At 39.7% G+C, this 112,921-nt stretch overlaps 3 protein-coding genes across 3 annotated transcripts; 2 read left to right on the top strand and 1 right to left on the bottom strand.

The window, feature by feature from the left end:
* Window positions 1–38,828: 38,828 nt before the first annotated feature.
* Pmch (pro-melanin concentrating hormone) lies at window positions 38,829–39,979 on the top strand. The gene is made up of 3 exons (XM_051206277.1): window positions 38,829–39,081; window positions 39,408–39,606; window positions 39,865–39,979. Exons 1-3 carry the CDS (start codon window positions 38,833–38,835, stop codon window positions 39,912–39,914), a joined length of 498 nt encoding a protein of 165 aa, XP_051062234.1. The 5' UTR covers window positions 38,829–38,832; the 3' UTR covers window positions 39,915–39,979.
* Window positions 39,980–40,270: 291 nt separating this feature from the next.
* On the bottom strand, window positions 40,271–80,853 carry Parpbp (PARP1 binding protein). Its single transcript, XM_051206332.1, has 10 exons — window positions 80,701–80,853; window positions 70,154–70,384; window positions 65,749–65,853; window positions 63,171–63,341; window positions 61,642–61,796; window positions 52,305–52,485; window positions 49,077–49,255; window positions 47,555–47,636; window positions 40,996–41,110; window positions 40,271–40,602 (listed from the first exon to the last, which is right to left on the bottom strand). Exons 1-10 carry the CDS (start codon window positions 80,851–80,853, stop codon window positions 40,271–40,273), a joined length of 1,704 nt encoding a protein of 567 aa, XP_051062289.1.
* Window positions 80,854–83,706: 2,853 nt separating this feature from the next.
* On the top strand, window positions 83,707–107,552 carry Nup37 (nucleoporin 37). The gene is made up of 9 exons (XM_051206305.1): window positions 83,707–83,920; window positions 88,641–88,765; window positions 91,670–91,742; window positions 93,327–93,421; window positions 100,923–101,013; window positions 104,791–104,972; window positions 105,324–105,374; window positions 106,459–106,552; window positions 107,308–107,552. The coding sequence occupies exons 1-9, from the start codon at window positions 83,765–83,767 to the stop codon at window positions 107,419–107,421; spliced, it is 981 nt and encodes a 326-aa protein (XP_051062262.1). The 5' UTR covers window positions 83,707–83,764; the 3' UTR covers window positions 107,422–107,552.
* Window positions 107,553–112,921: the final 5,369 nt, after the last annotated feature.

Below are 112,921 nucleotides of genomic sequence, written 5' to 3' on the forward strand. Positions count from 1 at the left end.
TGTAGCTATTGTAATCTTACTATTTTCAGCACGTCTTGTTTCAGATTTTGATGCTATATTGCATGAACAGTTTCTCAAGGCGATCCTCAATTGGCTGCTAAATTGCTCTTCCAGTGGCTTCAAATACCACAAAATTGCCAGTGGCTCATAGTCATTTTTCATAACAGTGATATAACATCTGACATAAACACCCCAACTAGTTGTTGCAGCGTATGGTGTCAGAGGTCTCCGCCCTTTGTGACAAGTACCTTACATTATAGCATCCAGGAAGCAGAGAAAGAGTGTCTGCTCGTGGGCTTTCTTCCATCCCCTCTGGTGTTACACCTAGGTCTTAAGCCTCTGGATTGGTGTCACCCACAATTAGGGCTAGTGTCCCCATGTTTCTTAATACTATCTGTAAAGGCCTCTAGAGCATACGCAGAAGCAGGCTTTACTTATCTCATTGTGGCTTCTCCATCCTACCAGGTAGACAAGATGGACCACACTGTTCATGTATAGCTGAAGTCAATGAGAAAACAAGATTCAGTTCAGCTCTTATGATGGTAAAAGCACTCCTGGGGCAATGCAGCCACCACAGTGCTGGGCTTCGTCCTTTCTAAGAAAAACATGTACCTGGCCTTAGATCTCAGACCCAAAGATTCCATCAGTGGTGAGGATGCAACTTCACCTTCGCAAGTGTAAGCAAAGTATAGTGCTTCTAGGTGCTTATCGAACATTTTCAAAGTTCATTTAAGATTAAGATCTCACTTTTTTTCAGTTTGTAATAGTTTCATCTACATGTTGTTATTTTCACAGAATTGCTAAAATGTTGTATTATAGAGCTAGAACAACCTATGTCAAGGTCATTGTGGCCCCAATGCTTGGTATATATCATGGTTGGTCACATTCCTTAACTAATTATTGGTATTTGACACAGGTAACCATTGCTTCATCTATCAAATGCATTTTTCACTTGATTTCTAAGTCATCACACTCTCTAGACCCAGTAAAACCATTTTTAATAAGCCCACCTGTGTGTGGCCTATATAAACAATAACAATAAAATACAAGGATCATTCCTGCTGTGACAGACTTTGATGATCCCTCATGGGAGGCCTCACCCTCCCTGAGGAGCAGATGGCAGGTAGAATGGGAGGTTGAGAGGGAGAGGGAACTGGGATTGGTTTGTAAAATAAGATTGCTTTTAATGTAAATAAAAATTAATTTTAAAACATACCTGCTCTATTCATTGAGGATGTTAGCCAATGAAAATCAATTGAGAAAGAAAATTATGAAATATAAATATTGGAAGAGGAAAACAGACATATGGAGATAGTGGTGTATAAAACTTAAAAGTAACCATCTGAAAACAACTGGGAACTATGGGAAATGTAACAAAGTAGCACTAGTTACTTTTCCCACACCTGTGATCAGGTTTCTAGCAAGGAATAACTTAAGGAATGAAGAATTAATTTTAGATCTCAGTACAAGGGGATACAGCCCATCTCAGCGGGCAAAGCATGGTAGAAACGTGAGGCAGCTGGTTGCATTACACCCAGTCAGGAAACAGAGCAGACGGGAAGTGGTGCTGGGCTACGAAATCTCAGATCTGTCTCCAGGGGCCAGTTTCTCCACGTAGGCCTCACCTCAAGGCCCACCTTCACATGAGCCTATAAGGGACATTATACCTTTCAATCAAAGCTAGTTGTTATAAAACAAAACTCAGTATTTTACTGCATTTCAGTGATAATGAATTAGAAAGCAAATCACATTACTAACAGCATGACAATAATTACCTAAGAGTTAAAGTCACTAGGGTTGTGCAGAACTTTGACGAAAACCACAATATGGTTATTAAAGGGCATAAAAGAAAAAATGTCTTTAAATAGGGAACGATATCATGTTAGCAACAAAGAATACTTAATATTGTCAAGATGTCAGTTCTCCCCAAATAAATAAATAAACTCACTGCAATCCCAGTGGGCTTGCGGGTTTATTTCTGGAAACTCAATACACGATTCTGAAGTTAATCTGGAAGAATAATATTTTATTTTCATTAATAAATGGGTTGAGAAGATAATGGGGGTCAACAGAAATGGAAAGTGGATAAGAGTGAATAAGGGGTAAATAGAATCATAGTTACATACAATAGAATCATTATCTACATCTATGTATATCATTATATCAAATTAATTATAAAAGGCCAAAAAGTTAAACAAAGCTTCCAAAAGGCCGAGAAAGATACGTGTCCTAACCTTGAAGACAAAGTTCATATCATCCACACAAAGTGTAAAAGCCATCAAAAGAAATAGAAGCCACTAATAGACAACAATGGAAAACTCTCAAGAGAAGATACAATTGTCACCCAATAATTAAAATTGTAACTTAAGAAGCAAATCATGTTAGAATGGCAAATGGGCAAAGCTCTTTGAATATAATAATAAGAGTACGTAAAAGATAGAAGTAACAAGTTTTAGGGGGATAGAATAAATTTATAAACTTTATAAACCATTTCTGAAAATTTCAGAATTTTTAAAATATATAAATACACCACTTAGATCAATTAATCTTAATAAGATAACAATAGGTCTCTCAAAACAGGTATTGTTGATGCTTGATTAAAATTGTCTCCCAGTGGTTTTCACTAAGAAAATACAACCTTAAAAACAGTTTCAATGGAATTACCCTGCATGGGTGGAAAATACTACTTTCTGAAGATACGAGATATTAAATAAAAATCACAATACAAGGCACAGGATACTTCCCTACGGTTATTGGTCAAAAAGTTTCCAGAGGTCTCCAAAACAATGTAGGCTGTTGCCATTGCCCTTGGTTACATATCATAGCTACATGATAAAAACCCTTTTGTTGAAGACATCACATACTTTGGCTGAAGAATATAGAGGAATCAGTCTCAGCCACCCAGAAAACCTCCTCTCCACTGGCTAGCATTCGTAATGCCAGAAGGTATGCTAGGGGGAAAAAAGATATCATAATCTTACCAAGTGCTGGGCCCTAATGCTACACTATTGACCTGACAACCAAAGTTCTCTTGGTAAATAGAGGCATGACTGTTATGAGGGCAATTATCTGCTTTCTGAAAGAGAGACCTGCTCCATGGGGGGGGGGGTCATCAGCCCTAGCATAGAACCTGCTATTATTTTACTAAATGACCATGTTGTTTAATTGCCTTTTAAATATTTATGGTTATTTCCACAGACATAGGCTGCTCTCAGTTTGGGTCAGAGATGGCCTCTTTCTGAAGTGAACATCAGTCAATGGAGAAATGTGTAACTGGGCAAAGCACTGAGAATAAGAAATTGAGTGTTCAGCCATAAATGGCTCATCTATACTAACTTCACCAAAACGAAGGCTCAGTTAACTAACATCATGGACAAGGAGCCAAAGGAATGGGGAGAAACGTGGTGAAGTGCTATCTTCTGTATTTGACATCCCAAACTTCCAACATACTGGTATCCTCAAAGGTAACAGGATTTCACTAACAGTAGAAAGTAGAAGGAACCTTTATTTCAGATGTTTCTATAAGCCTGTGTCAGGCCCCTTTTGGCAGTCCCGCCATTAAATTCCTGCCCCTGAAGCTTCTTTCTCCTCGACTAGTCAAAGCTAACCTTGAAGCCCACAAAGTTCTGTCCTCCTGCCCGTACTCTGCAGAAGATGGCACTAGGTGTTTGTTACATGAACTTTCTGGCCCAGCAGATCCCACTGCCCTTCTCAGCCCCAAAGAAACACATGGACACTATATTAGTGATAAAGCTGTTGGCCACTGGCTAAGATTTCTCTTTGGCTAGCTCTGCCTTAATTATTAACCCATTTCTATTAATCCATATATTTCCACTTGGTCGTATCCTACCAGGGGATGCCAGACCTACAACGCCTTCGCCTGCTATATCATGACTGTGCCTTGATTCTGGCTCCTTTACCCTGCTCTTCTCCTCTCTCTGACCAAGAACTGAAGACAGAAAGGAAGGGAGGAAAGGAGGGAAGAACGGAGGGAGGGAGGGAGGGAGGGAGGGACGGAGGGAGGGAGGGAGGGAGGGAGGGACGGAGGGAGGGAGGGAGGGAGGAGGAAGAAAACCCCTCAATTTCCTGGCTTTGGCCTCAGAGTAAAAACATCAGCAGTTCATGTGAACTACCATTATATGTTGCATAGGAAAAAGGATAAAGTTTGAAGAGCTAAGATTAAAAAAAAAAAAAAATCTATACAAACCAGGTCAAAGCTGTAAGTACAGCTCAAAGTTCTTAACTGTCATCAACGCTGCAAACAAACTTGTCCACGTTTGCTTTTTTGATAATAAGATATGCCAGTGTATCGTAGTTCTCCCACAGCCACGTGGATATTTAAAATATGTTTCTGTATTTCTGTGTCCGCTGCCCCATATTTACACAGGTGCCACTTACTACAGTTACCTGGATACATACGTGGATAGAAGACTTCACTTAGCCACAATTCTCCCAGGACTTCTACAAGTTCGCAAAACGAGTCCTTGTGTTAACCTCTACTCGATATACATATCAATCCTGCATAAAGCCCAGACTCCTTAACTCCTTAACAGTACATCACCAAGTACATGTTTTGCTGGATACATGAGGGTCATAGAGAAAGCTTCTTAAAATGCTATATCTGGGGCCTACAGAGCTGGGTCATTGGTTAACAGCACTTGCTACTCTTCTGGAGGATTTCAACTCATTTCCTAGCATCATGTTGGGCAACTCAAGACCACCTGTAACTTCAGATCCAGGGGACTTGATGTGCTCTTCTGTCCTCTACAGGCACATGCACACACATGGCATGCATTCATGCAAACACACACACACACACACACACACACACACACACACGGAAAAAGAAAAAAACAAAACTTTAACCTCTGTATTTACCTTACTTTATTCAGAGTCTTTTCTGGCCACCTGCCATTTAGGAGGCTTCTATTGGCTCTTAATCTACACAACCCAACTTCCCATCTTTCTGTAACTCCCACTATTGTTACTTCTGCCCTCATTAGGAAACTCAGACCCCTTAGGTTCCACTTTCTACCTGCAAGGTATTTTTCCAGAAAAATATAATTTCTTCTATAACAAGAACTTGGATCCATATTAATATCTGGAGATTAGTTAGGAAATGACAGACTTCATTCTCTAGCCCAGGCTGGTCTTGAACCAGGTTGCTCTCAAACTTACAATATGCTTGCCTCAGCTTTCCTAGTTCTAGGATCACAACTGGTCCTTCATTTGTTTGTTTGGTTGGTTGGTTGACTGGTTGGTTGGTTGGTTGGTTGGTTGGTTGTTTTTGAGACAAGATCTCAATTTGTAGTCTTGCTTGTCCTGGAACTAGATATATAGACCAGGCTGGCCTCGAACTCATAGAGTTCTGCCTGTCTCTGAGAGCAGGGATTTAAGGTGTTGCCTTCATGAATGGAAGGCCGAAGATGAGACTTGGGCTCTTAGAATGATGCATGTTTTGAAATTGCATGGTTTTTTTCCCTTTTCTTTTTTAATGCTGAACTTGGGGCTACATCTTTCTTTTCTGAACAGCATCTACTAAACAAGCTACCCCAAATAATTTTAGGTCCATTGATCCACTGCCTTAGACACTTACCTTGAGACTTAGGAGAAAAACACAAAACACTAAATGATGTTACAAATGTAATTTAAATCTAAGTTCCATAAAATAACAGGCAGCCTGAATTAATCCAGGTTTTGAAAACAGCTTGGACGACTGGTGTGTCATTTTAGTAGAAAGAACACTGGATCCAAGCTAATTGTGTGACCTTGAGCAAGTTACTTAACATCAGGATCTCAGGTTCCTAGGGGAAAATTCTACTTTCCCTTATTAACTCCAAGGACTACTTGAAGGATAAAATGAGATCATGTACGAGTAAACACTTCTGGGAGGAGGGGAAGATAAATAGCTCTCTGCAAGGGATAGGTATGATTTCAAAGTCCTGCTTGGGTCTGGGAAATATCAATCTTCTGCATGTTACCAGCATGCTAGTGAGGCAGCCTGTGGAGTTTTTCAAGAAGCCTGTAAGATCCAAGTTAGGCAACTCATTGCTCAGACTGAATAGCCAGAGAGGGTAATTCTTGATTCAGAACAGCATCTGCTTGTGATTAAGGCTGAAGCATGAGCCTGAACTTCATGAAGGCCATGCTGTAGAGTTCTTCATAGCAACAGTCCCAGTTCTAAGACAGATCCCGTCCTTCTAAAGTGGATATGAAAGATAAACATGAAAGTATTGTTCTGTAGTTTCAAGAAACAAAATAATGCTGTTTAACATAAAATAAAAATAACAATAAATCAGACAAAATTAAAAAAAAAAAACTTTACCCAAAATTAACTATTAGTTTGATCTGTGTCAAAAATTTGATCATAGGCAAAGCAAATGTGTTTATTATAACTCTGAGGACATGTTAGACCTCAAACAAAGATCTGTGCCAGGTGGGAAAACGGTGACCTTAAGATGTCCAAGTGGGTCAGATGAGCGAGAAGTTCTGAGCAAGACTCGGAAGAGGAGTGGGGATGAGAGTGGGAAGTTCTCCACAGGGCTATTTCATGAGAATGTGCAATGTCCATCGTACTGGGGGAGATCAACTTGTGCTTAGAGGAAAAGCCTTAGGGAGTATCCATTTAAAAAATATAACAGAGAGCCAGGCTAGACATCTAAGGTAGGTCAGACTTTACTAAGAAAGCTATAAATTTCATCCGAAGGTACATGAGTGAAAAGACACGATGTTCTGCACCAGGAGACAATCCTGGGTTTTATGGGGAACAGTCAGAGGCTGTCCAAAGGAACAGCTATGTGAACAGGCTGGCTGGGTTAAGTTCCATCCTTCTAGAAGCCCTTGAAGCAAATCAGGGAGACCTGTGACTGTGACCAAAGCAATAGAGTAGACAGCAATAATAGAGGCAAGACTTTCTGTAAGATGGAGGGACTTCAGGACAATCTGGTACAAGAGTGCTTCTCCAAGGGGCAGAACACCAAGCTTTAGGAAGTAGCCTCCGGCCAAAGGAAAAGCTGCAGGCATTTCTATTTGGTTAGGTGAGCTATGGATTTCCAACCGAAAAATGATGATAACATTGTAAAATAAATCACCACAAGCCATTCTATCTAGCTTACAGAAACTACTTCTTTGGGGCATCCAATAGACTACGAATATATAAAGCTGTGATAACTTAGAAAAGACCTACGTTCTAGACCCAAGTTTGCCAGTTCCATGCTATGGTGGGATTTTAGATGGGACATGTATCTTATTGAAGCCTGCAAGATATAAATGGGGAAAAGGAAAGATGATATCTAGGGTCTCTTCCAGTTATTACAGTCTATTATTCCAGTAAGCAGAGAAAATAATTGAAAAAGTTTGGAAGGCTATACATCAAAACATTACCAGAGGGTACCTCTAGGGAGTAGGATTTGGGCTGGGGCAAGCATAATTGGAAAGAAAATAATCAGAGAACATTTTCAGTAAGGAAAAATACAGAAGGAATAGGGATTTTTTTAAATGAACCATTAAACCAGGAAAAGTTCCAGTAAGATATAAAATACTAAAGTATAGAAGTTTAGATATCACAAGACGGTTTGTTTGTAGCTGGAGTCTAAGCATGTACAAAAGGAATGAAGGGTTTTGGAAGAGCCAGCAACAAAATGATTTCACTTCCTTGCTTTTGTTCTTGCCCTGTTGGAAAGCCCAGGGCAGAGTCATGAGAGCACATTCAAGTCCATCTAAGTCCTTACCCTTGAGGGACCAACCCCTCTGGCCCACTGACAAAGAAGTGTGGCCGCCCAAGGACCCATCCTTTAGCCCCCTGTGTGATCCATAACCTGGTTTTCTAGGCCTACGTGGAGGGAGGCAGAATTCATCCTACCCTGCACTGGACTGTGCTGTTTCCCTGGAGATTCCGGCATCATCAGCGGTGCCTAGTGTTTCATCTTAGCTCTCCTCTGTTGTCACCAGCTTCGGGACTGCAGATTTGTTGTAAAAACCAAAGTGGGGAGACTGCTCAGTTGGTCAAGTGCTTACTCTGCACTTGAATCAGGACTCAGTCCCCAGAACCCATGATTAAAATAGATCAGAGCATGTTCGTCCACACCCCCAGCACTAGAGACATATATGGATCCCTTGGTCTTGCTGACCAGCCAGTAAATCATGATCAATGAGTTCCGGGACAATGAAGGACCCTATTTCCCAAAACAGGGTGGATGACTCCTGTTTCCACTAGTTTTCCATAATTACCAGTGATACCAAACTCATCACTCCTTTCTGATGAAGACCTGGCTGAAGCTGCATGGGTAATGGCCTTTGTGGTTGCTTTCAGTGAGGTTGCCCTTCAAATCTTTGACGCAAATTTTCAGTGTCCCAATGAAAAGTGCAAAACCCAGACTGATCATTGATCACTGATTCATTATTGGAGGGCCCAAGGAAAATTCTGGCATTTTTAAGAAAAAGCAAAATAAACACTGGAAATCAAACATCTCAGAGCCCCGTTGAAGCTCCAACTTTGAATCTGCAACATGAAGTAGCATGTCCAGTGTCTATTCCCTGACTTAAAATGTGATTCTTACCTTCCGTCTCCAAACTCTTACTTCTGCTTTCTAAGACACATAGACTGGAAAGAAATTAAAGTCTCAGGAGCCACAAGATTAGAAAGCCCAAGCGCAGTCAGGCACACCTGTAATTCCAGCATTCAGAATGGGGAGGTAGGAAAGTGTGGATTTTGAGACCAGCCTGGATTACAAAGCAAGACTTTGGATTAAAAACTAAATGAATAAGTACAGCACAAATAGATAAACTAAACAAACAAGGAAATATTCAAATCAGCGAGTTCAGGCAGCACCTGGAGGAGCAGAAGTGTTTTTGCTAAATTGGAAGAGCAAAGGATGAGGGTAAGCACTGAAATATCCTCTCACTTCCCAGGTACATGAGGGTTGGTCTTAAACCAATTTCCTGTCATAGTTTAGACCTTATTTTTTGGTTAAGAAATTATGATTACCCCACAAAAATTATTTGGGAGAATGAGTAGGGTAATGGCAACCTAGTAAACTTTTATGGCATCTTTCATATGGATATTTTCATTCTGTCCATCCAACGTGTAAGCTGTTTCTTCTCCTCTATCTCCACCTGACTGGTCAAGATACCTTTCTAATGTGTTCACTTCTAAGTAGCACTGATGAGCACTAAAAAGTCATATGGTATATAAGATTGGAGAGAGGAAATGGGATGGTTGAAAGAGCCATCACTCACGTCCCTGATACTCTAGGAAGGAAGAGGTCCACCCGTGAGTTCCCTCTAGACACAGTTCTAGGCCACAGCATCAGAAAGGTGTTCATACCGTACTCTCTTCCCTACTCACTTCACTGGAAGCTTAATAGGCATGGCTGTGTGTATGAATTAGATGTGCATAACTTCTAGAACAATAGTACCGTTGGTGGTAGAGCATTTGCCTAGCATGCATGCGGCCCTTGGCTTCACTGCAAAAAACAATAATAGTAGTAGTTGCCTGTGGAAACTGAGGCAAACAGAAGCAGAACACAGGAAGTTATTTGAATGAATATATCACAATAAATAACCCTAGAAGACAATTCATTACTTAGAAAAAGGCCAAATGGGAGAGGATGTCAGAGCTAGAGACAAGATTCAAGGGTTTGCTGCCCTTGCAGAGGATGTTGCCAAACCCATGTCAGACTGCTCATAACTGCATATAAATCCAAATAACAGCGAATTTGGTACCCTCTTCTGGCATCTGCCAACACACACACACACACACACACAACACAAAAAGAAATCTTAAAAACAAAATAAAAGGCTTAGATAGAGAAGACTTTCTGGATGTTTTGTTCTTGATAAAGGGGAAACAAAATAACATAAAAGTGAGATTTCTGCTTGGGTATATTTTTCCCCCTGGTTTTTCAAGACAGAGTTTCTCTGTGTAGCCCTGGCTGTCCTGGAACTTGCTCTATAGACCAGGCTGGCCTCGAACTCAGAGATCCTCCTGCCTCTGCCTCCTGAGTGCTGGGATTAAAGGTGTGTGCCATTGCCACCGGCTTGTGTATACTTTTAAACCAATTGAAAATTGACTTAGTTTGGACACGTAACTTGGTGCTAGAAGACTTGTCTTCCATGCAGAAAGTCCTGTGAGGAGATAAAAAGTATAAGGGAGAGATTTATATAGCTCTATACATATATGTATCTGGTGCAAATACTGTCTGCAGACACTGGAAACCAATTCATCGGCTCTGGCACATCTCTACTGTGAGTCCGGTGGCACCAACAACTGCTTTCCAAGGTCTTACTGTTTGGAAAGAACCCAAGAATCATGGGAAAGGATGCTAGAATAAATGGGACAAAATGTCCACAAGGGTTCCATGTCCACACCCTATTTCAGCTGATTATTCATTCCCCTTTTGTAACATAGTCGAGGTCAGCTTTCCACTCCACACCAGTATCAACTGCTTCCAGATACATGCTGGACAAAGGGCAATGTGATTTAGAGGAGTTAACTCCAAAGTTTAGCACGCTCGGGATCCATGAATTAAATTAGCATTCTGATGATACTAAAGGGGAAATGCCATGAGGCACACGTGACTGAACACTGTCCTTCTCTGACTTGCTGTTCCTTTTTACAGAGACACCAAACCCACAGAAGCAGAAATGAACGGGTTTTGTATAACCTCGGGCTTTTCCTAGAGCTGAATTATTTGTTCTCAGAAATTTAAACCACTTCACTCTACCCAAGCAGGGCCAAAAAGTTCACAGGTAGAGTGAGCCAGAGTCTGGTTTAGTTCTTGGAGCCAAAATGAGTCTACCATTTGAGCTGACTAGACCAAAAGACAAAAGAAATAGTGTGTATGTGCGTGTGTGTGTGCACGTGCGTGCGTGCGTGCGTGCGTGGATGTGTGCGTGCATGCGTGTGTGTGTGTGTGTGTGTGTGTGTGTGTGTGTGTGTGTGTCCATGAGAGTATTTTCACTGGCTTCTCTTTCGCTTGGCTCTTCTTTACTGATGGAAACTGCAGCGGTACTAGACCCTAACGGTCTGTGTCTACCTAGTTTCATGACAAGCAGGAATGGAAATGATAAGCTGCTTTTCTATTTCCACCACCTTCCAGAGGCTCTCTGCCCCTCCTCTCAAAGCATACCTTTTCGAGACGCAAATATGGTCCAAGATTTTGTGTGGTATAGAACGTAAAGGGAGAAAGTTGTTATTCATTTATTCAACGAGTCACCAACCTTCCAAATATTTACACTGTACTTCTCTAGGCCATGTAGCATACAGGGAGCAAATAAACAAAATGTAATGTGTAAATGTTTAAGTTCTAAAGCTAGAATAAAACAGCTCGTTAGTAGGCGAACATCCTTTAAAAAAAAAATACAAGTGTATGTATAGGAGTGTAGGTACATTAGATACATAAACACAGATCTAAAAACCTTACACATAGGTTTCTGCATACTACACAAAAGGATTTTGCACATGAGTTTGTATTTGGACAGAATAGTGAAGTGGGTGGCCTCTCCCTTCGAGCTTCTCTGCATTCTTGCAGCTTTCCTTTGCTTGAGGTTCATTTTGTTTCCGACCACTGTGGCTTCGTGTCCCTACATCCACATATCCATGGTGGGCTTTGCAAACTGCACTCTCCTAAATACACAGCTGTACGACATGACCACTCAAACACTGGCTTTTGCTAAAGCCACGAGCACCGGTGAATTACCAGCAGGCAGCGTGGTGCGCTGGCTCCGTGGACTCCTCAACTGAGTTTGACAGTTGTGTGGAACCCTGGTTCTATCAGCTTGGTCTTATGCAGCTTAACTTAACTTCTAAACACCTCAGTTTCTTTTATGTCAGACTAGATAGAAAGTGTATTGGCTCAAGCCCTTCATCTAACCCTCAATGCCTTGATAGTCTCAGCCTCAACATGACTTTACAAGGCACAAAAAACTGACAAACTGGGGCTAAGTATGTCCAGTGCATGTGTGAGGGCCCGAGTGAGGGGTTCGAGGTAATGGAGGCACACCTGATGGTGGCCTGGGCTTCTTGTCACAGTCAAGTTGCACATTTTGAAAGTTGCTAAGATAGCACAGTCACGAGGGACTGTGAGATGGCTTAGTGCAGCAGTTCTCAACCTTCCTAATGCTGCAACCCTTTAATACGGTTCGCTGTGTGGAGGTGACCTGTTGTGGAGTCACATTTGTTTATGCTGCAGAATGTTACTTTAACTATGTAAAAGTGTGTTATGTTTGATCGTGCTGCATTTGTTTAACGATGTTAAGGATGTGTTTTGAATTACATAAGGATGTGCTGCATCCATTTCATCTTGCCTGCCTAAGGTGCCTGAATGGTCTAATAAAAAGCTGAGTGGCCAGTAGGCAGGCAGACAGAGATAGGTGGGGCTAGCAGGCAGAGAATAAATAGGAGGAGGAAATTTAGGCTCCAAGAGACAAAAGGGAGGACAAAAATGGGAAAGAACGAGGCTGAGCCAAGAAGTCAGGCAGACGCCAGCCAGCCTGACAGAGCAGTCAGAGTAAGATGCACAGAAGAACGGTAATAAGCCCCAAGGCAAAGGGTAGATAAAGAGAAGCAGATTCATTTACTTTACAAGAGCTATCCAGAAACGAGCCTAAGCTGGACCGGGCATCCAAAACTGATAAGTCTCCATGTCATGATTTGGGAGCTGGTTGGTGACCGAAAAGAAAAACCCAGGTACAGGTCCCCAACATGAGAGTATTTTCACTGCCCCCCATAACTATAGTTTTGCCACGGGTAGGAACCATAATGCAAGTGTCTGTTCTGCAGGGTGTCTGATGTGTGAAGCCTGACCCACAGGTGGAGAACTGCTGGCTTAGTGGGTTAAAGTGCTTGGAGGGAGGCCTGGCTGGGCCCTGCCTAAAGCTGGAATGAGGAAAGCTGCTGCCGATGACACAAAGCTATCCCTGACCTCCCCACTCCCAGATGCTATGGTACACCATTGCTCTGCCCCTCCCCCTCTACCTCTCTCTCATGCACAGAGTAATAGTAATAAAATTCAAACTTTCAGCTCCTTTTGTCACAGTTTTCACAGCTTCCCTTTGCACGCTTATATTTGATTAAGATACAAAATATATTACCAAATTTATACAAATATACGCACAATTTACTTTCCTACGTACTTAAAAACTGAAAAGTGATTTTTTTTTTGTTTGTTTGTTTATGAGTGTTCCTGCTTTGTTTCACCTATGATCTTCAAAGCGCGAAGACAACCCAATAAAGATTATTAGTTCACCACCAGAAAACAGTTATCATCCAGAACGGGTATTGTAAAGAATATTTTAGCAAGATTTTGAATGTCATAAATACCCTGTCTTTAGAAGCCCAATTCTGTTACCGTCACATTAAATTCGACCCAGAAAATGTAAAGACACTCGTGCAAGAGCTGGACCTGATGTACGTCACAAACGTAACTCACATAAACATGCTGTGGAGTGCCACTCCTCAGTTTAGTCTGCAGCCTCGGGTGTTGTTTATGCCGGCATGCCTGTCTGCCTGCTAAGTAGTATACTAACTTTACTGAGGACTTGGCAACCAGCACCGCAGCTGAAACTCTGCTGCCACAGCTGTATAACTCCATCAAAGTTTTTGGCTCTGTCTTGCCAAAAATGTAGACTTTATCTAGTTACAAACAAACGAACCATTTTCAGGCGGCCCACGTTTTGTACTTCTTATATGAGCAATAAGTTGTGATCTTAGTTGGTTAATGTTCTTAACTAGACCTTTATATGCATTTGTCAAAGACAAGCTGACTGATTACGTGAGACCCATGGCCTGGATTCCACCCCCAACCATCCACCTGCCTAGTGACAACGTAGGAATGGTATTTACCAGGAACCAGAGGCTCCATTTGTAAGCCTGAGACTCGAATAACCAAACTGACCATGGCCATGTCACTCACTCCCACTCACCTGAAGTATTTGCTAGCATTAAGTTTACCCATCAAATAATCTGTTTTATTCAAGTTGGAACATTCTTTCACCTACTGTTCTCTTTCTCTACTAACAAATACCTGAGTTTAATTTGTAAAGAGAAAAGGCTTATTTGAGTACTGAGTTTTGTTGGTTTGCTGACCTTGTCCTTTGGTACTTGTGGTAGGACACCGTCGTGGTAGAAAAATGTACCATAGCAAAATCTCACTGTCCTATGGCCAGGATACAACAAAGCAGAAGAAAGGATCAGGTTTCAACGCCCTCTTAGAAAGCACAATCCCAGTAACCTAAAAGCCTCCGACACGGTTTTATCACTAGAGGATCCTATAGTGACATGGAATGGTCGCCAAGCCTTTAAATTCAGGTGATACTCATCCATACTGTAGAATCTGTCTGTGGCTCCCAAGGGTTTAGGTTCACCTTACAATGCAAAAATGTAATCACTGTATGGCCCAAAGCCCTAAACTTTAACTGTTTCAGTGCTGCTCAAATATCTAAGTCCAAAGTTCTCTGAAATATAAGGCAAATATATGAGTTCTTGCTGAAATCAAAATAGAAAGCTACATACTTCCAAGACGCAATGATGGGATAGGTACAGACTGAAAAGTAAATCCCATTCTAAAGAAGAGGACCCTAAAACAACAAGAATAAAACCAAAGCGAGCCTGAAATACAGAAAAGCAAACTAATCTCTACAGGTGCGGGTCTTTATCTAGGACACAATGTGGTAGCACCTGGACTCTGAGGGTTTGGACAGCTCCTCCCCTCTGACTATTGATAACAGCCCACTTGGCTATTCTAGCTAGCTAGCTTTGCACACCATGGTAGGCATTCTATGTCTCTGGCAGCTGTATCTCCCTAAGTTCTCCACTGGAGTGCCAGTTGCATGTGTAAACCACTATACAGCAGAGTCCTATCAGGGGCCACCTTCAGGACACTGATCACACAATACTGCCTGCCCCCCCCAGGCAAGTGTGAGCCATACCAGGGCCCACCTGAATCATGGCTGCAGCGTCTTTGGAGTAAACTTTGCTGGGTAAAAACTGAAATCAATCACAGGGTACTTCTGGATATGCCTGAGGAAGTAGCTTGCCTTAAACCAGTCTTTGAAAAATACTGAGTATTTACATGTTTGACTCTGTGATGGGTAGCAGCAGACTGCTTAGCTGCCCTCAAGACATGTTATCTATTCCAGCATTGCAAACAGTGGTGTGTGTGTATGTGTGTGTTGCTTTTCTTGCCAACTTCCAAATTTTTCAAAACTTTCTGTCTGTCCCTCTTTGCTCCTGATTCCCACAATAAATTAAGCTAAACGCCGTTTTTGTAACCATGTCGCTGAGTACTCGGCTGCCTTGACCTCTCCTTTGCCACATAAACTACTCCATGTTTTTGAGCTTAACCTCCCACAAGGACTCAGAAAACGGGGAAATGCAACTGCATTCTTTGCCACAGTGCAACATGAACAACTGGATCCAGTTTCCAACAGAAAAGTCATAAGGGCAGTCCATATGTCAGCTTCTAACTGAATCCTCCCCTAATTCCCCCATATGGAGTTAGTTGTCACAGCCTATCAATGTGTGTCCATGATATGAGTTTAGTTCCAGAGATGGATGTAACATTCCAGCAGTAATTAATGCATAGGCAACATGGGATCTTTGAATAAGGTTGAAGTCAGAGGTATAACTTTGGAGATCACTGGCGTAGTTGTGGAAATTATACAGAGGACACGGAAGCATGTGTGTGTGTGTGGAATTAGAGAGGGACACCAGAGAGCATCCTGCTACTGTCCTGTCCTGTCCTCTCCATCCGAAGGGCACATTAACTTCTGCTTCTACCCTCTTACTACCCTTGCTTCCTTTTCCCATGCAGCTGGGTTTCCTTTATGAAAACTACCCTGAATTGGGTCCCCAAACTCTCTCTTTTACAGTAAATGGCCCCTCCCATGCCCCATTCTGCATAGCCCCTGTAGAGCACAAGAACTGCCTATAACTCTGACTATCAAGACCTACTCGACTCCTTAGCTGGAATGTTCTCTCACATTCTGATTCTCTCCCCGCTGTCTTCCTTCTTTCCTGTACTCGCTGTCTATCATGCTCAGCTCATATCTCAGACTTCTGCACTTCTACTATTAACACTTCTAAGACCTTTCTTTGTTGATCTAAACCTCAACTATTACTTACAAACAAAGCAGACCAATTTTTTTAATATAAATTAATGTAGTAAAAATAAATAGAGCTGGTCTTTGTATCCACATACCTTGGCTCGGGCTTCCAAAATCTGGTTTCATACCACAATTCAAACCATGAATCTTATTATTAGAAGCCTGTGGTTCTCTCAATACCCTCAGTACACAGAAAGCATTTTCCAGCCACTGATAACACCAATGCCTCCAATTATTTGAAATATCCTCTTTACCTTTGTCAAAATTCATACACTTGTTAATACCAACATCACATCTTCCATGAACACCTGGCCCATTTCTGTCTAGAAATAATAATTTCTATGGTTGGAACTAATGGCCTTTACCACTTAACTGACCTTTAATATTTTTTATTTCTTTAACCATTGGCTCATTCCTAACTATACTACTCTACATAACACTTATTGATCGGCTAAAAAAGGACTCAGGTAAATATCCAAAATCAAGATGTATAATTAGACTCCTATAATTCCACTGTCAACCAAAATCTATTGCGGTAAATAAGGGTCAGGATAAACAAATAGGCCGAATAGATGTTTATTCAGGGAGAAATAACTTACAACCTAGACAGATGAACACCAGGAAATTCAACCCAATCCTCTCCTGTCCGAGTCACGCCAGAAAGAGAGCGCCTTCCTGGCCCCCTCTGACCTCCTTCCTCAGGTCACCTCCGCCCATCGCTCCACCCCCCAATGGGCGTGGTCAGTGCTACAGAAGGACTACCTCACTACAAAAATCATTATTGAATCATTTTATAGTCAGAAAATAATTCTAAGAAATACCCAAATGTTGAAAAGTTAGCTAGATGCATTTATATTCTAAGAAGCAGACATTCTTCCTGTAGTCCTGAAAGACAAATAGAAGGAAATGAATTACATATTGATGTCATCAGAGTGTAATATTTCAAACAATATTTTATTTTAAAATAAATGCAGAAAGGAAAACTTTCAAGGTACACCAAATATCATTAACCACATTTCCTTGGCTTGTGACTCACAAATTTCATGTGAATTAGTTCAAATTTCATGGTAACATGATTCCATGTAATAGCAGAAATAATCACGTAAAAGAACAGTTAATGTTTGATGTAACTCAACTAAATCACTAACTAAATATACTCACAACTTAAAAATTTATTCTAATAATGTAGATATCGTGAATAAATAGTCTAATCCTAAATGGAGCATTGTCAATTTAGTTACTTAATTATAAGGCAAATTCTACACTCTTGCAACTGCATGCTTCACTATTCAGCAGGACTAATTCTTTGTCTTCAGGCTGTCAGCCTTTCCCATCTGTAGAGGCTAAGTTTGACTTCATGCCACTCTGTAGTATTTGATGGATGATCAACTCTAAAGAGATTAAGATTAATAATGTTCTCTGTTGTGTATGCTTAGCTTTTCTAATCAACCAAAGCCTTCTGGTTGTTTTTCAGAATGAACTTCTCCCTGTATTTGTTTTCATTGTTGAGGAATGTTTATATATAAAATCTTTGATGGTGTTTTTCCTATGTTACATATCTATGCTTGAAATAATTCTGCCATGCTAAATATAACGAAGCCACTTGATAGTCATTAAACTGATTTTTTATTCCTGGAACAAATAAATTGTAGACAAGGTAGATAGGGTCCAAATTATTGGGCTGTCTGAAGCAGAAAATTTGTTGCAGGAGTTAACTAGGTAGAAAGCTACAGTTGTTCTCCTGGGATGACTTTTGAAATGAAATCTGACCACAAGGGAAATCACTGTGACAGGCCTTAGTTCTGTTGGATTTAACCACCTATGAAAGATCTTCCCCTGTTGTGCACATCAGGAGGCATATAAATTGGATGCAGACTACTCCATCACTTTCAAATTCAGCCTTCTCTGGGGGGGGGGGTTTGCAAAGAATGGTTTTATAATTCCTATAGTGAGAGGAGCTACCACAGTAAAATAGCAGCAATTGGGGTTAGGCAGGCCCCCTTCCCCGAGCAGATTCCCCAGTCAGTGTTTGTGTTTCTTGGTTTTGTTAAAATGAGATCCAAGTTATGGTTTCATAATTTCCCCATGCCTGGCCCTGAAATGAAGTTACTGTAGCCCTTACACTGGATTGACTCTGCTTGTTGCATAGCAAACTTTTGTCCAAGATTCAAACCAAACTGAATGCTTGAGGGTTTGGGTTGTTTTGAGTTTTCTAAACTTCGAGCTTAAATTTTCATGAACCTTATTGCACTTCCTGATCTTTTCTGGGAGGAAGAGTGGAAAAATTGACCACTTTGGTGCCAGTGTTAGAAGCATTTCCATTAAGAGTATAGAAAAAGGACAGGACTAGATAGGCGTGAAGTGGATTGTCTACTCTGGAACTCTGTATTTATTTGAAATGCTGACATTTTCTCTTGTAAGAGTGCTTCCCATTTAAATTATACAATAGCAAAACCAGAATGCTGCACTCATAACACCAGAATCATATTTAAAAATCAGTAATTTTTGTTCAGAACAGAACAGCTATTAGCTATCATTAAAATGACAGTTAGGTATTAAGTAAATGTAGACACATACTAAATACTGTTTGGTAAAAATTGAGTGGAAGATAAATGGATGCCCAGCTTTAAGCCTTTTTACTTGAGATTGGTTGGATTCTACAGGCACTCCAACAGAGTGTGGACTTCCATAAGGAAAAGAGGTCATGCTAGAAACACCAGGGCTAAGAGAAATGAAGACTTCACAGAAAAGCCACATGGAATGTTGAAGATAGTTAGGGACTGTGCTAGCCTCAAAAAATTCACTACAGTCCATTCCTGGCTTGGGTGAAGAACAACTTCAGAGTTCCATACCGATGGTCCTTGTTAAAGAGCTTCCATGACAATGGAACCACCACAAATAGTGATGAAAGGGGCAGAGATAACCACTGCATCCCAAGCATAACTACATTCTTTACCATCCTTGTGGAAAAGTCCTTCATACAGAAGTCTACACGGAGGCTAGTTCCGGACTGTCCTTACACCTTGAAAATGCTGGAGCAGAGGCTGGGAGATGTCTTAGCTGTTAAGAGCATACACTGCTCTTACAGGGGCCTGTATTTGATTCCCAGAACCCATGTCAGATGGCTCATAAACAACTGTACCTCCCACTTCGGGGAGATCTCCTGGATTCTGTAGGTAATTATGCTCCCACACAGAGATATGCCTATACATATTAAAAATGAATCTTAAAAAATATTAGAATATAGATCTCTCCATTTCCCTCAAGTAGAAACATAATTAAATATAATCTGGTATTCTTCCAAAGGGCATACCAAGACAAAACTGGAGCATCCTATTCAGATTCTTAATCACTACTTCCAACAATATTTGGAGATAAATTACACTGGCTTTAATCTTTGTGAATATTATCTTGAGTAGCTCTAAATATCTGTACATGGCAGCATGTTGCAATGAAACTGGTCACAGGTCAATCCCGGGTGTGGGGAGGAGTCCTAACATCATGACATAAGGGAAACTGTTAGTCACAGACAAAACAGGAAGACTGAAAATCAAGGAAACAGCTCAAATTATACCTTGGTACAAGAGGAAGTCTCAATCATTAGTAATCAGTACAGGTAGTGTACTGATTAGTGATTAGAATAAATTTTGTGAGCTGTAAATCAACTTAAAACAGCTATTTCTACAACAAAACATATTTCTCATATGATGGTAATAAAATTAAAATAGTAAAGGTAAGTAATTTTTAGTTCACATTATTCCACAATGGAACTTAATTTAGAAAATTCAGAATACAGACAATCACAAAGAAAATACATGTACTCCAAATCCTATTTTGAGAAATGGCACTGCCAAGTGTACAAGTTTAGAGAAACACATATATACAAATTAAATATGTGTTTACTTTGATATATTCAATGACTTTTACTGCTTCATATATATAACATATATAATTATTGCTATTTTTGTTTTGTTTCTCTGAGACATGATCTATACAGCCCTGTCTGTTCTGGCCTTAAACTCAAATATATCCTCCTGCTCTAACTCCTGAGTGATAGAATTAAAGGCGTGTGACACCAGGACTAGATATATCACTCTCAATGACCACACACATATATGCACACATATATGTGCACTAACTTGTAAGCATACACACATGAATGCATACCACACAACAACAACAAAAACAAGTAAGTTTTGTTAAGTATTAATAATACCCCCCTCTGGATTCTTTTCTCCAAGATAAATACAGGCATACAGAGTTCTAGCAATAATTTCAATAAATAAAGGCAACTTTGTCTGCTCCTTTCTAAAAGTTTCATATTTTTCCTGTCATTTTTTTTACTATCTTATACAAGTATAAATATATTTTGATCAATTTCACCCAGGTCACCTTTCTCTTCCCTCCCCCATTCCTGATGGCTCCAATCTTCCCTACAACAAGGGGAATGTTCACATCGTGTGTGTGTGCGCACGTGTGTGTGTGTGTGTGTGTGTGTGTGTGTGTGTGGTATGACTTACAGAGTTGAACGTTGAACTAGGGTGGCTTACATGAACATGAGTAGTGGATTATTGGAGCATGGGTAACTTACCAGTGGTTACACCAAGAGACATGATCCCCCATCAGCAACCGCTAACTGCAAGTCCTCCTCGGGGAGAAGTATAGCTTCATCATCCCCTCCTCTCATCCATGGTGGAATGTAGATGGGTCCAGCCTTATACCACCCCTTGCAGGTAGTCAAACAGCTCATGAGCACCATGGTCAAGTCATATTCAGAAGACAGCATCTTACAGCTCTGGTCCCCTCCTCCAGGTCTTACATTCTTCCCATCCTCTCTTCTGCTGTATCCCTGGGCCATGAAAGGGTAATGCAATGTCCTGTTGAGGGCCAAGCACTTATCCTCTACTAGTTGCTTTAAACAGTTGTGAGTCTCTACATTACTGGCTGTTCCTTTTTGTTTTAGACTTTTGAGACACTGTCTCATGTAGCTGGCCCTGGGTCTGAACCTTGGCTTGATCTGGCCAAAGTGGGATACTTTGAGCTGTAGGTTGAATAATAATACCAGCATAGTGAAATGATAATTATATTTAAGTATGTGAGTTTGTGTTGACATCTAGAGACTAACTGGCCACCTTTGAGAGAGGCATCTCCCTCCCATTATTTATGAGCATTTATTCCTCCTTTTTTGCATAAATCATAGAACTGAGTAACAAAAAAGCTGATAAAGGCATGTGTTTCCTGAAAAATATTCTAAATAATAATGAAAAAGAAAATATGCAGCTGGAGATGGATCAGGGCTTAAGAGCACTGAATGCTCTTTCAGAGGACCCTGGTTCAATCCCCAGCACCCTTATGGTATCTCACAAATATCTGTAACTCTAGTTCTGGGGAATCCGGGACCTTCTTCCGGCCTCCATTGGTACTAGATATATATGTGATACACATATATGCAGGCAAATAACCATGCTCATAAAGTCTTTAATTGAAAAAAATTACAAAGAATAGCCTTACTTTAAACCACCAGTTAATTAACCATCAATAGCTAATAATTATATCACTTCTGATTTTGAAATAAAAAGCCTCACTCAGACGCCTGTCAAAGGGCCCAAACCTGAGTCTCACTATTTCTCTAGATACTATTACTAATTTGTATGAAAAGGAAATAAATAAGCTGAACTTCACTGTGAGTTCACTATTAGCAAAATACTGACTGGGAAATTCTATAGATCAAGTATTTTGGGTTCTTTCATCAGAAAATAATGGAGGAGCGATCTACATATGAAAAGGGACACCACCTTTTTAAGATTAAGTTCTAAATTATGGCATGCGCATTTGAACAATGAAAAGCACAGAAATGCAAGGAATGAGTTATTATGACAACAGCAACAGTAGTTCTTTTGAGGGCGAAAGTGGGGACTGGCAAATAAGTGAGCCCAAAGGGGCTCGGGTGATGCATGGAAATGCTCTGTTTCTTGACGTGGGTAGTGGTTACTGTATTTAATGATTCATTGAACATTACATGTCTCGTTTTCTGTCTTTGTGTGCATCTTGGGAGGGGAAGTATAGCTGCTAGCCACACTGTGTGCAGTCAGGAAGCAGAGAGGTGAATAACAATGTCCAGCTTGCCCTCTCCTGTTTGCTCAGTCTAGAAACCCAGTCCATGAAATGGTGCCTCACGTATTTAGGGTAGGTTTTCCTGCTCGTTTAACCCAAATCTAAAGATTTTCTCACAGACTCACCCAGAGGTTTATCTCCAAGTTGAATCCAGAAACTGTCAAGCTGGTGATGAACATAACGAATTTATTATTTTTATATTTCTATTAGTTAAGTAGAAACTGGACAGTTATGACAGGAACTTAGTATGTGCTCTGTCGTGATTTAAAGGGAAGAAACTGAGCTATTAAGAAATGTGGCAAGTTCAGTGGGGGCACACCTGTAATCCCAGCACTTGGGAGGTGATGTCAAGAGGATTAGTCACTGGCAGCTACACAGGGAGTTTGAGGCAAGCCTGAGCTGTACAATGAGAGCCTGACACAACAAAGCTGGAAGAGACGTCTTAGCAGTTAAGAGCACTGGATGCTATTGCAGAAGACCTGGGTATGGTTTACAACACCCGCATGGCCACTCACGGAGACAGGGGTTCTGACCCCCTTTTTCTAGCTTCCCAGGGAAATGCACACACACAGGACACATACATATATGCAGAGGAAACAGTACATAAGCTAAAACTAAAACAGTGAAAAGCAAAACACTTTTCCTCCCCTCAAAAAGTAAGGAATTGATTTTAGTTTATGATGACATCCTTTACCAAGTACCATTAATAATCCACAGTTGGTGTGATGATATTTAAATTAACAAGGAAGGGTGGCTAAAGACAGGTCGATACAATTCATTTCAATAACATTACTTTGATGCTTAGTTTTCTCCCCTGACAGATTACTACTGAAGGCCATGGGACTGACTGGAGTAGCAATGATTTCACTAAGCTTCCTGGAAGCACTTTGGTAACATAACGTGGACATTTCTGTAGAGCTGCATTTACTCGCATAACCAGGAGAACAGACACTTCTGTTCAGTAACATAACCAGGAGTATGGACATTTCTCTAGTTTCTATGGAGCTACATTTAACTCACATTCCGTTATCTCAGAACAGAACGCCTCTTCTCAACTGGGATTTTTAGTACTTTCAGTAATTAAAACTTTATTATAAATAAATTGCAAGTAAAAACATTAAGGAGTGAGATTAAAACTGCCTTCTCCTCTTGCCCACTGTTCACTGACAACATAGCTACCCAGTAGTAAGTGTGTAAGTTACCAGTGCCATTTCTTTACTTTACAATATAGCTACCCAGTAGTAAGTGTGTAAGTTACCAGTGCCATTTCTTTACTTTACAATATAGCTACCCAGTAGTAAGTGTGTAAGTTGCCAGTGCCATTTCTTTACTTTGCTGTTGAAATTTGGGGCCGGGTCTTGAGATAGAGTGATACCAATTTTCTTAGAAACTGCCATTCTGATTTCCAAACTGGCTATGCACGCTTACACTCCCATCAGCAGTGGAGGAGTGTCCCCCTTACTCCATCTTCAGTATTTTTGATCTTAGCCACTCTGACAGGTGTTAGATTGTATCTCAGAGTTACTTTGATTTGCATTTCCCTCATGGTTAAGGATGTTAAATGCCTTTTGGCTATTTGAGATTCTTCTGGTGAGAATTCTCTGTTTAGCTCTGTACCCCATTTTTCTATTGGGTCATTTTGTATTTTGATGTCTAGTTTCTTCAGTTCTTTATAAATTTTGGAGATCGGCCCTCTGTCAGATGTGGGGTTGGTGAAGATCTTTGCCCATTCTGTAGGCTGTCATTTTGACAGTATTCTTTGCCTTACAGAAGCTTCTCTGTTTCAGGAAGTCCCGTTTATTTATTGTTGTTTACAGTGTCTGGTATAGGAGCTAGCTTGTTGGAGCCCACTCCCCATGGTGGGATGCCATGCCCAGTCTTAATGTTTCTCGGCAGTTACTGATACCATAATCAGAGACTGATTTTTATATCAACAGTGTCGGAATCCACTGAGATACACACATTACCCGCTACAGCTAAGGTCTGTGATACTGTCCATGACCACAGGGGTCATAGGAACAATGCCTGTGGAAATCCCAGGGCCTTGCTGAGCCACTCTGCCCCTCACTGGCCCTAGGATAGCTGGCCCTACCCTTAGCTGGAGACTACAGGAGAGCTGACTCCACCCCCACGGAAGAACAGCCCCACCCCTACCCCCATGCTCACACCCCACCCTCACCCCAGCAGTCAGGACAGATGGCCCCACCCCTCACCATGGTTGCTGACAATGCCCCTCTCTTGAGGCAAGCAGTCTCAGTGGCCCAGAACTACAGCTCAGCTACCACCCAGACTCCTATCCTGAGCCTTGGGTTGGCCCACCTTAATATCCCCCCATCTATGACCTGCTGGAGTGTGTGAGGGACTGGCCCTGCCAAATGATAACGATAACCTCAGGATCCCTATGACTCACGGCAACAGCAGGGTATCCTAGATGAGTTTCAGCGGGGTCCAGTGACGATGGTGTGCCAGAGGCCTTGACCCAGACCAGTGACTCATTGCAATGAACGCTTTGTGGGTGGGAACTGATTGGACTGAAGCTCCCCATGCCACTGGATGAAGAAGAGGTGTTGGAAAGACAGAGGAGCAAGATGCTTGTTTGTTTGTTTGTTTGTTTGTTTGTTTAGTTTTTAATTGATTTGGGGGGAGGTGTTCCTTTGGGGGAGAGGCTGCAGGAGTGAGTAGAGGATATGGAGGGACTGGGAGGTAAGTGGGTTTGGGATGTTTGTGAAATTACCAACAAATCAATAAAGAGTTCCATTCTAAAAAAATGATAAACACGCCAACCAAAAACAATTATTTGAAAAAGGAATTACATTTCTTAGCCAATTTCATATTAAAGGAGGCTGCAAGGACTTACAGAATAACAAGCATTGAGGATGTAAAGAGAGAATGAAAACTACCACTATGAACAACAATCAAGTCCCAGGGTTCCTGGTTTATCTCCTATGACCTTCTACGGAATGTCATTTACCGTATCAGCAGCAGCAGCAAAAACACTCATTAGGTTTCCAGATAGCATCAAATTATACACAGGTGACAGCTGCTTTAATGAATTAGCATGACCTCTGCCTCTCAGCAATCACTTGTGTGCATAAGTCACAACATACGAAGAGTTTTGAGGCAGAAAGATTGTCATCAACCAGAAAAACGCAGCTGCTAGAATGTATCGCTTCTTCCCATCACCGGCAAGACCTTGGCCAGAATTCTTCTGGATCAGTTACAGCTCACTGAGAGCAACTGTGCCCTCCCAGGGTCACCGTGACTTTAAACCACAGGCAACTGACATAACCCTGCTTAATGCCAGAAACAAAAAAAACACAGAAAACAGCCTGAACACTACTTAATGTATCAACTGCACCAAAATGCTGATGGTGTCTGTGGGTCTCAGCCAAGAATCACTCTCTAGCTTTTGTGCCTATAACTTGTCAGGGACTAAGAAGTTGAAACAGTGTGCGTAAATCAATTCCTCAAGAGTCACATATGCAGCCACCACACATCTCACAGAATGATTCTGGTTATTTGACGACTTAATGACTGCCTTCCCTGACAGAATACATATTCCATACAAAAAGGCTTGAAACTAACTTATTCACGACTGAATTCCCACTGCCTTACATATTTATACATATGTAGAGCCTTACATATTCTGTAAGATCAAAAACATTTGTTGTGTGAATACAGGTGTAAGAGGATTATAAAAAACCAATTTCATTTCTCACTAGGGTGAGAAAACATACAACATGGCTGGGCATAGGTCTCTATGGGGAAAGTGACAGAGGACTTGATTTCGGATCCCCCAGAATCCCAGTAAAATCCAGACACAGCAGCATGTGCTTGTAGCAGGCAAAGCCCACATCCCAGTCAAATATTCTAGACAAATTCAAAAACGTCTGGTTCACAGAGAACCTGTCTGAAAGAGTAAGGTAAAGGGGGAGAACAACTGACATCAAAATTTGGTATACCCGGGCCTCTGCACTTACACGCACAAGTGTGTATATACACACTTACACACACAGGGGTGGAGGGAGCAAGACATTCATCCCATGCCTGCTAGGGCTAAGGGGACACTTCATAAGAAGGGATGGAAAGAATGTAAGCCACAAAAGATAAGGGGAAGGGCTGCAGACCACCCTCTTCTGGGCAAGACGGTCACTGCAATCAGGAACTCCCAGGAGCTATGGCTCTGCACAAGAATGAACCTATGGACAGCTAAGCGTGGAGGTGGGCCTGGGGAGCCTACTTCTCGCCGCTGAATTTTGTGCTGCTGATAGATTCAGGAAGGAGAATCACCTACTTGTGATCCCAGGGTTCTCAGGGAGAGTCCCATACCAACCGTCACATAGATGGCCCTAGTTAAGGCAAGTGGGTCATACAGTAAGAGCAGCAGTCGTAAACCTGGGGAAAGGACTGGTAAGGGAACAGCAGGTTGGTAGGGCTGGAAGGCAGACAAGAGACGAGAAAGAAGCTCAGTGTTCTGACGTTGAGCCATGCTCTTCAGCAGAACACTCTCCAGTGAGGCGAATGCTTCACTGTGGCTTCTGACTCTTGAACTGCGGCTACCGCAGCACCCCCCACGATGCCTCATTGCCAGCTAACCCTATGCAACACCCATTAGTGTTTCTTAAACATTCACCGAAGAGTTTCTTAGAGTTTGGGGTAGAGAATGGGAGAATCTTAAATTATGTGTAGGGATAAAAGTATCCCTTTCTCCCATTGCCACTACACCCAAAATATACACAGCCAAAAAAAAAAAAAAAAAAAAAACAAACAAACAAACAAACAAACCCAAGAATGATAATCAGTACATTGTTTACATGAGAACTGTTTTTCTCTAAGTTATATTTAAAGAAAGTAGAAAAAGGTTCTGTCTTAGCTGTACTGAGAACGAACAGCTTTTGGATCACTCAACACTGAGAATCACGAACATCTGAAGCACAAATACAATCAAGATGAAGACAGACACCAGAAGAAAAGGAAGTGATACAGGACTGAAGAGAATCTGGGAAACGACAAGGACTGTAAATACAGCCCCTAGATTACAGTTCGGAGGGTTTGCTCCTTATTTATTTATTTGCTTACTTATTCATTTTTGGTGACAGAATCTCATGTAGCCAAGGTTGACCTCAAGCTCATTCTCATGTAGCCAAGGTTGACCTCAAGCTCATTCTCATGTAGCCAAGGTTGACCTCAAGCTCATTGTATGGCTGAGGTAGACCTGATCTTCCTGGCGCCGCCTCCCAACCGCTAGGAATACAGCGTGTGCCAGTTATAGTGTGGACACATGAAATGATAAAGTTTGCATTCTCAAAGGTCTACTCTGTGTGTTACATTTATAAAGGGATGCTGAGGGTAGGTAGTAGCAGGGAGGTAAGGAGAGAGAGCTGAAACAAAGCAGGAAATAATTCTGCACCTTCTGTTACGTTACATTCTTATGGCATACATGTACTGGAATAATCTGGAACAAATTCTGCTCAGTCTAACAGAGGACTTATTTCCTAATTCAGATACTATTTACATTAATATGCATAACCTATTAAAAGCTGATCTTATAAATATTTACCACAACGCTCCACAGAATAAAAAGCTACGTCTAATGGATGCTGTGATGTTTTGTGCTGTCACTAGTCAAGTTTACAGAATGTAGAATCATATAGGGGTTGAACCTCTTGAGAATGTCCATAGGGGATTATGTTGATTGTATTGATTAAGGTAGAACATCCCAAAATAGGTGGTGCCATTTTCTCCCTAGGATACTGAACAAAGTAGAGAAAGAGAGCCTAGCATCCAACTGTGGATGTTATATGACCAGTTACTTCACACTCCCGCCACCTTTATCTCCCCAGCGTGATGGACCATATCCTTGAACTGTTCGCCAGAATAACCCCTTACATTGTCTTGTCAAAGTACTTTATCGGAACAACAGGAGAGAAACTAAAAGAAACAAGTATATTCAGTATTAAGCAAAATGAGCAATGGAAAGATGTACTAACTGATTTGATTTGTCTAAATATCTAAAGGGGTGATGTCTCTAGAATGTGTACCAGAAATCCATGTTTCATGGAAAGGTAGTGAGATTAATAAGCAACTGCATTGCCCAAAGGAGGTCAACTTAACATAAGAATACAAATATCCATAATTTTTACTCTGTGATCCCATGTCTCCTAGAAACTTCTGGTTTTCCTGGAAATGCTAAGAAGCAACTCTGTTCTCATAGAGGTAATTTTAAAACGACAGCATCAGTCAGACTCCTGAAGAAGTGTCTGCCTGAACTTCACCTGTACCACAAACTAGATGTATGATCTTGAGCAATGGCTTAGTCTCTGCCTCAATATTTTGATGAGCTAAAGCATAAAATGCATTTAGAAACTCAGTACATAGTTAATACAGGGTATGACTTTACAAGTACAGTGACTGACTGACAGCTTACTCTATCACAGGAACTACTCTGCATGCTTACACACCATTCTTGAGAAAGTTCTAAAATAGGTATTCTCATTTGTGTTTTACCAAAGAGGAAATAAGCATAGAACTTTTAGGTAACATGGTTATATCCTCCTAAGCAGCTACTCTGAGAGTCAACCCAGGGATGCTAGCTCCCTTAGCGTGTGCTCTTAAATGATTCTGCTGTTGCTCATACACATTTTCACACACTAAGTTGCATCTCACAAACTAATTTATTATCACATTCCCTAAACTTGTAAAGGTCATATCATTTGGAATATCTTTGAAAATATAATCAAGTTAAAGATTTTGAGATGAGATAATTCTGGGTCATCAGTAGGCACTAAACATCATCATATGAATAATTATAAGAGAAAGGCAGAGGAGAATTTAGGACAGACACCAAGAAAACATCATTAAAGACAGAGTAGGAAAAGATGCAGCCACAAACCAATGAAGGCTAACAGTCTCCAGAAGCTGGAAGAGGCAAGGAAGAACCATCCCCTTGGAGCCTCTGGAGGGAGAACAATCTTGTCCACACACTAATTTCAGACTTGTAGTTTCTGGAACTGGAATAAAGAAACATCTGTTTGAGCCATAACGTCTATAATCTTTTGTTACAGCAGACCTAGATAATTAATAAATAGCTATCATGTCTTGTACCATCTATTCTCTTAATAAAACCCATCCATATTTTAATCTTGTATGCGCTGAAAGTTTATTACATGTCAGTCTCTATTCTTCAGAGGAAAGGGAAGTAACAAAGCACTAATTTTCCCTTTGTGTAACAAAAGCATGCAGGGCTTCAGAAGGAACTCAACAATACATGTTTACGGCTTTTGCTTTTATGGTCAAGTAGTAACCAATTAGGCAACAGGGCTAATCTTAACTTCTTACTGTAATATCTTGTGATTAAATAGATGTTGCTGATTGAGGAAGGCCTGGAGTGATACGGTCCTCCTAGCTGGTGAATGTTCTTATGATGATGGCAAGAGCTGGGGTGAGAAAGGCCTCCCAAATATAACTCTATTCCTAGTACCTCCTTGTGTATATTTAAGTCTGCTGTTAGAGAAGACTAATCACCAAACCAGAGACCTGAGTCAAAGAGTGGGCTACAAAGCTACAGGGCATGGCTGTATCAAAGAATAAAGTCATGATGGCAAGATTCTGCAGACAAATATAGTGGTTATAAAGTAATAAATATATAATTAATTTTAATTATAGTACTATAGAGATGGAGACTCAAAATATAAAATTTGGCTATAGTACCCAAAGCTGCAAGGAGAAGGGTCTTTGTATATATACATATATTTGTGTGCATATTATGTACATATGGTATATTTATGGGGTAGGTGTGCATGCATATGTGTGGTGGTATGTGCACGTATGTAGGTACACGTTTGTGCAGATACAATTGCACATAGGTAGACCCCAGAGGTCAACACAGGATATCTTTTTAAACGGTTCTCCACCTTATTTTGGGATACAGGTTCTTTTGCTGAATCTGGAGTTCACCAATTAGCAAGGCTGGGTGATCAGTGGTCTCCAAGTACCTGCCTATATTCATAACCCACTACTAGAATTACAGGTATATGCCACTATGCATGGTTCTTTCACTGGATTCTGGAGAACAAACTAGGGTCCTTATACTTGCATGGAACAAATTTTATGGAATGAACCACCATCCCAATACAAGAAGAAGGATCTCAAAAAATATTTTAGATTTGCATGGATGGATGGATGGATGGATGGATGGTATTTTAAAAGCAAGAATTATTGTGAGTAAAGCAATGATTGATAGGTGAACATCTTTCTGTATATATGTTTCTTTTATTGGTTGATGAAGAAAACACTGATTGAGCAGTAGCCAGACAGGAAGTATAGCCAGAGCTAGGAGAATTCTGGAGACAAGAAGCCGTGAGAGAGATGCCATGTAGCTCTTGAAGAAGGAGTAACATGCTGAAGCCTTCTCTGGTAAGGTCAGACCACATAGAAATACATAGATTAATAGTTATGGGTTAATAATTAAGAAAGAGCAGCCAATAAAAAGCCTGAACCATTGGCCAAACAGTTTATAATTAATATAAGTCTCTGTTGTTTATTTGGGGCTAAACAGCTGTGGGACCAGGCAGAAAAGACCTTCCATCTACAAATGATGATAGTAAAGAGTACTTAACATGGAAATGATGAAAAGATTAGCAGGTATACCAGTTATCCAGATGCTTCCACTATCCACTCTATCACACATGGGAAAATGCAGTCTTGTAAATGGAATACACATTTAACCTATATAGAAGAAACCACTACATTTTAAAATATTTTAGATTATAGTTCAAAACATAACCAGTAGGAATGTCTGAGGGTTGAAGACATCCACGAGAGAACAAACCTAAGATTCCTAACATGCATAACAATGAACAGTCAATGTAGCTTTACAGTAAATAACATGAAGAAACCTGGAATTATGAATTGATGTATACATATACCCATCCTTGTTGGTAACCCAATGTTGAAAGCTATCATCATATTGTTTTTGGGGTTGTGAGATATCAGATGACTCCAAAATTGCTAGGAATTCAAACAAAATTCAAGAATCATCTTTCCAAGGAATAAAAAGAAAAACAGGCATGAATATAATTTTAAGCATGTTCATCACTCTTTAATGTTACTTAAATCTTGATTTATTACAAGAACATGAAGGGAATTCTCAAAATTAGCAAATTAAAATTCTAATATTTGAGTAGGTTCCCTTCATTACTACTGGCTCTTTGATTGGCTTAATTCTGTTTACCTGACACTAAACACAGCATACAATCGGGATACGAGACCCAAGACCAGGTTGACCTCACTATGTAGAGCTGAGATGGGCCCTGAACGCATGATCCTCATGAGTTCTAGGATAGACTGACCTTGAATTCCAGATCCTCCTCCTCCTCCTCAGAGTTCTAGAACAGCAGATGAGAACCAACATGTTCAGGTGATTCTTGTTGAGAGACTAAATGACCACATTGTCTTGTTAGCTATATAGCACAACTCTGAGAACCCTGTGTCAAGAGTAAGTCTTCTGCAAGCCAAACTTAAGCTTACCATATGCTCTATTGCCCCCACTGGACATTCAGACATCATGTTTTGTTACCTACTCTCCCACACCTTCATTTCCACTAAAAAGCTGTTTTCTTTTTCTCTCCTCTGATCTTTAAGCTGTGCTATCTGAATATCAAGTGCATTCAGAAGTCATCCCGCTTCAATGGTCTTTACCACACACGTTTGAGACTGGGAAGCAAAATGAAGGTCCTTTTCATTCTCCACTTTCAGGAGAATGTGAAATCTTTTATTATTTGACTCACCAATCCATGTGCTCTGTCACCATCACCACCTTCCATTTTTAACTCAGAAATCGTCCCTTATTATCACATCCCTGTTGTCTACAATTCAACATTTCTGCATCCTCAGTATAAATCATTAGCATGGTGGCTCTGTTCAATGTCTCCACTGATTTCCTCTCCTTCTTCCTTAAATCTCTTCCCATCAGGAAATGGTACCTACTGGTGTCATTGAAAATGTTTGATAAAGATCATTAATGACCACCAGATGATGGATTCAACAATCTTAGTTCTCATAAACACAGTAGCTTTGGTACAGATAGTTATTCTGCATATTATACTATATTTATTTAATTAAGGTGGGTTTTTTTGAATTTTTGAAAATTAAAAATTACATTCTTAAATATTATCTGGCCATGACATATGATATCTATATAACTGGATTCTATATGGGAATAATTTGTGAGAAAGACTGGCTGGCCTGTACTTTCCTGGTAATATTCTTCTCTGGTTCTGGTAACCAAGTTTATGCTAGACTTATAAAAAAAAAGTGAGATAAATATCAGTCAGGATCCAACAGAAAAGTTAAACCATATACATAGATATAACCATATGCAGAAACATATACATGACTTGCTATAGGATTTAATCTGATGCAACTGTGTTAGCTAATTCTACATCCTTACTAAGATAACTCCATCTTCATAACAGGGCAACCCACAGAGACAACTGACTTGAGCTTGTGGGAGTACATGGAGTCTAGACCACCAGTTAGGGAGTCTGCATGGGACTGACCTAGACCCTCTGTAACAGTTGTGTAGTTTGCTCTGTTTGTAAGGCTCAAGACCTGTCCCTGGCACTAGGAAAGCAAGATAGGCGGGACTAGGAGACTAGGTGGAGAGAGGAAGAAGTAGGGAGGAATCAGTGTATAGAGACATGAGACAGCAGAGGTCCCAGCCCTCCCTCCAGTAAGAAAAGACCACATGGAAACACTTAGATGGATAGAAATGGGTTAACATTTAAGAAAGAGCTAGCCAATAAGAAATGCTAGTAAACGGCCAGCAGCATTATGTCTAATACCGTGTGTCTGTCTGTTATTTGGGGCTGGCACAGCTCTGGGACCAGACCCACAGGGAAAAACTGCTCATAACAAAATGTTTCTTATACAAACTTAGTGGACTTTATGTTTAGGGCATAGATGTCCAGAATTGAAATGTCACCTTGAATTTTTTTTTTTATGAGTATTCTTTCCTATCTCTCTTGATTAGTTTTGATTTGAAGTCTATTTTGTTAGGTATTAAAGTGGCTACACTAAGTTGATTCTTAGGTCCCTTTGCTTGGAAAATCTTTCTTCAACCCTTTAATCTTAGGTAATGCCTATCTTTGACGTTGGTGTTGCGCGCGCATGTGTGTGTGTGTGTGTGTGATTCCTTTATTGATTTATTAATTTTTGGTGTGAAATTATTTCCTGTATTCTCATGGGTGTAGTTAACCTCCCTAGGTTGTAATTTTCCTTCTAGCACCTATGGTAGGGCTGGATTTTAGATAGTTTATATTTTTATCATGGAATATCGTGATTGAAAGCTTTTCAGGGTATAGTATAGCATCTGTGGTCTCTTAGAGTCTGTAACACATCTGTCCAGGCCCTTCTGGCTTTAATAGTCTAAACAGAGAAAACAGGTGTAATTCTAATATGTCAGACTGTATATGTTACTTGGTCTTTTTACCTTGCAACTTTTAATATTCTTTCTTTGTTCTGTATGTTGTGTTTTGATTCTTATGTAGTGAGGGAACTCTCTTTTTGGTCAAGCCTATTTGGTGTTTTGTAAGCTTCTTATACCTTGATATGCATCTCCCTCTTTAGGTTAGGAAATTTTTCTTTTATGATTTTGTTGAAAAAATTTTCTGACCAGGTATAACTGTGCATGCCTTTAATCCCAGCACTCGAGAATTAGAGGGAGGCAAATCTGAGTTATAGGCCAGACTAGTCTCCAAAGTGAGTTCCAATTTTTTCCTGGGCCTTTGAGCTGGCATTCTTTTCTTTCTCTGTCCCTATTATTCTTTTCTTTGGTCTTTTCAGTGTCCTAGATTTTCTGAATACGAGCTCTTTAGATTTAACATTTGAGTGATGCATCTATTTCTTCTATCGTATCTTCAATGACTTAGATTATTTCTTTCCTCTGTAATTGTTGTTTGAATCCCTAAATTTTTCATTAGCAGTATACCTTCAGCTTGTGTTCACTGATTCTAATTTTATTTTTAGTCCTGGATATTTTTATTTGCTTCCTTCAACTGTGTTTTCTTGGATTTCATTAAGGGATTTATTCATTTCCTCTTTGAGGACATCTATCATCTTTGTAAAGTTGGTGTCAAGGTCTTGTTGTGTATGTGTATGCTTCATAAACATTGGAATATTCGAGGTTTGCTGTGGTAGGACAGCTGGGCTCTAATGGAGACGTATGGCCCTGGCTGTTATTGTGCTTTTATGCTGGTGTCTAGGCATCTGGGTTTGGGATGATAAGAGGTCTAGATGCAGACTTCTGGGTTTGTCTGTGTTGAGTGGGTTTTGTTCCTTGGTTTTTGTCTCTAGATTTTCAGAGTGTGATGGTTCTGTGTTGTCTTTTCTCCTGGCCTGCTTAGATGGCGTGTTCATAGGGAATGCCTGCTGATGTTGGAGAGGCTGCAATACTGGGATGAGTTGGGGAAGGGAAAGCTGGACTAGGGCCTTGTGGTCTCCTGGTGATGGGGTTAGATAGACAAGAAAGATCACAGCAGGTTTTCTGCAAGAGAAGAGTTGGGGGAATTGTGTCTTGGGAGTAGTAGGAGAGGTCTGCCTTCAGCCTACTTGTTGCTCTAGGAGGAACAGAGCTTGGGGTAGCAGAGGGTGCCTGCTGGAGTTGAGGGGTGGGAAAAAGCAAGATGTGGGAGGAGGGAGGTTAGAAGGGGAAGATATGTGGGATCCAGAAGGGATGGAAGCATGGTGCAGAAAAGGCTGCCAAGGGTGTTCTGATGCAGAGCTGTGGATGAGACTCAGAGAGAAGAGAATGTTATTTCCTTTATTTTCTAAAGCTTTCTGTAAGGCTCCCCCCCCCCCATTATGTGTGTTTGTGTGTGGGCATGTGGAAGCCAGGACAATCTGGGGTGATAGTGTTCTTCAAATGCAATCTATTTTTGTTCCCTAGACGTCACCTCCTCTTATACTAAAAGATTTTTTAGGAAGTATTTCGCCTGCATGTATAGAAGTGTCCTGCATGCTGACTGCTGAGAACAAAATCCTGATGTCCTGCATGATCAGCAGGTGCTCTGAACCACTGAGCCATAGCTATAGCCCAAGACAGGGTCTCTTACTGACCTGGAGCTCACTGAGTAATCTAGTCTGGTTGGCCAGTGAGCCCTAAGGATCCATCCCTGTCCTCTTTACATATGGTTGTTGCAACACATTTTTTTTAAAAACTTGATTCAGGGTCTGGGCAAGCTTGAGTTCTCATGCTTCCACTGTTAGGACTTCGACAATGAAGGCTTGGAAATCAGGGTTCACCAGACCCAGTAGAAATGAAGCGGAAATTGTTTGGGGAAAGGAACTTACACAGAAAACAGTAAATGACTGTTGAGGAGTTCCTGCTCCAAGGATGCAGACCCTGTCTCCTGGATGCTCTCCATGACCCAAAGGGGCCCCAATTTCCAATTCTCTCCCTTTAACACGACAGACCCTATAACCACGCCCCAAAGGCGTGGCCAGTGTTACAGGCACTCAGGCAAAAATATCACTACACAACTGAACTCTCTCCAGAACAGGTTGGTATCACTGTGTGAAAGGATTTATCAGTAAAGCCATATTCCCGGCATTTCCCCTGTGACAACAGTTTTTAATTCATGCATTCAGTTATTTTAATGAACACAAATATTTGTCTATTTTTTTCTTGTGGCAGCATTATCTTGTGATACCATTTGTCTACAAGAAGAGTCAGAAAACTATAGTTGTTCATATTTACAGCTTTATTAAGGTACAGCCAACTCCCTTACACAGTGCAGTGTGCACGGTGCATGGTGCCTGCTGCCTGCTGCATCTGTACTATTGTAGTAGAGCTAAGCGGGCAGGGGTGTGAGGCCCAGAGAGCCCCATGCATGGAATACCTGGCCCTCTGCAGAAAAACATTTCCCGCTTTATTCTTCATGTATATGTAAACACTGGAGACTTTCATTTCTTGGTGTGTGTGTGTATGTTTGTATATGTGTATATTTTTGTTTAAATAACACCCAGAAAACACTTGCCTATTATGATTTTAATAGCCCCAAGTGACTGGACATTAACTATGTCTACCTGATAAAATATGCTTTGCACACATCATAGAATGTAAATTCTTAAAACAAAACACAGAGACTGAATACCTCTTTATAGCTGAAAGAACAAAAAAATAATTAAATCACACTAAGAATACCCCATCCAAATAGTGGTAAGGGAAAAGAATAGACTCTCCTATTATATTTTATGAAATTATTACAATTTAATATCAAACTCAGACATATTCCACGTTAAAAAGAGAACTTATAGATCTCATTGTCCTCATTTATGATAATAAATACAAAATAACTGAGTGAAATATTTCTAGGTTGAATATAAATAAAAATGTTTTATAAGCACACAAAAATTTTAATACTAGGAAAAAAATCTATTAGCTTACTAAAAACTAAAGAAGGAAATTATATGATCATTTCCAAAACACACAGACTATTAAGCACTCAATACAAATCCAACAATTTGTGCTAAAAATTGTCATCAAGGCAGAAATAGAGGGGCATTCTCTACCCTTCAGACAGTCTACAAGAGAACTGTGGTGGTACATAAGGGTAAGTTACTGTTCTCTGTAAAACCATCAGTTCTGCAGAGATGTCTGCTCCCTCCATTTCAACGCTTGCTGGAGGAATCCAAGTGCTTTTCCAGCAAGAACTGTCCAGCAGCCAAGGGACTGCTTAGCAAAAAGCAGCAGCAGATGAGATGGCTGGTGAGCTTCATCTACTAGACATCAGAATACAAACTGATGAGGCTGCCAATGTGACAGCAGAGTGATGAATTCAGAAAAGCACCCACACGCTCACCGAAGCCTGGCACAATGCACAGGCACACCGCACGTCAGCAGGAAGAGGGTGCATAATGAACCAGGAAATCTGGAGACACCGCACATTTAAAAGCCTGAACATACTACCAGATTTAATTAATAAATAATAAAAGTGAAAATGAATATGTATAAGTTTTTTTAAAAAATAAAATATATGGAAATGTGTTAATAATTTCGGGATTAGGGAAAATTTCTTAAGAAAGCACTTATTGTAAATAATTAAACATGAAGAAAATATTTACATATTAATACTAAGCAGCTTGGGACACTAAAACACACCATAAATAAGTTGAAATAAAATGCCCCAAAGCGAGAAAACTATTTCCAACACGCATGTCTAATAAATAATGCCCAGAAAAATGTATAAAGAACGCTTATAATCAATTACCAAAAGACAACCACAAGTCAGGCTTTCTCTTCTAGCTACTCTGTATATTAAGGAGGATTGGAAATTTACGACCTGCCTTGGCTACAGGGCGAGTTCAAGGCCACATTGGAAATCAGTGCTACACCATCTAATGAAACTAGAAGAACAAACCCAGTTAGAGATACAGTTCAGGGGTAGAGCATATGGCTAGCCTGTGTAGCCCTAGGTTCAAATCAACTTTGGTAATTAGGGAATTGAAAACTCAAACTATGACGGAACACTGTCAGGGCCAAAGATGTGGCAACAGGAATGCTTGTGGAAGCCTAAGATGTCTACAACTATTTTGGGAAACACTTAGCATTTCTAAAGTCAAAAACATACATATTCTATGGTCTAGAAATGCCTCACCTAGAAACAGAGCTTTATAAACACACATATACACTCACACAGATATGCATGAGAATGTATTAAAATCTTGGAAATTAGGTCTGAAATGTGTGATTAAAAAACACAATTTCTAAACTGGCACATATTGTAATCCCAAACTTTGGTAAAGTGGGGCAGGAGGATTGTCATATTTTTAAGGTCAGCCAGGGTTTCATGGCAAGACCCTGCCTCAATAAATAAGAGACAAAGCAAAAAAAGTAAAACTACTAAAATTAATCTTCATAGAAACCATAAGTAGTTTTTCATAGACTTATCATTTAGTTAATAAATTTACTAATAAGCATTTCTTTTCCTCTTGGAAGTGAGATAAAACACACCAGGCAAATCAGTTTTAGATGAAGAATGAATAGTTTTGGGTTTGTTTTGTTTGTTAATACTGATAATCATATGTACTTTAATCACAAAAGATCACATCAAGTATTTATAAAATAAAAATCTTTTCTGAAGATACCTTCTATTTAACAAGGATTAAAAGAGCATAAAACTTTATCCTTATCATCTGTGAATGAAATAACTTGTGTTTTAATAGCTTAATCGGAAAACACAAAGGAGGTAACAGTAATATGAAAAGAGCCTGGTGTCCTGTGGTCTTCCTTAATAACAACCCACTTTCAAGAGCCTATAATCTACTCAACAGAAAGCCTTCCATCAAAGACCTTAATCAGATTCTGAGAAAACTCACACACAAAATAAACAACAGGTCACTAAAACCCAAACAATCAGGCATTAGAAGCTTTACAAAAGGCTAGGCCCTACGTGATGAATCATTTCTAAAAAGATGAGAAGATTAAGTCCTTCAAGTGTTTTCTATTCAAGCAGAAAACATATAAAGGTAGGGAGCCAGTTAGCCACTAGCAGAGTGCGAGATCTTTCATTGTACACATTCTGGTTTGGCTTTTATGCAAGCATCAAAAAAAGGATGGCAAAAATGAGTCTCTCTTCCTACATGTTAATGCTGACTTTTTCTTTGTTTTCTCAAGGCATTGTACTTTCAGCTTCCAAGTCCATAAGAAACCTAGAGGACGACATGGTGTTTAATACATTTAGGATGGGAAAAGCCTTCCAGAAGGAAGACACTGCAGAAAGATCAGTCGTTGCCCCTTCTTTGGAACAATATAAAAATGATGACAGCGGTTTCATGAACGACGATGAAGGCAAAAATTCAAAGGTAAGTACATGTAGTCTGACTTTTATTACGATGGTAATGAAAATGATGTTTATAATTATAAATCACAGAAAAGTAAATTTGATATTTTAATTTTACAAATTGGAATACATGCAGAGTCAGTCTGCATTAAGGTAAATAGTATAATTTCATACATATCAGGTACTGACCCATCTCATCAAAAACCTTTGTTTCTTGTATCTAAGATATTTTAGAAGTGACAAACAGTGTAGAATATCTTAGAACTTATCAGCAAGAATGTTGTGCCACTGTATTTAGCGCTATTCTAAAGAAGACACCTGGAATACAAACCAACCTTCTCTTCACAGAACACAGGCTCCAAACAGAACCTCATTAACCATGGTCTGCCACTGAATCTGGCTCTAAAACCTTACCTCGCTCTAAAAGGATCAGTAGCTTTTCCAGCTGAGAATGGAATTCAGAATACTGAGTCAACACAAGAAAAAAGAGAAATTGGGGATGAAGAAAACTCAGCTAAGTTTCCTATAGGAAGGAGAGATTTTGACAGTGAGTAGCCTTTTACAAATTCAATTCCTACATTTTAATTCTATAAAAAAGAGCCCTGAGCTTAACTGATTTGGATCTGACCATAACAAAATCGAGTAAGACCATGGTTCACATTCACCAGACAACAGGTGACCCTGTCAAAATGGGGAATTTTTAAGTCAGTAATTGTGGTTTGATTCATTCAGAGTTCATTATAGCAGGTCCACGTTCTTTCTTAACCCTGTGAGGTAATGGCAGTGGCTGTTTGCTCTCTTTCAGTGCTCAGGTGCATGCTGGGAAGAGTCTACCGACCCTGCTGGCAAGTCTGATACCTGCTGGTCCACGTCCTCCTTTCAGAAGAAAACAACTCACTGCTTGTGGGGAGAAAGGCCCTCAATGTTGACATGACCTGTGTACTGCCCTAACTGCCTGCTTTAAAATCGTTAAGATACGGACTAATCCAAATGATGTGCTTTGGCTTGTGCATTAAACTTCATAAAAATTCTGCATAATTCTGACTTGCTGGTCTTTCATTTTTGATCAGTGGTTAACATGTGCACCTCGCACAGCATGCATGTATCAAAATAATAAAGCATCAGAATGTACATCTTGATATTTAAAAATTAGCTCATGGCTTTGGTAAATGGTCTTATATACCTAAACCTAAAGCGTGTAGATGACAAAATCACAGCCTAAAGAACTGCGTTAGCTTGGTCTGGCCAGGGATCAGTGAGCCCTTGGCAGGGCACCTGCCCCCTTTTTTTCCTCGGGCTAGTCTGCAGCCAGCTTTGTTGTGTGAGTCACTGGATACTTTAGGGAACTTAACATTTTTATGTTGCTGTGGTTCATTTCCATCCTCACAGAGAATACTATCACTGTCTAAATCCACCTGTTTCCTTTTTGATATTTTATTTTCTGTCGATTTTCTTGGTATTTTGTCGTCGTTACTTCTATCCAGATGCACATTTCCAGAACTTGTTTCGATTCTTGCTCTTACAACAGAGGGATGTGCACTTTCTGTTATGAAGAATGGCAAGGGGGAAAGGAATCATATAATTCAGTGTCATAAATCATGAGACATAAAACAATCATTAAAATGACTAGAATATTTAAAGACATTATTTGTAACATAATAATTCTACCTAATTATCGTTTTACTATTTCATTTTAATATTCCTCCTTTTATCCCAACAATGAATATCTATGTAAAAATACAACCAGTAAATACTAAGAATTATTTTTTTAAATCTACTTAGTTATTCAGATTAAATTATATCCTGTTCCTAGTCATAAATTTGTGGTTAGATTCAATTTCTTAAACAAATCCAGGCCTTAAAAAACAAGTCTTTACATTTCTTAGTACTTTGCAAAAATAATTGGTTGACTAATTATTCAAACAAGGTTAATTACCAGAAACGTCATGCAGCGGCTCTGGTGACAAATTAACATTCCATTTACTCTTGCTCGTCATGCAGTCATCTTTATAAGTACAAGCAAACTGTGACCTAATTAAGGTCTGCCTCATCTGATAACAAAAAAAAAAAATATGCAATTATATTTTGTCTTATTTTCCATTTAGTTATGCACATGCTCCCGAGTAACTGACACACAATGTAAAGACTGTTCTTACAAACCCCATCAGTCACTGGGAACTGTTATCTATATTTCGTTTCAGTTTTCAAACTCACTTGTTACTATGGCTAGCCTCTTAGCTCTTTTTAACAACATCTATCTTTATCTAAATGTTTAATATTCTTACAACAGTTCTAAAATTCAATTCTGTACACTTTGGCCTGTGTTGGAATGTTATGATAACTGAATATATACATACAATCATAAAAAACTGGGAGTTCCATAAAGTGTGAGAGAAAAGTAGTGAACATTATTAAAGAAATTGGTAGAAGACAAAAATGGGAATTGAGAAGTTAAAAGAAACAGAAATAGCTAACTTTTAACAAGAGGAGCACAAACATCATGGGAAGACATTACTTCTTGGTTAAAACAAATATCTGGGAAAACCAGGGTTCTTAACTATATCATTATAGACTCAATGAAGAGTTTTAATGGTTAAAATTTCAAAACATACACTTGTATTTAACCTCAGAGATAAGAAATGAAAGCCCAACTTTCTCATAAACAGAAGAAAGTCAGACAGATAAAGTTGGTTCTAAGCAGGGTATAGTGACATACAGCTGTCACCCTAACACTGCGAGCTACAAAGCTGAAGGTCGGCCTGGATTATACACTACGACACTTGAGGACAAGAAAGGAGGCAAAAGGGAAAGGCGGAAAGTTGTTCTATGAAATAGGGCAGGAAAAAAGAAAAGCAGTTTGGAAATGCATCCTGCATATATGCAACTGCTGAGCTATTATAGGAGTAGGAATACACTTCAGAACATCTAGTCTACACATATAAAGTGAATATACCATCAATTATTCTTGGTCCATAACCATTAATTATTATGGAATGATTTCTCCAAATGATTAGAAGCTAGCTCATATCCTTTTAATACTTCAAGTTATGCTTATATTATGTTGGATATTACTGTTTATTGATTAAAACGCAGTTATACATTATATTCAACAACTACATTTTGTTATATAATCAGGGCCAGTGTTCTAACTCACTCATATGTCTGCAAAGACGATAGCAATAAAACCACTGGCCATGGGTTAAAAGACGTGAGAATGGTCTCCTCATAAAAGTTCAGTTCATTTAGAATGGTAACTTAGCTTTAAAACTAATGCAAACCACTCCCATATTAGTAAAAGTTGTGCTCTCATTTTTCAGAACTAGACATTTGGAGTTTGTTAATCACAAAGAAGTGAAAAGCTGTAAAAAAAAAAAAAGTGTAAAAATGTACAAGACTGAAAAGCTGTGTTTTACAAACAGCAGAGAAGAATAGGCAGCTGACAGCGAGTGGCAGCCACCAGCACTCACTGGACCTCGGTGAGTCCTAGTAAATACAACTTCTGCTGTGCCATTTCACCACAAGCCTTCCTACAACTCACAGCTCTGGGGTAACTCTTTCTACTGCTTACAAAGAATTATAAAGTTATAAAGAGAGCCAAATGTGATGGTGAACACACTTAACCTTAGCCTTCTGGAGACTGAGGCAGTATAAAGTTCTAGTTCAGCCTGGGCTACACAGTGCCACCAGCTCATTCCCTTCCTCCCACAAACAAGTCATAAAAAGTATTAAGACCAGATGGGCCAATACTGGTTTAGGCCATTCCCTTAACAAGCAGAGAGTGGTGGGACCTACAAGTCACTTCTGCCCATTAGGAAACCTTCAGTGCAGGGCAGTGGTGGCGCATGCCTTTAATCCCAGCTCCCTCCCTCTTACCCTCCCTGCCCTCCCAGGCACCCTGACCACCCTCCTCTCCCATCCCCCCACCCCAATTCCACATGTAGGGCAATGCCATCCAGGTGGGGTCATGTGAATCTAAGACAGCATGTTCTTATAGCAAGAAGGGCAGATACAGGTGAGAAGGAAATGACTAACCCTGAAACGCACATCACAATTCAAAAAGCTTAAGAGTTCTATGTGATCTTGGAATGGTGTGTCTAAAACAGCAAAGAGTAGCTACATTGAGTTTTCGGCCTGTATGCTTGTTTGTGACACAATCTCACCAGCAGCCCAAATAGCCTCAAACTTCAGATCCTCCCTGCCACTGGAGTGTAGGGCTGCAGGGATTATGGATATGCCCCAGGACATTCAACTCAGATAATATTTCTGTTTTCTTTACTCTCTCCCTACAGAAAAATCTTTTAACATAAAGTGCTATTTATTGAGTTTCTATGCTACATAATAGGCAGAGTAATCAATCAAGAGATAACCAGAATGGCTTCTATAATCACAAAGTGATTTTATTTATAAAATCTTCTCTTGACACAAGCTGGAAGGAATTACAAAGACTGAAAACTTCCAGACTCTAACCACATAAAAAATAAAAGGAAAAAAATGGATTCAGAAAGACAAAGTCCTACATTTAGATTAAAAAATATCAGGTATAGGTGTACAAGACTAAGGTAAGCTAGCTATAGGGCAACAAATGAAATCACAGATCTGTAGGTTTTAATTAATCATGAATCTGACTGAAGTCAACAGAATGATGTCTAACAAAACACGCAAACAAGGGCAAGGTAATGTGTGATGGGGAAAGACACGACTTCTCACAGTAGCTCTATTTCTTTTCAACTACATAATGTTTTTAAATTACTTTCATACTGTGTGTGTGTTCCCTTGTCTCAAACACCAAAATCAGGGGTACAGATATTATGAATATACCCTATGATGTATGTATGCATGGAGACATACACATTCTGGAGATCTAATAAAGATGCTGGATAGCTATTATAACACAGATGAAGCAGGTATTCCTATAAAGTAAGTTCTGCTGGATCAAATTTCTCAGGCCCAGGCCATTCTAAAGAGATTCTAGAATGTAGTTCAGCATCTTCATTTAATTATTAAAACAGTGCAGGCCACATTGCTTTGCATTTATAACTTGAAAGGGAATGTTTCTCCTTTGTTCATAAAAGTTCAATTTTTTGCACAAGATTAGTGGTCACATAGAATTAAAATTACTTCCTGTTGCAAATCTTCCAAAGCTCTCTGTGTATTTGATTTGGAATCACAAATGAGCAAAACAATTCCCTCTTGAAAGTGCTTTTGAAGTAGTAAACAACTCAGAATAATGTCCAGGTCCATACATGGATGTTAAAATCATGTCATGTTCAAGTCACATGAGAGAAATGCATTGAGGAGATTTCTATCCACAGTGGAACTGCAATGAAATTTAGGCTTGCCAAGCGCAGCTCTTTTTAAATTGTTAGGAGGTCCCCAGTTTCCCATAGGAAAGCCTGAGTCTAGTTAAATTAAGACGAGTGAGTGAGAGCGTTGACCAGGGCTAGACACCGAGATAGCTTCAAAATGAAAGTCTTAAGCTACCACTAATTCCTGACAAGCTTGAAAAGGGAAACTATCTTCAAAATACCTGTTAACTATGTATCTAAAGAAAACTATTCCAAGTGTATCTTTTTATTCCCACATTAACCACATTCTCAAAAGAAGAGAGATTTAATTTCCTTTTATTTGATACTGAAGAATTCGTACATGTATAAAGTACTTTTTAACCTGAGCAAATTCAATTATATAGCTAAATAGAAAAACTCACCAAAGCAATCACATTATAATTTTAAATATTTTTATAGGCCTTTTATTCATGTTTTGGTGAATTCTAGAACCTAAAATATAAAACCTTGCTCTGCTACTTGTGAGCTGTGTGATCTGTAAAATAGCTTTTAGAGGTAACAAGGATTAATTATGACAAAATTCTTAAGTGTCCTTGGTAGGAAAAAAAAAATACTGCTGTGTATTTAGGTGGTCTTGAGTTTTCAAATGGTGATCAGCCTCTCAAAACACCAACACTCCGCTGACTGTCTCTTCCCTTCCATGGGGCCTTTCCGTGATCAACAGCAATCCTGGGCATGAATTCCCCACCTGGCCAGTAATGCCAGAAGGAAAACAACAGGCTGTTTATCTGAGAAGCATTTCATTGTCTCTGGTCTTACTTTACTTTAACACTTCTGCTCCAGAGTGCTACCATGTCTTTAAAACGTGTTTTCCAAAGGTTATCAGTCTTTTATAATAACGTTACTGATAGAAGTGCTATTCAGCCACAACCTACTACACCCTAGCTAGGAACAGAAGTCACAGTCTGTGGCTGATTACTTGATTCTATTCCTTGATTCTTATCTGAAAGCATCATATTTCTCCCTATAGCCATATGTTTTCCTGGCTCTCATTTTTCTGTCACCCAAGGAATGGTTAGGATAGATGTTGAGGTCACGTGGGGCCAAAGTCTAAAGAGGTTTCTGGGTCCCCATTTTGAGTTTATTACTATGTATGTATGTATGTATGTATGTTATCAGAAGGTCTCCTTTATCTAGTCAGGGACAGCTTCATTTCATTCTGATTAGAGGACTGTTTGGATAAGATCTAGTACAGCACCTAAGAGGCTCCACACATACATCTCAATACACACATCTCAGAGTTCATTCTCACACACTACTATCCAGTTGCTGTGCCTACCATTTCTCTGAAACAAGAGGAAAGAGAAATGCACATGTATTTGGCTTCTCAATCTTGGAAATCCTAAAGACAATTCTCATAATGCCATATACTCAATACTGCATCTCTGATTCCAGTAACTAGGCACCTTTTAATTTGGATATGCTTTTGAGTTTTCAAATTCCCAGGCTAAACTTGGTTATCTAAGAAAGAATTTCCCAAACCACAAGGAAAGAAAGGGCTGTTCAGGGAGGCAACAGAGTTAGAGAGGATAACCTTCTTACACCACTGACATCCAAACTCCACTCTACCTCCTGCTCCTTGTTTGAAGGATCCCACTCTTGCTGGATGGAGTAGTTTACATTACCAAGGAGAAAGGTACATACACAACACAGATCCACTGCGATGGTAAGAAGCATTAAAGTCATAGTAAGAGAAAAGACACATTTTACAGTAATTAGCTGATCCTTGTCAATTTCTAAAAACGCACATTCCCGTACTATATTCTAAATATCTGTCCTTACACCTACATGAATGTGTAGTCCTTACCACTTACCAAGCAAAATTCTCTTTGCAACAGATGGAGAACACTACAGAAAACCATAGCCAATCAAAACGCAGACTTGTGGAGCTCAATTCAAGGGTTACATCTACAACACAACTCCAAGATTTCTAAGAGCCAAAGGATCAGGAAATTTGTTGTGAGAGTCTCTCTCTCTCTCTCTCTCTCTCTCTCTCTCTCTCTCTCTCTCTCTGCTTGAATTAAAGATGTGCACCACCAATGCTCAGTGAGATTCTTAACAATAGGAGAAGCTACATTCATGAAGTCTCACCAACATGACTGTCTAAACGTGGCCAGCACGAGGATGGCATTAATAGACATGTTAACACATAGATAAGGGCACTGAGGGAGGGAGGGACCGACAGGCTCTCAAGAGGCCTCAATTCTACACAAGCAACTACAGGCAACTTCAGAATGCTGGCAGTGGGAAAAATTGTCTTCCCCAGGGAAAAACCACACCAATCAGTTATTCAATACCAAACAGGAAGACAAGAAGCCATGAAAGTCAATACATACAAATAACATTATACAGACTGTATAATAACATTATACAGAACAGGTTATATGTATGTGTGTACATATATATGTATGTATGTATATATATATGTGTGTACATATATACATACACATATAACCTGCTCAGTGTGTGTATACATATATATGTAGATAAACATAGATGTATGTACACGCATACACACACACATATATAGTGTACACACACACACACACACACACACACACAGTCTACTGGAAGATCAGAAAACCTACTTCAAGTTAAATGAAAATATAAACAACCACTAAGGAACAATGTAAAGACTCTCTCATCGGAATCTATAACTAAAGATCGCCTATCATTATGTCTTCAGAATTTATAATTTGGATTGTATCTAATGCACACACACATAAATATATTACATAGTTTAGAATGTTATGCAAAGGTCTTACCCCTTATATTGATTATCTCGGCACTTGTTACAGTGATGACAACACACTGAGTCTTCATTCCATTGGAGATACTATAGTACACACAAGGCCACAACTTCTTTATTTTTCCTTTCACTCTTTCAATAGACACTGACATAACATATACCACAGCAACTGCCTATTTATTTCTTTCATTTAGCTCCAGTAAATTTAAAAGCCACAGATAGGTCAAGATTATACAGAAGCAATGTTTTTCTATAGCAACTGTATTGTCATTGCTTATTTTTTATTTCCTTCTTATTGTGTTATGTGAACTGCATACTTACAATATCCAGCCAAGTTTTATATATTCATTTCTTCCAAAATAAAACAAGGTTTGTCATTTTATGATTAAACTTTCTTTTACCTTAATTTTTTCTGCTTGCACTGACTTATGGATTCGCTCTCTGAGGGGTTTAATTGATGTATTATTCACTTGTGTGGGAGACCTATGTTTAAAAAAAAAAAAAAAAGACAAAGACACAGATACACATTAATAGAATTGAAGTGTTTCTGCAATTTCAAGATTAAATTGACATTTAATTGCCAACAAAACAATAGTAAGAAGGAAGTCTTCATAAGGTGTTCAGGTTAGTGATGTGGATTAGTGTCATTATAAAAGAGCTTGAGACCCTGTTTGGCAACTGCTGTCCTTTCAAATTTCCTACCACATGAAGACACACAGGCAGGTGCAATTCATGAGGAATAGTGGTAACCAATCTACTGACACCAGGGTGTTGGGGGTTTTAGCCTCCAGAACACTAAGAAGCAAATCTATTTATAAATTACCCAGTCTAAGATACCTTTTGGAAGCAACTAAAATAAACTATGACACTCATAAGCCAGAGTAGCATTTAAACTCGTTTTCTCCCTACTCCCATGAGCAGCATATTTACAAGAAGAAAAGGAACCTGCAATCATGTGACAAGAATTCGAAGAGACAATTACAGTTAAAAGAACTGATAAGGGTAAACTCTTAACTACATAGGACGGATGCCTGGTAAATAAGGGACAAGAGAGAAAACATTGTGTGCACACTCTAAAAAGTGTCATGTAAGGAAAACAAAAACAAAATTGCCATCCTCCAATGAGGCAAAGTTCTTAACATCCACCTATGGCACCTAGGCTGTTTCTCACCTCATGCTACATTTCGGTCCATATCTGAAATGGCTATTATTATGGCTGCCAGAGCAGTACTAAGGCAGTATTCAAGGTCTTTATAGAACACCAACATTCACTTAGCAAATCTATTTCTTCATAATGTACAAGGAAGCCAACAAATGCTGATTCTACTTTTAAAATGCCCATTCTATCCTTATGAAGAATGGTGGTCCACAAAGAACAACTTCAAGTTTGGGAGAAGAAACCGTTGCTACTTGTTAACTAAGCTCTGCTGGGAATGTTATGCAATCACTCCCAAGTCTTGATTCTTCACTTAGACTGTGCAGACACTACTAAAAGAAATTGTGATTTAACAAAGTTCTTCACACATATGAAAACGAAGAAATATTTTTTTTTACAGCAAAACACTTAAATGAAAACGTTAAAATCCAAACCCAATCTTAAATGGTACATTATAAATATAGCTGATGCAATAAAATGGCAAATCTTCTTTTAGCTTTTGCTTGCTTTTTCCATATTATCCAGCTGCTTCAAAGTTTCCTATCATAAGTATAAATTCCTCTGATGATCACAAGGTAATATATATATATATATATATATATATATATATACAAAACATATAATGTATATTACACACACACACACACACACACACACACACACACACACACATATATATATATATATATATATATATATATATATATATATACACACACTCACACCTCAGGTTAGAATTTATACCATATAGCTTCCACATTACATACCTAAAGAGAGTAAGAATAGAAGTTCCATTGTGTGGAACTGTACTCTCATCATTATATAAAAGCTCTGCTCTGTTTCTGGTGGGAGCACTGGCTGCGTCTTCATCCAAAAGAACCAGTAAAATTTTCACAGCATCTCTGCCACAGTAAGCGGTATCATGGTTTACGGCAAACGATTTCGGCTAAAACAGAAATTAATTTTAAATTATTCATAGTGATTACCCTTCTAGGTGAGTCAGACAGAAATTTCACTTTCGAACATCACTTTCTTTATTGCTGAAACCACAGGATATCAGCCATAAAAGTGGATGAAGGGTATGTAGACAATTCTCCTGTAAGCCACACTCTGATCAGACTTACCAACTTTCAGACATATAAGAATATCATCAAAGAAGACATTTGTTTCTGATGTGAATCACATTAGGCTTGTAAGATGGAAAAATCTCACCACTATGTAGTTTGGCTACACCTTGACTGTATTCTTAACCTCTGAGTATCTTTTCTCTTACACAAAGAGGGGGGGGGGGGTCAGGCACCAAAACAAACCCATGTGCTTACGATCAAATCGAGAGCCAGATGGGGTAGTACACACCTATAACCCAGCACTGTGGAGGTGGAGGCAGGCGAACACGTTCAAGACGACTTTGAGTTTCGTAAGTTAAAGATCAGCCTGGGTTATACTGAGACCATGTCTCAGAAAAGCAAAAGCAAAAGACCTAGTCAAGTGAAAATTCATGGTTACTCTATGTTCTAAGCATTATTTTAAGAAACTAAAGCTTCAAAGGTGAAGAACGTTACCTCCAAATAAATCACAGGCCTCTTGATAGACAAATAAGTCAGCAAAACGATACATTTCAGAGTGCAGTGACACTGCAAATACACACACACACATACACACACACACACTCACACACACGTGTAAGCACCCAAAAGATACTGGTGAGAATACAATGGAGAGAAGGACAGCTTCACAGAGGAGGCCAGAGAGAGAGGACAGAGAGAGAGGCCAGAGAGAGAGGACAGAGAGAGAGGACAGAGAGGGAGGACAGAGAGGGAGGACAGAGAGGGAGGACAGAGAGGACAGAGAGAGAGGACAGAGAGAGAGGACAGAGAGGGAGGACAGAGAGAGAGGACAGAGAGAGAGGACAGAGAGAGAGGACAGAGAGGGAGGACAGAGAGGGAGAGAGGCCAGAGAGGGAGGACAGAGAGAGAGGACAGAGAGGGAGGACAGAGAGAGAGGACAGAGCTGAAGAGATGAGGTAGCACAGAACCAGGCACCTAGGTAGGAAGGAAGAGTCCACTAGAGGAGCCCTAAGAAACTATGCATCCACGCACGGGAGTCACGGTCAATCTGCGACACAGCTAATAATCTCTTGCTTTATTAGGCAAGTGATTACAATGATCTTATTTAGACTTTAGAAAAATCAACAATAGCAATGTGGAAAATATATTTGAGGGTAAAAACTGCCAAATATGCACATGGGTACTGCAAACTAAAAGATTACAATAAGTTAGTTTGGAAATGAAATAGTCTGAACTAAATAGTGCCAGAGATAAGGAAAACAGATTAAGAATGGAGAGCTGGGAGAATGCAGTGATTGAGTGAAAGAACGTGGCAGGTCTTACATGACAATGCAGTACACATACAGGTACACATGGACATTCACTCGGGAGTTTCTGTTAGGTTTGAAATACCCATGTACCACAGGGCTCTGAGAAATACTTAACTTCCCTGTGTCTACGATGCAATCACTTGCAAAAGAGCAATAACACTGGGGTGAGGGACACTGTACCTAACATCAGAGCTACTGTTGCAGGGCCCGCTGCGTAACTAGTAACAGCCCCCACAGCATTCATCAGCACGGTCCCCCCCCCCCATCACACACACACACACACAGAGCTACCAAATGAACTGTAAAATGCAGCTGTACTCAAAGCGAAGACAAGAGCCTACAGTGATCTGGTACTTCCCACATGGTTTATGTCGCTCCCAGAGAGCGCCACATTGCTAAGAGTACCTCCATTGAGTGTTATTTGATGATGTTTTCAAGATTCGTGACTTAGTGGAAAACATAAGACTGAGAACAGGTGGTTCGTGTCAGGGTTCCGTCTGCCTACAAATGGGAAGCTGGCACTCAGGGCTCTGAGATGACACTGGTCCCTGGCTCACACTTGCAGCGATAGCTCCCTTATGTTTTGCACCAAGCTAATCACTCAGAATGTTGGCACGCACATGACATAAATGGGGTCGCATCCCAGAATCTTCCCCGTGATGCCTTTGAAGTAAATCTAAGGACATGCATTTCTGTAGGAAAATAGATAAAGATGATCAAGGCCTGTGGACGAAAGAATAAATAAATAGCAAAAGCAAAAGAATTTCTTCATGCACTGCCTGCCATGGCGACACCTAACAAAAAAGGCCTTTGTTAACCAAATAAACTCCACAATGTAGATGGGCACAATGGGTTACAAATGTAATTCCAGCATCCAGAAGGCTATGGATAGGAGTTCGAGGCCAGTCTGGGCTGCACAGTGAGTTCCAAATCAACCAGGACTACACAGAAAGACTCTGTCTCAAATAAAAACAAAGAAAGAAAGAAAAAAGAAAAAGACTATACTACATAGTCTAAAATTCTGTTCTGTATTTAAAATCATGCTAGTTCACTTCTGTAGCAATGATCTATTAAAGTTGACTATTTATGCAAGAAAGCCATGGAAGAAGTATATGTTGTATAACTAAAAGATTCCCAAGTATAAGGAAGATTGAATTGTAATCAACTGGAAATGTAGTTAGTAACAAAAATTATTTAGCTCTATAAATGAAAACTACACTTCTGGTGACAAAACCTGTTCTAATAGGACTGTTGCTGTCCTGCAGAGAGATGAGTATGGAGTAAAATAACCAGACTATTGCTTTACATCTAAGTAAATAGAAAACTAATGGTATCATAAGGATAATTATTGAAAAATAGCCCTAAGCACCTCAAGTATTCAGTGCTGAAAGATATACTAGAAATTATCCACTGCCTTATTTTAACAAATACATTTCCCCCAAAGATGTTATGATTTACCTAAGTTGAACATAACCCTATTGAGAAAATTAAATTTGATAGCATCATCTTAAAACAAAAAACACATTCTTCTGACTTAAGTAGCAACAACAAACATTTCTGCAATGAATAGAAGAGATTATGTTTTATATAGAAGGACAATGAAGAATAAATCCATTACCGGCACAGGACTGATGTTGGTGGTGCTGACAGCTACACCTTCTTGAGAACTGATAATATTTTTAATCCTCAAATCCAAATCCTTAACAACTTCCTCTACTGCTTTATAAAAAGGATCTGCACTGCTGTGGCCTTTGATCAGCCGCGTCTTTATCACCGACAATATCCGGCCCCCTGCCAGGCTGAAAATAGAAGTAAAAGTGTGTTTGTGATAGTTTTGTAAATGACAGACAGCAAGCTTACAAGCTTGAAAAATTATTTCTCATGTTAATACCTCTCAAAGAACATAACTTTGACCTTATAGATCAAATAGCGAAGCATTTAAGGAAAATATAAAAACCATGAGAAAAGTTTTTCTAAAACCCAGTAGGTCATAAGTTACATCTTCCTTGATTTGAAAGCTGTGAAAAACATTTTAATTATGTATGAAATATAATGACATATCAGATAAATTTCTATATATCTGATATATGTAAAGTATATACCTTTACATACTACACAGACAACATTAAATGCCTAGAATGTTACCTTAATCTTAAAATCGACTCAGTAAGTTGCTATTGGGTCTCATAAAGATGAAATGAAATACCTTACCCTAGATCACATGGTGTTCCAGAAAAGGAAGAGGAAAGAAGTCTGACCTGAAGTAAATACTACACTCCCATGCATGAAGCATTATTATGTACAGAAGAGAAAATTACGGCAGTAGGTAATGATCCAGGCCAACCAAAAACTAAACCTATGGCCAGTAGACAAATGTTTTTCAAAGCCTGAAGCCAATGTTTCCTTAAAAGCCTGAATCTGGGTTCAGCTCCTGCTCTACAGTTCTGGCATGGGTCCGGTGTGAGAAACAAACACACTGGGGGTGGTCTGTCCTAAAGCAGAAATTAGAGGTGTCCAGCAATACAAGAGGGCTATCTGTTGAAGTCATGGGGTATCCCTGGAAAGGCTGTGCCCAGGATGATGACTGCTTTGACGTGGAGTCATGGCAACCCTGCCTTTCTCTACCCTGGGAACACTACTCTTCTCTTTTGTAGAAACATAAAGGACAAATTATGACCTGACGTTTTCCCCTCAATACCTATCACCAGGTTATACATCTCAGTCAGGTTTCCAACAGGTATGTGAAAATATGGTTGAGCAGGTAAATATTTGGTTCAAATGGGTAAGAAAACTCATGAGGCAGCCAGAGAGAACTGAAAGTCCAGTGGTGACTCTAATAGCTCAGTCCCTCCCACATTTTCTATTGTAAGAATCATACTCAGGCCGGGCATGGTGGCTCATGCCTTTAGTTCCAGCACTAGGGAGGAAGACGCAGGGGGATCTCAGTGAGCTCAAGGCCAGCCTGGTCTACAGAGCAAGTTCCAGGACAGCCTCCAAAGCATTACAGAGAAACCCTGTCTGGGTGGGGAGGGGGGAATCCTGTTCAGTTCTGTGCCTAGCTCCTAATCCCAGCTACCTGAATTCCTTTCTCAGACTTTTGCATTAAATGCTTCCCACCTTGCTTTAGCATAAAAGAAACCTGAGCTACAAATACAGGAAGAACTCTCATCTGAACCTTAAATTGAATGCTAAAACACTTTATAGTTAACTATGTTGGGGGGGGGTGTTTGTTTTTTTAGTTTTCGAGACAGGGTTTCTCTATGTGAGAGCCCTAACTGTACTTGAACTTTGTAGAGCAGCTAGCCTTGAACTCACAGAGATCTGCCTGCCTCTGCCCCACGAGCTGGCTAGGTTTTCATGGGAACCCTTTTCTGAGCTTACACAGTCCTTGCACTTAGTTCACCTTCGTGCTGAGGGATCATTCCTGCACGGTGATTACGTCTTCGAATTAGGTCTACGGTTTGAGCTGTCCCATAGACACTAGTGTCTATACAAAGAGGATTTCTGGGCTGAAGAGATTGTTCGTGGGTAAAATGCTCGCTACACAAGCATGAGCAGCTGAATTTGATCCCCAGCATACACAGAGAAAGCTGGATGTGGGGTCATGAGCCCATAATCACAGGCCTGGGAAGATGGAGACTGGCAGAACCCTGGGGCACACAGGCCACAGACAGATGCCAGCAGACCTGGTCTCAAAAATACAATGTGGACAGTGTCTAAGGGGTGTTGATCTCTGGCTTCCACACACATGTCCACACCCCAATCACATATATACTCACCCTTCCCCCCCCCACACAGACTAGAATCTACCCACAGAGAACAGAATCCAGCTCCCCGAGACCTCTACTGGGCTTGCCCATTTGGACTTGGCTCTCTGGCTTTCTTCTTCCCCTGACCTTTGGCCTGCATTTTCATTACATTTGCCCAGTCATTCAAAGCATTAAGAAGCACTTAAAACCTTATCGAGCTTTATTAATTGTTGTCAATGAAAGGGTCATTCCAAGAAATTTGTCCACCTAACTTCTATAACCAGAATCTAGGCAGACTCTAGGAATACCTTTTATATAAGAAGCTTCTTTTCAGCTGTTACTTTAAACGTACAGTTATACTAAAAGAACAGACAAATTAGAGGAAATTTAGCATAAACTAATCCATAGTCAGCACGATGGCACTTCCTCTGGTAAAAATTCTGTAAGGTACTTTAGTTAAAAAAAAAATTATAATACATTAATCTATGTTCTTAAGAAATTGCATCTTTTACTCAGGGTGAATATGAAAGTCATGGTGGACAGACTTCAGTGATGTAAGTGACGCAGCTGGTAGTGACAATCTGCTAATAAGTACTATGCATAAGGGACAGTGATTTATTTGTCTTTTGATAATGCATGCTTATGTATGTTAATGACTTGGTGTTTAGCGATTAAAGTACTAGAACTGACCAATGTATACTGATCTTTTTGGAATGAAACTAGTATTAGTTGGTCATAGTGTTTGATTAAGGGCTATTAAGAGTGAATATCAAAAACACTGACAGCTATAGAATACGATATATACAGGTATAGCTATTTTATGCATTGTACCAACATTTTAAACTGAATGTTTTATAGTGCTACAGTCCTGTCAATAATGCTCATATAATACCAGTTATGGCGGGCTTTCTCCCAACTAGACCACAGTTGTTCTCATACTTGTAAAATGCTATGCATACTATACCTACATGAGCCCGCATTCTACCCCATGTTAAGTGGCCCTCTAACTGATAATGTAAACACTAATAGGGGAATTTTAGCACAGTAGCTACAGTTTACCAGGACCTCTGCCAATGAAGATAATATTGAGTCAGGTTACCAGACTTATAAAAATCCTTTTTACTAAAAATGATCTTTCAAGTGGATTGTAAATGTACCCTTTTACTGAAGTAGCTAGGTCAGTTACATGTTTACTAAAGCTACAAATAAACTATCAAAAACATTTTTGGTAGAGATTCAAAGGATAATAAAATATGAAAGAATTTTTTAATTGCAAATTATAAAAATAAAAATTTCAAATAATATTAGGAAAAGGTTATCACTTGCTGAGTTCTCAAGATGGTATAATTCATTGCTAGAATTGTACTAGGAAAAGATTTATAAGATTTAAGCTTCAACTACTTGCCAAGATTAATACTGGCCACCAGTAAACATTCTAAACACTGCTACTCTGATTAATTTATATATTTCCTACTAAAGCCAACCATTAGACTTGCTAATGTCCAGTGGGCAATACAGTAGCTTAATTCAAGCTGTTACTTTTAGAAACTAAAAGGTCCAGGCCACCCATGCTATGTTCTGGTTTCTTTTAAGATGAATAAAAGCTTTGGGCAAAGTAGAAAGATACTAAAAGTACAGAGACAGCTTGAATAGAAAAGTGGAAGAGTCATTCCCAAAAGATGCCTCTTTTGCTAATTTAGATAAACATTAAAAGAAGAATTTAGATAAGAGAATTAAACTTTAGCTCTCAACAATGAGGCTGGTAATGAAAAGCACAATAAAAACTTAAATAGCTGGAAGAGAATACTAGGCAATAATATGCACAAATACTTTCAAGTAATTGGTTACTTTTCATTTTACTAAATAAAGTCTACAGGTTTTCCATTATATATTCAAGTATTTGATAATCATTTGCTTTAATATGTATAAAAATTAAATATGAGTAAAGATACATAAGTAATATTATCAAAACACTTCTGAGGTATTTTCAAACAAACAAAAAAATTAACAATACACAAGGCAAGTAATATCCAGTCATATAACACAGGTATGCATTAAAAAGCTGTGTACTATGCTTAAAGTACATCACTTTGAAATTCTCAACAACAGAACCTAACTAATTTGTATGAGGTGAAGCTTCCAAGACATTTTTCAGGTGAAGTGTAGCATGCATTTTATGGTGGCACCTACTGGCAAAGTGCAGAAATGCAGCCCGCTTCACCAAGATGGCCTTATGAAAAGCAGGCAGAGCGCACTGGGTGTCAATGTGCATGCTTTCAGCTTCCCCCTTTTTTCTATCTACCTATTTTCATTATCCCTTAGACCCAAAGGTTATTATAATGCCCCTTTATAGGATAAGCACAAACCTACCCTAAGACGCAAGAAGATTTATGTCATTAGCTCTTAAGTTAGAGTATACACGATTGTGCACATCAGCCAAGACTCCTGTGCCCAGTATGGAGTCATTGAATGTTTTTAGTCATGGTACTATCAAAAGCCCTTCAGGAAGATCAACTGGCATCAGTGAGCTAACAGGACAGAGCAATTCAGGAGCAGAAGCAGAACGAACAACTCAGGAGAAAAAGTCCAGATAAGAAAAGATGAGAACTGATAGGGACAGCAAGAACTAGAAATAAGGCCATAGTTACCAAAATAGAGACAAGAAAAAATATGAACAAACATGTTTAGAGTAAGCTAAGGCAGCAACAGCAGGAAGAGGACTTACAGGTAGATACTTAAGACTGTGCTGGCTCCAGGGGGAAGGGTGAAGCCAGTCAAGTGGCATGCAGGTGGCAGGCTCTTCACAGGAAGATGAAGTTAATTTTTGGTGTATATTGAATTCGAGCTACTCTGAGGCACCATCTCGGCGATGCCTGAAGACATGTCTTTGGAACTCATTTGGACTGCAGTTGAGTTTCACCAAGTAACAGATTTGTAAGAATTTACACAGATGAAATTAGGTAGAAAAATGAGAGAACGACGTCACAGACGTTACAAGAAGTTCTAAGAAGTGATCACATATGAGGAGTCAAAACATTCCAGATGGTAATAAACGCAAGATCACAGCGGACCGTTGACAGAAGGGTAGGGAATGAGAATAGTGTGAACTGCTCACAAGAAAACAAGCAAATTATACTCGACTCTGTGCCAGAGACTGCTCTGCCTAGCACATCGGTGAAGAAAATCAGTAATATTTACTGCCTATGAAGAAATAAACATCAAGACTGCAAAGACAGAAGGGAAAAAAAAGAATATTAATTTCTCATGAAACAGCAAAGGGATGCAGAACACAGTTTTCTGGGGTTTTTTCTCACTGTCTTCATAGACCACGGCTAAAGTTCAAGTTAAGAAAAAGTATAAAATGAAAGACGAGAGGCGCAGCCAATGGGGTAAAGGTCCAGTAGTTGTCCACACTCCACACCCAGATCACTGCACATGAGCCCTTTAGAGTAAACTCAACTGCAGCATCTTTCCAGGCATGCTTTCCTGATGCAGGCTCCCACAAACCAGGCCAGTCTAGGCCCTCCCAGTGGATCTCTTCATTTTTAATAGTTTTACTATTTTGAATTACAAAATTAAAATATACTTACTGTTTAAAAACAAGAAGAAAAAAATTGTTTAAGTGAACTATTTAGATCCCCACTTGGAGATAGTAGTTAGATATTGCCTTCCTTAGTGTCTACCCCAGAAGATAGGTAAGTATTCATCATGACCAAACTCAATATTTCAAATAAATGCTAAGTTGAAAAAAAATATATTCACTAAGAAATATATTCTCTCATCCTGGGTAGCTATAAAATAATGCAATTCCTAACCATTTAGTCAGTTTTCCCAACCATATAGCTCACCAAAATTTTAAGATTCATTGGACTGGATGTATACATTTATCTTAGCTTTCTCCCCAAACCTTACTGAAGTCAAAAAAGAGAAAACCAAATTTTTTAATCCACACAGGAAAAGAAAATAAAAGACAATACAGGTAATAGCAGAGACATTCCAACAAGGTATGGGAAGACAGAGCAGATAGAGGGAGGCACTTACTACCCAGAGCACAAGAAAGGTAAATGTGCGTCACTGTTAGGAGAGAATGAAGGAGCGCTGGTTAGGCCCCTCAGAAACGGAAGACCCTGTAGTGGTGGCTGTTTTCAACCAAGGATGCTGGGTACTTGACATGTGTACATGGGAGACTCAAAGCCCAGCCCTCCTCTTCCATCCCCAGGGTTAAACTAGTGTGCCTCTTCCACTGTGGTCTGGAAGGCAGGGTCTCTCAGAAGAGGGAGCCAGGGGAGACCCAGTCCCAGGGGCAACACGGACTCAAAGGAAAGGGAGTAAAACTGTACACAATCAAGTGTGAGCTCAGTGTCAACAAGCCCACCACAGACCAGAGCTTTGGCTTTCAGAGACTGAAGCAAGGGTCTGTGGGTAATTCTAGAAAGTCACAAAGAAACGGACAGTCACCGGACATCTGCAGGGTTAAGTCCCTAACAAAAGGGCCAACTGACCGCCATGCCATAATTAAGCCCACTACACAAAGCTGCTCCTCAGCTTTACCGGTCCTCACTCTTAAACAAGAAAAGACGGGTTGAATCACCGTACCTTCTAAGAACACAGGCCAAAACACAACTCTAACCAAAACCTCCTAAAACGCAAATAAAAATGCTGAATTATTTTTTTCTTGCACTTTTTTCTTCCTACCTCGAGGGAAGGCCTCACACTGGAGTCCTGGTTCTTTGAACTCAAGGCAATAAGGCAATTTTCTTGTCTCAACCTCCCAAGTGCTTGAAACAGGTGTGAGTCATTACACCTAATGGAAGTTAACGATGACTAATCATCTTAGCAAGAAAAACTATGATGGACCACATAAAGTCAGATGTGAGAATACAGCATTTGTTACCCGTTTGCCTTTACTTGTTCTTTTATTGTTATTATGGGGGATGGGGCAGTAACATGCATGGCACATAGGTGGCAGACAGAGGACAGCTTTCAGGGGTCGATTCTCCCCTTCTGCTCTAAGTTACAGGAATTGAACTGCACCATCAGGTTTTCACAAGTGCCCTTATCGGATGAGCCACCTGACTGGTCCATGTGCTTGCTTTCAAGAAGAAAGCTCCCTGAGTGTAAACTAAAGCCACGAGGTCCGGGGAACAAGGGGAAGGCAAGAAACTTCACCAGGGGCTGATGAGAATGCTAGGCACCACTCAGAGGCAGGCTAGCAAGCAACGTATGGGCTGAATGATGACAGAGACTCTGCAGAAGGAACATCTTCATGGGCAAAGGGTGACTTGGTAGGTGGACCGATATTAAGACAAAATTTGTCAGGCTTGATAATTAATTGATGAATAATACATAGGAAACAAATCAAAAGAAAAGAATAGAGATTTTGGATGTGAAAGTATCTCTCTTAGGCTCACATTCAAACACTTGATTCCCACCTGGTAAAGCTACTTGGGAAGGTTTTGAAACCTTTCTGAGGTCATGGTTCACTAGGGGTGGGTCTTGAGGCTTTATACCATGGCCTCACTTCCACTTTACTCTCTGATTCCCTAGTACAGATGCAACCATCCACCTTCTGGCTCTTATGTAATAGATGTCCATATAAGATACAATGCAATTCAGAACAAAATCCTTAAAATATATATATATATATGGAATTTGGGGCTCCCAAGATGGCTCAGTGGATAAAGGTGCTTGCTCTCAAACCTGGCAACCTGAATTCAATCTCTGGGATCCACAAAGTATAGAACCACCTCTTGTAGGTTACCATCTGACCTCTACTTCCAAGTCATGGCACACATATGCACCACCCCATCCACATTCATTAAATAAAAAATGAAAATAAATATGGAATTTGAATCTTGGAAAGAAGTTCCTCAGAACGAGATAAAAGAATGTCTGCTGTGTGCATATTGCTTCAACTATGTAAAGATGTGTTCATTTGTTTTTGCTGCATTTGTTTAACTATATAAAGATGTGTGGCTGTTTCACCTTGCCTGCTTAAGGCGCCTGATTGGTCTAAGAAAGGCTGAATGGCCAATGGCAGTGGAGGGACAGGCAGGGCTGGCAGGCAGAGAGAGTAAGTAGGAGAAGGAATCTAGGCTTATGAACGAAGAGGAAGAGAAGAGAGAATGACAGAAAGAAAGGGCGATGCCCGGGGGTAGAAAGTCAAGCAGCTGCCAGACAGATAGACAAGGAGTAGGTCATACAGACGAAAGGTAAAACTTGCTGAGGCAAAATGTAGATCAAGAGAAACAGGTTAATTTAAGTTGTGAGAACTTGTGCAACAAGCATATCATAAGGCCTAGCACTCAAAACTGACAATTAAGTCTTCATGTCTTGATTTGGGAGTTGCCTGCCGGTTCAAGAAAGCCTGCCACAAATGTCTGCCGGGGACTGAACTAATTCAAGTACAAGCTCTGATGCTCAATAACAACGTAATCCAGGGTAAATCACTTGATCCCCAAACTTCAATCTCTTCATCTCTTACTAAGGGTAGTAACAGTATCTACCATATGAGGCTTTAGACTGATCAAGTGATTATCTACACAAAAGAGTTTATACAATGTTCAATGCAAGAAATGTCCAGTATCAGCTACTTTATTTGAACAATGTTATGACTCACCAATCAAAATGATAGCGATCCACAATTGCTAATAGATATAGTCTAGCCCAGTCCCCTAAAATTACTGTAAGCCAACATCTAATATAGCTGTAATGTTAATGGATGTCTGTCAGATTTAAAAAGGTTGTCTCTAATAGCACATAAAACAAATCCTAGATAAATCAAAGATTTGCAGCTGTAAGAAAATGAAAAATAGCAAAACCAAAATATGAAATTCATTCTTTTCAATTTTCCTTCTCATTCTTTGTATTGGTTTCTTTTATTGCTAAGTAAAATACTTCTAAAAATTACTTGGTAAATTCCAGTTCTGAAAAATCTGTCTCTTTCATATAGACAAATAATAATCATCTTTACTAAACAAATTTAGTTTGAATACAACTTTTGGTTTACACACACACACACACACACACACACACACACACACACACACACAAAAGCAGTAACATAGAAAGGCAGAAATTTATTTCTTTACCTATGCTTTGTTTGGTTGCTTGGTGATTTCAATATTACCTTCATTCCTACTTCTAATTTTATAAACTTTTAAAGACAGAATTAACATTAAATATTTATAATTTACAAATCATTACCTTGGATTTGGTATCTCTCCAAGAATTTCATCTAACTTGTCAATGAAACTGATAAGATCAGACAGCCCTTTTGCATGTGTCCTTAAGGGATCTGATGGCGATGGTGCATATCCTTTCCCTCCAAGCTCTAACGTTCTAATAAACGATGTGGCCATCTGTGAGTGAAAATGGATGACTTAGTAACTTTTAATGGTTTTAAAGGTACATTTATATGATCCTAAGTACACAGCCACATTGAAGCATGTTTTGTGGATCATGTCACATTCTGAGGAGCAAATAATCACAGGAGTAAGTGCCATGTGAATGCCATGCCAGACAGACAGGGTGAGACCAACAGCAACTAGCTGCAGGTGAAGACTGAGACTCTAAGTTGGGTGACAGAGAAAGGATGAAAGGCACAGCTGTAGCCTGAAGAGCAGACCACTGACTGTACAGACTCTGTCTATGAAGATAGTTTCATGTGTATGGACAATCGGCTGCTGAAATCACTACACAGAGAAACTCATTGCCAGTATCAACTGCTCTATTTTAAATGGGTCCAAGGCTTTACTTCACTTTTGCTATGAATAAGATTTGTCCTAGATAATCACTACATTCCAAAAAGCTCTCACATTCCAGGATAAGAGGCTGAAAGACTGTCTTTACACCGATAAAGATACATAGACACATGTTTGATAGCTGTAGTCTTCTTTTATTTTTTTTTTTTATTTTTTTTTATTTATTTATTTTTTTTTTTTTTTGAGACAGGGTTTCCCTGTGTAGCTTGGGAGGCTGTCCTAGAACTAGCTCTTGTAGATCAGACTGGTCTCAAACTCACAGAGATCTGCCTGCCTCTGCCTTCTGAGTGACGGGATTTAAAGGCGTGCGCCACCAATGCCCAGCTGTACTCAAGAACATCTCATCAAAAAGATAACAGGTTCTAAAAACAGTATCTCCCAAACTATCCTAAGAAAGGGACATATGGAATATCAATAATTTGTAGGAAAGCTTTAGGAACAACCCATGAAGTGAAATGTTTATAAGACATAAGAAGTTTCTTCATTGAAGGACTCACAGCTCTTGATCCGGATTGAGTAAACAAGCAGCATATATGCCATGTCTGAAGATTTTGCCCTTGGAAAAATTTATTCAAGAAGAGGTACAGAATACATGTTTACAACCCCAGCACTTGTGAATCTGAGGCCAGAGGACTAAGAATCTATGGGCAACTTGGGCCACATAGCAAAGAAAAGAAAGGAAAGAAGGAAGGAGAAAATAAGAGGAAAGAGGAGGTAAACTGTACATTTATTTATTGGGACTAACAGTCTATAGAATATATGTATGTAGGAAATACTGCTTAAGAGAAATTCTCCCTTGCTAAACTTGGAAGACACAGGAAAAAAAAAAAAAAAAAAAGCAATGGATTTTCAAATATAGAGATAAAACATAAATTAACTACTTAAAATTATTATTTCATTATTATAAGAAATCTACACTAAAGTTTACTGCTCAGGGAGTTACAATCAGCCTGAAAATGTAAGCATCCATACCAAAAACATAGACAGTTGCTTTTCTCGAGCAGCATGCTTCAAGTCAGTGAAGGCCTCTCTCCCCAGTCCTCGGTCGGGGATGTTGAGAACATGAGCCAGAGCCAGGTCGTTCCTGGAATTCACTAGCAGGCCCAAATAGGAAAAGAAAATTTTCCTTGCCAATAGCCGTACCTGTACAATAAAATATTCCATTATTTTCTTAATTTCAGCTGTTCTAAACCTCTTTTCTACATGCAGAAAGAACACATAGAATCATGTAATCACAATACGGCAACCCATCCTTTAGGAAAAGCGAACAGTCAATTGGCAGCAGGCTGGATCACCAACATATTCTTTCTTACAGAAACAAACTTAAAAACAATAAAATGCTAAATATGGTGATTGTATAAGACATATAACGTTGGAAGGAAAAGTAGGAATAGGGGATAGAGAAGGAATCTGATGAGAAGGGACAGAAGATAGATTTTATCAAAGCATATTACACACACACACACACACACACACACACACACACACACACACACACACCGGCAATTTAAGCTTCCACACCTACACCTTGCTCTTTGAGGCTTACAGATCCCATTCCTCAGGTCCATGCTGCTGCGCAAACACTGGGGGAAGTATCATGGAGGGCTTCTTTAAGTTCTGGCTGTGCTGGACCTGCGTCCCTCTCTTTATGGTCAGATAACATGGCGGTTAATGGTTTCTGTGTTCTTGTACGTGCCAGTTAGTTTTTAGACGGTTCCTTGGAAAAGCAGTCCATAAATACAGTTGTGACATCCAGAAGCAAAAATGTAAATTGAAAACAATCCTAACACTAAAGCTTTAGCAAGGCATCAAAAATAAGAGTACTAATCGGTCTGCTTAATACACCGATTCTATCCATATCACAAAGTACTGGTAGTTGCTGGGAGCTGGACGATTTTATTTAAGTTCCTGACAGCTTCATGCTAATTTGCTCTCCTTTAATTCTTCCTGAGATGCAAGCATCTAACCTTAATTTTAAGTCAGGTTTTTAAATGGAAAAAAAAATTACTTGATTTCGTTGCTAAAAACTTCCTTTGCTAACCCATAAATGCTTGTGTATAATAACTAATAACTAGACTAGGACTAATATACTGATAGAACTTTTTATTTCCATTTCCATAATGTCCTGACAAGGGAATATCGTATATTCTACTTTGTTACCTCAGAATTCCTAAGGGGGGGGAGGTAAAATAAGAAAATAAAAAGTACTTCTTAAATTCATCTTACAGTTGCGCGAGATTTTGATGTGCCGTTAGTATTTGATAATCAAAACGCGCATCTGCAAGACTGCATCCCCACTTCAGAATTTTACATTTGCTGATTTCTAAAGACACCTGCAGAGTCAGGCACAATCCTAAAAAGGTCCCCAGGAAAGAGGCAAAGAAGGGAGGGAGACGATGCCAACAAGCGTGGGGACAGCTCTGCAGAGCATGGATGGACAGGCCGCAACAGAGAAGGCATGGCCAGCTGAGCCGAGGGCCCTGCAGATGCCAGATGAGGTGGTGCACTGTCCGCAACCCTACTTTTGATGGCTGAACAGTATGAGAAGGCACTTTTTACATCAAGTTGTATAAAAAGCAGCCTGTTCCTCCTCTGTTCTCTGGCATTTCGGTCTATGCTGTGTGCAAGCACACAGAACCCTTCACCGCTGTGGTGGTGGTGGGGGGGGGCGTGTGTGTTCCCGATATTTGCCTGAACTATCATGATTACAGAAAATATATTAAGTGAAATATAGAAATATAGCTCAGCTTGGAACAAAATTGAAAAAAGAAAATATAACTCAAGAAAGAAACTACCATCATTTAAGCACATGTTCTACCACTTAACTACACCTCAAGTTACTCTCAAGTGTTTTTAAATAAAGTAACCATATGGATACAGTGAAATCCCATAACTTTCTGAATATTATGATCCTTTGTTATAGCTATTCTTTTGGGATACTGTTTATATCTTTAAGCCAAAATGATAGGAGCTTACATCTTTATACACACAAGACACCCCTCCTTTTTTAAAGAGCATAAGAATGATTACTGTGTCCTCCTTATGGAGGACTTAGGAGAGAAGAGGGACACTGGGCTGTGAGGTAGGAATACTGCTTATCATCAAGCCTGAATTTGATCGCCAGATCACACAAGCTGGTAGAAGGGAACCAACGCCTCCAAGCTATGCTCTGACATCCACAGGCATGTGTGGCTTATGCATGCCTGGGCAGGCACACACACGTAAGACACACACACACACACACACACACACAGTTTTTAAGAGAAATATCAAAGACAAGACCTGTAAGAGAATAATCTGTTTTCATCTGATATATTGGAATGAATATACTCAGTAAGCAACATACTCATTAAGTGAGAGAATTTTGATTAACATTTTCTAAAAATTTGGGACAAGAACAAAAAAATAAAGAGAGAGCAGTTCTATTTAAACCAACTTTAAAATTTGGAAGAAAGAGAAAAGCAAGACAATAGTAACTCCAATGAACCAACAGACTCATGATCTGATGGGGTCACCTCCTGCTCTCACTGACTGACATCCCAATCAGTACCTGTTCGTCATTCTGGTTGCATTTCACTGGGGATGCTGGTATGTGAGGATTAGTCTCATCGTTTGCTGCACACTGCGTGCCAGACAAAAAATCCCGAAGCTGGCTCTGTAAACAATACGTGGTATAATAAAGGTATGGGAAACAGAGTATTGTATGAAGTTCTGCACTTTAAGTGTCACAGATGCTCCAGTGTAAATTTGTGGACAATTATAAGCATGATAGTTTCTTCTACATGCTTTTGAATATTCTCACAAATCCTTTTAAATTGAATGATGAACAGTTACTATGGTCGGCAAGGGACATTCTATTTAATCTTTTGCTAAATAACAAATATACCTTAACTACAGTTCAATAATCAATTATAGCTAATGGATTTTATAATATTTAAGAGTCCAGGAATTTTAACAACTTATATCTATGTATGTATCTTTTCTCATCAATATAGCCTGGAACTTAAATACTACCAGTACTCTTTGATTTCTCTTTGGCTAATAGTACTATTTCCTATGGCATATACATTATTATTTAGTTGTTTTGCCTTCTGGGACTATTAGTATCTTCATGTCAAGACCTACCTCTAAGTTCTTTAAATTCCCTGTGTGTTAGGATACTATATTTTGTGTCAATATGCCTTCTGTATTGGGAAATCTTTCCTCATATTTTTCTGAGTTGTCATGAAAACAGCTTGTTTTTCATAAAAATTAGAAGGAATCACTTGGAAGCATTTGCCTTTATGTCATTACACACGTTTTTGTGTTTCTTTGTATTTTCACGTCTTATTTGAAAAGTTAACAAACTTCTACCATTTTTATAACTGGTAATTGTGTAACCAGTAAGGAAAAAATGGGGAAGCAGGAAGAAGTTCATAAACGTTACAAATGCTGAAACACTGTACACAGTGAATTCCTACCAAACACGGAACAGGAGTCGACGAAACGCTGGACTACCCCAGTTAACTGCAGTTGTCAGCCTGCTCTGTCCCATTTGTGGTGCTCTTCCTCATTTCTGAAGCTTGGTAACCCTTCAAAAAAAAAAAGCCTCTAATTCTGGCACACACAGGAGGAAACACTTTCCGCCCAACCTGAAGCTGAAAAATAACCCTCACCTGCCCCTTAGGACGCCCTAAGCTCGCCTACCCTTCTGCCAACTCAGCTTTCTCCCAGTTTCTCTCAGGCATGGGGATGCTTTCTGAGATTAGCAGCAAGCTTCTGCTTGCATGTCGGGGAAGAGGAAGAGCCCCACTCCCGCCCCTACACCTGAAGAAGCAGCAGAGAAAGGAGGGGGCTGCAGGAGAGGGTGCTTAACGGTCTTAAAGGAAAAGAACACGCGTTTTTGGATAAATTGAGTGGTATGAGCTTTTATAATGATGCCAGCCTTATATCTAGTGGCCATGTGTCTAGAGCAGCAAATGCCTATGCCCCGTGGGGACGTTGGAGGCGGCCTCTGGCGTGCTAAACTGAAGCTCCTGGCTCTCTGGCTTTGGTCTCAGCTTCAACAGTCAGGCGGTGCTGCGTGGCTTCCTCGAGGTTCTGAAGCTGGCGACTTTCCCACTGCCTCACCCGCTCCATGGCAGCTGCCAGCTTCGAGGGGTCTCGCCTCCCGCTGCGGGTTTTGGGCAATGCTGAGTCTCCAAACAGGGCTGCGAGGAACTGTCGCTTCTGCCGGGGATGCTGGGTCAGAGAGGCTAACACGGAGGGATCATCCGCAGGAAGTGAGAAATCCTGGTAGGGCCCTAACTGCTCCCCGGGCCGCTTGGGAGCCCTGGAGATGGGCTTCCCTTCCCTAGCGGCGGCTGTGGCGCTGACCTCTGTCTTGTGGATGGGGACGTCCTGGGAAAGGTGTGGAGACGTCACGAGTCCGCCTTCCACACTTTTTCCGCAAAGGTTTAGTGCATCTCCTGCAGGTCTCTGGCTGCAGCTAAGCACAGCTTCCTCAGGAACCCTGTGTTGTCTTTTTACGCGTGGCCTCATCAGGAGAAATGGAGCTCTTCCACCCGGAGTTCAGCTTAGGAAGCAGCACCCAGGGGCCCTCCCTCCGTGCAGCCTGGGCGGTTGGAACGCGTGCTTGTGCTGGCACTTGCTGACGCCTACCATCCCACGTCAGTCACCCGGTCGGTGCCCAGCAAGAGCGTTTTCTTTGTTAGGTAAGATCTACCGAGTCTTGCGTTTACATGTTATTCTTTTTTTTTTTTTTTTTTTTTAAGCACTTGATATTTCTGTCTTCAACGTGATGTTATCACCTCCAACAGCTGCCTTTTGTTGTGAATGTGTTGCCAGTAGACTCCTCCTTCTCTGGTAGATGGTAATCCTTGACAATCATTGGTTGGCCTTTAGGACTCTCTGGGACACAGCATTTCTACAAGTAACATAAGGTCTCTGTGCTCCTCTCTGCACCAGTAGGAGAAAGTATCAAAAAGGCTGTCGCCCCCTGTGCTCTCACAAACCTGTGCTACAGAGGGAGAACCCTGCCCACCCACAGATAACGTGTTCATCTTGCCCAGAGTGCTCATACATCTGTGCCTAAGTTCTTCTGAGAGCTATACTTCTGGGAGCCACAGCTCTCTGACTGTGGTCCACATACTTTAAGTTCGTGTGAAAACAAATCTGTCCCAAATCCTGGATATTCCAGTTAGAGCCCAAAGCCTTATATGCTCCCGGGTGGGGAAGGAATATAAACTATAGGAATGAAAGGTTCAAGCTACCACCTTTCCAGAACTATCTCATCTTTGTTTCTTAATTCCCAACAATCTGAATTATTTAAACTACAACAAATAAGAAACAAAGCAACCTTATGGCCATGAAGATTCAAAAGCATGAAAATCAGAACTATTTGGAACATTCTGATATGTAACAGTGAAGACACAGCACAAATTAATTAGGGTTACACTTAACACACTTTTGTAAAAAAAAAAATCAACCCAAGATACATTTCTTTATACAACTTTGTTGTTAGTGAAAATTTCCTTGGAGAAAACTGAGTGTCAGAGACTGGGTTGTTAGAACTCCAGAGTCTTGTCCATGAACTACCATCTTGGCAGCTTTGGTTTAATTTTCAGTGTTCTACAGAGACACAATCAATCGTCCACACAGCTGGCCTGAAAAGTAAAGGTCTCGCTCACTCAATGAGGAAATGTGTCAGAGAACCTAAAGGAGGGAAAGCATGGGATGAAGAACATGTGCCAAGATTTCCTGTCCATTCCTGTAACACAGTGCTTACATATGACATTAACTAACTAGGTGAGGACTAGTCAAAAAACAGCCCTATAACAAGAAAACTTTTTAAAAAATCATTTTCCAAAGTGTTGCACATGGACACAGAAGAACACGTGGACACGTGAACGTGTGCCGATACCCATTCTCCTTGTCCTACTTACTGAGTGTTTGCTGTCATCCCGGCACGCTACTACTCGGGAAAAGACCATACTCTCCACACTCCCTCAACTAAGCTGTAAGCAACTGGACTGAAGCAAAGGAACTGCACCTTCTTAGAAGATTCCCACCCTCCAGCCCTCCCGCCTCCTGCCTCCCACCACGGGCACTGCCGAAGGACGGGACTTCAGCCACCTTTGGCCGTTTCATACCGGAGTGAAGGAATTTCATAATGAACTTAAATACTATTCCCAATTATATGAAAAGAGCTTAGTATCTCATAAAATACAGCAAATAATTCCTCCTAAGTCCAACTATAGTTATTCAGCCATTATCAATATTCACTTACTGCTTTATTGGCACACAGAAAATACTGAAATATTTTCAACGCTCAAAAGTAAAACATGCACATATACAAATAGATTTAAAATAGTTTGTCAATTCTAGTACAAACAAATCTAAGGGGCACTAGCTTTTAAACTTATACCCTATAAAAAATAAATACACTTACACAATGAAGTCTATTATCTCATAGATGTTATATCATTCTATTCTCTGATATTAATATATGGCATGTCTATCTAAGAAGCCATTAAATCACGTAAAAGAACTATATATAATACAAACAGATGTATACTCAACAAAGAAGAAAAAGTTGTAGAAAAGCAATTTTTTATTTAATTCAAAAGAAACCTGGCATTTGGAACTTATTTCTTTGCCAAATCTGTATCTATTAAGGAAAATATGCTTATAGAAACTAACAATACCACAAACCCAACAAAAATTATCAAAAACATTGCTTTCATGTAAAAACTAGCCTTTAGGTAGTTAAACTTTATACTTAAATATGATTTAAAAAGGAAAAAGAATCAACTTATTATATCTTTTGCTTCTACCAAGTACATTATTAATAAAACAAAGACTATAGCCTCTACCCTCCACCATATTTTTAAGACTATTAACTCCAGCTATAGTTTAAAATAAAATTGAGCTGAACTATAATTTGATTAAAGTAAAATTATTTTTAAAATACTTACAGAGGATATCATATTATTCCCACAACTAGAAGTCAAGTTGCTACATTTCTCATAAACATCAATCAGATCTAGCATATTACTTTTCTTCAAGAAATCATTGTATGTTTTCTTAATGTCTTCATAGTGGTCAACCACTTTCACACTTTCAGTGGGTAAGTTCAATTTTTCATGTAAGAAGTATTTCCATGTCAGTAAGACATCACTGAGAGAGACTGTAAACTCTCCACTGTGCTGAAAGAGATGCAAAAAAGAAGACGACGACAAATTTGAGTGCTTAATACTTGGATGACCACTTATCTAGTCACTCATAACTGATATGAGAAATACAAATATCATGTTTTATAATAAACATAAAAGTTTTGAAAATTTGATAAAATATATATAAGTAGGTAAGTTTGCATATAAAAGAAAGAAAATTGGTAAATAGGGTTAGACATGGTGAAGCACACCTTTAATCCCAACACTTGGGAGGCAGAGGCAGGAAAATCTCTGGCTTTGAAACTAGCCTAGTCTACAGAACAAGCTGCAGAACAGCACAGAGAAATCCTGTCCTGAAAGGCAACGGGCTGCAGGTCAATATTAATCTAAGAATAAAAACTTTCCTTGAAGTATCTCCCTGGCTAGCCACCTGATAAAGTTTCAGTAGACACGCTAAAGGCTTGCTTATTTTTTTTTTCTTATTTTACATATCTATCCCATTTCCCTCTCGCTCCCTCCCTCCCATCTCCCCAAACACCCTCCCTTCCCATTCCCCAACACACACACACACACACACACTCCACAGGGAGAGTGGTGTAAAGGCTTGCTTATTATTCAATGCATTTTCTCCCACATAATATGCAAGATATTAATAAAGGTAACTTCCAAAAACACCAGCCTTAACGCATTAAAAAATTCTAATGTCTTATTTTCAATTCAGCATGAATAGCAAATATGTTTGAGTAGATCTGTGAAATGTAATATGTGCTGCCTTCCATGGTTAAGTTTCTTCCAGTTTTTGCGAACACTAAAACTTTCACCATAGTTCCTTTTACAGATGGATAAGTAATTAAATAGTTAGCAACTGTTATTCTCTAGAACTGAATCTTACTTCAAGAATAATATAAAGAAACCAATACATATAAAACATACATTTTATATGTATTCAAATTATTAAAAATCTGTATCTTTATAGCTTTTATGATAACCACTCATATATGTTATTTGAGATCCAGATTTAAAACATGTTTAAAATGTCTTTTAAAACTTAACTCTTTACTTACCAATACTGAGACAATAAATTATCCCTATTGTTTTAGGATAAAGACCTGTTATGTCAGAAATATTTAAGTCAAATGTAATATAGTAGCTAGCTCAATGAACCTATCATTAAATCTCAAACTTTATAAGCCAGATAATTTCCCATCACCATATCAAAAATTAGGTATTTTAATACTAATTCCTTAAAGGTTATAATCTAGTACACTTTTAAGTGATATAAAACAAATTCAATAGGTTTCAACGCTAAATTGATTTTTCTCAAAATTTTCTAAAATTGTTTTAATATGACAATCCTTTATAGTTAGAAAAAATTAAGACTTCTTCACTAAAATAAACATACAACTTATTCTCATTCTGTTGACTAGAGATAGTTAAAGTAAAATCATGCAAGTTCATGACCTTATATATTACTAGATTAAAAGAGTTGATACTGGAATTAAAAAAAAAAAAAAAAAAAAAAAAAAAAAAAAGAATGCTTTAAAGCCAAAGAAAGGCATTCCAGACACCAGTTTCCATTAGGTGCCCATCATGACAGAATACTCTATGATTCAAACCAGTAACAACTGATTGTTACATGTATACATCTGAAAATGTTTACTTGCTATAAAAAATGTGCCAGCTGACTAATATGAAGCAAGTTAAAAATGTTCAATTCTTTAATTCTCTTATGGACATGAGTTATTTCATAAGAACATAGTGAGAAATATAAGAACTGTATGTATTTTTGAGAATTTCATATGTAAGTACTAAATACACATTATTCCTGCCCCAATTCCTCCTGTGCATCCCCAAATTTGTGATCTCATCTTTACTATTTTTACATGTACATACATGCTGGCTAGTCTTATGTCAGCTAGACACACAAACTACAGCTATCTGAGGGAGGCCCGACTGAGAAATGCCTTTATGAGACCCAGCTGAAGGGCATTCCCTTCATTAGTGATTGGTGGGGAAGGGTCTACCCAACTGTGTGTGGTTCCACACCTGGGCTGCTGGTCCTGGGTTCTGTGAAAAAGCAGGCTGAGTAAGCCATAGGAAGCAAGCCATAAGCAGCATCCATCCCTGGCCTCTCCAACAGCTCCTGCCTCCAGGTTCCCACCCTGTTTGAGTTTCTGTCATGACTTACTTTGATGATGAACAGTGATATAGAGATGTAAGCCAAATAAACTTTTTCCTCTCCAACTTGCTTTTTGATCACGGTGTTTCACTGAAGCAATAGAAGTCCTAAGGCAGCACACACATGTATACACAACCTAGTAAGTCCATTTAGTAGTGTTTGAACGAAGAGGTATTCAGGGAAAACCACTTGGTGTAGGACAAGCTGTGCAGAAGCTCAGCCCTGAAGAAAACTGATTATCCCTCTCTTAAATGCCATTGACTGCCTAAAGCTCTTCATCTAAGGAAGAAACTTCTGGAATTTCCCCTCATCCACATTGGCATGTCAATGTTGAAATTATGCAAGTCACATTCAAGCAAACATATCACTGAGATTTCTGGGCGCCGTTTCCCTGCTGTGCCTAGATGACACTATCTAGTGGAATTACATATTTTAAGAGCAGTTGTACTCTAATTGTATATCATCAAAATTAGTTTATGATGGCTCTACTTTTAAAGAAAATTTAATATTAATTTGACTTCATTTGGTACCATTAGAGAAAACAGCATTAGTTAATTAATTCTGTGAACTTGGTTATGTAAGATAGCCCCAACTGTTTCTCGTGTTATAAAATAAGATTGTACATCTATTTTTGTCTCTTCCCTTTCAAGGTAAAATAATTCTTGAAATGGTGGTAGATAAGTGTATAATTGTTAAATCTGTTTATTATTATTGCTAGGTCATCTACAAATGTAACCATTTACCATGGGTACTCTAATAACTGCTTTGTATGAAGTTACTAAGTGCCTTAGTTTCATGCAATGAAACGTAAGTAGCATGCTTTCACCTTATATAAGATAACAAATATCCTATTGCAGAATAATTGCCAGACAGATTCGAACTGTGAGACCATTTCTAAAGAGAAGGCCAAACAGCAACTGCTCCCCAATAAAGTAAAAAACATTTGCCATAGCATGAAATCAAAGGTCCTCAATTCAGAGATGGGGCAGTGGGTGAAGTTTTGGGGGTGTGAGGACCTGAGTCGGGGTACAGGCACAGGTAAAGCTGGGCAAGTAGCCCTGTCTATCATCCCAGGCTGGGAAATGAAAATGAAAAGCTGCCCAGAATAACTAATCAAGGAACTGCCAGTTAAAACAATGAGATTTCATCTCACATCTTTTAGAAATGCTCCCAAAAAAGATGAAAAGTTATTCATTTCCCCCTTCCCTATCCTCCCTCCAATTGTAATCTTCTGCCACTTCTCAGGACTGACCATTTTATGAAGGCCCTAGTGACCTTTGTCCACTCCACATTAGCATGTCTATTGGTATTGTCTTGGTATGGTCAGGGTTGGACAGGGTTGGTAAGACTTTGCAGGTGTAACTTGTGACATTTCTAGCAGACAATCTCATGGGAAATGTGTGGCTTTGTCTCTTACAATCTCCCCTCCTTTTCTGCTGCCATGTGTCATGAGTCTTAGACAGACATGCTCTCCAGCATTTGATATCAGTCTTTTATGTTTTGGCCATTCTGAATGGTGTAGATTGGCATCTTGTTAGAATCTAACTTACTTTTGTTGTTGTTGTTGTGTTTACTGTTCGTGTATTTCCTGCAAGGTATTTTACATAGCTTTAAAGATTTCTTTCTTATTTAAGGAGATGGAAGGTGAGAAATATTGAATAAGGGGAAGACTGCTGAACTCTAAATGTGTGTGCAAATGAGTGCACCTGTTACAGGAAAGCAGTGGATGTTCCTTAAATATTTTGAACTATATGCACCAAACATATACTCATTCTATTTCATAAAAGAAGTTCTACTATATGTAAAGACAGAGGTTAACCCCAAACATAATAGTGGATTACTTCAATGCCCTATGCTCACCAATAGACAACAGTAAACATCTGAGTTCAATGACATAACAGATCTCCACAGAACACTCCATCCAGATACTGCAGAACACACATTCTTCCCAGCAGCACACAAAACTGTCTCTAATTCCGTCATATAATAGGAAACAAAGCAAATCTCAGCAAATATAGGAACACTGAAGTAATTTTCGTATTCTGTCCGACCACAGAGAAACAAAAAAAGAAACCTACATCAAGAAGAACCACAGAACGTACAAATCTCATAAACAGTGAACACACAATTAGATGATGAATAGGTTACCCAAGATCCTAGAAATGAACAAGAATGAAAACAAAGTACCAAAAGCTATGGGACACAATGAAATCAATCCTAAGAGGGAACTTTACAGCTATACTATATTTACTATACTAAAATACCGAACAGTCCAAACCCAAGATCAATAAATAGGAATGATTACAAACAGTGCAGAAATTAATGCAAAGGAAACTTTTAAAAGCATAGATAGAACCAATAAAGCAAGTGTTCATTCTTTTTAAAAGATGAATAATATTTACAAACTCTTAGCCAAACTAACAAAAAGAAAAAACCCTATTAATAAATTTAGAGCTAAAAAAAGGAAATGTTACAACCGGTACCATTGAAGTCACTGAATATACCTTAAAAACTTACATTCCAATCTAAAAGAAATAGATTACCTATCAAAATTAAACAAAGATGAGATAAGAAATTTTTTAGATAAGCAAATTTAAATAGATCTATAGCAAACAAGATTAAAACAGAAAAAAAAAAAAAAAAAAAAAAAACTTCTCAACAACAAAAACAGCCAGACCCAGATGGAGTCACAGCAAAATCCCAGTTGGAACTTAATGAATTGACACAAATGCTTCACAAACTATTCCATAAAACTGAAAGGAAGTCTATGGAACTATTTTTATGAAGCCAATACTATCTTGATACCAAAACTAGAAAAAGACACAACAAAAAGAATTTCACAAAATCCAACATCTCTTTATGACAATCTCTAGAGACACACGAGGAGCAGCTCATCATAATAAAGGCTATATAATAAAGTGTGCAGAGAACCAATTGGCAATGTCATACTAGGTGAGAAAATATTAAATTTCACTGTAAACAAGAGTATCCATTTTCTCAACACTTAATACAGTGAAGTCTGCTAGAGCAGTAAGAGAAGAAAATAACTTGATGTTCAAACCCCAGAACCCACAATTTAGGAGGGAACAGACAGACTTCCACATTCACAGCATGACACAAGAGCACTTGCATACACATTCACACACACACGTGCACACACACATGTGCACATACATAATAAAAACAAATAAAATGCATTTTAAAGACCCTAAAAATCCATCGAAAGCTCTTTCACTTGCAGCGAGTGGCAGGGTTCACACTTAACACAAACAATTGTGTAGCAGCTTTCCCATACACTAATGGCAAACCTGCCGGGGGAAGAAATCAGAGACACAATCTCATTCGCAGTTGCCTCAAAACAAACGCATACAAATGTAAGTTACCATAACCCTAACCATAGATGCGAAAGAGTGAAGAAATAAATCAAGACAATGGATCTACCTCCCAAAAAAGGTGGGCAGCTGGGTGAGAGACCCATTCCCTTCACTCTGTCACAAGGCCAAAATCTCTTAAAAGCCAGCACTCTTTGTGTGACCACTAGGAAAAAGAATCTTCCCACAGAATGTGATGGTAAGATTCCACTGAAGTGATTCATGGAAGTAGCTTCAGCACTGTCTCTTTTTTGGGTACTCTTCACTGAGATTTCCCCCAGCGATCATTTTTTTGCTAGAAGAAGACACTAGATTAAATGCAGAATATTAGCAAAGGAAATTGTCCTGAAATTAGCAACTATACTGTAATCATATCAGAGAATAACATTAGAAATGAAAGATAGAGGCTGACGTTTTTAGGAATAAAAGCTCAAGCTGTCTGGTACTTCCTGTCAAATGATTCATAAAGAAGCATATAAATCTCTGTGTGTCTATATATGTACACATAAGTATTTATACCTATATATATATGTATATGTTTACATAAATATTAAAAAATGAAAAGGAACTAAGTGGTGCTTGTTCATACCTTTATTCCCAGGATTAAGGAGACAGAGACAGGCAAATCTCTGAGTTCAAGGCCAGCCTGGTCTACAGAGCAAGTTTCAAGATGGCCAGGGCTACATAGAGAAACCCTGTCTTGAAAAAACAAACTAGGTAAGTAAAACATGAAAAGGTGGACAATAAAAGATGGTGATTGCAGAACTGATGTGTGGAAGGAAAAGATGACCAGACTTACATCAACCAGCCTTTAGTAAAAGATGAGCATCACCCCATGGGAAAACATGACATCACGCAATCCTCTGAAGGCAATGCATCTGAGGAACACAGCCATCGTTCGTAAGTTGTTCCACTCAAAACTGTTTACTATGTACAAGGAACAATAAAAAAGTCCAGTCCTGAGGGACACTCTAAGACCACCAGTCCTACAACTACAAGTGTCAGAAGTGTCAGTCCTAACGGACAGAAAGGCTGACTCACAATAAAGGAAATAAAGATACTAACACAATGCCATGATCTTGGATGAGGGAAATTCTTATGTCATGATGTTCTATGAGAAATGTCCTTCCCGGGGCCATGCATCTGAGCACTGTGCCCCCGGTTGGTAGCACTGCCTGGGATTAGGACCTTTGGGGAGGTGCAGGGTCACTGGAGGAAATGTGTCATTGGGATGTGCTTTGAGTTACAGCCTCACCCCCACTTCCATTTTACCTCTGCTTACTGCATGTAGAAGGTGGTCAGATCCAATTCCTGCTCAGGGCACATGCGGCCAGCATGGACTCCCCTCATAAGTTGCTTCTGATCATAGCACTCTAGCACAGCAACAAAAAGTAACTAAAACAAGTGTCTATGGTCTCACTAAGTGAAAGCATAGTAATTAAAATATACCATTTAAAACATAATAATTAAAATAATCACAGGCAAAAAACAACTAACACTAAGATTAAGTGGCAAATGTCATAACATTTAAAAGAGTAAAATGTGTAAATGTGGTAAATGTTAGTCATTTATGAACAGAAGTGGAAGGCACACAGGACAAAGCTTTTCCCGCACTTAAAACTGCCACGACCTCCCCACCTCAACCCCTACTACTCCTCAGTTTGCATCTTTATATCCCCATAGCATTTATTGATCTAAAATACTTCTGTCTTGAGTAGTAGCTGCTTTTTTTTCCACAATATTAACTTTGTAGCATCAGTGTCTTATTGCTGTGAAGAGACACCATGACCCCTGCCATTCTTATAAACAAAAACATTTAATTGAGGTGGCCTACAGTTTCAGAGGTTTAGTCTATTATTGTCATGGCAGAAACATGGTGGCATGCAGGCAGACTTAGTGCTGTAGAAGGAGCTGAGAGCTCTACATTATCCACAGGCAGCAGGAGAGAGACTAAACTACACTGGGCCTCAAACCCATCCCACGGTGACACATGTCCTCCAACAAGGCCATACCTCCATACCTCCTAACAGTGCTATTCCCTATGGGCCAAGCAATCAAAACACACGAGTCTATGGGCACCAAACCAATTCAAACTACTGCACTTAGGGACTTCACAAAGTGTTGCATTCCCAATGTTTATAATAACAAACACAATAAAAACTCAACAAATGTTTTTAACAATACATAAGTTGCCAAAATTTTTCTCCATTCAAAATTATCTATGTACTAGTTTAAATATGCAAACCTTCCAACTCTCCATGCAAAGGCAAGGCTGTTAGAATTTGAGTATGAGATGTCTCATGGATTTATGCACTGAACACCTGACCTCCAATATGTTACACTGCTTTTGGAAGGTGCTAGAGACTTTAGGATCTGTGGCCACGAGGAAATAAGTCACTGGGGACATGATCTGACGGTCCCTTTCTCTCTGCGTCCTGTCTATCACGAGCTAATCGCAGCTGCCATACGCTCTCCCTGTCCGGATGCTAACCCTCACGTGTACCCTGAAGCAATGGAGCAAGAAAAAAAATGACTGAATTAGACTGGAAACCATGAGTCAAAGTAAGTTCATATCGCCCTTGCTTTTCCTGGGATATATGTGACAGCAACAAGGAAAATAAGGGAACTGCACACTACCCTTTGATGTGAGGCTATAGGCATCCTAATTTTTAGGTGTTCAAATAATCTTCCTTCTTCTTTCTTTATAATCTATTCTTCTAAATCTCATTTTACATGCCAAGCACAGTTCTCCCTCATGCCCCCTTCCTCCCCTCCCCTCCCATCCCCAGTCCACTCCTCCTCATGGGTAAGAGCTCCCACGTAAGTCAACCACGTCTGGCACATTAGGTTGGGGCAGGGCCGAGCCCCTCCCCCACGCATTAAGGCTGAGCATGGCCTCCCACCATAGGGAATGGGCTCCAGCTAGCTAGCTCATGGACCAGGTTTGTATCACGGCCCTTGTGCCAGAGGCCCTTCAGGTAGTCCAAGCTTCACATCTGTCTCCACATACAGAGTCTAGTTCGGTGCCCTGGAATCTCCACAGCTGTCAGTCTAGAGTTTATGAGTTTGTACGAGCTTCGTTCAGCTGTCTCTGTAGATTTCTCCATCATGATCTTTACCTCCCTTGCTCATAACTAGAAAGACAAACATGGTATGAATTCACTCATAAGTAGATATTAGCTGTAAAGCAAAGGATAATCAAACTAGAACCCACAACTCCAGAGAAGTTAGATAACAAGGAGAACCCGAAGAGGAACACATGGATTGCCCTGGGAAGGGAAACTGGAGGGAGGGAGGTAGTAATGGGGAGGGAAGGGGATGAGAACCTAATTTTCACCTTTCAAGAACGGTCACATTATGTACCACCTGGTTTTTTTCCCACCTTTTCCTAAATGGTTTTTATTTTCTGTTAATGTCTAATACTTTATGAAAATTTATTGTTCTGTGAAATCTAGATGTCTGGAAACTAACTACTAATCTGTAAGATTACAGTCATTCCTAAAAATGTCATTTCACTATTCATCCAAGGTACTGAAGCCAATCTACTCTTCCACAGTCAAGCCAGTATCTTGATCTCCCTGAACCTACTTCAGAACTAATAATTCCCTCCTCTAAACCCTCCCTTTCTTGTATCCCTTCCCTAAATCTTCCTCTCTTTCTGTCTAGGTTTTATCTAAACACAGGAAGTCTTTCTTTATCACCCTAGCTTACATTTACCCCACAACCATCTCTAGTGCAAGGTCAGTGGGCCCAAGCTACCTCCAAAAGAAACACTATATAAGATTTTTTTCTAAAAGGTAGCTTCTAGCAAGCTAGTGAAGATTGGAATAGGACAAGACTTTGGTTTTTATTTTGCTTTTTGTTTGGTTGGTCAGTTGGTAGAGCTGAAGAATGAAATTAGCACCTCCCATGTACTAAGGAAGAATTCTATCACTGAGCTTTCTCCGGCTCTTTTTTACATGTTATTCTGAGATAGACTCACAAAGGCCCAAGTCACGGTCTGGCCTTGAACTCACTGTTTAATACAGATAAGCCTTGAACTTCTGACCCTCTTGTCCGTCTTCAGAGTAACTGGGTTTACAGGCCTGTGCCATCAAGTTCCAAAGGGCTAGTATTTTTTTTAAGACTTCCCAAATGATTCTGATGCATACATGGATTGTTTGTTCGGTTTTTTTTTTTTTTTTTTTTTTTTTTTGACACAGGGTTTCTGTATGTAGCCCTGGCAGTCTTACACCTCACTCCATAAACCATGATGGCCTTAAACTCAGAGATCTGCCTGGCTCTGAGTGCTGGGACTAAAGGTGTGCACCACCACTGCCCAGCCATAAACTGATTAAGAATACATAGCATATACAACAGTGCTGAAACTAGACACAAAATGCATTATACTGAATAAAAATATATGTGCTCCTCTAGAGCTTCTTTTAGGGGACAAAGGAAGAATTACTAAATAGAAGAGTGAGTGTGTGTGTGTGTGTGTGTGTGTGCGTGTGTGTGTGTGTGTGACCATAAGAGTTGCAGATTTTATCTTTATGGTTTTTTACTAAATATCAAATGTACACATTCCATGTTCAAATTACACACAAAATCATTTAGTAAATCATTTCAGATACACTACTTTGTTTTCAAAGTTCCAGAAGCAACATCTGACACAGGTAAGCAGGAGTATTTCTGAAGCAGCCTATTATAGGAGGGCAAATATTGCAAAGACAATGATGTACTGAATCTCAAGCTTATTACAAAAAGGCAGCAAGTGAAATTGAGTTTTAAAGACGTTAAACTAAATATAGTTTACTAACCTGCTTGTTGTTTTCGGCCATGGAAAGCTGCAGTGCCAAGAGCATGGCATCTGGACCACACAAAGTCGTTCTTTCAGAGTTACAGAGGGCACGCCAATTCCTCCTGAACTCTTTAATCATACCCAAGACAGACGTCTGACTGTGCACAGCCATGCTTCTAAAATAGAACAGAATACAATGTTAAAGTGACTTGTTTTAATTGGAAATTAACATTTAACATGTGTAAGCAAGCATGGTTAGAAAGAAAAAATAAGTAGTGAACAAGAGGTCATTTCATATTTACCAAGATTGCTTTTAATTAAATTTAGGAAAACAGAATAATACAATTTCTGCCCAATCATATTTTCCTCTACTTAAAGTTTTCTTAAACCACATCTTTTGAAATAACAAAAATCCAACTTTCAAATTTGAATTCACATAAAACAGACTTGCAAATTCTGCAAATTTATAATTATAGACACACATCACTAATTAAATCTGTATTTTTAAGATAGTTTTTTTTTTTGAGAAAAATAGTACTATAAGTGGACAACTGGGGGAGGGGCAGAGGGGGTTATCTCATATTGTCCCAAAAGTACTTTACTTTTCTACCCATTTGAATCTGAAACAGTCTTATGACTTGATTTGACTAGAAGACTATGAGATAAAGAGAATTATAAGCCTAAGCCTTAAGAGGTTTGTGCATGAGTTAACAGAGCAAGGCTCTAGAGATGGAAACTTCCAGTACTTTCCATTAGTGTATTTCACTGTGCTGAAGTGTTTTTATAAACTATATATATGTTTCAAGGTGAACACCTAATGTCCTTCTGAGTCTGGAGGTTTTGGTGCATGTTGGACAGGGCATGAGTAGGAGCCCCTGTCCTCATGATTGTAGAGCAGGTGCTTCACCCACCCCACACCTCACCCCCATACCTCACCCCACCCCCGCCCCGCCCCATCCTTATCCATTCCTGGATGGGTGTGTACATCATCACACAAACATGGCTGTGAATACTACAGCAATACACATGTAGGTATCTCAGACCTCTCCAATTTAAGAGAGGCATATGTCACTTGTGAAATAATAAATTATAATGTGAGATGCGATTTAAACAGGAAGAAGATGACCATAATCAGTAGCCTTCATTGCCGAGTTTTCTTTATCTTAAAAAAAAATAACACACTTATCCCTAAAAAAAAAAAAAAAACAAAACGTGAGAGTAAGAGAGGCATGAGCTATCATCATCAGAGATTCGATTAGTCCGCCCGAACTGAATTTTAGGTGAAGACTACCTATTGGTATTATTTTAAGGTACTATATGCTTAGATTTCTGGAAATAAAAATTCATTCAGAATTAGAGCACCGTGAATCCCTGGGTCGATCACTCGCTGCGCTATGAGATCTCGACCAAGTTAAATCCCTGCAGCCTGCCTGGACCTCCCTGTAGTGAAAATGAAGAAAGTGTGTATCTCATCTAGTTCTGGGGAGAGTAAGACTGCACATGACAATCTTATAGCAATGGCAATACGACATTCTTATAGCACCTTAGCTATGCCCAAGTCTCATCCAAGAGCCTGCAACCCTGTGCGAGGAGGCAAAGACCAAGTATCCGAGACGCTCGGCGCAGCCGGGAACGACGCACAAACAGGTCAACCCCGCTCGTCCCCACTAAGCTCGGTCTTGTTTCATCTTTGGACAGCAAAGCCTGGTTATTTTCCTTGCCGCCCTCCCCTGCGGCCTCGGCTCTCACCTCCCAGCCTGTGGCGAAGGCGAGGGTCACCGCGGACGGACGGCGGGTGAGCCCGTGAGCCGGACGAGCGAGCCCCGGGGCAGCCGCAGCTCAGCGCCGATGCCGGACGCCCGACGCTCGCGCGTCCGTTTCAAATCTCGCGGCAGGACCCGGGAGCCAATCGCCGCGCTCGCCCTCCGACCCGGAAGCAGAGCCGGCGAGCGCCGCGGGGCCGCCCGCGGCCGGAAGAGCTGCGTCCAGGTCGCCTCGCCCGCTGCCTTGGGTGCGTACGGAGTGCGGGCCTGGGGCCGCCAGCTTGCGCCGCTGCCCCCGGGACCCTTCCGTGTGGCTTGGCGGGGTGGGAGTGGGTAGTCCCCCGAGGGAGGCCCTGGCACTGTGCACGCCGGGCTCCGATGACCTGCAGGAGACGGGCTTGCCATCGCACCCGGCCCCCGGTCCTTTGCACGCCGCAGGCCTCTGCTCGGCGGACCCCTCGCCTGCTGCTCACGCCAGCACGGGGCCAGGGTGCAAGGCTCACTTATTGAGGTTGTTACTGTGATACTCAAGAGGTGTTTGATGTGTTCGTTTTCATTAACGAATTGCAAATTACCCCGTGGTGGGAATGCACACAACCTATCTTATCCCGCTACAAACAGGCCGAGGCTTGTATCACACATCACTCCAGATCCAGTATTTTGCATCTGCTCCTTTTATTGCATGGGTTAGCGCCGATTCGGAACGATCCCTGGATCATCCTATCCCTCAAGGGTCTCGGACTCCCTGTCCCTTTACGCAGGAGTAGGAGTTTCCAGCTCATCTCACACTCGATGGGGATTTGGCTGGAGTGTCAGATACTAGAATATTAGAAGTCATGTAATTAAAACAATATGGCATAGTCTTGACAAAGGCAAGTGTATGTATCTATGCCTTCGCTAGCGTTTGGGCCCAATCCATACTAAGTCTTTTACATTCTTTCCCCATTTATTCACTTGGCAAATTTCTTGGGCAAAATGGGGACTATTGGTACTGTTATGGAACTGGTAGATCCGATAATGTCAGTAAAATGCAAACCATGCCAACTGCAGACAGTGCTGTATCTCTTTTACTTAATAATCTTACAAATCTGTTAAACATTATTCAGCCTTCAAGTGTTAAATATATAAATACAACCTATGTGTTAGTGAATATAAGCAGAATTCTCTTTTGAGCTACCTCAGATACTGCAGTACCTAGCCTTATTTTGAGTCTTCTCTTGAATGGCTAACAGTTTTCAATTTTGTTTGTGATCCACAGTTTCGTGACGGCCAAAAGAGGGCTATTTGGTTCCTAGAACTGCTCAAGTTTTGAGATACAAGATGAAGCAAGATGCTACAAGAAATGCTGCCTACACTGTGGATTGTGAAGATTATGTACATGTGGTAGAATTTAATCCCTTTGAGAGTGGGGATTCAGGAAATCTAATTGCATATGGTGGCAGTAATTACGTGGTTATTGGCATGTGTACGTTTCAGGTTAGTCCACAAACTGCACAGAATGATGGTGACAATATTTTATCAATAACAACATTATACAAACCAGAGCTAAACTTTTAAAAGTATGTTGTGCTTAAAAAAAAAAAAAAAAGGCTTGATCCATAGAGAAAAACTTTCCCAGGAGTAACAATTAATAGTTGTATAAACATTAAATAGGTGATGGAAATGAAAAATATGAAGCTCTTTTTTCCCCTAATGATTAGGAGTGAAATATTCTTACAAAGGCTGAAAATACACACTTGTGTTTACATGTACTAGAAAGTCCAATTAAATGCAATCCAGATCAAATTTATGTACTATGTTATAGGAAACAGGGTAATGTTGAAATTCTAAAAAATTCTTCCAAAGAATTTTAGCTTTTGTAATACAGCTTTCCTATTAATTTGCTTTCACAGTTCCTATATCTACAGCATATATGTAGAATAGCAAAGTATAGAATTATATTTACAGCAGGCAGTTTATAGCTCTCTGAATTCTGGAGCCACAGTGCCTGGACATTTACTTTTGAATGGCTGTCCTTGATTAGCGTTATACCTTCCTTACATAATTAACCTCTCTTAACTGTGAGGGATGTGATGTTCAATACAGTTTGTAAGACATAGTGTGTGAGTATAAAGTTCCCAGAATGCATTTGACATTGTAGCCCATGTGTGTATTTAGTTGTGGTTGATATGGGCAATAATGACAGTCACACTCTCATATTTAATCATCAAAGAAAAATTGCTCCCAAGAGGCCTGCACCATGTTTTCTCACAGGAAACCTAGGTTATATGTAGGAGAGGCTTAGCAGGAAAGATTCAACCCTCTGGAGTTTCTGCAATTCTTTGTTTACCAAAATAATACTTAAGAACTATATTTCTGTGACACCTGACCTAAGTTCAGCTGGACTATCAGAATCTCAAGTCATGTGACTCAGACAAACAGTGTAGCCATTGTCTTAAGAAAGGCTTATTAGGAACTGTTCACCAGTGGGGGCCACTAATGTACAGAAAAGTCAGGCAACCCATGTGGGAGGATTGAGTTTTCCATGATTACTGTCATTGCTTTCTAAATTAACGGATGTGGACAGAGAACTGTGTTTCCAAACGCTGATAAATATATCTAGTTTGAGTGCAATTAGGGAATACTAGGGGGAGAATTAGGGGAAGGAAAATGACAAACTGAGGAAGGGTCTTATTCTGTTCTTAACGTTAGAGATAGAGTTAAATACTGACTACCCCTTTCCTCATGGAGTGTCCATTCTATTTCAAAAATGTTAGGGGATTGCATGACCGAGAAATGAGAACAAGAATTAGACTTCATTCTAAACCCTGTTCTTCTGTCGAACCCATTATGTTTCGGTTCAAAATAAGTCAATAATATAAATATTCTGAAGAATTTATTTTCATTAGTCTGCCCTTGGAGACCCAAAACAAATTACTGTTCTCGTTCATCTACTCAAATTCTGTTGGATGTTCCCATTCTTTCAACTTAGAACCTTCAAGCCTCATATCATCCAATTTCATATCTTATAAGAAACTATTTGCATAAATTGAACCCATTTTCCTGTGCATATCAGAAAAGAACGGTCTTCATGGTTTCAACAGAACAGTTTCCCCCGCTCATGCTGTCCTTTTAAGTATCCAGAAATATGAGTAGAAATGGTAGACAATGGTAGACTTCTTGATTGTTACACCTTTGTCCAAAAGTCATGAGTATACTAAGGGCCAGAAAATTTGAAAATAAAAAGCTGGTAAAGACCCTTTCCCCAAATAGATCCCTGAAGCAGTACCCTCTGGTAAAAGCCTCTTTATAAAAGACCAATAAAGATGAAGTTTCACAGCTTGTCCACTCGAGTCTCTAGTTGGACTTGAATGAGAACGTTGCTTTAGGTAAGTACATTACTTTTGTGGAGAAAATGAAACAGAAAGATACCTTAATCCTTTGGATAACCAACCTCATTTAGCAAGTATTTATTGGTTCCATTTATGTGCCAAACTCTACGTTCAGATCCAGACATTATTTAATAGATTGGACCAAGCCAAACAAGCAAAACTTTAATAAAGATGACTAAGTCTTAAGACAATAGACTTAGAACTGGGAAGGGCAGATTATGACTTAGAAATTTTAGTCACCTGAATATTAACCTGAGTCAACCAATAGGGAGCCAAACAGAGCTAGTTAAATACTGTCCAGTTAAGAGTATAATATGAGCCACAAATACAAGTTTAGATGCCATGGTAACAACATAAAAGTAGGACCATTAGACAGTCCAGTTGGTAAAGCATTTCTTGCCAAGCCTTGGGACCTAATTACAATCCCTGAAGTCCACATGGTGGGAAAAACAAGGCCCAACTCCGAAAAGTTGTCCTCTGCCTTCAGCATGTGAACTATAGCCCGTGTACATACACATGCACTCACATACAATAAAAATAAAAGGTAGAATTAATTTCAAACAAGTACTTTAACTTCATATATGTCAACATAAACATTATTAATTTATAGTTGATATGTTAATAGAGACCTTTGTGTATATTCTATGCCTTATGAAGTAAGGCTGCATTCCAAATATCTTAGGTTCTATATGGGTACTGGCTACCTTTTCAGATAGCACAGTTCTTTATAAATTGATTATGCTTTATATAATAATCCTTATTTCTCAGATTGTACTCTGATTAAAAGGAGATAGTATATTTGACAACAAATTTCAGAGCCTCATTAAAACTGTTTAAAACTCATATGGGAGAGGTATTAGACCAGCAAAATTTGACTTATCACTTCCATTTGTTTGCAGTTGTTGCTTCAAGACTGGTGCTAAATATGCTCTGAATGTGTTTACCTAATAGAGATGGCTATAGCAAGGCTTGCCATCATGCAATTAAGCTTATTCTCTACACTTCCAGAGACAGAACTAGGGCATCAAGTAGAATTTACATGGAGACACTCTGGATTAATGTTAAGAACACTAGTAGCCCTATCTACTACTTAATCTGCTTCTCCCTTCTTTTTCATTGGAAGTGTTCAGAGAGCTTTCTTTTTTAGTATTTTTTCAGATGTTTGAATATAAAGGTAAGAGTTTCATTAGATAAATCAGCCTCAATTTACTGAAATTCTGTATGTGGCTCTAAATGGGTGTGGTAGAAAGGCCTACTACCACTTTCAAATCCTTTAATAACTCTTCCACAAACTGGGCTGTTCCTCAACCTCAAATTGCTGGAGCCTTGTATAATCATTTCTATTACAGCAAGTTTCCAAAGTCTCTTAATTTCCTGCCTATACAATACTGCCTACACCCTGAACGGGACCAAAAATAGCATTCATCTCTGTCTATACCACACACACACTGCTCTTTTCATTAGCTGGCTCAGTAACACATGGTAATACCAGGGGCAGGGCAAGGCTTCCTGCTAATACATAGAGCTTAGTCTGTGCAGTTCCTGTGATTTCATTATCCCTCTGACCACTCAATAATCCCATGACCAATGTCAGTAACAAATACAGGACCCGCTTTTCATCACTCTGGCTGCAGTAGCACAATAATGTGTTTTTATATAAAAATTCATCTTTAGATTTATAAAGTGTGGGGAAAATAGCACTAAGTCAGACTGAACTCAGCTGTGATTAAGCTCTTAGACTCCATTTGCAACTGCTCAGTGGCTGCTGCCTTGGCATATCCGGTAGCTAGACAGCTGTAATGTACACAGATTATAAAGGAATAAAGTTTGTCAATTTTTTTTCTTTTCTGACTAAGTGTATTTCTAATCACTTCTTTGATTAATGGAAAAGCTCTTTTTGTTAACTTAAGTTTGCCTGAAATTTAAAGTTATTTTCAAGTGGTGTTTGAATTTGTAATGACATGGGTAGGATGCTTATGAAATGTCTTTGCTAGGACCTCAAAAGCTGAGTACATCTACTGGGATTCAGCACAGGTAGATATGAGAGTATACTGGGAAATGTGTAAAGAAATGCATAAAATAGACCCTTGTAAGTCTAAGAATCAGGAGATTAGAATTATTTTGGAAGATGGCTAAGTGTCTTCCCTCACTGCCTTTCTTTCTTGGAATTTTTGTAGCTAATTCCCAATTTTTCTATGTAGTGTTACCACCATGCACCAGTACCCTAAATCAGTATACCTTTATTTATATTCCCTGTTCCCGGGCTCTAATAGGACAGGTAAGTTACATACTGTGAAAATAACACTGATTTGGAAGCATGAGTTGTCATTCAAAGGATTTTCCACGTACTTAAAACTTCAGTACATGTTCAGTTATCTATCAGTTGATAATCTATGTATAACTCGTTTATCTAGATTTTGATTTTTTTCATTGTTATGCAGTATATTTCCTGTTAAAAGCAAAATGTCTCCTAGGTGAAGTATAACATGTTCACGGTTTTGTTTTGCCTAAGAGATATTTTGTCTTTCTTTGTAACTGAGGCTTGACAACGTTTTTGTTTGTTATTTACATTTCTTTTGCCCTTCCCTCAGGGTGCTGGGATCAAACCTAGCACCTTGTACATGTTAGACGAAACTAAAGCCACATCTCAAGCCCCAGATACTCTTTTTTAATTCTATAAATGAGTATGATCTCGGTATCTAGGGTTTTTTTTTTTTATACTCTTCAAAAGCATATGCATGCCTCATGATAAATTATTGGTTAAGATGAAATTCAAAGTATTTTATTGTTTTCATAACATCAAAACATTTACTGTATACATTTAGGAGGAAGAAGCAGACATTGAAGGAATTCAGTACAAAACACTGCGGACATTTCACCATGGAGTACGAGTTGATGGCATAGCGTGGAGCCCAGAAACCAAACTCGATTCACTGCCTCCAGTAGTCAGGTAAGTTTAAACATGTTTCTGCAGAATTACTAATGTCCTTCGTGGTAAGTGATTCCAAGTGGGCTGAAGCCTTGACTGTGTATCTGGTCCAAACTACAAATCTCTTTACCTGAGTTTCCTCAGAATCATTCAAAGAACTCACAGATTCTGTGCTTTTTGTATTGAAGTACCACTTAAGAGCTGGCAAAATTACACAGTGGGTAAACACTTGCCACCAAGCCCAACTACCTGAGTTCAGTTTCCAGAAGCTGTTTAATGGAAGGAAAGCTAACTCCAGCAAGTTGACCTCCAACTTCCACATATCTGCCATTGTGTGTACATATAAGCACACACAAAATAAAAAAACAACAAAATACTAGGCTAAAATAACACGTTTTGGAAAGAGTAGTACAGCTTTTCTGACCACAGATGTGAACCAAGATCCTGTTTTCATGTTTAGCAGAACATACATCACTAGCTTAGGCAATCGGCTTCAGTTTTGATAGAAAGCATTTTTAAAAAATAACAGTTGCTTTTGGGAAAAAATCAAGTGCTGAAGCTTGCTGAGGCCTTACTAGGTTATTTACGGTGTGTCACAAATCCCTCATCTTGTTTCCTGCTAATGTCAGCGCTAAAAGATTTGTCTTTTGGGAAACAGCACTTACTAAATTTAAGTTAGCTACTGTTGAACTAACTTAATTTTTAATTAGGGAACAACTTATTTCTAAATTGTGATGAGCTAAAGAGATGGCTCAAGAATTGAGAGCATAAACTGCTTTTTCAGAGAATCCAAATCCAGCTCTCAGGACCCATATCAGATGGCTCACAGCCTCCTGTAACTCCTGATCTGGGGGTCCTGATGCCACTGCCTTCCACAGGTACCTACACATACCCACATACCAATACACGCCTAAGTTTTGACATGTGCATATACTTTAGTTCAGTGTGTGTGAGTGTGTGGGTAGGTGGGTGTGGGTGTGTGTGTAGGTGCAGATGCTGGTGGACAGCTTTGGATATCATCCTTAGTAATGCCATCCACTTCAGGGTCTGTCATTGCCCTGGAGCTCCCCAAGTGGCCCAGATTCATTGGCCAAGTAGAGCCAAGGACCCTCATTCTTATGTGTACCCAGCACTGGGGGTGCAGCCCATACCACTGTGCCTGGCATGTTTAACTCATGCCTTCCGTGAGTTTTTACATATGCAAAGCAGGCGGTTTTTACCAGCTCTTTTAACCTGTACGCTTTTGTACACAGCCTTTCTCTGTCCCCCAGGAGCTCTTTGTAACCCTTCCCAGTTAGTACCTGAACCCTGTTCCCTGCCACAGCCACTCTTAATTAGAGTTCTGGGACCAGCACTTAGTTCTGCCCATTGTTCCTTCATCAGTGGAATCATACATATTTTTTTTTTATGACAGGCTTGAGGTTTCTGAGCCTCAACTCTTTTGCGTTCCACATTCCTTTTATTTTTTAACTTGTTTGTCCATTTTTCTATAATGGACACAGGGCAGTTTTTAGCTATTATAACTATAGTTTCATTACCTTTATATAGCTTTAGTGGAGGCAGAGTTTTATTTCTCTTAGAGGTAGAATTGTTGGGTCACAGATAATGATATATGTTTAATATTAAGGAAGAACAGGAAGCTGGGGAGATGATGGCTCAGCAGCTAAGTGTAGAGATATATTATTTATGATTTATTAGAGCTTGCCTGAGGATTCAGAAAGCAAAAGTCAGTCACAAGCCATAGAAGCCAGGCACACACCTTAATCCTAGCATCCAGAAGCAAGGCAGTGCTGTATGAACCTTTAATCCTAGGACTCAGGAGTAAGAGGCAGACGGATCTCTCTGAATTCAAGGCCACCCAGGGATACATGAGATTGAATCAATCTAAAAGAGTAACAGATGCCTTTAATCCCAGCACTAGAGGGTTGTAATAGAAGCAGGTCTTCAGTACTGATGCTATGGTTTCTCAGCTACAAGGTCAGTGATCCTAATTGTTTACTGCTGCCCTTTTACTTTTATAATAAGAAAATAGAAAATGATGTTGTGTTACCTAGATATGCCCATGTTCTTTAAGAGTGGTGACAAACTTGAACCTACTTTATGGTTTAGAACTCTGCAAACAGGTGCTTAATAAGTAGGATTATTATGTGAACACTTGTTGCTTGTCTGTGGCAGCAGACTTGTTCACTCAGTAGCTTTTTCTAATATTTATATATTAATATCTTCCCCAAGACAGAAATAAGCCAAGAAGTTGGATACCCCAGATTTATATATGATTATAGTCATGTGCTGTAGTTTTTGCTTTATTAGGACTATCTGAAATAAATAGAATTTTCTTTGTGAGTGCATAGTGGGCTCTGTAAATGGCTGAGGTGTGACTTAGAATCTCTCATTGTCAGGTTCTGGTTTACACTTAAGGCGCCCGGCGCCTCTGCTGCTTGCCTGCCTGGTGGGCGGCGCCTCTGCTGCTTGCCTCTTGCCCTCCTCATGACTCCCTGCACTTTTGCTCCCTGCTTGTTTTTCTTTCATAGTAGCAGAGAGCAGATTGCTCATCATCTTGCAGCTCTCCGAGGTTCTCTGCTCTTCTTAAAGGATGACTTGCAGACCCCTAAAGTAACAGAAATTCAGTGAATGCAAGATATTCCATGCCAGCTTAGTATGAAATTCTGTGTTTATGAAGACACAAGTCCAGAATGTACTAACATTTTGTGCGTTCCAGAATAAAACACTGGATTTGTTGCCTTCTTTAATGGCTGCAACATTTTTAGTCAAACTGAAATAACCTGCATCCCACCACCACCACCAATTCTAGAAAGCGTCATGAGTTTTGATAAGGTTTGATGACTTGGAGACAAAGGTGGCGTAGGTGGAGGGTTTCAGTTTACAAAGGCTGAAAATAGCTTTGTTTGCTTATCTTTTCTTCAGATTTTGTACCTCAGCTGCTGATATGAAGATTAGACTTTTCACTTCAGATCTTCAAGACAAAAATGAATATAAGGTATATAAGTAAAAATGTTGAAGTGTGTCCATTTTCTTTGCTTTTTGAATTGTACTTATCATGATTTAAAATGACTTTTTAATTTAGGCTGTTGAGTTAGTCAGAAATTCTCTGGAGGAACAAAAGCAGTAGAACGAATATATTTTATGACAGTGGGTTTATTAGATTGACTGCATTTTTAATAGGAGCAGGGTCACCCTGCAGTGGCAAAGGGGCTGGGGATCCTGTTGTTCAGTCAGTGACGTTTGACACCTCAGTAGTCCCAGTGGTCTTGAAGGCCTGGAAGATTCTAGTGAGATCATATGGGCACTTTGTGTCAGCAAAGAACAGGGACAGCGGCGGCAGCAGCCTGGTCACCAGCCGGGAGGGAGGGCAGGCTGAGAGGCAACACTGCTTCTTCCAGGGGCCGCCCTACAGCTGCTGCCAGCCACTCGGGCTAAGGTCCTCTCCCATCATCCCAACGGCCTGTGGCTCGTTAACTCAAGAGCCAGGAAAGCTGGCAGTTATGACTCACCGTGTCTTTAAAGTCCACAATTTAGGGTTCATCTACTCTGTTTTACACCCCAGTAACTAGGTTGTTAGAAGAAGCTAGGTAGTAAATATAACACTTCCGGATGCTACGGACAGCAAAGAAGGGAGGAGTTTACAGATGGGTGCAGTGAGGGCCGAATGAAATAGAACGTCAAGGGACGCATACTGAGAACAGAATAGTGCAGGCAGGGCTACGGAGTGGCGGTGGAGGGAGTATGAGCCTGGCGTGTGCACTGATAATTACAAAAGTAAATTACTGTTCTTCAAGTTTTGCCGGGGGAGTAGGTCCTGGGTGTTCTCACAATACACATAAGTGAAGAAGGTGAACCTAAAAAGTATGGGTTGATTAGCTTTGTTGCTATAATCATTTTACAGTGTGTATGTCCTTAAATATATAATTAATTTAATGAGAATTCAATAAAGGTGGGAGTTTTAAGTAGATGATTTCGCAACTTCAATTTTTCTTTGAACTCTATGTAAAAACTGGACATAGAGGAGCTATGAGGGCAGATGCAGTTAAAAGAGGGCATGGGAGGGGGAGAGGGGAGGAAGAGGAGAGGGGAGGGGGAGGAGGAGGGGAGGAGGGAGACAGGGGAGGAAGGGGAGGAGCAGGGGAGGAGAGAGGGAACTGGGATCGATATGTAAAATAAGAAAAAATAATAAATATATATATTAAAAAAGAAATACATACTAGAAAAGAAAGACTGTTGAATGATTGACTTCTTTCTGAGATAATCTCCTAGGAAAGTGGCTGTATAAATCATACTTTTAAAATGGCAGCTTTCTTAAAATATATTTATAGAAAAAAAGTACTCTGGGCAATGGTGGAGCACGCCTTAAATCCTAGCACTTGGGAGGCAGAAGCAGGTGGAGCTCTGTGAGTTTGAGGCCAGCCTGGTCTACAGAGCGGGTTCCAGGACAGGCTCCAGGCTCCAAAAGCTACAGACAAACCCTGTCTGGAAAACCTTTGAAAAAAACTTACAGTGTGAAAATATTAAATAGAGATACTAGAGACGGTGTCCATGCTCCCTTACTGATCTCTCCCTTCTCCAGGTTTTAGAGGGCCACTCAGATTTCATTAATGACTTGGTGTTCCATCCCAAGGAAGGCAACGAAATTGCAAGTGTAAGTGATGACCACACCTGCAGGTATGCTGTTTGTGTTACAGCCACATTTGTGAATTGTCATTTCATTTTAATAAACATTTTAAAGATTAGGAAATTATAATCTGTATGGGCTCCATGAGATACCGTAAATGAAATTTATTTCTTTAAAATTGTAGATGTGGCACAAATACCCCAAAACCAATAAATTAAGTTTCCATACAATTAACGGACACTTCTCATATGTAAGTGTATTTCCACATATGAGTGGATACCACTGGAGGGCTGAAGTGGGTGTCAGGTGCTCTGGGACTCGAGTGACAGGTGATTGTGAACAGCCCAATCTGACAGCTGGGAGGAAAACTTGGGTTTACTCTTAACTGGGCAACGATCTCTCCAGCCTGTGTTGAAGTGGTTAATGGGCTAAACTTGTTATCTGAAAAATTGATTAATGCAGAACATCCCATTCCTAGTCAGTGCCAGATCACAGCTGTTCCTGAATATTAGGAACAGTGTCATTCTGGAAGAACAAGTCAGATGAACAAGTATTTATTGAACACATTAGTATAGTCAACACTTAGTACTTGGGGATACAAAAGGAATAGACTCAATGCTTACAGTAATTACAAACGACTCAAAAGGAACCTTTTTCTTCTCCTCACCTCTTAACCTCTAAAACTAGTAGCTAAAATTTATGATGAAGGAAAAATCAACTTCGTGCATGAGGCACGTGATATGCTGTTCATTTCTCAGTGAAACATGCAGGGTTAAAGGTCTCGTGTTCTGTTCTGGCTAGGATGGGAGGAGGCTAGGATGTAACTTTTTCCTAAATAAATGAGACTTATTTTAAAATTGTATTGTTTTTAATTTTGTGCATTTGTGGGGTTGGGGTGGGGGGGTGTGCCTACAGAGTGCAGGAAATGGCGTTAGGTACCTGGAACTGGACTTGCAGGATTTGTGAGCCACCTGGTATGGGTGCCGAGAACTGGGTTCAGGTTCTCTGCAGGAACGGTATTGTACTCTTAACCTGGGCCCTCTCTCTAGCCCCTTTCTTGTTTCGGTTTTTGTTTTTGGATGTACAAGTATGATCAAATAACTGGTTGGGCATACTGAATGATGACCTAAGATGTTCAATGAACCAGTAGTGTAGTCTTTCAAGAGAACAAGAGTACTCCACTTCATCTGCGTCCCGAACCAGTTCTTGTCATGGCCAGTCTGTTTACATACATTTGAAAGGCTCTTAGGATCCATTATTAAGATGGAGCTTCTCTCCTCCCTCTTCTCAGTTGGAACCATGAAATATGTGAAATATTTTGAGATAGTCCTTGATGGAAGTAGCAAGGGGAAACTGAGCCTTCTGAAGATAGGCCAATGTAACATTCTTTAAGAGTAATCACCAGGCAGTGGTGGCACACACCTTTAATCCCAGCACATGGGTTGTAGAGGCAGTCGGATCTCTGTGAGTTCAAGGCCAGACTGGTCTACAGAGCTACACAGAGTGATAACCCTGTCTAGAAAAACCAAAAAACAATAACATAAACACATAAGCAATGCCTAAATAATTCCCAGCGTATAGTGAAATCAGAATAATGTAGTATTCATTATTATGGTTAAATAATTCAGGAAATAAATATACTACAAAGTAGATCACATTTGCATACCTTTATTAATTCAGTGAGTGAATACTAATTAAAGATAAAATAGAAGCACACACAATTCTCAGCTTTAATCTTTTAATTCTTCTATGACGAGCAATCCATATCTTTCATCATTAATATTGGAAGTATATTAAAGTTTTTGATACTGTTTGTTTAGTAAATGTCAGTATTTAAAAAAAATAAAACTGGGGTGGTTGGGAGGAGGGATGGGAGGGAGAACTGTGAGTTGTAATGTAAAATGAAATAAAAAATAAGAAAAAAATAAAACTCAGTTCTAATGTTAACTTCAGAGTTTATTTGAAAATCTGACATATTGACATACCCTTTAAAAAAATCCTTGCTTCAAATTATCATACCACTTAGTTGTCTCTACTTTTAAGCTTTACATAGCTGCCAGGCTTTTCTATAGTTCAGGCTGTCATCTAGCAAAAGTTGTACACAACTGTAACTGACAAAAGCTGCCTTGAAGATTTGGTAATTTAATTCCTAGATTTGGGGTTTCTATTCTGAGAGTCCCACCTGTGAACTTTGCCCTAAAACCAGATGTGTTAGCACTAAGTCCTTTTGTCTCACTTTCCTCTTACTGTGTCTTCAGTAAAGAAACACCAGTACTTTCTCTAGTCATCTAATGTGAGTTACTTGGTGATGGATAAGTAAGGGAAATCTTCGTTTTGTTAGCACAACAAATTCAACGAAAAGTGCATTTCTTGTTACCATAGGAGGGCCCATTCTTGTACACAAGGACATTATAAAAATGCCTTCTCATCCTTACAACTGCTTCTCTGCCCTGTTACTTTTGTTCTTTTCTGTTTAATTGTCAGCACCCCGACTCATGTGATGTAGTTGTGTCTTTTAGAAATAGTGTGGTTTGTATTTTGGCTTTAATGGGTACAGATGCATCACTTAATGTCACCCATTCCTTCTTTTGTTTGTTGTTTAAAAACATTTGCTAGCAGAAATGTCCTGAGACACACTTTCTAGCAGGCAGTGAGCTGCCAGCTGAAATAGAGAATAAACAAGTAAAAGGAACAGTGTGTTATACAGAAAATTCCTCTAGAGTTCTCAAACAACGTCTACTACCAATTGTCAATTGAAAAGATCCGTGAAAATATCTATATTTCATATGCCAACACACAATTTGTGGGGTCCTCTAATTAATTAATTAATTATATGACAATTACATTTTAATACCATATGTTAGGAAATGTATCATTATGTTGAAAAGCACTCAGCCTAAAATGAGGCAATGATTTTAGCAAAACAATAGAAAAACTAAAGTATAATTCATAAACTTAGACACAGTTACTTTTGATTCCTCCATGTTCAGCTAAATGTAATTTCTATTTACAGGGTAGTGTTGGAATGGGAAGTACAGTTCAAATTGAGTGAAAACTGCCGTTTTTTTTTGTTTGTTTGTTTGTTTGTTTTTTCCACTTTGAAGATGGTGCTGTATCAGCATATATGCACTTGTCCTTGTCATATAGTTTTTGGCTTTTTGGCCATACTAATTTAACCTGACAGCATTTACACCATACTTTTATAAACTTGCTGATTCTTCGAATGAGTTTGCTTATGTGTACTGAGAATGCTATTTGTTTGTTTTCCCACTGCGGTGCTGGGGATCTTATCTTACCCAAGACCTTAGACTTGCTAGACAAGTGCTCTGCCACAGGGTCGGGAGGTCCTCCTACTCCTTGACTAGAGCTTCTCTAGTGCACCAACAGACTTTTAAAAAACGGGGTTGACAAATAAATTTGGAACTGTTAAGACCTGGATGTCCAGATTTCAATGTCTTCTTATCTGCTGTGGACTATTAGAAAAGCAGAAAGCTGGGAAACCGTCTTAAAATCATGCCTGCCACTCATTTTAATACCCAGCACATGTAGAAAGATTCATTTGATCCTAGGGCAAAGCCCTTTCTCTTAGGTTATTAACCACTGAGTGCCATTGTAGTATTCTTGCTCTTGTGTGTACTTCCTCCCTCCCTCCCCCCACCTCTCATGAATGTCCTCTTGTTCTCTCTCAAGAGAGAGAGAGACACTCAAACTACCATAATAAAGTGTCTGCAGTGGAAACAGCATGGTTTAAAAAGTTAATTCAAAATGTGTCAATAGGTGATGACATTTAACATTTAACATGATGACATTTAAAAAAATGTTTGCTTGTCTCACATACCTAATTTAGATTTTTTAATATTAATTAGTTGCCATCAACTTCGTTTCATTGAGATGGCTTTCTTTTTCATATTTTGTCAGTTTACATAACTAACAGCAAAGTTTTAGGTCTTACAGTGCTTTGCTAGGCAGAGTACTCATAATCCATCTTGGATACATGAGCATACAACAGCTGCACATGACAAGCCTCTAAGAAACAGCTTTCCCAGAGATCTCACAGAGGGACATGGGAAGAACCCTCATCAGGAGTCTGTTGCATATTGTGCCTCTACTATCTCAGTCAGGGTTTCTGTTCGTTGATAGAGCACCACGGCCAGCAGCAACTTGGGGGGTAAAAGCTTAAACTCTCTGCCATACTCATTGGGAAAGTCAGGGTAGGAAGTCAAGTCAAGGGACCTGGAGTGGAGAACAACAGCAGAACCCATGGAGGAACAGTGTTTACTGTCTCACTTTCCATGGATTGCTCAGTCTGCTTTCTTATACAACTCAGAATAGGTGAGCCCCCATCAGTCATTCATAAGAAAACACATTCCCCAAGTGAGGCTTCTCCTCCCAGATGACTCTAGCGTGTGCCAAACTGATAAACAAACAAAACAAAAAACACATAGACCAGGGAAATAACATCAAATGCAGGGGAAGAACAGTGATTTAAGAACTCTGTCTTAGGGCCTGGAGAGATGGCTAGTGGTTAAGAGAACATACTGCCCTTGTAGAGGACAGTTCTTGTAGAGAACAGTTTGCTTCTTAACACCCACTTCAGGGAGCTCAAAACCACCTGTAACTCTAGCTTTAGAGAAATATGATGCTTCTAGCTTCTGCAGGCCCCACACACAATCTAGAATTTAAAAAATAATCCTCTTAGAAAAGAAGTCAATCTTACAAACTAAGATCATCTGGACAACTGCAGCTTTGGACATTCAGACAAGTGATGGTTTTTTATTAGAGCACAAGATGAAAATGTTACCTTTTTACAGTGTGTGTGTATATATTATTTTATACTATATAAAGTGTATTATAGCTAACTTGACAAAAGTCTGTCTTTTAAACTTGGTCTACCAGTCCCTTGTCTGAGCATGTACTAAGCAAACAGTAGGGATTGTGGGAATGGTTGTGTACTGCAAAGAGGTTAGGGGTGTTTTATATGGAAGGCTGTACTCACTAAGGTTAGACATGTACAAGAGTGTTACAGTGACTTTTTGCTAAAAACTTGGGAACATTCTGAATACTCACTGTGGTGTACTGAACTGAGAGATCTGAAATTAGTGGAGAGATTATAGCAGCATAAATTGTGTTAGACATTTTCTTAGAATGCGAGGATCGGTAACAGAAGCCAGACAAGAAGTACACTCCATGTGGCCTTATTTTTATGCTGTTACAGGCCACCCTGTTAGAAGCCATAATAGTGACTTTTTTACCTTTTGTCACAGACTGGGCAAGCACAACTTGAAAAGAGCTCAGGTGGTGTGAGGTGCTGTGGGATTGCTTTAGATTTAACTGCTGTTGCCTGTGGTGTGTGGTGCTGTGGGATTGCTTTAGATTTAACTGCTGTTGCCTGTGAGTGTGTGGTGCTGTGGGATTGCTTTAGATTTAACTGCTGTTCCCTGTGAGTGTATGCTGAGTTCTGTGCACTTAAGGTTCATGTACCATTTGTGTGTGGGATATACTTTGAAAAAAAAGAAAACCCAATGTGACATTATCCGATGGACTTAATGTATTTGCTAGATGAACCATTTGGTAAAGATAGAAAATGAGTTGAGCTCCACAAAGGATTTCAGAGGACTTAATTATGGAATCTATCAAAAAAGGGAAATAAGACGTAACAACTTAAATTGTACCATCTGCAGCTAATTTGGTTAGGATAACTTATTTTAGTCCAATTTGTTGTATTTTGCATACTTAATACTGAGATTATGCAACATTTGGGAATTATTGAATCAGTGTATAATTACAAACCATAAATCATTGCATCCTAGCCCTCTGAAATATAATCCATATGGCCCTCCTCGTGTTTGAGCTAGCTCTTTTTTTGTTGTTTGTTTGTTTAAAGGATCACCAGGTTCTGATGAGGATAAAATACTGCTGAAATTAGGCTAGGATTTGGTTCACTGGACCACAGTATATTTAGTTAATTGACTTATCTTCATAACTATCTCTATTTTTCACCTCTTTTTTCTTCTTTATTTGAAGGGGGAAACACCATGAAAATAATTTGGCTCAATTTATATAATAACCAACAGAAATCAAATTCATTTTAAAAATGAAATCAAAAGTGAGCATGTTTTTTAGTCCACCCTCTAGTGAGGCTCACTGAATTGAGAAAACAAATTTCTATTATTCCAGTAGTGACAAAACATACGCTAGCTCAGTACTTCATTGGGGAAATGGCAATAAGAAGAAAGACTTAGTTTGCCTTAATGTCTCATCTCACTCTAGGTATCAAAGGACAAGAGCTTAAACTCTGGGTGATTTGCATCTTGAGTTAATCAGGAACTGTCTCCTTCATATAGTTAAAATAAATGAAAAGTGTATTTTGGTAACAGAAAAGATATGCTTCTAATATTTAATCAAGTAGGTGATCCTGAAAACATATATGTGCTAGTTTATAAGGGTCTATGATATTTCAGTTTACAAATAAACTTTACCTCCTTTGCATGCCTAAGTTGTTAAAACTCCTTTAGAGCCCTGAAGTAGGAAGTGTATAAACCCTACAGAAAAGGGTGGAGGGTTCTCATGCATGCTTTTGATTTTGGTTATTGGGTAGTGCTGAGGAAGGGACCCACTGAGTTGCACCCCTTAGCTTTGAGTGTGCTCACTTTAGGGCCAGGGTGCTGGGGGTGCTTTGCCACCTCAGTCATCAGACACATGTTTCCTGCCGTGCTAACTCTACTCAGCACAGTTTGACAGTGGCTGGGTGAGAATCGTGAGCTAGCCAAACAGCACAGTTCCTGGGGACAGTGCCATGCCTGAGATTGCTGAGATTCAAAAGCTACTGAGATTTTTAAAAAACCCTATTTGTGAGTAAGCTGATGGTAATTGATAGAAAGAACCTGTGCCTGTTTCTTCAACCCATCTTGCATCTGGTAACTGGTAAGCATGGCCAGCTCAGGGGAGAAAACACTAGCATACTCAGCCAGACCAGAGATTGTAGGAGATGAGGAAGATACGCCGAAAGGTACAGGGAGTAAGGCTTATGAAAAATGGGTATGCACTAAATTTCTGTCACTTCATACTTGCTTCTTTGCATGTTATTTTGGAATGGGAAGGATAGTGTGTAGAGATTGCGCATGTATGCATGTCTTTGTGGGGGTGTTTTTACGCGAGTGTGTGTGTGTGTGTGTGTGTGTGTGTGTGTTTAAGCACCCTTGATAGGAACAATTGCTAACTGAAATGACTTAAGTAGGCATGCATCCTGATTAATGGCCTAGAAACATTGATTTGCTTACAGTGGCTACATAATTAATGTTACTGTGTTAGATGAATTAGAAAATATACTACTACTTTGTTTCCTTAATTGAGCGTGGTGACACTTAGATTCTTTATGCTACTTTGACATTTTCCAACAGCAGTATTTTAGTTTTCTCAAAGATGTTTATACATACAAATGTATGTAATAATCTGTAGTTCATGGCTTTGAATACATTTATCAAAGTTTCATTTGTTTATTTTTTGGTAATGATATATCAAGAGTCTTTAACATCAAACTCTTTTTATTAGGATTTGGAGCTTGGAAGGGAAGCAGACAGCTCATTTTCTTCTTCATTCTCCTGGAATGAGTGTGTGCTGGCACCCTGAGGAAACTTTTAAGGTTAGTAACTATAACTTAGCTTTCCCCTGCCAAGTGTAAAGGATGCACAAGTCTAATACCTATACCTGTAAAGAAAATACCCAATGACTTTCCACCTCAGAAACAAGTTAGCACAAACACTTTCCGGTTAATACAGAGTCAGCACTGTAATGGTTCTTTTAAAATTATTGAACTTTTTGCAGCCATCATTCATATATGCAGAATATATTTTCCTGGCCTTTGGCAGATTACAGCCTCAAAGAATTGGTACTCAATCTAGTTAGCAATATGCAGTTTAAGAAAACAAAAAACAGAAGTTAAATCCATGTTTTTTGAGCCATATTTAAACAAGATGTGTCCATGTCATAAGGCACATTTGTTTTGTATTAGTGGCACCCAGTTCCAGTTCAAACTAAAGTTTCCTCAAATTCTAAGGATACACTGAGTTCTTATTACTGCTGTTTAGCCTCTGCTCTACTCATGGTGAAAACAGGAGCCATTCAACAAGTGTTCTCTTTCACCAGTATGTTTTCCAAATTAACCCCTCCGCGCCTCCTGTAACCACACTCGCTCTTCTGGCACCTGATTTTCATAGGTCTCTAATATCTTCATGCTTTTTTCTGTTCACTGATGTGTCCTCAATTTTGTAACAAAAAGATAGAGTTGATTAATCTAGCCAATCTGCTGGAGTAAAGCTTTTTCTCTTGACAATTATATTATTTAAAGCTATCTCTTATCTTTTATTTCAAAATGTTTGGGCATGTTCCTTTTTTTTTTTTTTTTTTTTTTTTTTTTTTAGCTTTCTCAGAAATTAGAATACAGATTAATGGATTTCATTATGGCAAACAGGTTTTGTTCTTGTTGGTCACTGTCATCTCCTGCCTTCTTGCGGGATTCCTTTCTGTCCTCCGATGCCTCCATCGCTCCCTCACATGTGTTCTGTGGCCTATGTACATGTGTGTACATGTGCTTTCATAAATATGTCTGTCGATTACTGCTACACTCTTCAGAATAGCCAACAAATGGAAATGTCGTGTATGTACACAATTGGACTTTAGTATTCAGCCATGGAGAGAAATGATGGAAGACGAAACCTATGCTAAGTAAATGAGTCAAACTCAAGTTCATGTTCTCTCTCAAATGCAGATCTAGATTTCACCTTGTCTGTGGTTTTATGTGTGGGAGGGTTAGGTCATCAAAGTGCATTTCATCCCTTAGTCCAAATCTGTAATTTCATGTAGTTACCAATTCTATTTCAAGCTACCAGTGGTTATTTTGAATGCATTCGTGGATTTTTTTTTTCCTTCATTCTAAAATGAAGATAATTTTCACATTGCTGATCACTTATTTCTCCCCCGTCCCCACTGGTCACTTATTTTTTGAAACTAGTCCTATTGAATATCTCTCTATATATAGATATAGATACAGATTTCTGTGTATTCTGTCAACTTTCTTTGCATTCTGCTTGTGAATTGTTTTCCCTCACTCTGTAAATAATCAAAAAGCAAACTCCAAGCCATTCAACACACTGAATGTTAGAACTCAGGGTTTCTGATGCCATTTCCCACTCTTTCCATCCCTTACTGGTACTTCACACTTTCAGGGATGTCTTCACCTTTCTATAGTTCTCAGAAAGAACAAGCTTTACAGAAGAGATAAAACATACCTTTGGACACCAACTATTAATGACATGTCTAACATTGCTGACTTTTCTACTATAGTTGATAGCCTGAGAACATGCTTTCATGGGTCTTGTAATTTCTGTAAAATTGAATTTCATATATTGATAACATTAGTTTATTAAACATCTACAATTATTGGACTCTGAGAACAAGGAATTATTTAGGTAGTAACAGCCATTCTTTCTTGATGTAAGAAAAGCACATTATTTACTAGATGCTTTGCACAACAAGCCTAGGACTATTTTTTCCATGCCATTAAAGGTATATTTCATGAACCATCATGGTGTTTCAAACAAGACACAGGCAGTCATTAACAGTATACAACAGTTTTCAAGCTCCCTCCAGATATGAACTATCAAAATTAGAAAGATACAGTGAAATTGAGTAAAGTCTATACTTAAGGTTCTGTGTAGGGAAGGTTAAAGTGAGGATTGCCATTTCTCATTAAGGTTTGTGTATTCGTTGCTCTCCTCGTTGCTACAACAAAAGCCTGTCCAAAGCACCTGAGAAAGAGAGGGCTTTGATTTATTGTTCAAGAAGAAGTTCATCATTTAGGGAAGTCATGATAGCAGGAGGCTGCTGGTCACATTGCTGCTGTGTACAGCAGGCAGGGGGTGATAAATGCTGGTGCTCAACTCACTCCCTTTTAGTGTAGTCCAGGACCCCAGCCCATGGAATGGCGCCACCCAGGGCCAGAGTGGGTCCTCCCACTTCAGCTGGCCTAATCTGGGTGGCTGATCACTCTGAGGTGTGTCTCCCAGGCAGTTCTATGCCCTGTCAATCAGTATTAACCTTCACATCATGTTTGACAACATTTTATAAGCCAACCCTGACATTCAGGAGTTGAAAATGGCAAAAATACCCATCTAAAGATCCACCTTAGTCCTTTTCAGATTGAGTGACCACCAGTAGATTTACAGCTCTGCGCATGCTACAGAGGAACCCGGTGTCTTTTGGTTGAGCAGTGTGCCTGTGAGGCACAGCAAAGCCCGGATCTCCTGCACTGGCTAAGCCAATTCTAAGAGGTCAGACGCCAACAGAACTCTGCCTTTGATAACTGAGTCTATGTTGATGGTGGAGGGAGAAGAAGACATAAAAGTAAATTTGAGTTTTCCCGCATTCCCACTAGTGTGTATGTTCATATCCAGAATCCCTCATCCTGTGGTTCAAGAAAAAGTGTCACAACGAGCAGGAGAGGTGCCCTCCCGCCATACCTCAGTCTGGCTCTGGGAACAGTCTGTCAGCAGCACGTGCTTTCTTCACCCGCAGTGCAGGGTTCTGTGTGCAGCAGTGTAGCTTTAAAGGGAGGAGCTTGCATTCTTTTACAACTTGATTTTAAAATATTTTTCAAATTTTGTAGCCAACAGAAGGCAAATTATCAACAATCCACATGCTTCATTTGCATCTCCAGCGCCGTCGGCCTTCTGTTTCCTCATCTGCAAGCTCTGCAAGGTTGCTCCCTCCCATTCTTGGCAGAATTAGCCTTTTCCTTCAGATACTTTGTAAGCTTGGGACCTGGCTTTGCAAGAGCAAGTTTGGCAGATGGGCATGTGGTTTATCTCTGTGGTGGCCTTATTTCCATTAGCATCTGTGTCAGCTTCTCTTTTAGACATTAGAGAGGTAGGACCTGGGTGGTAAACTTCAGGACACGGTGGTAGCCAGCACTGGTCCATCTTCTAGTTCCTCAGTGGCGATCCTCGCATCTCCAGAAATAAGAGAGCTACCTGTCTGTCTTCTGTGGCTGTTCCTGCTGCCTTCTATCTGTCAATAGAAACTCATGTGTAACATAAATCACCTGTCAAAAGATAACATGATGGCCTTTCATAACTTAGTTAAAGATAGCTTTTCCTATAGTATTAATCTTCTTCTTCCTCCTGACAAAGCTCATACCCTAACATTTAATTTAACTTTTTTTTTGTCTTTCTGTCAATTTCCTCTGTCGTGTTTTTGTATTTGATACTATTTCATAACCTCAAATTTGACCTCTCTCTCTCTCTCTCTCTTTGTGTGTGTGTGTGTGTGTGTGTGTGTATTTATGACATTGAACCTCTTGCCTCTTTCTCAAACTTAAGTAATTAGATGACATGGAGTTCCTTTCTTCCTTCCTGTGTTACAGCTGATGGTTGCAGAAAAGAATGGAACGATCCGGTTTTATGATCTAATGGCCCAACAGGCAATTTTATCTCTTCAGTCAGAGCAGACACCATTAATGTCAGCACACTGGTGCTTGAAAAACACCTTCAAAGTTGGTGCTGTGGCAGGAAATGATTGGATGATTTGGGATATCACGCGGTCCAGGTAGCTATTTAGTGTATCCATCTCTTACATTCCATAAATGTGTGGTTCAGTGGCCATTGGGCCATTCTTGTACTAGGTCTCCATTTGCAATGAAAACAAGTCTCTCCTAAAGAAGGGCAGTAGTTCTGGGAATGTTAGAAAAGAGATAAAACGCTGACCCCGTGGTACCCTAGAGTGACTCTAAGTCATGTTGGTTGTTTCCTGTCTATTGCCAATTGAGTGCTTATTGGAATTTTGCTGCAGCTTAACTTTATTGGACTTCAAAGGGAAAAAAACCTTTAAAACCTTTATTAAAATTTGTCTACTTGAATCTAACACATAATTTGCAAAATGCAAACTCTTGTTTTGTAGTTATCCTCAAGAGACAAGACCTGTTCACATGGATCGAGCACACTTATTTAGGTAATGTACTGGTTTTCAGGCATTGAGACCTGGGTTCCAATCTCCAGCACCGTCCCCCATTGCTGGAGAGTGGAGATGGGTGGGTCCGAGCTCACCACCCTGTGAGGAATGTGAGCATCTTGCTCAGTGAGAGGTCCTGTCTTCAGGCAGTAGGAAGGAGACAAGTGGAAGATACTGGGTGTGTATCTTAGTCTGGTGCCGCATTGCCGAAGGTAAGGAGAGAATGGAGCAGAAGATACTGGGTGTGTATCTTAGTCTGGTGCCGCATTGCCGAAGGTAAGGAGAGAATGGAGCAGAAGATACTGGGTGTGTATCTTAGTCTGGTGCCACATTGCCAAAGGTAAGGAGAGAATGGAGCACCCCCCATGTTTGTCGGGGATTGCTGTGGCTCTTAGGCCGATTATATCTTACCCGCTAGAGTTGGACACCAGCAGAACAGGGCTGAGATTCAGTTGGTGTAGACACAGGACAGAGGAGCTGTTACGCAGTTAATTGTGCCTGATACCAGACACTTACTGCCTTTTTATGCCTTCTTTTCCATACTGACTGTACCAGTCATCTGTCATGTCTCCACTAGTGCTCCTGGGTTAGGGAAATACAGAAATTTCCCTTGAGATACTTTGAAGGCTTGAATACTCTAAGTGGTTATGCCATCCCAAGTGACCTAAACACAAGTGTCTGACATGAATTTAAATGAAATGTCAATAAACGGGGCTGGAGAGATGCCTCGGCAGTTCAGAACACTGGCTGCTCTTCCAGACTGTCTAGGTTTGATCTCAGCATCCACATGACAGATCACAACTGTTTTGCTCTTCAGAATCTCCACACATTGCTGATGCCTTGTGTCTCCCTCCATCTTTAGAGACCGTGTTAACCTTGCATAATTTTATAACGCACTCCAGTGACTCATACACAGCAGGAAAATATTCATAACTAAATAAGCTGGAAGTCTTCATGGAAAGCCATATTAACCAATTTCAAATTATGAAATTACTGCTTTTGCACTGACAAATGTAGCCTGTTTTAGAAAAACTTATAATTGCCTGCAGGACAGTGCTTATTGCCATACTTTCTTATTTCATAGGTGGTCTGCAATTAGTGAAAACTTATTCGCAACCACTGGATATCCTGGCAAAATGGCAAGTCAGTTTCAAATTCATCATTTAGGACACTCTCAGGTAATATGAAAATGTTTCATGGCATATATGGGTAGTTTTTTGTTAAACTAGATTTTTGACTTTTCTATCTATAGATCCCAAATTGCAATTAGTAACTGAAGATACTTATGTCTGCTATGTAAAAAAAAAAAAAAAAAAAAAAAAAAACTGAAAGGATCTTTTTCATATTTTGATCACCAATAGCAACAGATTATTTTTCCACAAAATTAATATAAAAACCATATTTCATCTGTTCTATCTGCATTTTATCCTCTAAGTACATTTTGTTTGCTTGGTTTGTGTAGGCTCAAAGATATTTGGTTCTGTACTCTACCCATTATTCATAGGTGGCTTAGGTTTTTAGTCAAGTCAGGTATAAGTAGATAATGTGTATTTTATCATTATTATGCTTCTACTAAAAACATAGTTTTTCAGTGTTTCTTACTTTGTGTATGAGTGTTTAGCATGCATGCCTGGTGCCTGTGGAAGTCAGAAAAGGACATTGGATCCCCTAGAACTGGGGTTAGGGATGGTTGTGGACAGCCATGTGGAGCGTAGACATTGAGCCCTTTGCCACTGAGCTCTCTCTCTCGTCCCATTTCATACTTATAAAAGTAGTTTAGGGGCTGGCAAAGAGTCCACTGCTTTATAGTTCTTTTTCTGCCCATATATTTGACAGAGGAACCCTGTACTGTCTGTTTGATCTCCTGAGAGTAGCTTTCCTTTTATTGAGTTGAGAATTCACTGTGCTTCTTCAATTCTTCACGTATTTTCAGCCCATCCTCACCGGTTCTGTAGCTGTCGGATCTGGTCTTTCCTGGCATAGAACACTGCCACTGTGTGCAGTTGGAGGAGACCACAAGCTCTTGTTTTGGGTGACCGAAATATGATTTTCCTCTGTAGTTTTGATCCTACACTTTGTATTTTTAATATATATTTTGGAGAAACCCTTATTTTTCTATCAAATATACTGTAAATCTAAATGTCTCAGTTGTCTTTTCTAATAAATAAAATGACAAAAGACTTGAAAAATATGTTCTTGTTGTTCTTTGTGGCACACCAAATGTGTGTGTACATGGGCCAAGTGTTTTGAGCTTAGCTCAAAAGAAAAGATGACTAGGAACACCTTGACAGATATTGTACATCCCAGCCTCTACACTTTGAGGTGTATATACTTTTCCTAATTGTCAGAGATGAAAACATTGGGAACCCAGAAAATTGTTATCTTCAACTTAGGAAGTGATGTAAAAACAAAGTTCTATTTGGGGATCCAGTTTGGGGATATGAGTATGCTATAATTTGGATCTAGAATGGGTTGCCAAGAGTAAATTAGTCCAGAATATAAAACTCATCTAATGAAATGACTATATTGGGATGTTTAAGTATAGTTTGCCAAAATTAGATAGGCAGTATTAACCTAAAAGGGAAAACATGCTGTTTCCAGTTGTGAATTATATATCACTGAACAATAAGACATTTCCTAGAAACGAGAGGGATTCCTTGATGTCTCAGTTGGAATTGAAGTTCACTGTTGCCCTTAGTTATATACAGGTACAGGACGCTTTCCAGCTGCTCGACATGGCACCCTTCCTTAGTCTACTCTATTATGACATGTGTTGCTGTTAGCCTAACACAGAAAACGTAATCCAGGGGGTTGCCATTCGCTCCAGGCCAGCCTGTGCTGCAGAGTCATACCTTGTCAATAATTAAATAGAAAGACAGACAGACTGAAGTGGGAGGAAATGTCCTTGGGGAGTTGTTAGTCATTGCTCTGGTTCTTGATAAATAACTTCGCTTCTGATATTGTGCGTTTCCCGGGTTTAGTTTTCCTGTGTTTAGAAATGTCTGAGGGCTTTCCTTCTTTTGAAATTCGGTTTCCCTCAAGGCGGTTTCACTCACAATCATGGAAAGAAAAAAGCTGTGCTTCTATGTTAAAACTTGTGCTGCTCAGCATTGTTGAGCAGTCAGGATCTCCCAAGCCTGCAGGATGTCAGAGCTAATCCTATTCTTTCTAGATGATGCAGTCACATTCTCCTCGCTTTTGATGATCAGGCTTTTGGGAAATTTCAGTCTCTCTCATGCCAAGACAAAGTCTCACACACTCGAGTTTGTTTATTTTGAGAATCTGTGACTGCATATTGACACTGACTTAGATATGTTCCCATAGCTGCCTTAAATCTCAGTAAAGAAAAAAATGGAAATCTTTTTTGCATGTATGTGACTTGTTTGTTGTTGTTGCTTCTATTGCTTCTAATTTGTCCAGAATCAGACATTATCCCAGAAATGGGAGTTAAAAGACAGCATTTTACCCCAAGCTACTTTTCATGGTTCTGAAAAATAACTATTCTTGGCTATATCCATAATTTTCTATAGTTAAAAGTTAAGTCAACTTGATCCAACCAGTGGTCCCTTTGCTTTAAGCGGAAGTGTGTTTGCAAAGTGGGGATGTCTGTTTGGATTGCTGCATCTTCACATTCCCTTCCTGGAGCTCAGAAGCAGCATCCACCCCAGTGCGTCTTCAACACTGCCTGTGTGCTCAGCAACAGGACATGCACCTTGCTGATTGAAAAACATTACATCTTTAAACATAATTGTGCATTTGAAGAACTGTAACCCTAAGATACGGGCTTTGCTTTGTTTTTATTTTATTAAGGTTAAACTTTTTTTTTTTTAATTTTACATCATTTCCACTTCTTTTTCTCCCTCCAAATGCTCTCGTGCACCCACTTCCCACCCCTGTCAAATTTATGGACTTCTTGTTCGTCCCTAAACACACACAGAACCTCTTAAGGTGGGCTCCTCCCCGAGGAAGACTGTTTCCCACAGTCAGCAACCCTTAGCCCCCTGTAGTTCTTCGTGTGGGGTTGAGGCCTCCTGGCCTTCCATATAAGGCCTGTTGTTGTCCTTATCCAGTTCATGGGAGGCAGTCACGTGGATGAGATGTGGGTGCAGCTTCTGACGTTACCAGGAAACACAATCTCACGGCAAACTCCCGGATCCCCTGGCTCTTATAATCTTCCCACCTGCTCTTCTGTGGTACTCAGCTGAACCTTAGGTGTGGGAGCTGTGTTATAAATGTATCAGTTGGAACTAGACTCCACAACTACGCACCCTGATTGGTTGTGCTTTTCTATCATGGGTCCATCTGTTGCTAAAAGAAGTTTACTTGATGAAGGATGAGAACACTTACCTGTGGGCAGGAGGACAAATATTTAGAATGTAGTTAGGAATTATACTAGTTTAGTAAAGTTTCATTTGTGAGTTCTCACCCAAGGTCCTTGATTTCACTATTCCTGGGTAATTGGCTAGGTGTCCAGTGCTAGTCATGATTTCCCTCTCATTCAGTCTTAAGTCCATTAGAGAGCTGTTGGTTACCAGCAAGGTGCATGTGCCACTTCCGTACCCTTAGGGTTACCATGGCATTCTGGCTGTGGTGGTTCATGGATATCATAGCTGAGTAAGACTGTCCGTTGCTTCCCTCCCTCCTTTGGAAGCTTGCACGGCACCTTCTAGTACCATGAAAGTTCGTCCAAGCACATGTTGTCCTCCACAATAGGGACTTACCTTTCACCTCTGGTGAGCACTAAGAGCAATAGTAATAGCCTACAATGTTTTGATAATCTCCTAGACAACCCTGACCAACAACTCAAAAGAGGGCTTCTGATGCCTAGTAGTGAGGCTTTTCCTAGATAAAGACACAACATTTTTAATTAGCATAGCTTTGTGATGAATATGTATCACCTGTGGCAGTTTGAATGTAATGAGTTCCCTTGAGCTCATAGGGAGCGGCACTGTTAGGAGGCGTGGCTTTGTTGGGTTAGGTGTGGGCTTGTTGAAATAAGTGTGTCACTGTGGGCGGGCTCTGAGGTCTGCTTTGATCAGGCTCAGTGTGATTGATACTCACACCACTTCCTGTTGCCTGTGGGTCAAGATGTAGGACTCAGGGCTCCTTGTCCGGCACCAAACCCGTCTGCATGTACCATGTCACACCCCACTCCAATTAAACGTTTTTCCCTTTATAAGAGCTGCTGTGGTCATGGTGTCTCTTCACAGCACTAGAACCCCTAACTAAGACATTAACTAAGCACAGCAATACAATAAAAATCATTAAGCGATCATCTCATTTTATAAAAGGAAAAATTCATGTTTTATGATGTATTTACTGCCATGATCAACATGAGCAGTTTCCGTTGCACACACGGACACGACAAGGTCCTTATGGAAGCCACAGCATTAGTCTACTTCTGACATTTTCAGCTGGTAGCACAGTTGCCACTCTTGAGTAGGAACAGGTGACATTTTGTCTGGAAACTTCTTTGGGTCAACTTATTTCCAAGTTTGTATTCTGGAGTAATTTTTGACAGAAGACCTTGGAACTCATAACACTTACGTAAGCTTCTAAACTCCATATGAACAACGAAGAGTAAGAAAGAGTAAGGCCATCGGGTTTCTTGACCTTCCCGACAATTTGCATAACTCAATACATTTATTGTTTACAAAATAAGCATTCCTACCGTCTGCATTTAGAATGCTTTATTGAGTCTCTATTTCTGTGTAGTAAAAGACAAAAGCAGCTGGTTTCTTTGCTTAGGAGAGTGGTTAACTAGAAAACTTTGATCTTTCTTATAAACACAGCTGTCATCCTATCATTGAGCAAAATCCAGACAAGATTAGACTGGCCAAAATTAAGGTTAATCTTTGCAACCATCTCAAGTAAGAGCTTTCTAATACTGTTTTAGGAAATCTCTACTTTTGAGACAGTGTACAAAGGAAATAGGTCCCAGACGACCACTAAAGTAAGCCAGAATCAACTAATAATGAATTTGACCACAGTGATAAGAAAGTGGAAAGTAATCAAATGAGTTCATTTTGGTTCATTTCTGTTTAGACTGTAATCTTAAGAAAGTACTTTTCTTAGTTCACATCAAGTTTAAATCAGACCAAAATAAGTTACTTTTTAATGAACTTCGTGTTAATATTTCCTAGGTCTTTCTTTCACTAATCCTAGTGAAAACAAAGTGTTCATTAAAATAGAGCAGATGTATTTTATTACCGTTATTATATTATAGCTTACAATCATGTTTTCAGTAATATTTAGACTCAGGAGTTTTATATGCATTGCCAGTTTTTTACTAGGCTATTCTCCTTAGACTTGAACACTAGTGTCTCAAGATGTCCCTTCATGCATTCTCCCCAAATTACCTATTCCCGAAGAACATCTGTGCAAGAAACCCTCACTGAAATATGTGCAACTCTGTTTATCTACCAAGAGTTTCCTGGTACTTGATCAGCAAGTCATATGTGCATCTGCTCAAAAAGTTCCGTGACTTCCTGGATGTGCCTGACAAATACATTGCACTCGTGTTTGAGGAGCAGTTCTGAAATTGTGACGTGTCATTAATTGGGCCCTTCCTGCATCATACCACATAGACACTACGCTCTCTAAGATGTGTCCTATGAATGTATGATCTCAGCAAGGACTTGGATCATTGCCCCTCACACCTACTAAAGGGAAATAGCTGGGAGAGGAGGAATTTCATATTATCACTATCAAATCTCAGAAATGGCAATGCCTTAGGACCCTGGAATAATAGACGCCTCAAAATCAAATTTGCTTACCTATTTCTAGCAGACATTGAGTTAATGTGTCCTGACATCTGCCACCTCCTGACCCTAAAATGTCTTTATTAAGGGAAGCGAGGTTCCCAATGAGGCCTTTTGCCTTCAGACATGGTGGCGCTTGGAGCCTTATTCAGAAACCTGGAGGAAGTTAAGTCCCTAATGTTAATGCATCCAGGTGGGTCTTCCTCCTTGGTGGCCTGATGTGGTTCTGGATTTACCTCTGGTGCTGAGATGAAAGCCAGGGTACTTTAACCATTCCCACCACAGTTACATGGGAGACCAGGCTTTCTGAAGCACAATAGATAAGGAAAACGAACGGAATGTGGCCTGGAAAATGCAGGGGGAAACACCACGTTAGACTGGAAAGTAATGGGATATTGCTGTGGATTTCCAGATAGAGTCTACCCGTTTTCATTTAATGTGCCTGTTTGCTCAGCAAACTATTAGATGTCTCACCACAATCAGAAGTTCTCTCTCTCTCTCTGTGTGTGTGTGTGCGCGCGCATGCCTTTCAACTTCAGGAAATAGCCTGGTTGTAGAGCATTTGCCTTGCACATGGAAGGCCCTGGGTTTGGTCCCTATCCCTGAAAAAAGCAGACATCAGAGAAGAAGGAAAGAGTGGCCCTCATGCTGGCAAACGAACCACTTTCTGAGCTGCTGTATTCAAAACTTCTAGTCTTGTTTTGTTTCATTTTGTTTTGTTTTGTTTTCAGCCATAGCAAAACTCTAAGGTGGTTTTGAAGTCCAGAAACAGCTTCAAGAGGAAAT

This window comes from Phodopus roborovskii, unplaced genomic scaffold, assembly GCF_943737965.1.
Source record: "Phodopus roborovskii unplaced genomic scaffold, PHOROB, whole genome shotgun sequence".
In the NCBI taxonomy this organism is placed as follows: domain Eukaryota; kingdom Metazoa; phylum Chordata; class Mammalia; order Rodentia; family Cricetidae; genus Phodopus; species Phodopus roborovskii.

Bases quoted from the DNA above. Each gene is read 5' to 3' on its own strand.
- Pmch (XM_051206277.1), top strand. From the start codon at position 38,833: ATGGCAAAAATGAGTCTCTCTTCCTACATGTTAATGCTGACTTTTTCT. The intron at 39,082-39,407 runs GTAAGTACATGT...TTCTCTTCACAG, and splicing joins ATGAAGGCAAAAATTCAAAG to AACACAGGCTCCAAACAGAA. The intron at 39,607-39,864 runs GTGAGTAGCCTT...GCTCTCTTTCAG, and splicing joins AGGAAGGAGAGATTTTGACA to TGCTCAGGTGCATGCTGGGA.
- Parpbp (XM_051206332.1), bottom strand. From the start codon at position 80,853: ATGGCTGTGCACAGTCAGACGTCTGTCTTGGGTATGATTAAAGAGTTC. The intron at 65,854-70,153 runs GTAAGTATTTTA...TATTGTTTACAG, and splicing joins GGAATAATATGATATCCTCT to AGCCAGCTTCGGGATTTTTT. The intron at 61,797-63,170 runs GTATGGATGCTT...TTTCACTCACAG, and splicing joins AGCAACTGTCTATGTTTTTG to ATGGCCACATCGTTTATTAG.
- Nup37 (XM_051206305.1), top strand. From the start codon at position 83,765: ATGAAGCAAGATGCTACAAGAAATGCTGCCTACACTGTGGATTGTGAA. The intron at 83,921-88,640 runs GTTAGTCCACAA...GTATACATTTAG, and splicing joins TTGGCATGTGTACGTTTCAG to GAGGAAGAAGCAGACATTGA. The intron at 101,014-104,790 runs GTTAGTAACTAT...CCTGTGTTACAG, and splicing joins ACCCTGAGGAAACTTTTAAG to CTGATGGTTGCAGAAAAGAA.